This window comes from Salvia hispanica, chromosome 4 (genome assembly GCF_023119035.1).
Source record: "Salvia hispanica cultivar TCC Black 2014 chromosome 4, UniMelb_Shisp_WGS_1.0, whole genome shotgun sequence".
Classification (NCBI taxonomy): domain Eukaryota; kingdom Viridiplantae; phylum Streptophyta; class Magnoliopsida; order Lamiales; family Lamiaceae; genus Salvia; species Salvia hispanica.
The window spans coordinates 54126822-54266906 of record NC_062968.1 but is presented as its reverse complement, the minus strand read 5'-3'; the positions used below and the strand labels follow the sequence as shown (position 1 = coordinate 54266906).

Sequence of the window (140085 nt, the reverse complement as noted above, 5' to 3'; positions counted from 1 at the left end):
ATTGTGGGACAAGACTTTTACACTTGTTAGGGCTTGGGACAAGGCATTCTATCTTGTATCATCCCTTAGGAAGAAGACATTCTATCTTGTAGAGGAAATTGATTCTGTGTTCTAGTTTCTTTATCTCCAATAATATAATACTCCATAATCGACTTCTCTCAACTAGCATAATGAATCTTTAGATGCATTATTAGAGTAATTTCATGATGATCTTTCATGATCTCTGACAATTTTATCTTGCAAGGATGGTATTGATTCCATTATCATTTGCGAATTACAACTATCTTACACTTGACATCTCTATTCTAAATGTATATGACACTTGTGTGCGTGATCATTACATTTTGATACAGGTTCATTGCTTCGGTGTTCTCTTGGATAACCTGGATTTTAATCTGTATATATGCATTAGAAACAAAGACACCCTCATTCTCAACCTTTTAACAGGGCTTCAGTTGTCAAAGTAAGTTTAACTGATACAAAAGATATTATATTCCCAACTTAGCATAAACTCAATTCTAAAATACTTTTTTTCTTATCTTATAGTGATAATATCCAGGGGGAGATTATGTTTGCTTTATACAGATTTTCCCTCCTCCATTACTCACATATTGATGGTTGTGGCACTGATGTTTTGCTTGCCTACTGTCCCAAGATTTTGCAAATGTCACTTAATATTCTTATGAAAAGCCAAAGTGATGATGTTCGGCTTAACTGTCTGGGTTGGTTTCTCTACTTTCCTTTCCATTCACAACTTATCTCAGAACTTCTTTCCTGTTTCTTCCTTTTCATCTTTTCTCTCTATCAATGACCATAATCTGCAGCAGAAATTTTTTTATATGATACTTAGAAGCTAATCAGCATTTCAATTACAGCAATTCTGATTGGATATTTTTGGGTTCTTTGTACATTAAAAGTTGAATTTAGCTTGTCTCGATTGAACTGAAATGAACAACTAAAGCATCTTGTATATAGTGTAAAATAACTGTGTTAAGTAGTGAAATAGCCTCGTAGAACACAAGCTTCCAGTCTTCAATCTACACTAGGACTATGGTTTTGACATGTGGAACATCATATAGCGACAGTGATTGTCACATAACGATAAATGCTTGTTAAATGCGTATTTTGAACGCATGTTATAATTTCTCTGTAGCATTCTTGACGGTGTTGGTTCAGCGAGGGTTCTTTCAAAGTGCATGCACAAATACTTTGGAGAGCAATAGCACACATTTCTTTGAAGCTGATAGCTTAATGCAAATAACTGAGGATGCGGACAATGGCCCATCTCTAGAAATCTTGTTTGCTGAGGCAGTCAAAGGGTCCCTGCTTTCTTCTGATAGTCAAGTTCAAATTGCAGCATTGGATTTGATCTATAGATATCTTTCATCTGAAAATGTGTCACTCAAGGAATGTCAAGCTCTCATTGAAGAAAATATCGCAGATTATGCATTTGAAATACTTAGATTATCAGGTAAACATGTAGAGAGAACATGCTTTTACAGAGCCATTCTACAGAAGGTGGAAGATGATGCATTCATGAAACTAACTATTCATATATAGATAAGTATTTTTCTTATATTTTCCTAATTGGGTTATTTTGTAGGTTGCAAGGATTCCATTGTCACCTCTTCAATTCAGGTTATTTATTTATTATCGAATGCCGAGGAAGCCTTCAGACATCGACTGGCGATTGGATTCTCTGCACTAGTTCCTGTTCTGCGTTATGTAGCTGAAATTCCTTTTCACCCTGTGCAGTGCCAATTACAGAATCTCATATTAAAGTGTGTGCTAAACTGTCCTGGAGTAGTATCAACCTGCAATGTTGAGGAAATAAGTAGTATCTTGGCAGGGATGTTTAAGAAACATACAGCTGGTGAGATTGGCATTCTGTCAGAGACATTCACTTTGTCATGCTCCATATTTGTCACCATTATGAAATGTTCATCTTCTCGTGGGAGTTTAAGCTTTGCAGCCTCAATTAAAGATGCACTAAGATCCGCTGTTTCAATTTGTTTTGGAGACAACCATGTAAACACAGATCAAATATTGCATTTTCTTTACCTAATGAAGGAAGCATATGCCTTTGGCCAGCAAGAGGAATTCCTAGTTTCTTCGGAAATGAAACTGCAAAATTTTATAATTGACATATGCAAACTGAAAATTTTACCTTGGTTTATGGGGGTGATCAATGTCATGCAAGAAGAAGCTATTGCCTTGGGAGTCATAGAAACATTTCACTCAATACTTCTTGATCCTAATGTCGGTGCCAAGGATTTTGCAGAGTGTCTAGTTTTGTCCTCATGGTTCAGTGGATTGTTCGGATGCTTGGGTTTATTTCCCATGGAAAAAATGAAGCAGATTGTGTATGTGATCTTCAGTTCAATTGTAGATGTACTCCTAGGAAATGATTCAGGGAAATCTATTAGGGATGCTGCTCTCCATTTGCCATCTGATCCTACAGATTTGCTATTCCTTCTTGGTCAGAAGAGCTCCCATAACCCTGAGTTGTTTTGTTGCCAATCTGCAGTGCTGCTGGTATTATATGTTAGCTCACTCTATAATGATAGGTATCAAGCTGCATAAAAGTCAAACTTCCATCCAACCTATGTTAAACATTCAGTTGATTTTAGTTTTTTCCTTTTCTTTGTTTATAGGTTGGCTGATGAGAGGTTGATACTATCTTCCCTGGAGCAATTTATTTTACTCAACAGTGGTGATATCTTCTGCGGAGTCCCTGCCTCAGTAACGGTAGAATTGTTAGTAAATCTTTACGGATTTTACAGGGGTTTTGCCAAAATGCGCTACCAAATGCCTTACAGTCCAGAAGCTGAGAGAATCCTTTTTCAGTTATTGGAAGAAAAGGAATGGGACTCACTGTCTACGAAGATTCATTTGACATCACTGATGTGGTTATTTCAGCAAGATAAACTCTGCAAGTCCTTATGTGATCAGATACTGAAGTTCTGCACATGGAACAGCTCTATTGGTAAAAACATGGTTCTTGATAAGGAAACTAAAGAAACAGTGGATCTTCGTGTCTTTGCTGAGTTGATAACATCCGGAGATAACTATGTTGCAATAATTTTTGTTTGCTTACTGGGAGATCTTGTCGAAAATTCTTGCCAAGATTATGACATCATTGCAGTTCTAGGGGCATGTAAAGAGATGATCGAAATTGCTCCAGCTGCTTCAGATCACTTTTGCATGCATGGAATAGAAGGGGTGTTACAGAAAATTTATTGTTATTCGTCTTGCTCTTCCCCTGAAATATTCATATGTACACATCAACTTGTTTTTATCATTTTAAAATCAGTACAGTCTGAATCACTGTCCAGTGATGATGCTTGGATAGGAATCACTGTAAAGGTAAAAGAATTTTCGCTAATTTATTCTCGTTTGTTGCATATGCACATTTAAATTAACTAGACTGTTTTACTGTTTTAAAGTTGATAAACTGCCTGATCACGGTCGTGGAAGAAGATGGATGGACTGAAGAAGTTATCACAATAATTGGAATTCTTTGTCTGATTTTGCACCACTCGACAAAGCAGGCACTAACTGAGGCTTCAAAGACCATAGTTCTGAATGTTCCTTTGATCTCAATTATTAATTCCACAATCTTTGAAGCTTGTTCCAAGGGGCACGCATTGTTTGATCATGATGAGGGAACAAAGACAGGGGAAGCTCTCATATTCGTGCTCTTACTACTCTTTTTCTCTCTGAAAAGGTAACCATAGTAGTATCAATTATGCTTGTGAAATGCACTATGCTTTTTTGCTTATTGAATGCTAACTTCACTTGTATTTCAGTGCACGAGCTACTCTTCCTGGTATCGTAGATTTGCAAATATTGCTTGCTGAAGGTATTTCAGCCGAGCCACTATCCTATCTCAGCATCCGTTGCCCTGATTTATGCAAGATGATGCATTTTGGATCTGCTCAAGTAAAAATGATTGCTTCATTTTGTCTTTTGGAAATGTTCATGGGACTCGAAGACAATGCAACTGGAAAACCAGCTGATTTAAACTTCAGAGAAGGCTACCTATCGTCAATATCAGCAATCTTAGAAGGTCTAATATTTTTTGATGACATCAAAGTTGCATTGAACTGTTCCCAATGTTTGTCAACTCTCATGACATGGGAAGTTCACAAAATAGAATCACTGTTGCCAGAAAAATATGGATGGTGTAGATTGATAGTAGAGGAGCTGGTGATGTCTCTGTCTGCTCCAACTCTGACAAAATCGTTGATGATTCATCACAAGCCCGCTTCTAACATTGCCGTTACTTTGCTAAAACACAGCAAGGGATCTCCTTGGATGACTCAAGTGTTTGATGATTCTTCCATCAGAAGCATCATTCAAAATCTAAGTGCGAGCAATCTAACCATTGAACTAGTGACTTTGTTTCGCGAGCTTCTGTGCTCTGGCCTTCTGAACTCTTCTCATGTTGCTGATCTTACTAGAGTTTTCCAGGTATAAATACCACACCCCCTTAATGATTCCATTGTTTTGTTCTAACATTGCATGAGCCTTTTCAGGCATGTAGAAATCATGCATACATTGACGAAATCCAAGATGGCGGCGTCACAGAAAATCAGTCGGAGATCAATGTAGGCGGCAACCAAGATCGTGTGGGCAGAGCTCGTACCTTTCTTATCGGGCTCTTGTCTTCTATGTCATATCCTGACTGTGAGAGGTCACAAAGTAGAAAGAAGCAGTTGCTAGAAGAAATAGATTTGTTTAGCAGATGTTTGATGGAAAAGGAGTGTCAATGATGCATATGTATTTTTCTTAAGACATTGAATAGTAATATAATCATAAATATTAGTAGTTGAAACTGAAACAGGACATTGGATCATCGATATATTAACTAAATCCGATCAACATCACAATCAAGCACTAAATTTCCAACAAAATTCATCGACATATTAAATAGTACTTAATTAATTTTCTAGAAGGGTGGCGCTTAATTTCTTAGTTGAATTTTCCAACTCGTCCAAAATTATTGTTGACGATAATGCAACAATTTTGTGAAAGGTAATCCTTAATATAGTAGGGGTGAGAAATGAGAATTCAAACTGTGTTAAAGCATATATTTTTGTTGAGATTAATTTGTGGTGTCTCAGTTTTGCCACTTGAATTATACATCATCATCTACGAATAATATTCAATTGCACAAATTCTTGAGTCTAAATTCTATCGAATCCTCCAAACACTAAATCTTATACGTATTCGTTCCTTCGATGCAGAAGTTATGACCAATTTGGGAAGTGGATTGCAACTAGTCAACCTCCACTAAAATATATATTACTTACAATATCTTTTTGTAGAAATAAAAATATACTATTGTATAATAAATTCCAATTAACATTATTACCTAAACTGAAGCTTAAAAGAATTATCTCTAGCTATGAAATAATCAAATCTAAAACATAAATACGAAACTAAACTAAAATCTAGAAAATTAATACCAAGACTCACACATACAATACACCTAAATAGTTGGATTATTTCTCCCTTTTTTACAAAAAATAAGAACATGTAATGGATTTTTATATTTTAGATTTTATTGGGCAATGAGGAAAGGTCAGGTCTTGCTCACTTGGCCAATGTGTATTTTGATAATCTTTTGTGGATATATTTTTGTTTGATCTACACCTAGAAATTTTATAATAAAAGCACGTCACCTTGATATTAACGTGACATTTCTACGAAAGCACATTATGAAAATGAAACGCTCGACCAATTCAACAATGTTCCACTATATGTATTACACAAATCCAGAGATATGATAATATTTCAAACATTACTCACCCCTTCAATTTGCCTTATCTAAACCAAAAGCATAATTAATGGCGTCTACTATTCAATGTTTGCTGTTTCTCTCTCTACTTTCTCACTCCTTTCTACTCAGCAAATGTAATGGTTAGTAATTTTTATTGATTTCAATTCTTGCATGATCATATCATATGAAGTTTGATTTGCAAGTCTTGGGAAATCTATCCTTACATGTATGATTTTATTTGATTTTAGGCTTCAAGGATGGCTATTCTTTGTCTAGAATGATTAAAGTCGTGTTTATGTTAATCCCTTGTTAATTTTGGAAGATAAAATTTTTTAAGATATCTTAGTTTTTGATGACTATTATATTATTTAAGTTAGTTTTTTTCATTCATATCTCATTAAAAATTGTTGGGTTGATTTCCCTTTAATTTAATTATTTTATTTAACGTGAGAATTTACACAAGCTATGAAATGGACATCTCTTAATTTGGTGAAAGGAATTAGAGAGATTTGATTTTTGCAAGAAACGATGTGGTAGTTGAGCTAAGATTTGAGAATTACTTCCATAAATTGTTTTTACTTACCTATTTTTATCAATTTTATTCTAAAATTTTCGTGTAACGCAGAGGATGATGATCTTCTAAACGGGATCCAACAATACAGATCAACCTTGAATCTCACGGCTCTAGCCACGACACGTGAGGCCGAATGCATCGCTGATGAAGTCGCCGATACTTTCCAGAACCAACCTTGCACCAACGCTACGAATCTCAATGCCACAGCCCTATCGACCATTCCCACCTATACCGCCATTATGACAAAATGCGGTCTAAATGCAAATGCAACCAATGCCTCCGTAAACAGCCAGATCTTACCTACCTGCATCCCCAACCAGCAGAACCTTGTGATCTCTGATTTCACGTCAAGATATGCAACTTACCTCAACTCCACAGGGTTCTCCGCCATCGGGGTTGGTTCTGAAGATGACTGGTTGGTCGTGCTCCTCACCAACATGACTGGCACTGCCATCAATGGCAACGGGAACGGGGCTTCTGGCCTTGCCCTCACTGCCATAAGCCCTGTCGTGCTTTCACTCATCTCCCTTTTCATGTTAGTTTAAACTAGAGTGTTTGATGTCTATACAGTGGAAGCATTAAACAGTGATACTACTAATAAGTTTCTGTAGAAGCAATAACTCACATTTATTTGATACAGTCACAGATTATACTAGAGACCTAGAAAAGTGACACATGTATTGCATCTTTATATATAGTCTATATACAGATTGATGACAATAATACTATTCTGTTTTAGTCTCTTGAAATCAGATTACCAGGTTTTCATGACAGTATCTGGATACCTTTCAGAATTTATTGCTCAATGAAAAGAAAAATCAATGGCTAAATAAAAAAACTCCAACATTTGATTAATGACAATGAAAACTTCTACTATCATACAAAACTCATCCTAATAATACATTGCTTTATTTTGCCAACAATATGCATCAATACTTTATACTCTTTCAAACAACAAACAACAGATCCGGAACAAAATCTCTGTGACTGAACACGAAGATAAACCCAAGCATAGTGACAACAAACATCAGGTGGGGGCTTGCATTGGTCGGAGCCGCTTACTCAGACTAGGACAATGAAGACCCTATCCTTCATATGAAGAGCAGTAACTCCAAGCACTAAACCTTTTGTGCTGCATAAGGATAATACTGTTGGAAAACATTTCGATATGTTGAAATTGAGAAATCATGAGTATACAATATGATTTGTACCAACTGCCAAATATGACATTCAAGTGGTCTATAGCCCAGAAGGCTGGTAGAGCCTGTGATAATTAAGTAGTGTTATTGTTAAGTGTATTATTTTTAAAGTCGTACGTGCAGTCCACTAATCATCTTAGTACCAGTAAAGCAAGGCAAGGCAATCTTGCTCTAAGGTGATTAGATCAAGGGTGAAGGATATTCTCACAAATCTCATGTCCACACCATCAGATAAAATTTCCCTCAATCTTATTCAAATAGGATTCTGTCATGTTAATACAGATACAATCAACTAGGATCAGCTTAAAGGTCAAAGTTGAGAATTTGGACGTTTCAATCTATTACACTCACACAATAGTTTGCTATATTATAGACCCTAAAAGTCTGATTTGTTTCATATTTATTGTACTTACCGAGATGAACATCCCACTGATTCAACGAGATTTCTTCAAGAACTCTTTAAGTTGGGTCTCGTCAACATAAACCTCCTTAGTGCGATCATTAGGACCCATGTGGTCTTCGTAACTTTCTCCTTTATCATCAAAAGCAGTGCTGAGGTCAGGACTGTTTTCAGCATTTGTGCCTGCAGCCCTTTGAAGAAGCCAAGTATCCCTTCTCTTTCCCAGATAGAACAGAGTGTTCCAGATATGGATTTACGGGGTCGTGCTTGGGGCCTACCATCTTCACTCTCATCTGATTTTGCTGACTGAATCACCACTTTACACCTGTGCATTATTCAGATGAGATCTATGTCTGTACAGAAGCAGTAGCATCACAAACTAAAATGGATAATAATCTATGCAATAGGAAGTCCTTGCATTAACGCTGATGATGGAAAGCCTCAAGTTGGAAGCTGAGAAGTGTTTTTTTGATGAGAAGGGACAAAGACAGAAATTTTACCTTATAGCGGGATAAGTTAAACAGGTAGCAATACACTTCGAGACTGCACCGTAAACAAAAGCAGAAAAGGCAGAGATAGCTTCTGGAGATGACACCTCATCAGTTTGTTTCTTCATATTACTCTTTAGAAGCCTATTTTTTAACTGATCAAATACTGTATACTGCATGGCATTGCAATTAGCATAAGAATCTGTTGGACCTGTGTAACAAATATTTACAAAGTACTCTACAATTCAAGGAGAAAGTAGATATACCTGTATAGATGGATTTGCAGTAAGTAGAAGGGAAATTCCTAGACCATCAAATGCATCACTGAAAGAGCCTTCTGAGAGAGATTGCCACAAGCCTTTTGATTTTCCAAAATCACTTGTTTGCATTCTTGAAGATGCTGTATCAAGAGGCTGCAAAAATAAAATTCAGGCAGGTGCTGTGGCCATAAGAACATATTGATCTACAACCAGCAATTTGTAGTTACATTTATAATATATACCTATAGTTAACTTACAAGCAATATCATTATAAAACACAGTTAGCTCCAACATTCAATACAAAATCTGAGCATCAATGAAGCAGTGACTTGCCTGTGTTGCTATGGCTGTGCATGCACCAGCAGCAGCAGCAATTAATAAGTTAGCAGCAGTTCCTATGGATTTAGACTTGCTTTCTCTTAAGTACAGCCTCTTGAAAAAGCTATACCCATAGAAGTAGATAAACTGTGAAATGAAGGACTGCAGATTCTTCGTGCCCAGGCCCTGATACAACGACAGGACTTGACCTTTGGATATTGCTTCCAACAGAACATCTGAAATATTCCTGTTATCGCATGAAAAACGATTCATATTTACCTTTCAAGAACTGACATTATATGCATCATGTAATTATACTACACCATCCTGCTCAGCCAGACATTGGACAAGACAAAGATAACAAGATTTTAAAGATGGGCCACAATCTTCATGCACCGAAAGCATGTTATGGTAACTTAGTAGTCGAATCATATCCTACCAAATTCACAAAATATTTGTGAAACAACTACAGTTCATATTTTTATCATCAATTTTGTAACATAGTTTTTGTATCTATTTATTCCTCAAAACACTACATTGAGAAAAAATTAAGTCAATATGCACACACCATTTTCTTTATCGAGCTAACAACCCTGGCGGACACAACAAGAATCAATTTTTATTCAATACTATACCAATAAGTCTTGCATCTACTTTCCTTTCAATCTTCCAAATCTCTGGATACATTATTGTTATTACAATAGACCATACAGGATAAAAACGAATCCAATACTACTAGACTGGTATCAATTGATTGAGAGCAAGATTCGAAACAAGTTCAAAATGAAAACAAACTAGATATTCACGAAAAAAAATATACCTACCTATATCTTTGGTGATGATGAGCTCGATTCTCAGCTTGATACCTAGTTTTACAGGTGTCGAGAGGATACAAGACGGTGGTGCTGACCAGTGCACCTACCGCACCCGACGTCGCCTCCACTAACGACTCCATGTCAAGCGCCATCGGTTAATCCCAAACCTTTTGAGTTTTCCACCTACAACAACCAACAGAGGAAACAATTGAATTAAATTAAATGACTAGAAATTAAGAGTTGGGGAAATTCAGATCAGTTGTTCGCCAACCAAACAAAATCAGCAGCCAAATATTGAGGTGAAAAACAAACCTGCAGACTTGCGAAAAGCGGCGTAGGATAAATTCGCCGGCGGTGGGCGGAGATTGATGAGTTCGTATTGTGATCGCGGTCAGAGCTGACCTGTCTGTTAATCTTTTTGGGATTCGAAACGTGTTTCTTATTTTAATTTGTTTTCAAAGCAATAAATTTATTAGGCCTCGACAGTTGACACTATAGTATAAATTACTAAATTATTTTATTAAAAAAATTCAGATTATAATTATAACATTAAAAATTAACGTAAATTTTCACATGCCAGCTAGTTTATTTATTTATTTTATGTACTTTTTAGCAATTATTTTAAATACTCTATTACCATATTACTGTTTTTGTTCCATATGTTGAGCATGCACATCTTTATATTATTCCATATTGAACAAAACAAAATAATTTCATGAAAACTCTAGTATCTTATGTTTTCATACAAGTTAACAAGGCCTTTCAACTTTAATTCACTTCATTTACCATTGCGATGACCAGTGAAGATCATCTCATTCTTTTCCTACACGATCTTCTGCTGCACCCATCATATACATAAAATATGATGGTGAATCCATTGCTTATGTTTGTGAGGGATGAAACAGGCATAAAGGATCACCTAATCCGGATCCTAATACATTTCCTACTCCACCTCTCACAAATATGATAGTGGACCCCACCTATTTTAAGTTTGTGAGGGGTGAAGTAAGAAATGTATTAGGATTTGAATTAGGTGATCTTTTCTATGGATTTAGAATTTATGGTGTAGAAAAAGAATTAGGTGATCCAAACTGCGTTATGACATGTACTCTCAACATCAATAATTTCATAAATTTTGTTGTATAATTTATCCTATATAAATCTACTACTGCATTTAAAATAAAAGAAAATTCTTAAAATACGTGGCCTTGAGTTGGGCCTAAAAGCCCAAATCTAATCATAGTTTACTAAATTGCGTTGACGAATTGCTGATGAAATCACAACGGCTCCATCGTCAAATATTTTCAAAAGTACACGGGTCAAAACGAAAATAGCTAAAATTGTCGGGGTCAAACTCGTATTTACCACACTCTGTTCTTCCATTATTCTAGTTTTCAAACCTTCTTTTCCCTCTCTGTCTTCACTATCTTCACTGAAATGAATTGGAAGCCATAAATAAGCCCTAATTTTTCTCATCTCACTACACTACAATCCTTGGTTTCTCCCTCTCTATAATCCGTATCTCTCCGGCGATGCAGGACTTCATCGGCTCTGTTCGCCGATCTCTGGTTTTCAAACCTTCCGGCGAAGAATCGGCCGGGTTTGGGGGAATTGTCGAGAAATTAGGGTCAAGCATCCGGAAATCTCGAATAGGTATTTTCGCTAAGCCTCCGGTTCCCGCGCTGCCGTCAATTGCGCGGAGAAACGCCAGAGCAGAGCCGTCGGTGGAGGAGGAGCAATTGCCGCCGATGGAAGGATCGACGGAGGATGAGCCGCCGGTAACTCGGGGAAGAGACAGCAGAATGCTGACGCCGAAATCTAAGAAAGAGGAAGAATCGAAGAAGAGGAAAGAGGTCGGTGTGCCCCCACTGATCCGTTGGAGGAAAGGGGAGTTGATTGGCTGCGGTGCGTTTGGGAGAGTTCACATGGGAATGAACCTTGATTCCGGGGAGCTGCTCGCTGTGAAAGAGGTTGATTCCTTCGACTCCTTTACATTTTCGTGATTGTTTGTTTATTGCTGGGATTTAATGTGTTGATTGGTGTTTCTCATGGTTGTTGTAACTTCACGAGTGCAGGTTTCAATTGCGGCAAATAGCGCTTCAAAAAAAACGCAAGTATGCATCTGTTATGAGCTGACTTTAGTGTTGACGATTCCACTCTTTTTTTGTAATTTAATTGATCTAGCTCGATTGGAAGATTAAATTTGATTGATCACTGGCCTACAGGAATACATAGGGGAACTTGAGAAAGAAGTTAATCTATTGAAAAATCTTTCACATCCAAACATTGTGGTGAGGCGACACATCTTCTGCATTTTGATTGATCACTGGACAGCTTAACCTTTGATCTTACTGCATTTTGTTTTGTTGCTCAGAGATATTTGGGAACTGCTAGAGAGGATGATTCACTTAACATATTACTGGAATTTGTGCCTGGTGGATCCATTTCATCTCTCTTGGGAAAATTTGGGTCTTTCCCAGAATCTGTAAGTGATTATATATCTCTGTGTATCACATTTTGAAATGACTGAGATTGTAGTTGATTTGCTTTCAGGATTACCTGCATCAGAGTTCTTGTATTAGTCATATTGGTTTTTGTCTATTACTAGCTAGGAACTTAATACAGTTGTGGAGTCTCATAATTATGTCCTCAGTATTCTAATCTATACTTTTACTTTGCATTCAGGTTATAAGAATGTACACAAAACAATTGTTGTTAGGACTAGAGTACCTGCACAACAATAAGATTATGCACAGGGATATCAAGGTAATTTTTCCCCTTGCAATGTGAGCTTGTCAATCTGAAAGTCATAGACTCCTAATTCTAGCAATTCTACACTCATTAGGGAGCAAATATTCTTGTTGACAACAAGGGATGCATTAAACTTGCCGATTTTGGGGCATCCAAGAAAGTTGAAGCATTAGTATGATTTCTATCTTTACAAAAAAAGAATCTCTTATATTTCATGTCACTGGAAGCTGTATCTGAACTACTATTATGACTGCAGGCCACAATCACTGGTGCCAAATCAATGAAGGGTACTCCATATTGGATGGCTCCTGAAGTTATTGTTCAAAGTGGTCACAGCTAGTGAGTAGAAAATATACTGTTGCTCTTAATTAGCATGGAAATTTTATCCATTATTGAACTATAATTTGAATTGAACACTGGAGTGAAGTTATCAGTGGGTGAAACATTGTTTCAATTCATATTTATTCTTAGCTGATATTGTGTCAAAAGCGCCTCTTGTACAACGTGTGTTGCTTGTTCTTAGAGAACCTTCTCTACCCAAAAAACATGATTTTTCTCTTCTTTGACCATGTAGATTTTGTATTTTTACCACATGAAGTCAAGCTAAGCTCTTCTCTCTGTGTAAAACATTGCAGCTCGGCTGATATATGGAGTGTCGGATGCACAGTTATTGAAATGGCCACAGGAAAGGCTCCTTGGAGCCAGCAGTATCAGGAGGTGTTTTTTGTTTAATACTACAGAACATGAAGCTATTAAATTAAAACTCAACTAAGTTGCTTGTTAAGGGGTGCTAACGTTGCGATAATTTCAGGTTGCTGCTCTCTTTCATGTAGGGACTACTAAATCTCATCCACCAATACCAGATCATCTTTCTCCTGAGGCAAATGATTTCTTGTTAAAATGTTTACAGAAGTATGTCTGGTGCATATTAGTTTACTATTGCCTATTTCATTTCCTGGTAGTAGTTAACCGGGCATTGAAAAAAAATCAAAATGATTGTGGAGTTATTTTATTCTCTTTCGTTTTCCTTTACTTGACTATTCATATTTGGTTTCATAACTAATTGTAGGGAGCCAGAGCTGAGGGCGACTGCATCAGAGTTGTTAAAGGTAGGATAAAATTTTTGAATCGTGACATATTCATCGATGCCTTTCCACAAGAGTCAGCGCCTGGAAAATACACGACAATTTTTCATGCTTTAGTGCAACTCCATATTTTCCATTCCATAGTTGCATTGAGATCTCATGATTGTTAATATAACACTGTCCTTTGCTTGTAATGTTCAGCATCCATTCGTAACTGGAGAAAGTCAGGACTCCTATGTTGCTCTTCGCTCTTCACATCTGGTTAGAAAATGTGCTTGTCTCTCTGTATATATGTTTTCCACTGTTTTGGTAAATTTGATATAATAAGTTAGGTATCTGGATCAACAGGAAAGAACTGGAAAACGGACGGCAGCATATGGGGCTGAAATTAAGAAATCGTAAGTATCCTTTTGGGAGAATTCCTGATGTATCTTGTTAAATTACTTAATTATAAAACTTGAGGCGGTATTCATGCTGCAGAATGAACCTAGAGGCAGGGAGGTCATGCAATGGTCTGAAGGACATTGGTGATTTGGGTGGTGCCTCTTGCTCAACAGTAAACTTTAAGCAGTACTCAGAAGGATCATTGTGGCAACCTGTCAATTTTGACGATGATGATATGTGTCGAATTGATGACAATGATGATCTTTTATTCGGCACATCCACGAAATTCAGACATAGTCTACTTCCTAGTGATTGTAATCAGGTTAAGAAGTAATCTTTATGATCATCTTGAATTCCATATATACTCCTAAATATGGTAGTTGATATTTTTGTCCATGAACGATGCACAATTGACATTGTGCCGGGTCTTCTTCATACAGAGTTTTAACCCAATGTGTGAACCCAATGATGATTGGGGCTGCAAGTTTGATGAGAACCCTGATTTGACCAAAAGTGGAATGGAGATTCTTCCTAGTCAAATTGAGTCTGGAAACAGGTCTTTAGGTTCTGTTGAGGTGGACTGTGGCTTTACATTTCCGAGGCAGTCTGTGTCTGAAGATGACAACATTTTAACTGAAGCAAAGATCAAAGCTTTCCTGGATGAAAAGGTATTTACTGATGGAACTATACTATTACATCCCAGCCCGTCTATGGAAATATGAATCTGAGTTTCACATATTGTCCAATTTGCCTAGTTTGAATTTGGCATCTTCCTGTATAATTCCTGTATACCAAAATTCGAGCTCTTCATTTTTACCCCCCTCTCCCCCCAAACCCTCTTATTTTATCGGAACAGAGCAGATTCTTATTTGAATTTCTACTGTATATGTAGGCTGTGGAACTAAATAAGCTGAAAACACCTCTTTTTGCGTTCTACAATTCCTTGAATGTTGCTGGACCTCCAAGTCCTGTTGGTGGAATAGGCAACAAGGAAAATGTTTCAAGTATCTGCAATCTACCTCCTAAGAGTAGGTCGCCTAACAAAATGGCTAGCAGGAGATTTTCTACTGCCCTTGATGCTGATTACTGCTTGAGTCCACAGAGTTTCTCCAGACGTGCATCGAATATTGGTGGTGAAAACTTTCGAACTTCTCAGGGCGCCAAAGAGCTTCCCTACGATTAGGATCGAATTATGAACCGACAAAAAGATCGGTTAAAATATGCATCTCCTGGAAAATAAATGTGTGAAGTTGCTACCATCTCTCCTCTCAAGAGAGCATGTTTGAGTTGCTACCATCTCTCCTCTCAAGCAATGTATGCCGTTGGTGAGACGCTGAGAAAAATGGCTTGTGATCCTGATGATGAATAGATTTCTTTTGGCATGCGTTTGAAAATGTCCAAAAGAGAGAACTAAAGCTTTTGAGTGAAAAAAGAAATCAAAAGTTTAGGCACACTACTCTATGGTGTGTAAACTCTATATCATCTTGTTTTATTGCCATATTTGTGCATAGAGAGTTGGCATCTTTGGAAAAATTTTACACTATCATACTACTATCATGTACGAACCAGATCGACCACTTGTAGTTCATCTGTCTTAACATATAATATGAAATAACATGTCATATATGATTCTCTCTCTCTCTCTCTTAGAAGGTTGAGGTTGGTTTCTTTATCTTGTTGCAGACAACAAGAATTACAGAGGAAAGAATTGAACGATGCAGGTGTGAGTTTGTTCTTTTTAGATAAAGTTGTGAGGTTATTTTACCAAATCAACCAACTTTATTGATTGAGTTTTTAGGTATTTTCCTTTTCCCAGTTTTATTAAGAACATCTTCAAGTTTTGAGCTTCCAGATCATGTTTGTGCTTTGGAAAATACCTTCATTTTTATTTGATTTTCCTCTGATTTTGCTTTAGTGGGTTTTATTGATGTTATAAAATTAGGAAATCAGTGTCAAAATGGGCTGTAAATTTGCAATGGTCCTCTTTTTTTCACCCATTTGGACCAAATATTATTGCAATTTGCATTCAAGCCCAGTTACTAATTCAATACACCCACCTTTAGCCCAAATGATATTTCATGAGCAATAAGAATGGAAACATAGTCTTCATTGTTTTTCTTATTTTCTTTTCTGGCCACTGTTATAATCAAAAGCCTATATTAATTCTTAGAATTTTGTTTCATATCTGTTTCACTCGTCCATTTTACCTTGATGGATTAGTGTGAAACCAAAATTGTATCATTCAAGATATTACTCCATCATAGACTATAGAGGGGGAAAACACAAAACAAACAAACAAGGAGAAAATGATGAGATATATCCCACTTGGGATTGCCATCGATGCCAAAATATTCGTGGTTTGAATTCAAAGAAACTCATCATTTTGGCAGAGGGGAACATGGCTGCTGCTGCTGGTTTGTGAGTGAGAATGCCTCCCCTCTCTCTCTCTCATGTTTCCTACAAATGTACATGATAAAACCATATATTTAGACAGGAATGATGGCTAAGATTCTTTGAGATTTGTGGTTAGTTGGTTGCTGTAAAGTCAATGTAAATGTTTGTTGGAAATTGATTGATCCTTTGAATGTGGTGGGATGGATAGGTCATTAAGGAAGAAACTTTTCTTTAATAGTGTGCTACAGAATTTGGATGTGGATTGGTAATGGTGGTTTAGGTTTTCTTCATGGATGTTCAATAAAGTGCAATTCTTTTACTTCCTTTTCAACCCTTTTCTTGATGTGGAATGACATGATGAATTTTAAGCCCAAAATAATTAATAGACAACAAAGTACTATTTACAATTTAATCTTTAGTTGTATGTATGAAATGACAACTATTGGTTAAGAATAGAAAAGGGTAAAAAAGGTTTCGGGTTCGAGTCTGACACGACTTTTAAATTTATATTCATTTGCCTATCTAAAAAAAGTGAAAAGGGATGAAAAATAAATCTATTGTTTCACTAACTTTGTGCATTTATCATACATGCATTGACGTATAAATGATTTATTGATTTCAAGAAAGATTGTGTTCCCAACACATGGATCTTGATCTTGTTTTTACCCGAGCCATGAATGTGATTCTAGGGCCTATTTGATTATAACATTTTACATTTAAAAACAATTTCCACTCTGTCATCTTGAAGAGTAGTCTACTAAATTCCTCTCAAAAAAGCAAATCTCTAAAAATCCAGCATATAGTGAGCAATCCCTTTCCTTTGGCCATTCTTCACACAAAAAAAAGGTTTATTCCTTAGAGAACAAGTGAATGAGCCTTTGCCCCATCTACATTATAGACCCAAATGGATAAGCATTAACATTTCTAGTGGACATAAGTGAAAACCACCTAATGCATAAAAATAACCCACATGCATATACATCAACTAATTCCTCAATTGCATAAATATCAACAGAGAGAGAAGTAGAAACTATGTAAATATATACTCCTATTAAGAAATGAAAAAACTTTAGTAAATCTTCAATGAATAAACAAAGACAAGTTAAAACTTACTACGGTAGATGTATGTAATAATGCAACTTCTTAAAAATAGAGATGTGAAAAAAGGTCACTAATTTGACCAGAAAAGATGAGGTTTTGAGAGATGTAAGAATTTGAGAAAATTGGGAGACCACTCATTTTCTTCTACCGGCAATAGAGATTTTGTTGAGACAGAGAATTTTCTGCAAGGATTATTCACAAAAAAAGCATAAATAATTTTTCTTGTTTTGTCTGACAATGGCATTGCCTATGTCAATTCATAATATCCTGCAATTTCACAAGAAATGATTTTTTCTTGGAAGTCAAAATTGAAATCAACAATACAATTTCTGTCCCTTGGGATACTCTAGAGATAATATGGATATTTAGGTCACTGAATTCTGAATTGGAACATCAATTTAATTTATTAGTAGTTTTTTTTTATCAAAATCATTATTGATATCATTAATTTTTATAAATTGAAAATAAAATTGGATATATTATGTTAATCATTTATTTGAATAACAGAAAGAACTAATTTAAAAATAGCGAGAAAAATATTTGAAGATGATGCTCACTCAATACACAACATAACATACATATATACACACACCACACTAGAAGAAAATGTATGTCTTCTTGCCTGTGCCTATTTATTTGAATTAATACAGCAAGCTGTAACAACTTTGCTTTGTTTTGTATGCTCAACTTGCAATTTATTACCTTATAGTATTTGTGTTTTTTAGGTATAGTTAGATATATGTTACTTTAGATATAAGTGAGCAATAAAATTAAATGCTCCAAGCACAAATTTTTTATTTTTTAATATGAGAAGTAAAGCTCAACTTGTTTCTGAATACAAATTGGGTTTTCCAATTTCCATGAAAGTACTATCTACAAAGCTCATACTATATATTATAACTTCTCATATCACCCTCAAGAGAATTATCTCAAAAAAATCTTCCTTAAATTTTTTTAGTCACATCACAATATTACAATGCGTCCATATATATTTAGATGTAGATGAAGGAGGCCATATTATTGTAGTAATGTTTTGCATTATCCACCTAATATTTCCAAAGCTTATTTTACACGTGTTCAACCGTACAACAAAGACTAGAAAGGGCGGCCTTCTACTCCAATAAATTCGAAAATACTTGTCTATAATTTTAATACACACACGTATATTATATACTTATATAATAAAAATATATGGGTGTGTGCATTTTCAATGTTGTTTTCAAAGCTCATCTATTTATGCCTTTTAGTGGGGTCCAAGGAAATTGATAATTTTGTATAGACAAACTGCAAACACCTTTTTTAAGTGTCAATTGTCATCTAAGGCAAGGCAGTTCGATAAACAAAATGAAAGTTGTTTACCTAATTTTAAATATTTAGACCCATATTTATGTTGATTTTGACTTAATGACTCATATAAATTTTGTGCATGTTTCCTACTTTGGTTGGGCACTCTTTTTCGTAAGTTTGACAGGAAGTTGTGAATGTCTCAGTATATTTCATGGTCAATTTAAAATATTCCAGGAATTCGAACCAAATTGTGACTAGCTTGTAAAAAAAATGATTAATTATTAATCTTCGCTCGTGAATTAGAAGCCGGTGCTCCAGACTACCACTCCCAAGTATCTCATCGACGGAAGATTTGAGTGATAAAGAACTGCAGACTAAGAATAACTTCTTTACTGTTCGCTGTTATTTTTTTTAGTTTTATCTTCTCATCTCTATTGTTGGGGGGGAACAAGGGTTGTCCTTTAGAATTAGGCTTTTTGTGTTACCTTTCTTTTGCTTGTTAAATCTTTGTTTATGTTTGATTTGAGTTGTTCTCTTGTTCTTTTTATTGAGGGATTCATCTTATTTGAGCTTTTTTTTATATAAAAAAAATACTCCGATCTTATAACTCAACTTATCCATGTATGTTGTTTTTCTTTTGAATAAATTATTTATTTTTATCTATAAATTGTCGATATTTTTTCATCATTGTTTCTGTCACTGCTCGTCAGTTTTTCACTTTGATTATTTTTCATAAGAGAAATAAACTTCAAACCACATATTATATTTTTCTTTTAAAAAGTCACATTTTTACTTGTTTAATCACATTGTCCCTAATGACGTGTCTATGCGAAAATCACTAATTTGTGCTCAAAACAGAAGAAAAATATCGAAATATTGCTTAAATAAATTAATGAAACATATCAACTAGTACCTACTAGTATTATCTAAGGCCATATTTCTTTGTTGGACCATATCCAAAAAATAACTCAAATTGATGTTGCTTGCCTAAATGACACCAAGGCTGCTAACTGCCATTTCAGATTCTTAAATTTGTATTTTGTATTTATATGTCGTGTAATTTTATTTTATACCTCTACTATATTCCATATAGTAATATAATGAAATATATAAGATAGGAGTATCAATTATTTTATAATAAAATATATTGCATTGATTAAATCATGTTCTATTATCGATCGACTTAACGTTGAATAATCAAAACCTTAATGCTGAAGAAGAGTGTGGATAAAGACAGGATGGGCACTAGCTAGTGATGTTCCTTTAATCTAGAAAGAATTAATATAATCTTTTATATATTTTTTGGTAAAAAATGAAAAAAAAAAAAGAGTGTGATTCAAATGGAGAAAAATACCTATCAAACAAGTGCTTTCTAGTAGTGGTTTCAACATTTGTTTGTTCAACTTTTTATTGCTACTTTTTTTTTTCTTTTCCTTGCTTAGTTAGTAAGTATATATACACACTAATTTCCAATCAATGAGCCCAATTTCTGTGGATTAGTTGAATTAGTCAGCAATTACCTTATTTTGTCAAATGTATAAGCTTTTATTTTTTTACATATTATTTCAAATCATTATTTTTATAAATCAGCCGAAAAATTTATTAAGCTTAAATTTGTTCACAATTATCCAACGGAAAATTTTTTTATGTTGTATTTATATAACATCTAGAAACCTTAAGTGAACATCATTGTTGGTGATGAGTTAAACAATGTTGTCTATTTATATCGTATATGATGTAGTTTGACTAAACAATATCAACAAAATATTAAGGTTTCAACTGTGGATAAATAATTGCGAACGAATCCAGATTTTATGGTTTTTTCGATTGGTTCTTAAAATTATGGGACACAACGAAATCTAAGCAAATTTTATGAATTTTAATTGCCGACAGTTTTCCTTTTCATACAAAAGGAATATCCATAGTAAAAAAAAATTAGGTATTACTAATAGAATAGCAATACAATAATTTCAAGAAATGCAAATATTTGCCTTATCCCCTTTTTAACTTTCTTTTAAAGTTTGATGATCGAAAATATTTGGGAAATTTCGTTGAGCTATTTCGAAAAGAATGCTTGAAAAGTACCTTTCTACTATTTTTTTTACAACTTTAACACAATGATGTCATATTCAATTTATTACTTGCATGTTAATTAATTAATTATCTATCCCTACCCGACCAAACCATGATGTATCTATTTCACATGATTTCCACGTGCGCAAATGCTTGTGGATAATTATACATAAAGTTTAAAGATGTTCACATAAAAGCTACTGATATTTTATATTTTCGAAATAAAAATCGCGTAGAATTTGATTTTTTTTTTTTTTTTTTTTGAGTAACTTATTTCCTTGTTAGCGTTCACTAGATCATGTTCATAAAACATGGAGTGTTTAAATATATTTATTTATGTTAAAAAAATATATATAAGCATTCACTGGATGTTCCACTGATGAATATTTAATTGGTTTAAGCATGTTATGATAGTACCATTTATTTTTGTGGAGAACAACTATTTCTAAAATAAACGACTACTTAATTAAATTCATGTTTCTAATTAAAAATAGATGGAAAAAATTACCGCATTATATTATTAAATTATTTTTTAATCGTCAAGTAGCACATATCTGACTGTATATCATCAGATCCAAAGTTGGAGGAAATAACTTCGAATTTGCTGGATTTTTCTATTTTCACACTATAAATTAATAACGACTTTGGAAATACATGTGTTACAGATCATAGAGTGGGCTTGACAGGAACTACAACTATGATAATGGATACATATGCTCCACCATCCAACTAAAATTTGGATAATTCATAATTATTTGGTGGATTTTTTTATAATAGAAAAATGTTCCAACCCATTGAAATGGCTAGACTGAATTTATTTTTTGTCCTAATTGTAATTCCGTTAAAATTAATTAATAATTTTTAATTTATTAGAGGGTCATTAATATATTTTAAGTACTATATATTCATTTTACGAGAAAAGTTGGAAATGGTGAACGAAAAATTATTGGGAGAGAAATATCTAAGGTAATATACTTAGAAAAAAAAATAAAGAAATACTAGATGGAATGGGCATTGGAGTGAATGGATGATCTAAGTCCACGATCGTCATCTGCCTTCCTCTTATAATGTATATGTGACAATGACTTATACATAAATGGTTAAATTCCAAATTATTTGCATATCTAGCTAGGTATGGGTAACGAATCTATACAAATTTCAATTGACTGATAAAGACTTTAACATACGTATTTATCTTTTCTTGTACATAATGATCATAGCCAAAATTTGGCTAGACAGAAGAAGTTTGTTATAGTAAAAATTAAACATGTTATACAATTTTTTTTCATAAAAATTAATACTCACATAAAATAGCAAAAAATAAAATAAAATAAAATTTCAAACTAATTAAAAAATAACAAGGTAGAATATAACACCAATAAAAACAATAAGACAGCTAAACCGAAAGCAAATAAATCACCAAACCAAGCGCAAAGTTACAGCACAACAAACGCAAAACTGACTGAACGAGAAAATAATAACAGGCTAAAACCACGACAAGCTACAAAAGAAAACTCATAAAGATAAACAATTATTAAATCATGTATATAGTTTTAAAATACAACATTGATCATTTTTGAGATTTTAATTCGTAAAATACATCTATAAATATATAGTCTCAAATTCTCAATTTTCACTATCAAATGTAGAAGCCGTACACAAAGTTGCAAGTTTTCGTTGTCGCGATGTCCACCGGAATCAAATTGTTTCTTAGTGTAGAAAAAGACGAATTCGATATACTAATTCGGAGAAAATTAATCTTATTCTACTTATTAAATTTGAAATAATTAGATTAGTCATTGATATTCTAGCATCTAACACATTGAAATTCAACGTGATCATTTGATGTTTTAACTTTATACTAACACTAACACATACCAGAATTTATACCCATTGTTTGCCCATTAAACTATTCTTAGATGTGAACTATCTTTATATCAAGATAGGTAAAAATTTATATAGAGGATCGCAATTTAAAAAGTAAAAATTATATATCTGGCTAGGGAATCATTGGGTTTTAATACTTATTGTCGTCTCGACCGGCAATAATATCACTAATTACTCAACTATTTTAATTTATAGATATATTATTACAAATTACAATAATTCCTTATTTGCATGAACATTACAAAGTAAACATTGATGATAAATAAATTAAATAAAAAATTAATGTGAGTGAAGTAATTTAATTAGTTTAATGTACATGTGTGAAATAATTTAGTTTACTATATAAAATTCGTTTTTTGATAAGCATAAGTTACTTGGTCCATAAAGAAGTGGAATGAAGAGAGATAACTTAGGTAGCAAATAACTAGACAAGAGTAAAACAATCTTACAAAAAATAATAACATGCAACTAAAATAGCAATGAAACGATATCAAAGTAGTCACCAAAAGCTACACATTATGACATGAATGGGGTAAGCCAAGTAAAAAAACAAGTAAGAACTAGCAACAAAACAATCCAATCAACAAGCTAAATAGCATATCGATTAATGGAGTACTATAATTTATCAAAATAATTAATTATATTGGCTTAGTGGCATCACTTGTCGGTTAACTACACTAGTGTAGTAGTTAACAATTTCATATTTTAACGATAAGCATGATTGTGACTTATGCTTAAAGTCTACTAAAATTCTAATATTTCTACAATTATGTGGATTCCAATCTAAGTGAGGTGGGCGGCTTCCACCCATTTTTAGGACATAGCAAGAATCTTGGAAGATTATTTTGTCTCCAATAAACATTTTAGACAATTTGACAAATTTCATGTCTTTCACTCTAAAATGGGCCTACAAAGCATGAATATCATGCATTTCCATGCTTCATGCATCATTACTTATGTTTCACCAAACTTCTTAACTAAGGTAATTAATTAAACTCCCCAGTTCCGGAATTAATTGCCACTTTCATTAATTAGTCAAACCAATTTAATTATTTAATTTAATCATTTTGATATTTGAAAATAATTTATGAGATTTATGTGAAAAACAAAATAGAAAATCAAAATTAATACCTACCGGCGACCATTTACGGCAAGTGCTAACAAATGGTGTGTAGCATATCACTTGTTCAAATTGAAAATGATATAAATAGTTGATTTTAATTAAATTGAAAATGAGATAAATGGTGGGTTTTAATTGAGTCGGGCATGAAATCATGCCCCGCCAATATAGAATATATTAAGTAAAGACAAAAAAGTTGTGATGCAGACTTAATTAGCTAAATTAAGGACAAAATGTCTAGAAAAAGGTGACTATTTCAGCACATTTTGCTACGATCGAGTATGATTCATAAATTGACTAATTTCCCGACAAAAATAAAATAAATAAAGTTCCAAATGTTAAGGATCAGATTGAGGGATGTTTCACTATTTGGCTTGATTAAGTGTATTTGTGATAAAGTTGTTGTCACTCTCAAATTTCAGTCACGTTAAATGAGTGTTATCAATAGATGGTCTCATTTGAATAGTATCTACCTACATGTACTATTATGATTTTATCAACCAAAAAAAAAAAAGACTCGCATAGCCAGCGCAGTTGGCAACGGGCAGATCTTGCTACCATGATTTTATAAAAAAATATTAAGGGCTTGATTCGTAATATTTACTACAAAGTTACGTTATATTTATAGTTTGAGACTTAGGGTAGTGATAAAATGTAAACTTATATATTGTACAAACTCAAAACTCCTCAACACAGCTTCAACACAGTTTCAATACAATATCAACACAGTGTAAAATTTCAAGATTTTAATGTCAACACAGTATTAACACAATATCAACACAAGATCAATCATTGATACAGTTGAAATTCTCGGTGACATTTTCCTGGCGATGTTTTTTTTTGATCTGTTGACATTTTTCAATGGTTCAGATCATAGTTTTGAGTTTGTACAATATTTAGAGTTTTCATTTGATCACATCCCATGGAGACTTAAATATTCGATTTGTCGACCAAATTCAAGGTTAAACACAATGTATACACATTTTTCGATTATTTTACAAGAATTGTCAATCATTTCAAATAAAATACTGTAAAAATCAGCATTTAGGGAGTCGACTACTTTTATCATATTTGCTTAATTCATATTGCAATCCGTTATCAGTAAACAACGATTGGTTTAAACCCAATTAATTCATATAATGTCATTCGTTTCTTCCGTCTTTGGTTTCGATAATTGTTTTCTTTCTAGAAAAAACACTACAGTCTGAAATATATAGTCGATTTCATAAATAGCTGGCAACCTTTATTTATTCTTTTATATTTATTGGTACATCATTAAAATTTGTGGAACAAATCGAACTGAAGAACAATAGTCAATTTATTGAAAATATATGTATTTCCAACTTTTAGCTTTTCATTTATAGATACAAGGGTGAGAGTGTGAATTTGATAAATACGTAATATAGTTCGTGTTTTTGTTGTATGTTCCCACTTCTCTCTTAGCTTTTTCTCCTTTGTCTTTGTTTGTGGGGCAGAGTCAGAGATTGCAAGAAGGGGGATATATTTATCTATAAAGAAAATTTTGGGAGTGCATTTACTTAGAAATTAAAAGAAATAAATTTTACAATTGGTAATAAATACGTGGAGTAGAAAATATAAGGTGGGGCAAATGCCCCTCCTATGCTTTTACTAGATCACCCCTGTCGTAGAGTCCGGTTTATTTTTGCATTTTTGGCATTGGTTATTGGATGAGTGTGCTGGTTTTTTTGTTGTTGTTGGCGTGTTTTATGATGAGTTCTCGAGTATTTTTATTGTCATTTGGTTTTTCTTTGATTGTGAGCTTTGTATGGACTTGCTTGCTCGCCTTTTTTGGTTTGACATTTTTTTAATATATCAAAATTTATTATTGGTTATCTTCTTATAAAATGTAACTTATTTTAGTTTTTAGTTTTTAGTTTTTGTAGCTATTTTTTTAGTTATCAATTGTTAGTTTAAATCATAACTATTTAAATTTTTCTAGTTTTTAGTAAATTTCACAACCGTTGTTTTTATCCAACCACTCGTTGTGCATTTAAAATCTTATGATATTGATAAGGTGTTAAAATAATTTCAATAATCGAATAAAATAATTATTTTGTCAAATTGCTAGGATAATCATATATATTTTGATATGTTTTAGCTGGAAAAAATCCCGTATAATTATAGTAGTAACAAAAATAAGGAAAACGGAATTTCAAATAAATCGTCTAGCACAAACTAAATTTTACCGGGAATATTATAAATAATTATTAGTTGATAAAAAAGAATAAATTAAAGATATTTCAATTTGAAATTGAATTTATTATGTTCATTTATGATGTTATTTAATAAACTAGTATGTATTTGTATTTTATTAGTACAATATTACCATTCAGCAATTATTATTCCACTGCAAACATAAAACTTCCTCTATAATAATATAGATACAGATTTTAGTTGTTCTTTTGAGAAGTGAATATTTGTTTTATTGATGAATGAAAAAAAATTAAAGATTAAATGGTGATAGACTCGAATCCGAGATTTTTAATTTCAAGCATTAAATATATTTGCAATGGCCACAGTCATGCACCCAAAAATTAACATTACTATAAAATGCTAATAATGTGAATTTTGTTTTTAGGAATTGGAAAATATGGTGTGATGGACTTTCATTGTATTTTGAAGCCACACAAACATACCAATTTTGACTTTGCTAAGGCGTGACACCAGCAACCGAATATTCCCCGACCCTACTATATATGTTAATCAAGATCCATTTCTTTTGCGTCACCTTTAATTCTTCCAATCTACACTGATATAATTGCAACTTTTCAATTCTTTTGTTGGATAGATTTTTTATCTTTCCGTTTTCTTAGTGCATATTTTTTTTATGTTACATTGTTACTCATGTAGATTATTTTTTTATTTTATTTCCGCCATCAAAATTAGTAAATTTATTTATTTATGGTAAGTTTTCCCCTCTCTCTATTAAATGTTGTTCATATTTGATTTGGTGCAGATTCTAAAAAATGTGATGAAAAGATAATTGAAAAGTTTTTTTTATAGTAATAGAATGCATATCTTTTGTGGGGGTGTTGTTGAACTCTTTCTCACCATCTTTTGGTTTGAGCCTTTCGTTTATCAAAAAAATAATACTAATAAAATGCAAGTGTAATGAGTTTGTGGAAAAAGAGATCCACTACCAAAAATTGAAACTAGCAGAGTGGAAAGTGTTTGTGGACGAACTGAAATAATAAATGTGGGTAACATTTGGTAGACTGAGAGACTACTGCCGAATGAGGCGAGCCATATTTGTCATTAATAATATTTCATTCATTTTTTATTTATTTATTCTTTACTTTATCAATTTTGCATTAAAACTTATTTCTTTATCTACTGAAGTATTAAAACTATCTTTTCTTTAGGAAGAGAGAATTGATTTTCTTAAGTTATAAGAAGCATATATAGATATGAAAACTTGACACTGTAGTAGCGGATTGAAGTTAACATGAGCCAAATTTTTGTCACGGGATGAACTTTTAGTTTATTTTACCTAACAAACAATAAATTTACACTATTGAGCAAAGGTTAAATATTAGGTATTTAATGCACCCTATACACCTTTATTAAGGTATATATTTGTGTGTCGTTGAGTTTATGTTGGTGGAGAACCACAAACACATTATATATATATGGAAATGCTTTTGGAACAATAAATTAAACAATGTTCACACATTTAATTATTCGAATATAACGCTTATAAGTATTGAGGTCAACCTCTTTTTTGTACTAGTCATGAAAGTGACCTCTCCTATAATTCCATATCGATTTTAATGACATCTTTTTCAATTGAATGTAATCCGTTTAAATGAAAAATGTAAATAACATCACATTAATTGTCGAGGGATTTTAGGGTGGTAAAAACATGCAAGATCATGTTCAAACTCCAACGTCCAATCATAACAAATGATTGCCAAAACCACACCCCATAATTCCAATCCACCCAAAATCAAGAAAATAATTAATTAAAAAAAAAACTCAAACCACCCCAAGAAAAAAGATCTAACAAAATTAAAATCTGTTAGATCCAAAAAAATCTTAGTAAAAAAAATTAGTATTTAATTAAGAAGTTGCCACCCAAAGCGTTGAAGGTTTCCAGTTACTGCACAATCCTTTGCTTCCATGGCTGTTGCACCTTCTAAAACTCTGAATTCTCTCCAACACATTCTTTTCCACACCCAATTCCGATTCAAATCCGTTCCCCTTCCCCTCAATTTCCCCCTCCTCCGCCTCCGTCTCCGTCTCCGCCGCCTCCGCCGCGCCGCATTCCTCTTCGTCGCCGTCGCTGCAGGCGGCGGCGGCGAAGGAGAGCTTGAGGCGGCCGTCGGTCCTCTCGGCGTGGAGGTAGGAGTTCCGGAAGGGGCCCTCCACCGCGTCGATGATCAGGCGGCCGCCGTCGCTGCGGCGGCGGACCTGCAGCGAGCTCGCGCCGCTCATTGTGGTGAGCGGCGGCGGGAAGTTGTTGATCTTCCGGGAGTATTTATCGGCCGGCGGCGGGATTCGGGCGGCGGTGGGGCTGGGCGGCGGGGAGGCGGAGAAAATGCTGCTGCAGTCGGAGAAGGTGTCGGAGCCGGATTCGCTCCCCAAATTCTCGGTGCATAATTGGAGGGATTGGGGGCTCAATTTGGAGTTCTTGGATAAAGGGTGTGTGTAGGGGAAGTCTCTGTTGATCATGGTTGATGATTCTTGGGAGTTGTTTTGGAGGAATCCCCAGCCTCCGAGGTCGGCGTTTGTTGGGGGCGGCGCCGCCGCGACTCGCAGCTTTAGGGTGGTCTCGGAGAGGTGAGGCTCGTAGATGGAGGCCTGATTCTGCTGATACACTATAGTGGACATGGTGTTGATTGACTTGAGAGAAGAGTTGAGTTTTGATGGTGATGAGTTTCTTGAAATTTTATGGTGAAGTTTGAGTATTGAGGGAGATGAGAGAGGAGAGGATTGGACGAGGGATAAGTGAGGGGATGGGGGGCAATTTGTAGTGTGGAAAAGTGCTGTGGAGATCTTGTGTGTGTGTGTGAGGTAGGGGGGTAGGGTGGGGGGGGGGTGCTTTTTACACCACTTGAATTATATAACTATTAAAATGCCACGAACAACCCTAAACATTTTGAGAGGGAAAAGGGAGTAAGGGGGAGTCACTAGTTTGGAATTTAGGCTATGAGGGGGAGTAATATTCCTTCTCCCCATTCAGAAAATGAAATTCGTGGATCGGAAAAAGTTATCGACTCGCGAGCGTCGTCTATCATTGTTAAGACTGTGGAAGGATTTTTTTTTCTTTCTGTAGCTATTTGTATCATGAAATTGTCGTTTCGTGAACACGGAAATTGCATGACAAAAGGAGAGATTGCGGCTGAGGCAGAACTGAGCTTGACCTCGCACAACCCCATCTAAATCCATACATAAATGCTTTATACTTCATCCGTCTGCCATTAGGAGTCCAATTTCTTGGCGGCACAGATTTTAAGAAATGTTAAGAAAAGTGGGTGCGAAAAAGTTAGTTTTAAATGAAATGTGAGTAGAATGAGTTAATGGAATGTGACCCTTTTACCATTTTATGGTAAAAGTGAACCAGGACTCATATTCGCAGACGGACTAAAATGGAAAATAGAACTCCTATTCGCAGACTCATTCCCCATTTGAGTTCGGCACGAGTTTTAAGAAACGTAAATAAAATTTGGTGAAAAAAATAGCGGAATGTGGGTCCTACTTTTATATACTCCGTACTAGTTTTATGATAAAATGTGAGTGAGAAAAAGTTAGTGGAATATGGAGCCTATTACCATTTATGGAATATTCTAACTAGAACTCCTGAAGTGGGACATCCAAAAATACTAAACCGGAACTCAAATGTGCCGGGAGGGAGTAGTAAACAATTATATTTTGTGTGACATGAGTTTGTCTTTATTAGTTCTATACTCACATTACGCATTATTTTGTGTTTTGACTTGCCCTATCTAGGACATCCAAAAATAAGTATTGATACTGAATTAATGACGAAATACATGTGGGAAGTTAATTTATTTAAAAGTGCGTTTTGTTTTGCCTTGGTTTGGGAAATTTAAACGTTATTAGTAGTATATTTTTGAACGGAATAAAAATGGATATAAGTATTTGCAGTATAATTTATTAAAAGTGATAGTGTGGCAATGGTTTTTCTACTTTTCAAAGTTTGTGTTGACTACAAATTAATATGTATACGTGATATTAGAGGAATTATCGAGTCAAAATCGAAAGGGGAATAAACCTATATAAGTTCATTATTTTTCACATGGTATATATATTGACAAATACAATAAATATGTAAAGGATATTTCAATATTCCCCAGTAACGTACGGTTGATACTTTTCTAGGCCTAGAAGGTACTATAATGGAAGAGCGTGTTCACTTTAATTCAATTATCAATATGGATAGATAATATAAGTCAATATGATCGTATATATTATTGCGCGTACTATAAAGCCAAGAATCGCTTAAATTATTTTAACTAATAATCTTATAATAGAGTTCTCCATGATTAATCTAATTGCAAATTTATTTGGTGATTATAAATGTAAATTACATGGAGTAATAATCAAAGGCAAGATTTATTGTTTTATAAATTTCTTTAAAAGGTTAAGGGCGGAAATGAATGAATTAAATAGTCTCCGAGTTTTATGTATTTTATAAATTTGATTATAGTAATTGGTCCAAGAAAAAATTTATCAGCAATAAAATAATTATTGAACTTTTTCCCACTCTATTATTTTTTTAATAGAAACCATCAATTAATGGTAGTCAAAATCCATTTTGGATGACAATTACTCCATAAAGAAGTAGACATCACAGCCCACAAGCTTTGAAAGGTCTTGAATTACGAAAATGGACATTTAGGTAGCATCAAAATCCAAATTTAATTTGTGTCGAAATAGAGATTAATGTAATATGCTTGTCTGAGAAATTTTATGTACACGGTTGATTTGATTTCAGTATATTTAAATTAATAAATGCGAGGGCAATTATGTCACTTCACATAAGCGTGTTGGTCATAATGCTAATGGAGTCCACACTACTTGAGAATTTCATCGTATAACTTCGAAATAAAATGAGATGACAAATTGATAATTGGAGTATATAGTAACTCAAATATTCATTATACATATAATTATGTGTTATATTGTGATGTTTGGGTTTGAAGATTGGCGCATAAATATATGAATTTATATTGTATTTTGATTTTGCACATAAACCATGAAAGTTATCAATAAATACATGTTTTTAACCATTATAAGTTTAGTATTAGTAATTACCGGTGTGGAAATTAGGATAATTAAAAAAATGATAAAGTGGTGTAAAAATATTTATTGTTTAAAATTATGTAATAATATAAAGATCTAAAAATTAAAATAATAAATTTGCCCACTATCGATATTCAGAACCGTGGACAACAAGATTTTCAATGTAAAATCGATAAAATAAAAAAAATAAAAGTAAAAAAAAATGATTGAATTATTGCCTCACTATAAAGATAAATTTACTACAAATATAAAATAACTAATTCTTGTGGATGATCTAAAACTAAAAATTCAAATTAATTATAGACGGATTTAATATAACTCTCTCTATCCCATAAAAATATTATGTGCATTTTCTATTTTCGTCATTCCCATAAAAATATGAGTATTTCCATATATGAAAAGTTGTCTCTAATTCATTATCCATATATATTAATTTATTTTCAAGATATATCAATGTGATCCATCGTTGCAACTCACTAAACACTAATAATAATGTGGATCTTACTATACATTGATATTATTTTAACTTGTCTTATTTTCCTTTTTCTTACTTTATTAATTGTATATTAATTTATATAATATTTCAAATGTCATATTTTTATATTTTTGCGAGACAGTGAGTATGAAAAATGAGATAGAGAATACTAGACACACTAATATAAGATTTGAAAATCCAATTGCATCACAAAAAGCTTTCCCACGATTGATGAAATCATCCCCCACTAACCAAACTCCCTTTTTGGTTTGTCGGCTATATGTAGCCTATGAAAAATTAACCCCCCAACTCTCTATATGTACCTATATTATAATTTACAATAGTACTATGCTAGCTAATTGCCTTTTTCATCTTTTTAATTATTATTTTTACTATTGAATTAGAAATTTCACAAAAGAAACTTTTTTATGTGTGATGCTCTCACTTTCCATTAATTTTAGAATCCATGTGAGTAGACATCAAAATATGACTGTGACCTACCCTATGTCTACTACATCTTCATGAGTTTGTATTCAATTTAATTCCATGTATAGTAATGCTGAGTGTGTACACACCTTGGTGATGTACAAATTAGCAAAAGCTAAAAACAGCATATATGTGACCAGCATAATATATTTGTTCTTCTAGTACTATATATTGTCCTTGTAACATGGATATATATTCATCAAAATACACTTTTCTTGATTTTATGTTCTAAGTTCACAACTTGTTCAATTTTCTAGTATTTCTTTTGTGGATTTAAGTCCTATAGAGTGTGCCTGTGGCTGGCATGACTTGTCATAGATACTATATTATATCGATTATTTAATTAGTTACTATATATTATTTCCATTTGTAATTTCTAGTCCATTCCTTTGTGCCCAAAAATATATAGATTGTGATACTCGACTTTAATTAATTAAAATTGGATCATAATTAACTTAATTAACAGAATACAAGCTCAGGGATCCAAATTTATGGAGCAATTAATACCTATCTCTATTAATTGTAAAATAATACTCTTAATTCAATATGGATTTCTTAGATTTCTATATGGAAGGGTTGTAGCAAAAACTGTTTATGTATTAGATTAACATAGACATATATATCAAAAGTAGTGGATTCACTTGCAAAATTCAATCAAATCGATGAAGCGAATTTCATGGCAAGCAAATATTTCTTCTGGTGTGTGATTGCATGTTCAACTTACGATATCAATTACGAATCTAGATCACATTCTTGATAATGCCAAGAATTTCTAATAGTTTTGAAATTTATTTATTAAGACATGAGCATGAGTTGGAAATATCCAATGTCTTTTTCATCTAAATTTCCTAACTTGATTCTTGAAATTGGGAGTTTTTATGATGTGTGACGGTTAATGTCGTTGTCTAAGGGATAATTAGGTTGGATCATCTGAGACGCTATGATTTAGTGTGTAGTCCATTTGATTCTATGTTTACATCAAACACTGTCTCTTCATGAATTGGAACCTACTTAGACGTTGTATTAGTTTCACCAATTATTGGAGAGAATATAGAATTAATACACTAAGATATTCGTAGATTGCATCAAAAATTGTTGTAATAAGATTACGATCACCCGATTTTATATCTTGATAAGATTTAAGCATGACGGTGACAAAAAAAATGAGCACGAATCTAATTCCTTATCAATAAACCAATGGGATTTGTTAACTAACAATTAGTTAAAAAAAAACTAGAATATAAAAACACAATTATCTTTAGTAAAAATAACAATCATATCGTATTTGCAATTATCAATTTTAAATTAGCGTCATTTTTTGGAGTATGATCTCATTTAGATAATTGAAACTAATTAACTAAAAAATCAAGAAATAAATAAAAAATAACTTAATATAACGCAATTACTTTTATTAAAAAAAATTACTACTATTACTTTTAATATGATTAGCGTCATTTTATTCTTTTGGGATACAAATTCACTTTGAGATAGTGACTTTTATGTATTGCAATCACTTTTTTTTTCGTGACACCGATTGGGACAAATTTGGTTAATTGAAGGTAATTGAAAGATGATGGATGGAAAGTGAAAAAAAAGTTACCCTCTATATATAGGGGATATTTTGTTGTAAATTATAAAAATAGATTATTATATCTGTCCATGTATACCATGATTGAGTTTATATATTTGGATATAGGCAGCTTCGGATTTCCATAAATTTGAAGAAAATATAAAATTATCATATACTAGTCGATAGGAGCATATTAGGGTGCCACCATCCCTTAAAATAACATCATACCATCATTCCTAGTCAATCATTTGTACACGTGGACGAATAATAAGTTGTCATGTGGCAAAAAAAATATAAAAAAAATATGAAAAAGACGGCCAGCAATTTGTTGTTCTTTATACAACAATTTTTCTTATCCAGCAATATCCGACACACTAGATTGTTGTGTAGTGTTTGTAATATTGCTGTGTAGCGTTTATAATATTGTTGTATAAGTGGTGTCATGGTGTCACTTTAAGAAGGGTTGTCATTTTAACACAAACCCTACGTGATATTATTATTCATATAAATAGAAAATAGACATTGAGATTAGTGAATGAAAATAGTTGCCATAAATGTCAATGTTTCTTTAGTCAAGAAAACGAAATTTAAAGTGGGCAACCAGACATACGTATGCGGACACCAAGTAAATTACTACTACCATTTTCTCTATAGTTTTAGTCAATATCAAAACACACACACATTATATCTCGACATCATCATCTACAATTAGCCATTGCACTTTGTGACATATCACGTAAGTGTTTTGCTAAAAGCATAAATTTGATGTTACTATACATCTTAATAACAAAAAGGGTGAACTAAAAGAGATAGAAATCTGGTTTGTTTGATTTATAATTTTTTCTTCATGAATGACCCAATATTGAAAAGAGATTCTTTAGAGTATGAGTTAGTGATATTAAATGTGAGTGGTGTACTTTTCCTAAGAAGGAATGACCCCTAAACCACATTTTCTTCGGCTAGCTAAGATCTCTTCAAGTATTTGATACTATTGTTGTAACCGATGGATTATGTTCTTATATTAAAAAAAACTAATGGTATGTATTATTTCTTGGTCCGGAGCTCCTTTCAGAAGGTTTGATATGAAAATTTAGTTATTCTTGTTCTCTGTTATTTTGTGGTCAATTTGGGATATACGAAATATAGTGACGATTCAAGGTGTCAAACCTAGGTGCATAGTTGGTTGCTAGTGTTTCCTTTTCTACTAGGACAAATTATAGAAAACTTGAACAATGTTAGAGAGTGATCGGACTCAAGGCTATAACGAGTAGGGCGCATAACTGATAGAGTATCATTTGTTGTTGTTGCTTGGTTTTCTCTAGTTTCTCTTTAAATTGTTGGCATTGATGGCTTGTATTTTGTATGTTGTTGAGTGATTTAATTTTTTCTCTAAGTGATCCTTAGACCACCATTTCTTGCGATTAGATGCATTTTTATCTTATAAAAAACATGCAGGTCATGACTTTATATTAGAATTTATGAAAATTAATTGTTCTACAAGATTTAATTTATAAATTTATTTTACATCACATTAAATTACCCAATATTTAACTCAAGATGTATCTATATATTAACTCATCACTTTCTTATCTAAATGGCTAAAACTCATTGAGGAATTCGCATATATTAAACAAAAATAAAAAAAGACAGAATATGTCATAAAACTTCATACATTACTAAAATCTGTGGATAATCAAATAAGTCCAACTATAACTTTTGAGGTTCAAACAAATTCAAAATAATAAATAATTAAAACAAGACCACACAACATAAACTAAAGTATTAAATTTTGTGCAGTGGTGGTTGGTCATAAAAGCATGTGAAAAGTATATATTGATGAGAAGGACCATCACTGAAATTAATAGAAATGTGGTCCTATCCACATTCCATTAACATATGAAATAAAGCAATTTAATTAAACCTGATTTAACCCTTGGCGACTCTAAACGAGCATGCTTTTTTAGTTCCTTAATTAATTAAGCAAAGTCCAAATACAAAAGCTTCTTCATCAGCAAGCTTAAGCATAATTTAGGTCACCCCACTTAATTAGAGCTAAAGGACAATTTATTTAGCATCAAATACCATCTGTCTTTGATTAATTATCATATTTTAAGCACAAAAGAACGGTTAAAGGAGTTTGCGTCATGTTTTTATGTATCTTTTTTTATTTAATTACATAAATTGTGATCACATCACATTTGAAATTTAGCCCGAGCAATCAAGAGGGAAGCCTCCTCCCCTAAGATAAGTTTTTGCTTACAAGTCAAATATTCAATTAGAATCTTGTATGAGATCGTTTTTCGCTATAGAAAAATCCTTAAAACGAGCCGCGGTCTCAATTTCGATAAGTACTATAAAATATGAACATGATTTTTCGTTGTTTACAAAACAATATCATTTTTATTTATGAAATTAAAATAATCATCCAAATACACGGCTTCACTCAGTCTCGCCTTCATGGCTGCCATTGCACCCCACTACTAAAAAGAACTCAAGAAAACCCCCAAAAAAATTCATTTTTTGGCGAAAAATCATAATTTCAAATACTTTACAACGATTAAAATTGGAATTACTCATTTAACGATTTCTTAAATTTCCATCAAGAAGAAAAAATTATAGTACTACTAAATCTTATAATTTGATGACATGGAACAAACTCAATATGGATATGGATGGGCGTGGACATGTTACGTTAGGTCATATGTATGGAGTATTTTATTGTATAGTATAATTTTAATTAGTTTAGCACTAAAGGTATATCACATGGAGGAATATTTAAATTAGAATACGTCATCTGGGGATGTAATGTGATTGGGCTTAGAAAGTTGGCAAATTGAGATATTTTTATTTTTGTATGTGGGATTAATTTGTAGTGCAGAAACAACAGAATCCAGTTCAATTGTTGACTACCATGTTACAGCCGTTTTTCTCTTTCTATTATTGGTAACCTATTTTCACATTATATTTATTTGAGATCACAAATTCTACATAGTGATATTAATGTGTTTTAATTATTCAATTTAAATGATCCAGCAGCATATACCAATAATGAAAAATCTGTATCTTTAGATAGGGCAGTAATAATGTACTGCCAGAAATAGAATTTCACAGATTTTTTTTTTTTGACAAGAGAGAAAAGGCTCACACCGCTTAGAGATCGGTGAGCAAAGGAACCACAGTTCGGTATCAACAAACTAGTCTAAAAAAACAAGCAAAATACCTCAAACTAAAAAAAGCAAGCTAAGCAAAGGGAAAACACCCTCCAAACCAGAACCACAAAACTAAAAACTAAACAAACATCAAGCAAAGCCACCAAGCAAAAATACATTGCACCTTTATGTTTATCAGAGTTGCTTATGTGATTATGCTTCGTCCATCTTCTAGCTTTAAGTAGGTCCTCACACATTTGGCCTGTTGAGAAAGGAAATTCCGGGCACCACGCTTTAGTCCATGCTCCAAGCCTCCAAATAATGAGTCTCTTCTCAGTTTCCCAGTTCGGTTCCATTTTTTGAAATATAACTTTATTTTTGAGCCACCAAATAGACCATGAGATCACATAGAATAAAGAACTCCAAATTTTAAAATCAAATCTCGTGAAAGGTGCAGTCATCCATGCAAGGAAGCAAGTCATCGGATCTTTGGGGAGACAAAAGGCAAGGTTCCAGCAGTTGCATCCGAAATATCACAAGCTACTAGAAAACCTGCAACCAAAAATAATAGTATGATACACTATTTCAGGTTCCTCCCCACAAAATACACAAAGCTCATCCTCAACTCCGGAAAATCGGAATCTGTTATTAGACAAAGGATTTTATAGTGTTTCTTGTTATTAAGATTATATGACTTGAATCTTGATATATAATTGTTATCTATATTTTGAATAACCATATGGTTTTTACTTATCATTGTTGTTTTTTAAGTAATTCACATATACACAAGTCTATTGAAGTGAAGGGAAGTTTGCAAAAATAATATACCAACACTGAGGGCAAGAACAAAGAACCTAGGGCTAAGACTGGTGATTTTTGAACATTTTACTTTGATTTCATCTTTATAGTGTCTAAGAGTAGCTAATGTAATGCATAAACATTAACCTCTAATATTGCATATGAGAATGACTTTTGTTGGAAAGGGAAAGTGTCGAGATTGAAGAACCGACTATTTGTGACTGTTAATGGAAAGTTTAATTCTCGAGCCAAGGAAAATTAACAATTAAATCAAGTACTACTATATTAATATAAGTTGCAATTGAGGTACTAGGTTGTAGCTTTTCCAAAGACAGGTCATCTAGACGTACTTTGAATCGCATCTCTAAACAAAAAATATTAATTAATCTTCATCATTATCATATGACTAATTAACTCTGTCATTTTCATTCCACTTAAACAGATTTTCGCAGTTTAATGTTGGCCTCAACAAGATATAATAATATAATTAGTTTTTGAAACTTAGTTAAGTACTACTAGTATATTTATGAAACTTATATACCGTAAAGCGATCAGACAAACAGAATCTCAAGATAAAAAAAGCAGAAAGAAATTAAATTGTTTTAGTTTAATAAGATAAATTAGAGGCTAAAACAAGATGCTATAATTTATGCATCCTTTTTTTAGCAAAATTAATGATTAATTATAAATTTAATAATTGGACGTGTGAATGAATTTTATTTTTTTTTGGTTTAATCACAGGTATGCTGAGCCCGTCTTTTTGGCGGAATTCGACTAATCCTGCTCGACCGGGCTTGCAGATTAAGGCCGAAAGTCTTCCAGCGGGTGACGGTGACGGTGATGGGGTGTGAATGATTTTTTTACTAAAGGCATTCACAATTAATTCCAAGAGCTTTATTTATTTTTAAACGTAGTAACCAAAAAAAAAAGTAAATATATATTTACCATAAACCACATTCAACACTGACATCTACCGAAGATTATGGGCTAGACCAACTTGATCGTCTCCTTACATCATCTTATTGATTGGTGATTTCAACTTTACTATAGGGAAAAAACTAGATAAAGAATCTACATACATATCCATATACTATAGTTAGTTAATTTGGAAATTCTGTTTGCAGATTGCAAATTCCGATAACCTTGATTGCGCGATATTCATTTTTATATGTTTGTTTTTATTTTTGTTGATGTGTCTTGAACTCTTGATTAAACTGTTGCTTGAACAATAGGAACATGTTGTGGCAGTGATTGAGCCAAGATTATGATTATAATGAAAATATGATGCATTTTTTTTTCTGCTTTTTTGAAATAATTAAAATATTTCTTAATAAACTAAAAGATTTTTTTTGAAAAAAATAGTACACATTGCAAAAGATGGTAAATTCTCCATTTTATATAAATCAAATAACTGCATTTTCAAATAGTGGAAGCTATCCAATGACATTAGTGCGTAATTCATTTTTTTCTATACAATGAAGTTTTTAATGAAAATTTTAAAAAATAATTGAGATGATAGAAAAAAAAAGTTCAAATCGCTTAATTATTCAATATTTATCACACCACAATCCAAAATATATGGATGCACCTCTATCCATCGTGAAAAAAGGAAAGTTTGAGAACCAACTTCAAGCTATTTAAGTATTTAACAAATTTTTTTCCTCCACACTAAAACAATGTGAATAGGATTTTTAATTTTAAATTGCTGATTAAATAGAAATTTTAATTGTGATTAATCTCCACACTAAGAAGAATTGAAACAAACCATTCCACTGATTCCCACGTTTTCAAACATTGACCATTGGATATAGCTTATTTAAGAGAACATCTTCATTAACCTAAATATAAAATACTAGACTTTTTTTTTTAAATGGGAATGTGCCACTAAATATAAATTATTTAATACGTATGTTGGGGATAATTATGCCAACACCTTTGACTCGGCTCGTATAGATTCGGACAATAATTATCCTTAAAAAGAGAATATATTGCCTTATGATATTCTTTTCATTTCTCATCAATTTTGGTGTACTAAATTCTTATACTTGATGAGTTAAAGTCTGAAATACTCCTATAATATTCTTGTAACACGTTCTATTTTACTTTTGTTTTTACAACAATTTGTAAGTTTCTTATGCCCAATTTTATTTTAAACCGAGACTACTACAAAAGTCGATCATTTTTATATTGGAGGTAAAATCTAATAATTTTAAATTTTAGATTTTAAAAATAGTATTGACACACAATATTGAATTAACATAAAAATATCGATTTTTTAATTACTTGTATACCATACTTGAATTTTAAAAAATGTACACAAAAAATTCAGAATTGAAACATCTTCTAATTAGAATATAAAAAGGATAAAAAAATGAAACTACGTTAGGTCGACCAAATGATGATTAATGGGCTTTCTTTTTGAAGTACGTGGCCGATCCACAATTACGAAAAATGAGGTGCAATCACAAATCCAAACAAATTTTATTATTTCTCATTACTTTTCATCATAACCCATAGTTTAATAATAGTAAGTTGATACGCACAAACCATTATTCTACTTTTCTCTGCGTATTCAAATTTTCATCCTATGTAGACAAGATAAGGCTTATCGTGTTCAGCTACTTTAAATTAAGTTAAAATTAAATTGACATAAGCTTATTTGAAATTGAAATTGTCACAAGAAATCCAACAAGACTCATAAACTAAATTTAGTGTTGTAAATGGGCCTAACTAGATTAAACATAACTAGATTGGGCTTATACAGTGTAAATGGGCCTAGATATTGGGCTAACCTTGAGCCCACAACGCATTTATTTGGATACACCTTGATTTTTTGATTTATTTTAATTGAGTCTTTGACAAAATAGACGCCGGAGGGCTTTTTCGTAATTACATGTCGAAAAATCGGTCAAAAATAAGTAATCGAATTGCAGCTATTTACAATAACCTTAGAATTGCAAATCCTAAAAATAAAAAGAAAAAAAGGATTAAATGAAAAATAAATTGAAATCCGAATCGATCGATTTCGGATTCTAGATCCGCCAAAACAACCCGTTAGAAATCACAGCTCTGAGCCCAAATTTTGAAACGACGCCGTATCCTGCTTCCCCTTCCCCCTTCCCGCCATGGTCGCACAGGTGGCGGAGCCCCAGCCATCTGCCCCCCAGCAATTTCAGGCCGACGCCGACCCGCCGCCGATTGCCAGCGCCAAGACGCTGATATGCGCCCTCAATTTCATCTCCCGCAATCTGCCTCTGCCGCAGCACGTATACGACGCCGTTTCCTCCATCTGCGAAGCCGACGCTGCTCCTCAATTGGCTGCTGATGGAGCTGATCGCGACGTCGGCGCTGATGCCAGCAACGGGTCGACATCGCCGCTGCCAAAGGTTGGTTTCTGGTGCCTGAATTGGGTTAATTTTGGTGTTGTCGGTGACAATTGAGCTGTTGGGTTTTGTATTTGCTGTTGAATTTTACTGAAATGTTGGTTTTGCTTTTAACTGACAATTCGATGTTTTAGTTTGATATCGGCCTCTCTGCTGCTCTACTTGTGTTCTGTCTTTTTGACTTTTCCGAAATTTGGTATCTTGTGATTGTTGATGAGGCGTAATTGGGCTACACAGTTAAGAATTTGGGACTTCAGCGATTATGGCATTGTATTGTTCAAGAATTTGGAACTTCGTGTTTTATGAAAAAGTTTTAGATACAACTTAACAAGATTATAGATTTTAGGTTATTGAGTCCCTCCTTTCCCCTCCCAAACGTAAACTTTGAAGAATTTGATAACACCTGGGCTCGGGCTATTGTTGCGAGGACTTCCTTGATGATTAAGCATATTTCCATCGAAATTGATTTACTTTATCTGTAGCCATTTTCCAGTAAACTGATCATTTGTTCAACTTGGTATCATTACCTATCTATCTTTGTTCACCCTTTCTATAAATGCATGTGTAGTGTGATGTTGTACGCATTTGTTTCGGACTTGTTCCTAGTTTGTTAGTGTTCTTGACATCTTTTTTCTAAGTAAGGATCTTTTCATTATATATTAGTCATTACTGTGATAATTATATTTACTTTCTGGAATCTTCTAAGATAGTATTGTATTTTAGTTAGCCATGCCCCTTTTCCTTAACAGCCTGCATTTATTGGTAAAAGTTTGTTCCTTTAGCTTTCTTAGCTATGTTTTGACCTCCATGTACTCACTCCTATATCAAGCTGATGCAGCAAAACATTCTTCCTTTTTTCTCTGGCTCAAAATCAACTGTTTTTATTTCCTTTCTGGGTATTGCACGTGTACACACACACACACACAATGTCGAATACCTACTTTTAAGTATAAGGCCACTCTAACTCAAGAAAAGTGCTATGACAAGTCAAATTAGACCCACAAAGTTTGGCATAAGGCTATAAGCCAAAATTATTTTTACATCAACCTCTTCTCTGGGTAAACTAATGTCCGTTGATGGGATTCTATACCGATGCGGTATAACTTTGTTGTGATTAGTTTATACTTTTGTAGTTTTGTTAAGCTGGCTATCCTTCTTGGGATATCCTTCTTACAAACTTACTTTTTAAACTTTTAGCTTATTAATTTATCTGATTAGTTATGTGGTCAATCTTGTTATAATGTTACAGGAAAAATTGGGCCATTCAACTTACAATGAGTTAATGTTGGATTTTGAGGATGCAGTGTCGGACCAGAGATCAGCTTGTTTGCCTAGTTCCAAATTGTCAGACTTAAAGGAGACTAGGTTTCAGAGCCAAGTAAAGCATCGGTTAGCCGAACTTGAAGGTAACTATCTTCAAGAAAAAATATATTCCATTCGCATGTCACTTGCTTTTCCGAATTGTTTTTAGTCACGTGATTGCTTGCATTCATCTTCTATCTTCCTATTGCATCGGGAATTGTAGATGATTCCTGGATGCTTACCTGGTAAAAACAATGCCATGGTGAATCTTAGTTTGGCTATCTTTAGCTTCTTCTTTGTTTCTTTTTCTCTCTGGCTTTCTGCACATCTCTTATTTACTATGGTTGGTTCACGTACATATGCACAGTGCTAAAAGGCTGCTTATTCTTTATTCATCTTGTTTTACTTTCTTGCAAATGTCATGCAATATGCTTATTTCTCCTTCTATTAAAAACAGAATTACCTACAAGTAGGGGTGAGGACCTGCAATCCAGATGCTTGCTTGAACTCTATGGACTTAAGGTACAATTCACTTATTTGACGACAGAGGTATTTTGTGAATCTAGTTAAGAAAAGCTTTGATGTTTTGACAAGTGTGAAGGTGGGATTAATCATTGTCCTCACATATATGGACCAAAGTAAAGTTCATTTTTCTCTGCGGAAGTATCTTCTGGTGCTAGCAATAAACTCTTCCTATTGACTGTGTCTAGTTCTTAAAAGTAACTATAAACTGATGTATTCCTGTTGACTTTCCTTTACGGATGTAACTAGAAGGAGGGTGTGGGATTAGATTTATCAAACTTTACTTTCATACCCAAGTATATCAAAATACCCCTTCCACATTTGTAGCACTATTTTTGTTTCTCTGTGCCTAATGTCAGAATATCATGGTCTAAATTCTAATATTTGCATGGTGATAAATTTCTTGCTGCCATCAGTTAGCTGAGCTCCAGAGCAAAGTCCGTTCTGAAGTGAGTTCTGAATATTGGCTTCGACTGCATTGTGCAAATCCTGACAAGCAGCTTTTTGATTGGGGAATGATGAGATTGCGCCGACCTTTATTTGGCATCGGGGATGCTTTTTCTTTGGAAACAGATGACCCATTGAAGAAGAAACGAGAGGCTGAGGTGAGGGTTGTCCCTTATGATTTTCCACAGTTTTTGGGTTCTAAATATGGTCCATGCCTTTAAAGCTCATATACATTGAATATAGAAAATGATTTCGGCTGGATTATGCTATTTTATTGGTTTTCCTGCTGCAGAGGTTTTCAAGATTTGAGGAGGAAGAGAAGAATCGGATAGAGACTAGGAAAAGAAAATTCTTTGCTGATTTACTTAATGCTGCACGTGAATTGCAATTGCAAGTACAGGCTGCCCAGAAACGGCGAAAACAGAGAAACGACGGTGTTCAGGTACAAATTTGTTATATATGCCTTTTCTGAAGCAGCAATATGGCATGGAGCAATTAAGTATGTAACTATCTATATGGGTGCTTATATCTCGAAATGGCTGATAACATTTGAAGCTAATACGCTAATGTCATACTTTATTTGGTTATCTTCCCTGTTTTGATGACTATATATTCCTTTTTAGTTTTGAACAGAAAGGCTAAGTTATACGGTTTGAGGTTTGAACTTTTAGGAAAAATATTAGACTTCAAATCCGCCTGATTCTGATAATTTTGTGTCGGGAAACTGCAATATATCACTTAGTTAAGAAAGGTTGCATTTTAATAATGCCATGCTATATGTTGTTAAGAATTTAATCTTGGTTTACATTTCCATTTTGATGCCTAATTGACAATGGAAGTTTGCCACAACTCTCAGGCTTGGCATGGAAGGCTGAGGCAACGAGCTACACGAGCTGAAAAGTTGAGGTTCCAAGCTTTGAAAGCTGATGATCAAGAAGCTTATATGAAAATGGTTGAGGAGAGCAAGAATGAGAGATTGACAATGCTCCTTGGAAAAACTAATGATCTTTTAGTTCGTTTGGGTGCTGCTGTTCAACGTGAAAAAAATGCTACCTATGATGATAGCATCGAACCCCTGGAAGGTTCAGATGCTGATTTGCCTGAGTTATCTGCTTCGAGGACTGATACACCAGCACAATCAATTCCTGAGGAAGATGAAGAGATTGATGATGAGTCTGATGATAAAGCAAAGACTGGTGATTTATTAGAAGGGCAGCGGAAGTATAATTCTGCTGTACACTCTATCCAGGAAAAGGTAATCTTTATTTCCCAATAATATTTTAGATTGGAGACTTATTATTTACGCATCAAGTCCATCTGGAAGGTCTTTCGTGTGTTTCCTCCTGGGCATGTGTGATTGTCGGAGTTTCACTGGGATTCAGCAGCTGAAACCTAATATTAAAGTTCTCTTACACTCATAGGCATCTCATATGTCTTATCAACAAATGAGGTCTATATGCTTAATATTTGGGATAATAAGGATGTAAGGAAAAAAAACGTCATTAGACATAAACAGGAAAGGAAAGGCAAGAAAGCATGTATCTTGCCCTTTTTCTGCAATTGCTTTCCATAAGTCCTGCACTTGTGTAGGAAACTTTGCAACGATATTAGTCTGACTCTGTGTCTATTATGCAAGTTGTTTTGTAAAAGGGGTATGGTAAGGAAGTGGGTTTTTTGCAAGTTCTCTTTAATCATGTTTTTAGTTTAAATGAGTATCACACGCATTAGGTTATTGATGATATTATTCACCTTCCCTCTACTCCTTTTCTGTGCCAACACACCTTATGTATAGGATATTTAAATTGGATTGTGGTGCTACTCCTTCTCTATGCCAACACACTCTTTGATGTTAAATTTTGCAGTTCGTATCCACTCGATATTTTTATATGTTGATCTAACCAGACAAGAATTCTTTTAGGTGATGGAGCAACCTTCCATGCTTCAAGGTGGAGAGTTAAGAACATACCAAATTGAGGGGCTTCAGTGGATGTTGTCTCTATTCAATAACAATCTAAATGGAATTTTAGCTGATGAAATGGGCTTGGGAAAAACAATTCAGACTATCTCCCTGATTGCTTATCTCATGGAAAACAAAGGCGTGAATGGGCCACACTTGATTGTTGCCCCAAAAGCCGTTCTGCCAAATTGGGTTAATGAATTCACTACTTGGGCTCCTAGGTACGGATTGAATTTCCTATTAAACAAGTAGTTTGTTAACGGAATGCTTTCGTTCTGATGGACATCCTCTGTGTATCAGCATTTCTGCAGTTCTTTATGATGGACGTTTAGATGAACGAAAGGCCTTGAGAGAAGAGTATTCAGGAGAGGGGAAGTTCAATGTTTTGATCACCCATTATGATCTCATCATTAGAGATAAAGCATTTTTGAGGAAAATTCACTGGCACTACCTGGTTGTTGATGAAGGACATCGACTTAAAAATTATGATTGTGTTCTTGCACGGACTCTGGTTTCAGGGTATGGTCTCTAACAACTTATAGCTATGTGTGTAGTAACTTCCACAAATGTCCATGCTGTTTTTTTTTTATTTATATACCTCATGTTGTCTTGGAATCACATTTTCATCTCCTGTTTCTGCTGGGTAGTTGTGCACATGAATTGTTTTGCAAATTGTTATGCAATGAATTTCTATCGTATATGAGTATCAGATAATCCTCATTTGATTGTATAGCAGGGTTTTTCGATAGTGCTTTTAGATTACTCAACCTTTAATGATTCTGTATTGGGTAATTGAATTGGCAGATACCGAATTCGACGGAGACTTCTTTTGACTGGAACTCCTATCCAGAATAGCTTGCAGGAACTGTGGTCCCTACTTAACTTTCTCCTTCCTAATATCTTCAATTCAGTCGATAACTTCGAGGAGTGGTTTAATGCTCCCTTCGCCGACAAATGTGATGTCAGCTTAACAGATGAAGAACAGCTGCTAGTCATCCGACGTTTGCACCATGTATGTATCTCTCCTTATATACTCGTGACTCACCTTCTTTAATTAGTTCTTATATCCCTCGTACATTTCTGCAGGTCATTAGGCCATTCATTTTGAGGAGGAGGAAGGATGAGGTCGAAAAGTACCTACCTAGTAAAACTCAGGTCATACTTAAGTGTGACTTGTCCGCATGGCAGAAGGCCTATTACAAGCAAGTGACCGAACAGGGAAGGGTTGGTCTCTCTCATGGTAAGGGTCTCTTACCTAAAGATCTGGCTGCTCCTGCCACATATAACTCCTGCCACCCCAACTTATGTCATGTTCTTATTGGTTTTCTCTTGGTGCTTGCTTTCTTTTCTTTCCCAGCATAACAAACATCACTGACGACAAATGTTTCTTATAATGAAAACACAGGTAGTGGTCGCTCCAAAAGCCTTCAGAATCTGACAATGCAGCTCCGGAAATGTTGTAACCATCCATACCTGTTTGTTACGGATTATTATATGCAGAAGAGTGAGAACATTGTTAGGTCATCAGGAAAATTCGAGCTTCTTGATCGCCTACTCCCCAAACTTCATAGAGCCGGGCATAGAGTCCTCCTTTTCTCCCAAATGACTAAGCTCATGAGCATACTCGGAGATTATCTGATGCTGAAAGGCTATCAGTTCCTTAGACTTGATGGCACTACCAACACTGGTGACAGGGGTGAACTACTGAAAAAGTTCAACGCACCTGACTCACCTTACTTCATATTTCTCCTAAGCACTCGTGCTGGGGGACTTGGTCTCAATTTACAGACCGCAGACACAGTCATCATTTTCGACAGTGACTGGAACCCTCAGATGGACCAGCAGGCGGAAGATCGTGCCCATCGTATTGGCCAGAAGAAGGAGGTCAGAGTTTTTGTGCTCGTCAGTGTTGGATCTGTCGAAGAAGTTATCTTGGAAAGAGCTAAGCAGAAGATGGGTATCGATGCCAAGGTCATCCAAGCAGGACTGTTTAATACAACTTCCACAGGTTTGCCAATTGCAATAGAATTGATTACCTCGATCCTTTCTTGTCTATTAGAGTAGGATCTACAGACCATAAATTTATTGATTTTCAGACTTATACGCTTGAATGTAAGACAATATTGATGTTATTTTTCATTTTGATTTACAGCTCAAGACAGGAGGGAGATGTTGGAGGAAATCATGCGTAAAGGCACAAGTGCGCTTGGAGCAGATGTGCCAAGTGAAAGAGAGATCAATCGCCTGGCAGCCCGGACAGAAGAGGAGTTTTGGCTATTTGAAAAGATGGATGAGGAGAGAAGGCAGCGAGAGAACTACAGGTCCCGTCTCATTGAAGAACACGAGGTACCAGATTGGGTCTTTGCAGAGCCAGAGATAAACGGCAAGGGTAAAGGATCTCTAGACCAAGACTTGCCTGTTACTGGGAAGAGACACAGGAAGGAGGTGATTCGTGAGGATGCCATAAGCGATTCACAGTGGATGAAGGCTGTGGAGAACGGAAATGATGGGTCTAAACATGCTGCTAAAAGGAGAAGAGAGAATCCTCCCATTGAACTACCCATATATAATGTTGCTGTGGAGAAGAAGGTGGTGGAGCTCAAGAGTGAGACGACGGCATCCATGGCAAGTGAGGCCAAGAGTGAAGAAACCTCTGGCTGGACCTCCCAGAGGTCCAAATCCGAAGCCGAAAGTTCTAGAAGTGGGTTGGAAGCTTCGGAAACTGGGTTTAATGGTTTGACATGGAAGGCACATAAAAGGAAGAGGTCGAGCTTGGTGTAGACTATGGGTAGACTGTTTCTTTGAAGCATTAGAATCTTTAGGGATTAGATAAGTTACTTTGATAAAATTGCAATCGTTATCATTGATATTATATTTTCTTGCAGATTTGTTAAATGTTTGAAGCTGTAAATCTACTCTTTCTTCAGCAGCTCTGCAAATTGAACCTAGTACTAATAGCTGTTCGTAATTTATTCAGTGTTTCAAAGCAATAGCGGATGAACATCGATATAGTTTTTCATTACAGATTTCTAGTTGGTGTGTCAATCCTTTCTTAACTTTTCTGTACTAGTGTGGAGTATATAAGAAATTGTTTTCAAATTTGGTTTAATCAAGATTCGAAATATCTTCAATCAAATACTAGTACTTAAAAGTCTAAATTATGGCCACAAGTGAACAATCATTCTCAATTAGAATTTTGCAGGTTCAACTGCAAAATTGAAGGGGAAAATCAAGCAGGTGTGCTGGCAAAAAACATAACATTTTCATGCTGATTTGAATTCAAAATAAAACACAAGAGAAAGCAAAAGGTTCAAAGAAAGTAAATATGATTGAAAAAGCAGAAAATGATCCTAGCATGGGGTACCAAAAGTTACAAGTCTACAGGCCAAGTTGAAAATAAGATTACTGAAAGTACCTTCAGCTGATACATAATGCTAAATAATCTAAAGCAGATTAAGGGGAAAAAAGGTCCCACTAAACACAAACTCATAATGGTGAGCAGGCATGGCATGGCTTCATCAAGAATCAGCCCCATCTCCTGTTCAAATCTAGCACGCCCGCAAAAGATAATAAACTACAACTAATGATTGGCACTCTCTGCATGAGGACTGCAAGACTACCTTCTTCTAGTTTTCTTGATTGACATCAAGCCTTTTGAGTTTCTCTTCCAATTCATCCTGGCTGCCTTCATCTTCATCATCACCCTCCTTATCATCATAATCATTACCCTCAGGGTCATTCTCATCCAAGGGTCCAAGTTTTTCCTGGCATTCTTTAAAGATACTCCTCAACTCATTAATATCTTCCTCAGAAATGAAGTTCCCATTTACATTTAGGAGCTTAAATTCAGGCAAATGCACCAACACCTGAGCCAACTTCCTAGCTGTGGTTGTTAAAGAATTCTGGCTCATATCAACTTCCTTGAGCTGAACATGGTCTTCTCCGAATGCTTTGCTTATCTGAATTGCACCGTCGTCCTTAAGATCATTCTCTGACAGGTTCAACTTCACCAGAGACTTCTTACTAGCGATGCAAGCAGCTAAGCTGGGAGCAGCTTCAGCAGTTATATCATTTCCAGCCATCTCTAACACCGCAAGTGAAGGTGCTGACTCCTTGAGAGTATTAGCTATTGCTACTGCTCCATCATCTTCCAGATTCAAGTAGCTCAAGTAAATCTCAGTGAGATTCTCATGTTTCTTGAGAGCCTCACTCAGCTTGACACCAGCCTCTACACCAAACATGTTGTCCCGAAGATCCAGTTTCTTCAGATTCCTACATTGTGCAAGTGCTTCAGTCAAGGCAATCCCCCCCTCGGAACCAACTCGGGTGGATGAGCACCGAAAATCCTCCAATAAAGGGCAACGCTTTAGAATTTCGGAAATAGAAATAGCCCCCTCATCTCCTGTCATGTTATTATGAAAATGAAGTACTTTAAGCACATCTGTTGAAGGTACCAACTCACAAACAGCTTGTGCAGCTTCCTTTGAAATTCCATCATTCATCAGGTAAAGTTCTTCCAAGCTAGTTTGAGATCGTAATAACTTTCCAAATGCCCTTACTCCCTTCTCACCCAAGGCATTGTCAGAGATATTCAGATATTTTAAAAGGGAACCCTCCAGAGCTTCAGAGAAGATATTCATAACATCAAGAGCTTCAGCCTCTGGTCTTCCAGCGACAAAATCTGATAGATCCACTTCCTTGAGTTGGTTCTTAATGGAAGCCAGGATTGGTCCGGCAACATTAGCTGCGCCTAGACCAAAGCTTCGATTGCTAAAGCATATTTTAGTGTAATGATTTCCAGGCTCTTTTAAGGGATTCAACAGCACTTGGGCCTCATCTGCTTCAATAAATGCTCGTTGGCCTTTGGAAATATCGAAAAAGGTCTCACGAGGAGCAGATTCAACCTCGGAGTTTAATGCTTCTTTTTCCTCTGGTTTGGCACCCCCCTTAAGAACTTCCAGTATCAGCTTACTGCATTCTTTGGCATACAACTGCACAGCAGCACTTCCATCGCCAGCAGTCTCTTGTTCATACTGCTGATTTGCTGAAGAAAATGCTGATTCCTCAATTTGTTTAGCATATTTTGCAGCCTCCGGTTGACCGAGACTGCCGTACTTCCTGGTGAAAATTGTAGGTGTGGAGAGATTATTCGTCATCCGCTCAACTAGCATCACCCGAGTGTTTTCGCTAGGGGGCCAGAGCTTGATGGTGATTTGGCGGCGTTCTCCATTTGGTAGTTTGGTGGCGTTCTCCATCTCAACTAAAAACAAAATATCCAAAACCAGTAATAGCGTGTCAGTTACAACTTATGAAGTCGAAATCATGAGATATTATCATAGCCAGAAGCACGGACAGAGTAAAATTTAGCATATATTTTGACAATTGTCTGCTTATAGTGAATCTTCTAGGAAACATTGGTTTAGAACTCAACCTAAATCCAACAATATTAACACTTAAGATATTTGTACATAAGATAACAAGGTCATTTTTGGAAGTAGTAAGCCACAAAATATCGAAAGTGATTTTGAGATGCATTGTCCAAAACATCATAAATAGAGCAAGTAGCAACTTATGCCTCTCATGACTAATGCTAATTCTGAGCAAAATTTGAACATGTAGTACGCAACTTATGTCCTTGGAGATGAAGTACCGAAACAATCAAGAGATATACATAAAGGAGTCAGTAAGGGAACAAGTTCATCTATCCAAACACATTAAAATGGTTTGTTGCGTTGATAGACCTACGAAGGTGAGTAAGATACTAAACATGCAAAATACTCCCATAGTCCCATGTATGTTACGTATCATTTGAAGTTTTTGCACAAGTTGTTAGTCCTGGTTAGGGACATCTAACCATATATAAATAGATTAAACAGCAAAGATTAACCATATTATTAGCCATGGTTAGGAACATCCTACAGTAGTGTTACATATCATTTGAAGTATTTTCTTCCTGCAGGTCATTACCTAATTTGGTGGGTATTATCTTTGGGTTTTAGAATAGTTTTCGTGTTTTCCTGCAGATATCAAAGATATAACCTGAATTATGAGTTAACTTATTATTAAGACACCATCTTACCCATGAAAGCAGAAAACTACACAACAACCAACCTCTCTACCTTCCTCATCAGAGTAGGTACAGTTCTGCGATATTTTATGAACACAATTTATCGTAAGATTGTCCAAAAATATGCCCACACGTTTACTTTAATTCACTAGGCAAGGCCGCAAGGGAGCATATCTTCAGCCGACAACATATAACCATGCAAAACTAAGATAGCATAAGAAATGCCAGAAAAGGCCAACGCTTTCCACGATATTCCAACAACTAAATTTTCATTAGCTTCTTAGAAAGTAAGAAAAAGCAAATGCTTTAAGAAAAAACATGACTTGCACTTAATTACTAACTTTACGCAACAACATTCCAAAACTCGTATTCCATAGACGTTCATTTCTGTTCCAATAAGAACAAAATCAGAAAATAATTTTTCAAATTCCATTATCATTCCTAGATCCAGCAGAAACGTTAGCATCATGACATAACAGATCCACGATAGAAATCAAACCTCTAAAAGGAAGTTCCAAGCATCAAATTCCACAATAAAGAAATAAAATCTCAACTGATCCACAGAAAAAACAAAACACACGTATACATCTGCTGATATATGTATGCATATGTGGGTTTCACTGTCAGAAAGTAGAGCATGAAACAGAAACCCTAAAACCCTAAGACGAAATAGGGCATGAAATATTGTGCGGAGGAAGAAGCAAAACAGAAATACGGATAGAATGTGGAGTGGAATTACCTCGTTGTCGCGGTTTCTGGAGTTGCGCCCTGTGAATTGTGTAGCTATAGGCCTATAGCACAGATAGAAGGGGGAAGTGAGAGAAAGCGAAGTGAAATGAATGTTTTGTTGAAGAACAGCGATGGTGGCGCGATTCGCGAATGAGGGTTTTTCAATTTGGGAATTTTTGAGTTTTGAATTTTGCTTCGTCTTCCGCTTTTTTATTTTTGTTTTGTTTTTTTAAACGTATTCCAGCTAGTTCAAATATTTTTTGTTTTTTTTGCTTAAAAAATGCAACTCAATTTTTATTCATTTTAAAGATTATTTTTATAGGATAAGATTACAAATAAAATATTTTAGTGAAGTATTTTATTTAGTCGATTAAATTATAACATAACATTTTTGTCCAAACAAAATACTTATCACACTTTTGTTAAAAATAAAATAATAATATAAATCAATAAATGCTTATATACAGTTAACAAGTTGTGAAAATTTTGTTTATTTTGTTCCTTATATTATAGAGGTGATCGACTAATTTGTTAGAAGGAATGAAGAATGTGAGCTGATCGAGTAGATCTTTCTAGATTGTTTCTGACCGTGAATCATGTACATAATAGTTAGAAGATTTATGACTTTGCATTCGATGAATAATATATTCTGGGGGTGTTCGGTTGATAAGATTAAATCTCATGATTAAATATGTATCATGTTTGGTTCATAAGACTGACCCCTTCAATTTAATCCTAGATGGATAGTCTCATGATAATTAGTCATGGCCTCTTCCTCCAACTAAAATAATTCTACAACTTAATTCTAGATGGATAGTCTCATGATAATTAGTCATAGCAACCGAACGCCACCTAAGGATATGTTCAGTTTGTCGGATATACCTAGTTATGATTCTAAAATCTGGATATTTCTAATTGTTCACTTTACATGTTTTTAAACAGGTCCGCCCTCGATATCCAACATGGCCCGCAATGTTCGCATGCAACTGCCCCAAATTTCAAACTTACAAAAGAGGTGATATTTATTGTTAAGGCATCGAGCTTAACCCATAATAGCTTGTGAATTGACTACTTTACCCACACCAATTTTGATTCCCTCAAATTTTCTCGTCAAAAAAAGCAATTCAATCATAACTCTCTCTCTCTCTCACGCATCTATGTTGCGTCGACCTCGAGGTCTAGATGCCATTACCGGGCACGAAGATTACCTTTGGTACATACATCGCTCTATTGTTAAACCAAACCAATCTTCTCTTCCAAATCAAAATCTCAATCGACTCAAAACAATTAGCATCTGATTCATTGTGTTGGTTGTTTCCTTACGCAGGATTTCCGACCGAGATCTTTGGAGACGATTCTAGACGCCATTACCGGGCACGAAGATTACCTTTGGTACATACATCGCTCTATTGTTAAACCAAACCAATCTTCTCTTCCGAATCAAAATCTCAATCGACTCAAAACAATTAGCATCTGATTCATTGTGTTGGTTGTTTCCTTACGCAGGATTTCCGCCATCAAACATCTTTCTGACACAACTTTTCACATTTAAGGAGAATTGTCTCAATGGGGAAAAAAATGCCCCAAAGTTCAATTATAAGTCACGTAAATTTAGCTTCTGTAAAATTATTATTGATTTTTAACGAAAATTATAATTCTTGACGTTGCTGAGAGATGTATCATCTTCTGTTACCATCATATAGTATATATCTCCTCAGTCCATTAAAAAATTATTTTATTTTGAGATTATTAGGACGACATCCACGATTTAAAGACACATTTTTTATGTTTATTTTTATTTTTTATTTTTGTTAAGTAGATTTCACACAACACTAAATCTTTACACTTACATTTTATTACAAAATTAGTAATACGTACTAATAGTATATAAAAGTGGGACACACATTCTAATTAAACACATGACTGCCATTGTTCTTATATAGTATATAAAAGTGGGACACACATTCTAATTAAACACATGACTGCCATTGTTCTTAAGAGAAGAACATTGCATTTGTATTTTTAAGCTAAGATTAACAATCTAGCTTGGTCTGATTAACACACTCGTATCGTAGATTCGTAGTAGTAATTTTCCTTTTGTTAAATATTTTCACATGAACTTATTTTTCGTTTTAGGCATATAATTACACCATTGATGGAAAATATAGTACTACTACTTAGTAATATTTGTCGAGTTATAAAACATTTAATACCGACTTTGATCTAAATCTATTACTACTTTAACTAGTCAGATTAATCATTGTCGTTTTTAAGTTATAAAGATTTAAAGATTAATTACTATAAGTCGGAAATACTTTCAAAAAGCTGGAATAGCTCAGTTGGTTAGAGCGTGTGGCTGTTAACCACAAGGTCGGAGGTTCAAGCCCTCTTCTAGCGATATTTTTTAATACTCCATTAATTATTTTTCTTTGTTCATTATTGATAATTTTATACTCCTTAATAATTTTATTTCTAATGAAGTTTAGAAATCAATCGAACTAGTAGTATAGAATTTATTTCCTTTCTTTTTCCAGTAATTTATTTTCTACTATAAAATAAAAGAATAAAATGTTTAACATGGACTATATGATTTTTTTCTTTTTCAGGTAATGATAATTTAATGTTTTCTAACAATAGTAACGTAAGCGTATGAATCTCGAGCCAAATAAAATTATATTACTCCTATATCTTTAATTGATGTGGTCTTCAACACTATTTGATCAGATTTGTTTCAAAAGAAAAGTTACTCCCTATATAAGAGCATCACTATTTTACTATAGTATTTTCATTGTTACTTTTGTTTAATAATGATGGATGTTAGCTGGAATTTCCAAATATAGTAACGGAAAATGCAGAAAAATATATATAGTTGGGGGAGTAGTTGATGGGAAAATTCATTTCAAGCTCAAATATAATAAATGACATTTACTTGATGCATGCATGCTAGACGCCCGTTGATACATTAGACATTAAAAGACTCATTTTTTTGGTCGGTCTAAAAAAATGATGAAATAAAGAAACTGTACTAATATACTAATATAGTATATCCATTTAAATTATTCTTAGATTTAAAAATAAAGAAATAAATTATACAAATAGGAGAAGTAATTCGAATAAAGTATACGGTATTACGGTTAATACAACTCCCTGGTTGAATTAGTGCAGATTAAAGTATTCTCATTCACTATATATAACAAGATTTTCTTTAACCCACCTAGCTATATATATATCTCTCAAATTAATTTCATAAAAATATAGTATTATACTACCAATCAATTACTGTATAACATTAGTTTTCTCCATCTTGAACTCGATAAATAGAATTTCGCAGTGAAATTTATTCTTGTAGTAAAATGTATATTTGTGCTGATCATATTTTGGAATCACATGTAGTACATAAAACTCTTTTAGTACTTGAGATTTAGCATCCCATGATATTTAATTTACCGTACTCCACCCATGAATTATTCTTTTTTTATATATATTTGGTCAAAACATCACAATTAAAATTTAATTAAGACTTGAAATTTACTAAAACTTATGCAACCCTACTTTTGAATTTATCAATTAAATATGATACTCCATATATAAATATAAGAAGCAATCATACATTCTAATTTTGTAGTACTTCTGCAATAGATAATCGCATAAATTATAGTAGTACAGCTTTGGAGTTATTATAGATTATCGCAAAAGCAGTCAATGGGTAACTAGTACTTAATTAATTATTACACCAAAAAATTACAACAGTGAACAATTAAAATATACAACAATCAAACCTGGAAATAATCATATGCTTCATCACTCTTTATGCAATAATTGCAATATTTGGCCCCATAAAACTAAAGGGTTTCCAGGTTATCTGGATCATGTTTCTCCACATTCAAACTTAATCAATCAACATTAATAACATAAGAAGAGATCAAGATTTAATTAGAGATTGAAACAGTTACACATCAACCAAATCATACAACCAGATTCAGTTGTCAATTCAATTCAGTTATAACAAACCCTAACAAAATAACATGAAATCAATGCAACCATAACCATTAAACCAAACTCTCTCTCTCTCTCATCTATGATCTACCTTTTCTGGTGGAAAACAATGGCGGCAGCGCAGCATTCTTCGCCTGAATGCAAATAGGCACATTCAAAACCGGCCTAATTCTTATACTAAACGATCCTTTCTTCAATTTATTGCTACTTTTCTCATTATTCCCCACTGCCTCTCCCCGAACTTTAGCTACTGAAGTTCGGGAAGAGGAAGAAGAAGAAGAAGAAGAAGAAGAATTTGACGGTGAAAGCATGGAAGGGCGTTGCTTCTTCAGCCTGAGCAACTCCTTCCACAAAACGGTACATTTGGGAGGTCGAGGAGACGGATCCTCGTCGAGGAACCACGCCATCCTGGCCTCCCGATCCTTTTCACCGTGTTCGACTCTCACCAGCGCCTCGTCGGGTTTCAGGCGGATCCCATTGGCGGTGTGATGGATTGGGCGAAAGGGGAGCAGCTTTCCTTCGCTGAAGAGCTCGTCGGCAGCGATCATGCTGGTTAGGTTTCCGGAGAGGAACTCGAAGTCAACCCCGGGCCATCGCTCCTCCCTCTCCGCCCGAGGGCTGGGGCATATGGTGATGAAGTTGCTCTCGTCGAGAAACTCCGATGAGAAGGATATCCGGGAGCTGGATCCCGTCTCGTCGGAGTCGGAGAGGGAGAGGGAGCGGAGAGGCTCTTCGGAGAGCATCTGAAAAATTGGAGGATGTAAGAATCGTGGAGATTGTGATAGTTTGTGAGTCATGTAGTAGAAAAAATGGTTGTGCTTGAGTTTATATATAGTGTGGGACATAAATTGTTGAATTAACCTTTTATTAAGTGATCTAAATTTGTTTTTTGTGCTTATAACACAAATTCGAAAATATTGGAACAAAAATCTACCCTATTGAAAAGTTAATAGTCGAAACACCAAAATTGGAATCAAATATTGAATTCGTTTTTGACCTAGCTATAGCCTATATATATAATAAATTTTGAAAGCATCTGCATATGCTGTCTCTATGCATGTATCATTGATCTTCTCTATTGTATCTAATGCTTATTTATATTTTATTTTTTTATCTATAGTATTTTTAATAGGAGTATTTTGTAGTGCTTTGCCGTGTTCAATTTTAATAGGAGTATTTCATTTGTAGTTTTATTTTTTGTGTTTTTATTTAGATTAATAATTTGGATTTATTCTAAATTATTTTTTATCATTTAATCTTGATTTCAAAGTTAATAAATTACTAGCCTACTAGGGAATTGGTTATTTGATAATCAGGGATATGAGTATTATTTTAACCTTTATTTTTACTATATTTATGCTAGCTAGCTAGCTTGAACATGGCAATGAACATGCTTGGTGTAGAATTAAGGGGCATTAAGATTGGCATTTAGTGAATAAGAAAAGGAAATGTGATCCATGAAAAAAGAAATAAGATCATCTAGCCTGGTTATATCATCTATGTTAAAACAACTAAATCTTTCTGTCAATTTTCTCTTAAATAAAATATTAATGGAGTATATAATTGCATTACATGACATGACAGGTGGAATTACCTTCTTTAAAGAAACATCCACCAATGACATAACAACCATAAAAACCATTGCTGGAATGAGCATACATATATATAAAGATAAAAAACACTTCATTTATGGGTAACTAGTGTCTTTCTTAACCGGCAGGTGTATGACTGGTCATGGATTAAAGAGAGAGAGAACTTGATCCTTGAGGCATGTGATCACATGGTCAGTTGAATGCCATGTGAATCAACCAACTAAATCAACCAGCATATTTATTGGTAAAATTATCCTTGATAGTCTACAATACAATATCAATGCTAAAAAGTAGAGATGTCAATCATACCAATAACTTTTGGCCAACCATATTCGGATTGCGGATTAATCAGATATGAGCTAGTCGAGCTGGAATGTTTGGTTTACAAATTTTAAACCATAATCCTAAATCGAGCTGGCATGGGAGTAATATTGTACTACCAATTTCATATCAATAACTTTCATTTATCAAATATATATCAATGTTTATAAATTTTTACTATCTGAATTTTGGTCCAATGCTTGAGTCATGATAGAATATGTCCGATGACAACCTATTATTTTCTCGGAGAAAATTGAATATGAGGATAATGCTATTTCAGTTATTATCTTTTAGAAATAATTATATTAAGAAATTCATAAAATCGATTTAAATTGGAAAGATGAGTACAATCGATAAATTTAAAAAATCATGACAGAAATGATACAAGCTTCTGAAAATCAATTTGAAGCTCAATTAATGTAACAGAGATTCTAGACTCAACTAATTGACTCATTACTAATAAAATGTGCAATCATCTTGAGTTAACATATTGATATCATATTTGACTGGAATTTAATGTAGTATTTTCTAATCGTTATTAATGATATAGTAATATAGAATTATTTTCAACACTCGTTGTATATATTAATTACATTTGACCTTAATAATAAGAAAAAATGGTAGTCAGATACAATGGCCTCCAAATTTTAAATTATAAACCAAATTTTGGTCTCACAACGACTTTTTGTCGAATTTATAAATTTTAGACTTATAATTTATGATTATCTTTATTGTTTTTTTAATACTCCGGTTGGAATAAAAAAAATTCAAACAGTACGTTGAAGTTGACAAGCATTACATTATATTGCAAAAAATATATAAAAGTGTGTTATTTTATGTGAATAAACATGATGTAATCATCGTATATAGCCTCCGATTTAATGGCCCATGTTTCTCTCAATATTATGTTTTACATATGATTAAATTAAAGAAAAAACTCAAATTATTGCAAATTAGGGTCGTCCACCTATAAATGGGTCGGATCTTACCATGTGTGCCTGAGTCATTACCTCGAAGGCTCAAACCATGGGCTTCTCTTTTACCAATTTAAGGCCCATTTATGGCTTTTGACTAGTATAAGGGGCCCGAACTTTAAATGAAATTAATTACGAATACCATTATTTATGTAGTTATATTTTTATATTTATATCACCCCATGCTTATCCGAAAATTTCAATTAAAGCATCCAACCATGGGAAAAGTATTATTGTACGATGCAAACTTAACCGAAAGAATACGAGGATATGAAAAAAAACTACATTCATATTGCGATATTGTGAAAATGTTTATAAAAATTGGGTGTATATAGTTCTTTAAAATTAGTTAGCATATTAGTACATCCCTATCTATATATTTATATCTATATCTATATCTATATCTATATAAAATGGGAGTTTTGGGGGTATTTATGGAATTACAATTTTGAATTCTAGAATGATTAGAATAAATTTAATTTTGTTATCTATACATATATAAAAGGGGAGTTTTGGGGTATTTATGGAATTACAATTTTGAACTCTAGAATGATTAGAATAAATTTAATTTTGTTAATTAATTTGTAGTATATATCTCAACCGGCAGATTGTGGACTATTTATTATTGCACATGCACATTATTATTTCAGGTATATATTATAATTAAAAGGCTCCAATTGAAAATGAATATAAAAAGTCATTATTCACAAAGAATATGGAAAGCCAACAGACTCCAATTAAGCAAGAAACGCATGCACTATTATTTTGGGAATTAAAGCTAAAACTTTAAATCTCTACACCATCTTGGCTCTATATAAATAAATGGATTCAGTATTGAAACAGAGAGTACCCAAGAACAAGCACAAGTAGATAAAGAAAAAAGATAAATGACGAATTCTAAAGTGAGCAGAGGCAACCGAAAATAGCTATGTTTGCTCATCCCTCAACCACCGGCTTCATTCCGAAGATGATGAAGATCAATTTGTTTTCTTCCATTTGTGTGTGAATGTGCATAGCCAGATTGTAAAGGCTTCAATATTATTAGTATGTTTGTACAAGAGTTGTAATACTATTCAAATACGTTGTTAGACCGTTATACACTTGAATACTATTCAAATACTATTAAATTTTTGTAGATTATCATTTTAGTTAATCAAATTCAAATACTATAAATTTGGTCTTTTTTTAACATTTTTGTATTTAAACTCAATTTCTTGACACTAGAATGAAATTCTCACGAAAATTAATTAGCTTCTGCCACATGAAAAAGTGCTATAATTTCTTATATTCTTTGACATAAATGACATTTTTTAATTCTTAGTTTGCTTAGTTTCATTCAGAATGTGTAGTAATAATAGTTCGCTCTTTTTAATTATTATTTCATTTTTTATTTGTGGTCATTATTAATTTTAATGGTTAATTCTGATTTATTGTAATAAGCAACATATTTTTATTAAATTTATGGTAATTCATGTATTTTATTCAAATAATACAAGGGAAGTTTTGAAAATATTTAAAAAAGCTGCCTAACTAAATTTAAAATTATAATCTAATTGAGTATATTTTAAAGTTAAGGGTTTATGATTTAGGTTTCAGGGATTGGGTTTTTAGTGTATAGGGTCACTATATTGCAATGAAATGAAGCTCGACTAAGAAGTGTCTCACCGGTGCAATATTATTAGTATGTTTGTACAAGAGTTGTAATACTATTCAAATACGTTGTTAGACTGTTATAGACTTGAATACTATTCAAATGCTATTAAATTTTTGTAGATTATCATTTTAGTTAATCAAATTCAAATACTATAAATTTGGTCATTTTTTTTTTAACATTTTTGTATTTAAACTCAATTTCTTGACACTAGAATAAAATTCTCACGAAAAATAATTAGCTTCTGCCACATGAAAAGGTGCTATAATTTCTTATATTCTTTTACATAAATGACATTTTTTAATTCTTAGTTTGCTTAGTTTCGTTCAGAATGTGTAGTAATAATAGTTCGCTCTTTTTAATTATTATTTCATTTTTTATTTGTGGTCATTATTAATTTTAATGATTAATTCTGATTTATTGTAATAAGCAACACATTTTTATTAAATTTATGGTAATTCATGTATTTTGTTTAAATAATACAAGGGAAGTTTTGAAAATATTTACAAAAACTGCCTAACTAAATTTAAAATTATAATCTAATTGAGTATATTTTAAAGTTAAGGGTTTATGATTTAGGCTTCAGGGATTGGGTTTTTAGTGTATAGGGTCACTATATTGCAATGAAATGAAGCTCGACTAAGAAGTGTCTCACCGGTGCAATTTTAAATTATATCTTTTGATACACAATATCTTAAATTAATTTTACATTTCATATGCTACAAAGTTGGGGATTTTCAGTTTTTTGGTAGTATATTTTAGTCATTTACCAAAAAATGTTCTAATTTTTGAAATAATTTTATAAAATAATTATTATTGTTGGATATTTATCTAACATAGAAGATTCAATTTCTTCAAAGTTATACTAACATAGTAAAATTTTAAAAATTATTTTTAATTTTATTTTTTATTAGACTACAAATTAATTTATATACTATTTATTAAACCATTAAAAAAAGTACATATTATAGTGTTTTATGTATACACCCAGATAAAAAAAGATTGCATTAGTTTTGCATATACATTTAATATATTATTAGTAGTAAATATGTTGTATATGCATCTATTATACAATAATTATTTATTATTAGTACTAAATTTATTGTGTATGCATCTAAAAATATGTATCATAGTACTAATAATTTTTAAAAATGTAAAATGTATTTTTTAATTATTATTTATGCATATTATATTTTATATAAAATTAAAAGTTAAAAAATATGTAATGTAAGATTTGAATTCTTAAAATAATGAATTTAGATTAAATAAGCTCTTAAGGATTTAAAGATAAAATGAGAAAAAAAAAAAATTGAGAAGAACTCAAACGTGATTAACGATTTTTTCCAGATATTCGTGGTTATATTTTTCAAGTTCAGTGACCTAAAACGTGCGAACATCATTTTCACGGAACCAATTTTGAAGTTCACTTTAAATATTAATAAAAATTAAGATAACATTAAATACTAATTAGTCTACAATTTTATTTTTATAATTTTATTTTTTTAATACTATTAAATAAAAGTATTTAATCAAAGTATGTACACCCAACGTCAACTACAAAGTTTTAAACGCAAAAATCAAAAGTAATTATACTCCAAAATTTTTTATTTAACCAAAAGCATGTTCACAATTGATTCGGTTGATTTTTGATTCACTACATTGCGACAGTGTAAAAGAGGTTAATCAATTTATATGTTCTAATCTGACCCGACCACGCATCGATTTGTAGGCGAATACTTTTCAAATCTTATTTATTCTTTTCAAATGTTGTTTATTTTCTCTCTCTTCTCCCTCTCTCACAATCTACAATTCACAAAGACACAAACCCTAATCTCTCAATCTCAATAGGGAATTGCGTATTTCCAGCTCGGAATTAGCGATCAGTCTTTCCAGATCTTACATCCCGTGGTGCCTATCAGGTATTATTCCTATACGTCAATTACCTTCTGAATTATTTTTGACGGGTTTAAAGAGTTAATTTTTTAAATCGTTATGCAGAATATTGGATCTTATTGCGTTGGATGTCGATTCTGTGCTTTATGTTACTGTTGTTTATGTAAAAGTTGATAGGATTTTGGAAATTGAACTCTCAAATACTAGGTTTGAATTTTGATACATTTTCAAAATCTCTGTTTCTTTTAGACCAATATAGCTAACTGAATTGTGAACGATTTTGTCCTTCCTAGATTTTTCAGTGCTGAAATTGTTATACATTTGATTGTTATAAGTTCATACACAACGGTGTGTAATGTTGTTTCAGTAGGTTTAGAATTGATGGGTTGATGGTGATCTATTATGAGAGAGAGGCATATAATTTGAGCAGTCTCGAAATAACTTTTGTTGTTAAGAACTTAAGATGTATTTCCATTATCATGTCATGGGTGATTGAATTGGTTGTTGGTCTTCCTAAGTGCATAACAGATATCACTAAGAGAATGCCTTTTTCTGGGTTGTTGCATTTTGTATGTTCTCTTACTTTGATTAAACGAGCAGGAATTATGTCTTTTGTGCGGCCTCAGCAGCCACGAGGTGGCAAATTTCACAGAGATAATAGATCGTCTTGTGCTAGAAATAGCAATATGGCTGTGAGGGCCACTGGTGCAGCTCCTCCTAATTACCACGGGAACTTTGGCACACATGACTACAACAACTACCATGACTTTACTCAAACGTATAGGTTGGATGGACTCATGTATGACCGCCGTGGGCCTGATTTTGCACCATCTCCCAAAAGGAGAAAGACTTCAGCTTTCTCTGCTGAAAACACTGGGTTCATTTATCAGCAGCAGCAGACATACCAATATGATCTTGCAAATCGTGCTGACTCATTCAAACCTTCCAGATACTATAATGCTTGTGCAGATGCCCAATTAGTCTGCAAAAGTTCTTCTGCTGTTGCTGAAACCAGGTCTGGTGGTGCCAATCCGAATGCTTCTTCTGCATCAAAGTGTGACCCGTTAAAGTTTGAGGATGAGGAAGTGGTTTTCATGTCTAGGGATGATATAGAGAAATCATCTCCTTCAAGAAAAGATGGCATTGATCAGCTGCATGAAACATATCTGCGATACTCATATTGTTCCTTCCTTCAAGATATTGGGGTTAGGCTTCATTTGTAAGTATCTTACCTTGAAAAATACATTCCACATGCTAAAGGAGACATAATTTAAAAGTCCATCCTTCTATAACTATGTTGGTTCGACTATTTTTTTGTCTTGCTATGTTTTGTGTTAATTATCCAAAGATTCAGATGCAATACTGTTTAATTTCAGACCTCAAACAACCATTGGGACTGCCATGGTGCTCTGCCATCGTTTCTTTGTACGCCGATCTCATGCCTCTCACGACAGATTTGTGAGTTTCCTTTCATTTATGTGGCACTTTGTCTTTTGTAATTTAGTTAATGCTTTCTAGTATCTTCTGGTTTGCTGAAATTGGCCTTTGGAGGTAATTAAGTGGTACTTTTATCATTGGCTTGCAGCTGATAGCTACTGCAGTTCTTTTCCTGGCTTCCAAGTCCGAGGAGACACCATGTGCTCTGAATGATGTCCTAAAAGCATCTTGTGAAGTTCTCCACAAACAGGATTTCTCACTTCTTTCATATATTTTACCCATTGTTAGTATCCTCTTTACTCCTCTCGCTCTTCATAGTCTGACCTTGGCTTACTTCCTTTTATGAGATGGTGTAAATTGATTGATTCAAACTGTAAAAAGATTCAATTCTCAAATTTGATTTCAAGTGTATGGTTCTCAAATTGATTATTGAAGATATAATCAGTATTTATTCCTTCTTGAAGAATTCAAGACATACTAGGAACTTGAATTCTTTGTTATGGTTTTGGCCTATTGAATTGTGATCAAGGAAAGTTCCCTTTTCTGATTTAACCTAGGTGAACTGGTATTTGTATTTAGTCTGTTGTTTCTGTTGAGTAAGACGTGTACTAATTTAGTTGCTTTTCTCTGTTACTAATTTCCTTGAACAGGATTGGTTTGAAAAATATCGTGAGCGGATGACTGATGCTGAGCAATTGGTCTTAACAACTTTGAATTTCGAGCTTAATGTGCAGCATCCATTTGAATCTCTGACTTCTACACTTCAAAAACTAGGCTTTGCACAGTCTGTCTTGGTGAATATGGCGCTGGACTTTGTCAGAGAAGGGTAAGTTATATTATTTCAAGTATTGCTATTCTCAGTTGTTAATTTGAAATGATACCTGCTATACATTCTGTACATGTAAGTAGAGCCTTCTGATATCGAGACTGAATATAAATGGAGTGAAAAAGTTACCAGTACCTGAACTGTAATTGACACTCTGATTGGTGGCTTCTCTATTATTTGGATAACCAATGAGGTCAATAATATCATTCGGGAGGAGGATATACACGATTTATTTACCTTTTGGTCCTCAGATTGAATCTTTCTTTTGTGAGTGACAGTCATCTGATTCATCTCTATATTTACTTTGATTCAATCTAGAATTCAATATTGATATTTCTGGAATGCCATATAATTGCAGGGTTTATAGAAGATTAGCATGCACCCATTATGATATTAATAGCCGGAGGTTGATCTGCTGATCATCAAATGTGTTTTTCATCTGAAGTTGAACTTGCTATATCTTGTGGATTCCTTTCAAATTCCAACATCTTATTAGCATGGGCATTTGCTCTAGAAGATAGTTCGTGGGTTAATTATTTTATACTCCATTTAGACATTACTATGTCTTAGACTCTTACTCAGTTTCAACATAGGTTGCTTATAATAAATCTGAAGAATACCTCAGATTTTTGTTTGGGCATGATGGAACTAGTAGCTCATCTTCCATATGTGGTGACCAATTCCTTTTAAACACTTTGATTCCCGAAACCATTTGCGATCAGGTGACTGAATCCTTTACATTTCAGATTCACCCATCCATATATTACCCACCAAAATACTCCGTGTTTTTTTGACCTCTCATCTGTTTTCTTTTGCTTCCCATTTCCTTTTTCTTCTATTCTTTGCTCATCTTCCAGCTTCAATAAATTTTGAAGGTCTTCATATGCTACTGAGCTTTGATGGGTAAGAGTTTTGTATGTCATGTTCTGAGAAACTTCTATTCAAGGGCTCAAACCTTAGTCCTTTGTCCAGTCAAATAAGAACAGAAAAGGTAGGAATACTTGCCAGTTACCACAATAGTGGAAGCATGCCCAGGAGAGATGGGGAAGTCCCTACTTTAATTTTAATTATTATTGACCTGTTTGAGTATCCATTCACAATGATCATCACTGTTCAACTTCTACATTTTCTGCTCAAATTTGGGCTGGGATGTTGGTGGGGTGTAACAGTTGTCATGTGTTCTATAGAGTTCGAAAAAGAGTTGCCTAGGTGATTCTGTTTTTTTTTCCTTGCTGTATTGGGGCTTCATCTAGTGGGCGTCATGTCACCATACACCATACGTGGTGCATGCTAAGTGTTGTCGCAGAAAGAAGTAGTAATATAGTCTTTTGCACTTGGTTTTTTAAAATATTAGGAAGACCATCTTTTCTTAACATCCATGGAGGGAACATCACTTTGATGTTCTACATTTACTTATCATAGGTTTACATACCTATCCATACATATATGTATATTTACTACTAGTTGTTGTTCCATTTACTTATCCGTAGGGAATTATCAGACCATATTTACATATACCACTGTAGCTCTAGTGATACTTTTCTTTTAAACTTTGTAAAGAGTGTAATTAATAAAGTTATGTGGATATTATGTCTGAATTTGTAACTTAGTCAAGAATATAATGTCTGATCCAGCAACCCTAATGCTTGAAGATAGTCTAAATTTTCTGAGGACTCGACAAAAGCAAAGTATAATCTAATTGGTCGTGGAGTGATAATCTGCTAAAACTAATTTATGAAGTCACAGTGAGTCTACGAACATCGTAGCATTCATGCTGCTAGCCTTATGTCTTACAAGGTGACCCGAGCCTGTTCCTCTCTTTTATGTGCATCCACATCAGCATTCTTGTTGGTAGACTGGCAGCAGAGACTGGAGTTGGAGTTAATTGTTCTATAGATTGTTTGACATGTTTTATACTGGGATATCAATCAGCATTTCCCAGAGGAATCTGGGTATATCCGACTTGGATGCTGCCTTATTAGTTGGTAAGGGATTCAATTATTGGCTTTTTGTTTTTTGAAGTGTCAATTTGTTTAACTATTAACTGTTTCTGGCCATGGCAACTGCTCTCCGAACATAAGATTTTTTAATTGTGGCGAATACATCAATGAGAATAAGATCATGCAAGTTGAATTGTTGGTGTTGCTTCTGCTTCAAATGGTTTGGTTTTATAATCTGTTTCATATGTATTAGTCTATCATCATATTTTGATCACAGCATTTATTCTGAAATGAAGTTTCTTTTTTGCAGACTCAGAAGTTCGCTATGGCTTCAGTTTAAACCTCACCAGATAGCTGCTGGTGCTGCCTACCTTGCTGCCAAATTCCTAAATATGAATCTTGCTTCATGTGATAGCATCTGGAATGAGTTCCACACGCCGCCATCTGTACTAAAAGGTATCACAGTCACAATACTCTGTTTCTTGATATTTTTGTCTGATTTTAACTTGAATTAAAAAAAATGGTATTAAACTAACTGGATTGTCTAAAATTGTTCTTGTTTGGGATGGTGATTAGAGTGTTATTGCATACTTGTCAACTTTTATACATTCAGATATCTTAGCTCGTCTATCGTTATAACCTGCTTGCAACTCTATGATGCAGATGTTGCCCATCAGCTGTTGGAACTATTGTAGAAGATCCAAGATGAACTCCATAAGATCCCAGCTTACATTAGCATACACTCCCACACTACTCATGATCATCGCGATTTTATAGAAGTAAGCATTTGTTAGTGTCAACAGAATGCTTCCCTATGCTACATTAATAGTAGGTATATATTCTGCACAACTCCTCTTGTATCATTGTATGCGCCAAAGATTGAATCTAAATCACTTAATGTTAAGTTTTTCTGCATTAAAGATAATGTAACTTCTTGGAGTGTATTCTTATGTTTATACGTATCACCTAATGTATATTTATATTTTATTCAGCTTTAGGTTACTTGGCTTTATGTATTGCTATGTTTTTTTATTTTTAATTTATTTTGTTTGCCCCCCAAAAATATGAATGGGTTATTAAAGAATAAAATCTAGATCTAGTCTTTTTTTTGGAGATAATTTGAGATTGTACTCGTGCATTACTCTATCTACTAAAATCCATTGATTTTCTTTAACAAACAAAAGTTCAAATACATAATTAATATACTAAATGAACTTACAATTTGTGTTGAGTAATTGTTATTTTTACATTCTTTGGTCAATTTTAACTTGCTACTATTAGATTGATTGAAGTTATAAGTTGAGGTTGGTATATAAAATGTAACAGGCTAACGATGAGACCTAATTCAAATTGTGAAATTGAGAGCTTTCCTCTTGATGAAATCCCAATTGAAAATTGAAACAATGGTAGAAACAAGCTTACTTGTATGGCACATACAAAGATTCAAAAGAAAATAGAAAAGAGAAATGAAAATGAAGGAACAGCATGTGCCAAAGCACTACTAATAAAGAGTGGACTCAAGCCATCCCATATTCACTCCCTTCCTCTTTGTAGAAGCTGCTCCACACAGGATGCCTCTTCCATAGCCTCTCCTCCACCTGATCGATCGGAATCCCTTTCGTCTCCGGCAACAGGTAGAGCACGAACACCCCCATCGCCATAATCCATGCCGAGAAGAAGAAGAATATTTGAGCCCTCATGTGGCACAACATCGACAGGAATGCCTGGGCGATCACGAACGTGAATATCATGTTCGTGCTCACCGCAAAGGCAAACCCCGCCGCCCTCGTCTCTATCGGGAATATCTCACTCGGGATCAGCCACCCCATTGGCCCCCACGACCACGCGAACGACATCACAAATGTGCACACCAGTATCACCACCACCACCGCCATCCCTTTGCTCATCGTCCCCGTCGCCTGCAATTCTTAGGCTCAGTTTGGTAGAGTAGATAAGTCAAAGATAGAAGAATTATCCGAACTAAACAGTCATTTGGTAGTACAGTTAAGTTAGCATAATGACTAACAACCATTTATTATACTAAGATTATGTTTGGCAGGATAGATAACTTAGTATATGTTTGGAATTCTATGACTAGAAATAGTCATTTCTGGTCGTAGAATTCCAAGCATAGATGAGTTACAATGAAGTTAGCACATCTTACCTACTAACGTGTTCCTTATGGAGTAGTAACTGTTATGCATCTTAGTAATAGACTAATACCTACCTGGAGGTGTGTGGACAAAATCACCCCGATCGCCATCTGGGACACGAACATCTGGCACGACGCTTGCAAAAGCAGCTTCCGCCTGCCAATCTTGTCCACGGCATAGATGGAGACGAACGTGGCTCCTACGTTTACAAGGCCGGTGACGACAGAGGAAAGCAAGGAGGCATGGGAGTTCAAGCCGAGCGTCCGGAAGATAACCGGGGCGTAGAACATGATAGCGTTGATACCGGTGAACTGCTGGAACACTTGTATTATGGTGCCCACAAACAACGGTGGGAAGCTCGAACGCTTGAACAATCTCCTGAAGTGGTGCTTCCCCTGCTTCGCCTGCTCTGCCGCCGCCAATATCTGGTCAAACTCCGCGTCCACGTCATCAACCCCGCGGATTATCCGCAGGGTTTCCCTCCCTTCTTCCTTCCTCCCCATCTCCACTAGACTCGGTGGAGTCTCCGTTATGAATAGGGAACCGCCGAAAAGGACTAGGCCTGGCACCGCCGCTAGGCCTAGCGACACGCGCCACCCGCTCGGGTGGATCATCACCGTGGCATAGTTAATCAGGTTGGCGACGAAGATCCCTATCGTCACAAATAGTTGAAACAGGATGTTTACCGCCCCCCTATGTTGCGGGGGGGCGATCTCTGTTAAAAACAGAGGAACAGCCTGCATTCAGTAGTTTTGCAACCATCAGTCTTAACTACTGAGTGCAGACAAAATCCTCCATTTCCAAAGTACTGTTTTGAAACAGACAGTCTAGCTATGACCTAGATGTCTGTTTCAAAATAGTGCTTCATGTGATCACTATTTTATGGAACGGAGGAAATTCGAACATGACCTAAAACTAGCATAGTTACTCATTGTTACCTACTTCATTTGCGAACCCGACGCCAACCCCAAAAAGGATCCTCCCCGTGATGATCATCCACTTCTTCTCCGCGGCTGCACAGATGATGGCGCCCGCGATGAAGAAGGTGGAAGCCATGGTGATGGTGGGCTTGCGCCCCAACTTGGTGCAAGCCTTGGACGCGAAGAAACTCGCAATGAGGGCTGCCAAGTACAAAGAAGAGGTGAAAAGCTGGAGCAACTCGTCATCGTATCGACAGTAATTATCCTCTTGCGCGTGTAGCTTTCTCTCGTGAACATGAGGGAAAAACTTCACCAAGAAATCATCCATGGACGTCACTCCACCTAATCCACATCAAATAAGATACACATACTTATTTCAAAATTTTCGATTTTTTTTAAAAATTAAGAATTTCATACCCGAAATTCCAATGTCGTAGCCGAACATAAGGCCGCCGAAGGCAGCCAGAATCCAGCATGCGAACACATAGGGTGTGATCTTAGATTTGTAATGAGGCTCGCGGCTGGCCATTTTCTTGATTTATGTATTGCCAAAATAATGTTTTTTTTTCTTCAAAAAATAAAATTATTCCTACTAACAAGATGTGTAGTGTTGTCTAGTTCATGATAGTAGAGATGCCTAAATCATATTGATCAGAATCTTTTTCCATTGTCAGTTGCTGTTGATGATGTGAAAGATTAAATGCTCAATTTTTTTGATCTTATTTTTGGTTTTATAGTCTAACTCGAAACTAATCTTAGGCACTTTGAAGTCGGACAAAAGTAGGGGAAATTGATGGATGAGAAGAAACAAGTGAGAGTGTGACTCCGATTATTCCTCCTCTCAAAATTCAAACATTTGAAACTTTATGAAAATTAATGAATATCATAGCGCGACTTATTAGCTATATGGTCTCCGTATTATCATACCATAATCCTCATAATTTCTATTTATTAGATTTTAAAAAATAAAACCATCAATATATTGATTCAAATTTTTATTTGAACAAAGATTTTTCAGTATATTTGAAAATATTCTTAATTGATTAATCAATTAGTAGTAATACAATTGAATTACAAAGTTAGGGTATGACTTATGTATTAGATTTCACTTTTTATTAAACGTTGATAATTACCAAATAAATTTTTGTGACTTATTTGATTTGTGTTATGAATTAATGCCGTTATTCTAAATTTGTTAACAATTGGTAAGAAATCCTCTAAAAATTCACATTATCCTCAATCCCTTTTATTAGTGAAAACTTGCCGTATATCTTTCCACATTACCTTATCCAAATTTATAAATAAGGCTATAAAAACTGGCTCTTACTCATCATCCATATCTCCATGAATTCTGTGTTTTCTAGGGTTTGCCAATTAGTATAAAACCCCCATTCCACCATCAATTGCAACAATAATCCAATCCAATCAAACATGGCAGAGCCTTCTTCATCTTCCTCAATCAAAATCAAATCGAGAACAAGTCCATATGTGGTGATCTGCTGGATCTTCGCGGCCATGGGCGGCCTCATGTTCGGGTACGACATCGGCATCTCCGGCGGAGTTTCGGCGATGGACGACTTCCTCCTCAAGTTCTTCCCCAACGTGTACGCTAGAAAACTGATCGCGCACGAAGATAACTACTGCAAATACGACGATCAGATGCTTCAGCTCTTCACGTCTTCGCTGTATCTCGCCGCTCTCGTCTCCAGCTTCGGGGCCTCCAAGGCCTGCTCCGTTCTCGGCAGGAGGCCTACTATCAGGCTCGCTTCCGTGTTCTTCGTCGTCGCTGCGCTTATCAGTGGATTGGCCCCCAATAAGGCCGTCCTCATCGTCGGGAGAATCCTCTTCGGAGTTGGCGTCGGATTCGGCAATGAGGTTAGAGTTACACCCAATTTTTATTAGGGTTGTTCATCAATTTAGTATCGAATTTGCATTCATAAAAGTTACGAGAGAATTTTTTGAAACTTTGTGATTTATTATTCAAATTTTCTAAGCAAATAACCCTTTTTATTATGACTGATATTTTGAACAAATTTCGAGATTTTTTCGTTGATTTATGAGTATGATCACCAAAGTTTTCAAACATCATGTTTCTTTAGTTAGTACTTTTTTTTTGTCATGAACTCAGTACTGTACAATTTTACCAAATCTTTTATCGTGGTAATATAAGGCAATTTATATTCATGACTTTTTTGGCTGATTTTTTAAATTTGACTATACTCAATGTCAATTTATGATATACTTAATTAGGAGTATTAAAGTAATTAATTGCATTGACAATTTACGATTTATGACTAATTTTTAAAAGTTGACCAAACTTTATGATTTTGTCATTAATTTATGAATTTTTTTTTCTAATTGCTAATAAGTCCAAACTTCATGTGTATTTGACCAAACATTATACACAAATCCAAATTTTATGATGCCTAACCAAACTTTATTCAGACTTTCTTAGTGATTTTTAAAATACAGCATAAGTTTTTTTTTTGCAAATTTAAAAAATGTGTTGTATTATAACTGATTTTTAAAATTCGATCAAACTTCATGATTTTTCCGTTATTTATTAATTAATAAATTAATTATTGCAGTCTGTCCCCCTCTTCTTATCCGAGGTGGCGCTGCCGCACCGGAGAGGAGCCGTGAACATCATGTTCCAGCTCTTCGTGACCATCGGGATCCTCATCGCGAACCTAGTCAACTTCGCGGTGGCCAACATCCACCCCTACGGGTGGAGGATCGCCCTGGGACTTGCCGGAGTCCCAGGGCTCGCCCTCTTCATCGGCTCGTTCGTGATCATGGAGACCCCCTCGAGCCTGATCGAGCGCGGCCACGAAGCCGAGGGCAAGCAGTCCCTCCAGAAGGTCCGCGGCGTTGACGACGTGGAGCACGAGCTCGAGCAGATCAAGCACGCCTCCGAGCAAGCGAAGAAGGTGAAGCATCCCTTCAAGAAGCTGATGAAGCGGCAGAGCATCCCTCCCCTCACCATCTCCATCTGCGTCCAGATCTTCCAGCAATTCACCGGCATCAACGCCATCATGTTCTACGCGCCCGTCCTCTTCCAAACCATGGGGTTCAAGAACGACGGCGCGCTCCTCTCCGCCGTGATCACCGGCGTGGTCAACGTGGTCAGCACCTTCGTCTCCATCGTGGCGGTGGACAGGCTCGGGAGGAGGAAGCTCCTCCTCCAGGCCTGCGTGCAGATGCTCATCTGCCTGGTGGGGTCCGGGGTCATCCTCGAGCTCCACCTCAAGAGCGTGGGGACGCTCGACAACAAGCTGGCGACGATCGTGGTGGTGCTGGTGTGTTTGTTTGTGATGTCGTTTGCGTGGTCGTGGGGGCCGATGGGGTGGCTGATCCCCAGCGAGGTGTTCCCCATGGAGACGAGGACGGCCGGGTTTGCCTTTGCGGTGAGCACGAATATGCTGTTGACGTTTTTGATAGCACAGGCGTTTTTGTCGATGATGTGCCATATGAGGGCGGGGATCTTCTTCTTCTTCGCGGCGTGGGTGGTGGTGATGGGGGTGTTTGTGTGGTTTCTGATACCGGAGACGAAGGGCGTGGCCATCGATGAGATGGAGGAGAGGGTGTGGAAGGTGCACCCGGTGTGGAAGAGGTTCATGCCAAGGGATGATGGTAAGGGGGCTGAGTTGACCTAATTAGGGTTCTATTCTTCAATTTTAGATTCTTTATTTTTAGTTGATTTTAGTGGAAATGGAATGATTTAATACTATTTGATGGATTAAGATTATATATCGAACATTTTACAATCAATATTATGGAATAGTAGTTTACTGTATTTTTTAGACAAAACACATCTAGAGGTCCTTGTATTAATACATTGTGTTTTGTTTTGTTATAAGGATCTAATGAAATAAACTGCATTAGTATAATTAAGTATCTAGTGAAACAAAAAAATTGAATGAGGATCTAATGAAATAAAATGTACTATTAGTATAACGTGTTTTGCCATTTTTTATCTAACATGTAGTGTATATATAATTTCCAAAGTAAACTCTAATAATGAACCACAAAATGCAGTTACAATTAAATGCAATTGATAACAACATGTGCATGAGCATCACTAGTTTGAGAAAGAAGTAAAAACTGGCACTCCTAATACATATAGTACAAGTGCAATTTTGGCATTATGCAAAAAGGGTAATGAACAAGTAGAGCAAAAGAAGATTGGGAAGAAGGCATCGGAGTTGGAGAGAAGGAGGTGCGGCGCTGGGTGAGGGTGAAGGGGTGAAGGGTGGGGGGAGAGGCGCGGAGAGGGAAGGCGTAGGAGAAGGGGAACGGAGCACGTTGATGTCGACTTTCTGGCCGGATTGGCAGTGGCCGGGGACACCGCAGACGAAGAAGTGGTGGCCGTGAGTGTCGATGGTGATGGAGTCGTTGCCCGTGGTGTGGGTGGAGATGGGGGACGATGCGTTGCACGCCTTGTACTCCGAGTGGATCACTTGCATCACGTTGTGGAATTGAGGGTTGTACTCAAATACTGAAATTAAACAAACTCTTATGAAATAAACGCAAGTAATCACGAATATAAACGAATAAATAATAAATTGTTTACTCAATTTGATACGATCGATGTGTATTTGTTTTTGGGTCACACCCAAAAGGCTCCAAACTGATTGGGGTTGGAATAAATTGTATACACCTTCCAACTTCACCCAGACTCCAGATGTAGGATGAGTTTGTACTCAACAGTTACAATGACAGAACATATATAGGGAGTATATGCAAAATAACCAAACTATAAATCTTGGTACCAATAGGAATCATATTGGAAACTCACAATCGTGCATACATGATTAAAGCGTGCGATCTTCTTGAAAATTAGGGAGTTGCAAATAAGAACGTGTGAAAGTGATCAATAATGATATGTTGGAAGACTCTAATGTGCACGCGGGGTGACTATGATACCATTTCTAATCATAATGTCGTCTTACGTTTCTTTTAATAGCAAGGATAAATTTTTTTTTTTTCTAAAGCGTTATTTGTAAATCGGTAAACCAGAATTAAAAAACCCATCAATCTTAACCGACGACGATTCTGATTTAAAACCGGCAGCATGACTATTCATTAATTAAAATCACAATAAATTGTTTAGTGCTAAACGAAACAAATTTGGTCTGAAAACATTGATTAAGTATAACAAAATGGAAGTAACTGTTTTATTCTTTATGTATGTATAGATTATGCACACACATTTACTATTGTTGAACTCAAAATTAAAGAACAGTGAACCGGCCATCTTCCCAATCATTATTTAATTTGTTTCATAATGTCAATGAAATTATGAAAAACGATATCAATTTACAATTTATGTTAGTAATAAATAAACACACCTCCACACACATACATACATATATATATAGAGTGTAGAATTGAGAAAATAAAATTACCAATAACATCTCCAAGTTGAAATGTTTTAGTGGAAGACCAAAGCTTGTAATCAACATTGCCAATGGTAGTCCAGCCTGCTGAATCTCCCACCTTATAAACAGCTCCTTTTGTTACTTCAAACCAACCTAATACTACTATCAAACACACTGCCATTCTCATTGCCATGCTCTCGCTCTCTCTCTCTCTCTCTAACACTTTTTTTTCAAAGGAGCATATGAAATTTTGGATTTTTGGGAGCTTTCAAAATGGGGTCTTTTGATGGTGATGAGTGATGATATTGTTGATGACAGCAGTGTTTGGGTGAAAAAAGTGCTCTACTAAAATAACGCCCTTTTCATATACTAGTATTAAATTCTTTACTTTATATGTGATAGAAATGGCGGATAATGGAAAAGTATAGCTTTATTATAAACTAATTTAGAGCAAGAAGTGGCTGTTGGTTAGCTCTCCATCTTAATAATTACTAGCTTTTAGTATACTCCACTTCTACCGTAATAAATAATCTTGAATACATATGTAGTTGAGCAATTAATTCTTTGGTGGAAGTTGGAACAAATTAAATTAGTCCAATTCAGATTATCGGATTGTAATTTGATTCAGGGAATGGGTTTCTTAGAAATCAATTATTTCCACAAACTCTAATTGGGCTTTAATATTTGGGTTTCTAGGTAGGTGGTACTGAGCAGTTAAATAAATGAGACCATTTAGCATTTACAATAACTGATAGTACTACAAAAAAAAAAAACAATATATGCCTCAGTTTTTATTTTTGATTAAAAAATTATTAAATTAATAGTTTTATTTGGGTATCCGTCAAAGTATCTTATACATAAGTTATAATTATAAAATTAAAATTTGCGATAAGTTAGAATAGGAATTTGAGAATAGTTCCTATTGAATTAGTATGAATTATTAGGCATTGTGACCTATGTTCATACACCTGATTATGAAAAATGTATACAATTAATGGCCACCAAAACTGATATCTTCACTCTTCAATGAAAATTGAAGTTATGTTTGAACATGATGAGTCCAAGATCGGTCAAAAACATTCATTAATGAAATTGATTTGGTCAGCTCACGAAATTGGTTAGCTTTTAGTACACTCAATTTCATAACGTAATAACATATATATACATAATTGATCAGTTTATATTATTGCAATGAGTATTCCAAAGAATCAACTTCCCAATTTGTTTAGATGTCTAGGTAGGCAAGCATTAGGCATCAGCTAAAGTATAGCATAAATTTATTTTACACTTATTGCAAGAAAATGATTACTAGCCCCTTTACTTTATTAATTAATTTTGATCATACTATCTTTAACTTGGCTAAAAGTACACATATATGACACTTATTATTTATTTATTTATGTGGCCGTGATGGCATGAGTCTGATTTATTAATATTGAAACTAAAAGTGAGTGGATGGAGTAGTCACTAAAACTAAGTCTTGAAATACTTGAAAGCAAAGAATGATTGAATGCATATATGTAGTGGCGACGGGTAATATCAATCATGATACTTAGTTGTGTTGGGCTGTTGGCGTCCTTTCTTATTAATCTCTACTAATTCATTTATTTTGTATTCTTGTTTGACAGTCTTAATTAGTTTAGTAATAAAAAATATGAAAAATTATAGATGAAAAATGTTAAGGATCTAATGGCTTCGAGTCTGCAATCGATCCTCTTTTTCCAGAGAAAATTGGTGTACTGGAGTTATTTAAAGTTCTAAAAATGCTCAGTGCTAACTGCTAAGAATGACCAACATAGTTCTCCGAAAATGGTAACAAACCGAACAATACAAAATCAACAAAGCAATTCAAAAGAACGATGCACTAACAACAATGTACAAAACTAGCTGCGAAACAGCAAAAAACGCACAACGATTATGTCCGTGTATCTCATTTAGGCACAACTTCTCGAATAAGACAATCGAAGAATGGATCTGATAACCACAAAAGGTTGCAAAAAGAAAACCATAACGACAAAATGAAGAATTAGTGAGGCTAATGCTTGAGGCCAAAGGTCGAGTCCTCCGTGGCGCGGCCTTTAAATTTAAAATTATTTACCCATTAAAAAAAGAACAAAGCACTAAACTACTCCTGTTGGAAAATATAAGGCACTAGGACATATTTTTTTGGAAATTAAACTTATAGGAAGCAAATTATATAACAAACTAGGACACATAAACACTCCTTTCATATGCTATTCAATTTTATCCCTATATTCCGAAGATTTCCACAATGGATTACAATGAAATAAAAGCAACTTTTATGCTATTTCACAACATCTATCTATAGAATATTTATGTAAAAAAAACCCCTCAAACCCAAACAACAAAGGAAAAATATCTTCACAACTGAGAATGTGGATCAAACCCTTTATCAATTCCATTTTTCTCATTATGATCATCATCCATGAACCTCTTCCACACCCTATGCTGCTTCCACACCCTCTCCGTCATCTCCTCGATGGGCACGTTCTTCGTCTCGGGCACCAAGAACAGCACGAAGAACGACATCACGAGCACCCATCCGGAGAAGAAGAAGAAGATCCCGAACTTGAAATGGCAGAGCATCGAGAGGAAGGCTTGCGCTATCACGAACGTGAAGAGGAGGTTGACGCACACGGTCACACTCTGCCCGGCCGACCTCGTCTCCAAGGGGAACGTCTCACTCGGGATGAGCCACCCGAGCGGGCCCCAAGACCACGCGAAGGCGGACACGAACGTGCATATCAAGATCACCACGAAGATCGCGTATCCACGGCTGAGATCCTCGGAGTGGTCCTTCACCTTTATCCCCAGCAGCACGGCGATCACCACCTGCGATATGAACATCTGCACCCCGGCCTGCAGCAGAAGCACGCGCCGCCCCACTCTGTCCACGGAGTAGATTGAGACGACCGTGGACAGCACGTTGACCGCGCCCGTGATCACGGCCGAGTACAGGGCTGCATCATTCCCAAATCCAACAGTGTCAAACAGGACAGGAGCATAGAACATTATTGCATTGATTCCTGTGAACTGCTGGAAAACCTGCACACAAAAATCCAACATATTTCCTTTAAACCAATCAAACAAACACAACAAAAAACATAAACAAATCCAACAAATTTCATTAAACAAATACTAAAAAAACAGAACATAAACAGAATGTTGAGCAAACCTGCAAAGCAACAGCTATGACCAACTGTGGTCTGTTCCTCCTCATGAGAAGGTTCCGGAAAGGGTGCTTAACGAGCTTGGCAACGCGGCTGGCCTCACACAGCTCCAAGAACTCGGGCTCTACATTATCCGTGCCACGGATCCTCTTGAGCACGGCCTTTCCTTCATCTAAACGACCGCGTTCTATTAAACTGTTGGGAGTGTCAACTACCATCAACGCGCCTACGGTGAGGAGGGCGGCCGGGACGCCTGCCAGCCCAAGTGACACCCTCCAGCCCCATCCTCCTTTGATTCTGTTACATACAATGCCCAAATTTTGAAATTGCAACACTAAATTTATAGCTACTTAGTACTATTAATATTTGCATAAGCTCCATTTAGTATCAGTCGTCAGAAAATAAAGTTCACAAATTACAATCTTAAAAATTTTAGCTACATATATGTAAGAAAATATAACTATTTCAATGGCAATACAATTTCAAGAAAATTTCAAGGGGGGATAGATGGTCTAACAACATACTCTATAGCTTTTTAAATCAAATATTTATAATATTGAAAGTAGTCATTGATTTCAGCAGTTCCCTTGAAAAGGGGGAAAATCAGATTTTCAAACTTAGAAAATTGTTATCTTCGATCTTGAATCATCCACGTTGTGGGATTTTTATCTCTTTTTCTTTCTATGAGATTAAATAGTTTTATTAATTGAATTATGTGGTGATTATTGGATCGAGAAATTAATAAACAAGTGGAACATGAATAATTAGTCTAAAAAACCTTAATTATTATTGAAGAAATGGAACTTACTTGGCAGTTCCATAGTTGACGAGATTAGCAAAAAGAATTCCAATCGTAACATTAAGTTGGAACAAAATGTTGAGTCCTCCACGTATTCTGGTAGGTGCAATTTCTGATAGAAATAGTGGGACAGCCTGAAATAATATTTATAAAATTTTTATTGCTATTATTTCCAATAACAAAGTTCCAAAATATTATAAAATGTATAAAATACTGTAATGCACATGACAGATGATTGAATTGTGTCACATGGAAATTGGTTGAAATCTTTAAGATAAGATTTAAGGTGAAGAATATTCAAGTGGTTGCAAATAATAGACTTTTGGAAAAAGGACTATAAAAATTCCACACAAAAAAGAAAGTTGGAAAATAAAAATTATTGATGGGTAAGACATTTGATGAATAAAGTTGGAAAAATGCATTTTTTCATACTCCACCATGCTAAAAAGGTGTAGATTCTTTCATATCATCTCACACTGCGTGATAAAGGTGTCACAATCCCCATCTATATCCAACTTAGTCAATGTCCTAATATTTTTAAACAAGAAAATTGAAGCCATTCGGTATTTTTTCGTGCACTTGCATACGTATGTAAATTATACTACGTAGAATCAAAATTCCAGTTATAGGCCGACACGTAAATTTTTCTTGTGAAAAATTGATGAAAATAAGTTTTCTAAGAGGAAACAAATCAATTATGTATTTTGAAATCAATTGTCTCAAAAAGTAAAGATAGACGTCCATAACAAAAAAAAATGTGCAAAAACCTTGCAAATTTGATTTAAAATCAAATCCCTATAATAGTATAATTTCCTATGTTGAGACCTTATGAATTATTTGTACAATATTGACTATTTGACTCAAACTAATCAAAATTACCCAAAATGACTGTTAAAGACTAATAACTGAAGTAGTAGAAAATATGACTACAACTACTAGATAGCACTCCTAAAGTCCAAAACCAATAGTACTACTAAACTACCAACAATAACAACTAGTAGAGTAGGAGTATATTTTTTCTCGATTTAATTTATCCTATCAGTCAAAGTAAACGCCTCGTCTCGAGTATCTCACAACTTGAAACAAACACGTCTCGTACCTGGTTGGCGAAACCAACGCCACAACCGAGCAAGATCCTGCCAATGATGAGCATGGCAAGATCTTGGGCTGCGGCATTGAGAACAACTCCAACAATAAAGAAAACACCAGCAATCAACATGGTCAATTTTCTCCCAAGCTTTCTTGTTGTGTAGGAAGCAAAGAAGGTTGCAGTTAAACCAGCCAAATAGAGTGATGATGTGAATAATTGCAGCCCTTGATTATCATATTTGCAATAATTACTGTTTAAATTTGGGTCATTTGCCCTCTTAGCAACCTCAGGAAAGAATTTTTCCAAGAAAGGTGTCATTGATGTCACACCACCTGTTCATTTATTACAAAATTAATACTTTCAATCTATAAAAAAAATTTAAAAAAAAAGTAGCTGTAAAGGTTAGGATGGATCGTGAAACAATGCAATTTTTATAATAATAAAACAAATAGTTGTCAATTTAGAATAGTCATGAAACAGAAGATCACGAGTGTCAAATTAATTAAATTTTATCAAGATCTTGGACATGATTTCCTTCAATCATATATATATAATTAATATTTCAGTTAGTAGTATTTTCCAACTATTTAATATTTTCTGTATAATGAAGAGTACTAAAAAAGGATATTTTTTAAGTATCAAAACTAATGTACATAGATGAAATGTTTACCAAACAAAAAAAAAAAGTGTAAGAATGAAATGAAATGATTTAATGAATGAATAAAACTAACCTGAGACACCAACGTCGTAGCCGAACATCAGGCCGCCGGTGGCGGCCATTATGCAAGAAATGATGACAATAGGTGTGATCTTCGCCTCGAATTCCGTGCCCCCACCCGAGGCTGCAAATCCGCCTCCGGCCATGTTTCGTAGTCGAAGTTTGATCTATCTCTCTATATATCTATCTTTATATTAACTCTTTAGAAAATCCTCAAATTTGAGGTAGGAAAAGAAGGATAGTAGAAAGAAAGAGTTGTGATTGATGAAAGCTATAGGACTTACTAATGTGTAAATGGAACAAAATGAATGAAGTATATATAGAGGAGTGAGAATGGGGTGTGAGGCAAGATGGGGGGCAAACCAATGGTGTCATGACACGTGTATATCAGTTGTGTGAGTTTTAGACTTTTAGGTGTATTACTTTTGGATAAGAATATGGAATATAAGGTGTTGTTGAAGACCAGATAATAAATACTTAGGGAACATATCATTTTTATCACAGATTCATAATGTTTTATCCTATTAATTAATACTAAAAAAATATTGCTGAAACAGAGCTGAATTGATTAGAAATGTATTTTGTCGAAAATCAAATTGAATCGTAATATTGGTAAATGGCAATAATATTATTTGTATAATACTATAAGTGTTTGTGTGTAACTTCACATACATTTAATAAACAATATCCAGATAGAGGTGATATTTATTCATAAATTTTCGGTTTATCCAAAAATTCAATTGTGCGGTTGCTGACTTTTACGTCATTAATACGTGTATCGTCATAATGCATGAATTCTCTTAAAAATATTACTATTGTATTGGATAAGTGTAGAGTGCGAGAGCGATTCATAACAGATAAGAACAGATATGCCACTTAGATATATTGTTTGTGTCTACCTCACGAATATGGAGTATGCATGGTGCATTTAAGTTTTTTTTTTTCCTTTTTAAGCATATTTAATCTTTTTTTTTCCTTTCTTTAAGGTGCATTTAAGATTTCTTTTCTTTTTTAAGGTGCATTTAGAGTTATTTTCATTTTTTAGGAATTCTTTTGAACCCTAAATTACTCATGTTATCTTATTACTATAATTGAATCTTTCATTTGATCAACTGATATTTGTAATTTTAATTTATAGATTATATTTTTATTTTTACTTGAAATTTATTTTAAAAAATATATCCGTGTCATGGCGCCCATGCCCGCACCCGCACCCGCACTCGGCAATCATGGAACATAGGTGTAGAGTTAGCCCACTTCTCAAAGGGATTGCGCCATACATTTGACTTTTGGTGAGATTTTTTTTCTTTTTTATATAAATTCTTAATTGCGCCATATATTTGAATTTTAGTGAGATTTTGGTAATAGTACTGTATAAATTTTCGAAAAAAGAAATAGTCGCCATATATATCTCAAAATTCTCTATATGTATCTTTATGCGTTTGTAGTAAATCTTATCCGTCGTGGTTGCTTACTTTAGTCTAGATACCAAATTTAATTAAATCTTTATTTAAAAGGATTGGATGAACACAAATTAATATGGATAAAATTAACCGATTTTTGGTGATAAATTGTACGGATTTACGCTCTGATTATAACATATATTTCCAGGTTTTTATAAGTGTCCACACAATCCAGCCATCAAATCTTACATATTACTAAAAAAATAGGAAATTTATATTTGACACAACTTATTAAGTAGGAATAATCACTCTCACTGAAATACTCATATAATTGTACTTATTAAGAAAAATATATAAATATGACATTAATCTTTTTTATGTTACCAATTTCAATGAAAGTCGGTAGGAATGTTCCTTCTATGAGTTTATATACTAGTAGGTATTTATTAAAGAGTAATTTACCAGTAGATATGTATGGAGTATAATATTAATCAAGCTAGTGTTCAAATATATACCTAAAGTCGTTACTGTCACGTCAGCGGAGATTAAGAAATAAAATAAATAAATCTCGTGGTAGACTAAATAAAAGTAAAGTAATTCGATTAGTCAAAGTTTTCACCATTTTAAATTGTAAAATTTGATTTATTGATACGAAGGCAAACGTTGGTGCGACATGTGTTAGTAATTTTGTTACGATATTAGCTGTGGAATCTTCAACATGTGTGGACATGTGACCATATATTCAGTTATTCAAACATGAAGTCACCATATATTTATAACCACAGATATTAATATTGTATACATACAAATCAACTTTTTGTATATTGATCGTTTGAGCACACAATTAATTAAATTTGAAAGCTGTACACTGCTAGAAGAAATACAGTAGTACTAAACTCTTATCTGTGGATTCATATGAGCATATAGAAAGAGAAGTCACATTTTTTTGGTAAAGGGAGATGTCACATTTTAATTCTTCATTGACTAACAGAAATAGATGTAAAATTTTACTACTTCAGTTGACTTACCGATAATATCAATAAATGGTTAAATAATTGAAACTAAATTATTAACTTCTATAGTCCTATTTATTAAATACTCCTATCTTATTTTTTTCATTTTAAAAATATCGATCATTTACATTTATTATATTTTATAAATATATATTGCATTTTATTCATTTGATTCAAATTTAACTACTAATTAGTCTAAAAATAAATAGTATATAAAAGTTGGTTACATATCTCACATTCTCAGATTTTTTTTTCCATTCATAATTCTTTTATTTCTTAAAATCGTATCGATCTAAATTGGACACTTAATAGCTGACGGAGGAAATATTTTATAAATTACTACTCCATAATATTTAAGGGAATTAAAGCATTACATATGCTGGGTGAAAATAAGGACATTTTCCAAATTATAGATAAATGAGTTGGGTGCAAAAGTGCAATATTCTTCAAACGTTGTGATATTTTATAAACTTCAAACAAACAAACACTGATCATTTTGGAATTTAGTCTGAATTTGGACTAATTATATTGAAAATGAAACAAAAAGACATCCAACAGTATGTCATAGTCAAAATAATAAATAAGAAGTTATTTTCAGCCAAGTGGCCAAACACTTTTTTCATATGCCAATTGATTTATGTGCCCGCAGCAAATAGATTTGGAATCGATTCTCTCTACGATACTACCTTTTTTTATTATTAATTAGGTATGCTTTGGCGTCGAAGTGCACAAACTAAAATCGAATTCAAATTTGACATTTTTTATGCAAACGGTCAATCCAACATTTTATAGATGCTTCTAAATTGTGAAAAATCAATGGCAAAAGAGTTATTCGAATTAAGAATACTCACGTATTTGTGGACTTCGTAGCTTCATATAATAAAGTTTGAGGATTCCAAGACTTGTAACCCATTTGGGATGTTGAAAATAAGAAATTACATTAGCGATTGTGTTCTTTTTTTTATTTATTTAAAAAGGCTCAAACAGCAGGTGAGCAGAGGTCCAATAAAAAAAAAAAAAAAAATTAAAAAAAAGGAGAAATAAAAGCTAGTGATTGTGTTCATACATTGGAGACTGATGTCCAATTTTCCCCTATCATCAGGCTAAATGACTGGCGACTATATAAAAGAATGCTTCTGGTGTGTTATCATGGTCTTATTTTTGGCGTTGATGTTCTGTTTGTTAGATGATGTTTTTCAGTTATTCTTTTAGTTGTTTTCTATTAAAAGTTATTTGTATACGTTCATCTTGAAATCAATTAGTTACAGGGAGTGTTATAGTAATTTCAATTCTCTTTTTACACTGGTGTGTGATATTATAATAGTATATTTATAATTATTTCAGTTGTCAACATCCTATCTCAAATTAGTTATAGTGAATCATAGAGGGGTTGGACTTATTTATCGTATTAGATCAATTGTTTTTATCAAACTGGTCTAAATTTAAAAACCAAAATATAATGTTAGGCCAATCATTTTCCAGTTTCAATCTAAATACACTATTAGATCAATTTAATGGTCCATTTTCTTAAGTACTTGTATCCGGTGCACGTCACCCTCGTATGCCCAAAACTTCAAGAACATGACTAATTTCCAATGATGATTGATCTTGACTGGTGAATGGTGATATTTTATTAAGTTTTTGTTCTTACACACTTTAAAAGTGACAACTGCCATAATAAATCTTAAATTTTGAACTTTTATATCAAGCATATAATATCACTACATGGAACAGCGAAACACACAGTAAATTTTTTTTAGTAAAATACTCACAATTAATACTACCAAAGTGAGACTATGTAGAGGATAATATAGGTCTTTGTTTTAACTATTTTAAATTATAAAAATCAGAGTATGTGGAGTATTAATTGTGGGGTCCAAAACAAGCCAACCGTTTGGAGTATTAATTGTTTGGTCAAAAATCTAACTCACCATATTTTTGGCCGGTCCCTTAAATTGAGAAATTTGTATTATAAAATTTAAGATAAGTTTTCACATAGAATATTTATTGTACGTACTACTTTAGTCTTTATAAATATAAAAACAATAACCATTAATATGTACCGGCACATACCATACATTGATTTTTTTGTTTGTTTAATTTTATATTTAGAGTGGAAGAACGTTGTAATTAGAATACTACAAGCCAACACTAATAAAACGTGGACTAATAAAATTCTTGTAAGGAATAAATAAGAGAAAGTAAAATTAGTATTTAATTGGGAAACATGGATTTGGATAGGATTGGCTATAAAGTTAATATTAGCACACTAATCACGAAAGATCCTTGTCACCTTTCCTCAGAAGAAAATTCAAAGATACAGTATTCTACAATTTGTAATTGTAACTCTTTTTCATTTTAAGCTATAGCTACTGATTTGAAAAAAATTATTGACCACTCTGCTCAGCTAATAGTGGTTGTTTTTATTTGTATTGTTTTGTATTTCCACGGGTTTTTTTAATTTTTATAAAGCTATATACCTTTATTTTTAAATGATATTAGTATTTATTTAATAGACTCATGTTTTAGATAATATAGATGCATGATTCATAATTGAAAGTGTTACAAAAAATTACAAAAATATGAGCTCATTAGGGACAAATACCATAAAACCCACTTTAATTTCTGTACCTCTTGATAAATTTATTTAGTTATTGGGCCTTGCTATTTTTATTAAGGTCGCAATTTAACTGGGCCTTTGGTTTTTCTTCAGCCTACATCGAAAAGTGAATATTTTTCCGAAATTGTGTCAAATTTAACTAAGGGAGCCCTTAGATTATACTCCCTCCGTCCCCGATTAAGAGTCATACTTTGATCTGGCACGAGTTTTAAGAAATGTAAAGAACATTTGGTTGAAAAAGTTAGTGGAACGTGAGACTCACTTTTTAATATTGGTTTTATAATAAAATGTGAGTTAAGTGAGTTAGTGGAATATGAGACATACTTACCATTTATGGTAAAAATGAAGTGTGACTCTTAATTGGGGACGGACCGAAATGGAAAAGTGTGACTTTTAATCAGGGACGGAGGGAGTACTTTATAGTGATCAAAATTTAACTAATTTTGATGATTAAGCGTAATCTATAGTGTTGTAGATTCAGTACTGAGACGACTTATATGCAATGTTTATAATGAACTCGAATCATTGTTATAATGTTGTGATAGTTGAAATCTTTAATGTCATATGCTACTTTCAATAACCATTAATTGTAGTAATATACTTAATGTTATACCGTATAATTTTCTCAATTAATTTTTTTTTCACTTGCAGATTCATTGTAATAATGCATACTGAACTCAATTCATTGTTATAACATTATCTTTATTTACATATTTAATGTTACATGTAATTTTATTTATTTATTTAAAGTTACTATTAAAAAAAAAAACTGGACTTTAATTTTTTCAAAAATTACAAACTAAAAATATTATTAGTAATAAATTTTAATGTATTAGAACCAAACAAAATGTACTAGTATAAAATAAAATAAATATACGCTAATCGAATGTTAAACAAGAGTGTTGCGTGTGTGAGAATATGTATATGTGTGGGTAATAAAGACTCATATCTAAATATCTAATCATATAATGTGTATAGTAAATTAGTATATGGTGTAATTTATCCGATGTAAAATTAATAAATAATCGGATCAACACATATCAATTCCCCATAAATCCTGTGATATTTATTAGGAGATTTAATATTTTTCACATTATAATGACGTAAACAAATGTCACATTTAGTAAATGTACAGAATTTGGTCGTGTTCATTTTCCAAATTTTCAATTTCATATAAAAATAAGAATGGGCTGATGTCTACCTATAAAAGCCCATTATTATGAGAAACCTAGAATAGACTATCCATTTTATTAAGAAAATTACTAATCAAGGGAGTACTTATTAAAGTACAGTATTTTTTAAATCCATCTGATGAATAAATAAATTCTCAGAAACCATAAATATTTTATTATTATTTTGTCTACAACCTTATAAGTTTGGGATCTGATGACTAAAATATGCATACTTAATTAATTACTGTGTCTTTATCCCACCTAATTTTTTATAATAATATAGCCAGATTGTCTGGTTCCATTATCAAAGTGGAGTAATAATATTCTATACTGCTGCTATTTAAAATAAGTAAGATCAAAATGGCCACAGATTTCAACACAATCTATAAAATAAAAAAAGCAGATAGTACAATAATATTTAAATGATACGTATATTTTAATCAATTAATAATCAATTTATGCATTCCCAGATGGAAGTGGAGATGGGGCCTAGATCAGTCTAAGGCTAGTGCCCAATTTTTAATACATTGGATAAATACTGAATATTTAAACTAAATTATGATTAAAATAGTGACGCTTGGTGTTAAAGTCGCTGTATCGCATGCCACGCTTGTCGCACTTCATGTCCATTTTTATAGTATTATTACATCTATATTTTTATATTACTAGTACTATTTAATTCAATTTTTGTGCATTGTTAAAATAGTTCAGCGACAATATTGTTAATCAGTTAAATCAAATAGTTAAGCACAAACAGAAAATAAGAAGGTATTTGGGCCTATATATGTTTGGCTATTTAATCCATAAGATTGTAAATATATATATCCACAACCAAATACTATTAACTAATCATTAAGAGCAGTGATAAACGTACATAATTGTACTTGTATAATCGAACTTTTTTGAATATTTTATATTGAAAATCATTTTATAAATATTAATTGATTTAAAATAAATTTCATACTAATCATTTTGCAACACTTCAAGAAAGATTTAAAATTTTTACTTAAATATTTGTATATTTAATAAAATATATATTTTCTACTAAATATTGTATATTAATTCAAATCATAGTCAAAATCATGCTACGATTCGACATAAAATTTCTATATCACTTCTTTGTTATTGCTACATATAATACAATAAATAACAAAACTAAATTTTAATTAAATTCACTTAAATTTAAATTTTTTTAAAATATTATGTACATGTACAATTATGTACATTTATCTTTTCCCATTAATTAGAGCATCATTATGTGATAAAAATAAATCTTAGCATTTGATTCACTTTTTTAACGGTCTCTTTTATTGGAGAAATTAAGTTTGATCCTAGAGAATCTGATCCATTTAAACCCATACCCATTTATATCATTCATACTCTCAAAATATAATGAAATAGTAAGCCTCAATCATTGAATTGTCTTATGAGATAGTATAAATAAGATTAACAAGTCAACATACTAAATAAGATTGATTCTCTTCTATAGAAAACCCAGTTCTAGAAAAGGTATAAATTGATTGGATGGATTATGTATGATACTCAATTTGGCATTGCTCTCTTTTATCTCTAATGGGTCATACCCATTAACAAAAAATAGTTAAAGGTCAACCTTTTCATATTTTTTTCTGAATTTGATTTTATTTTATCTAATAAATTCATGAATATGAAGCAACTAATAAAATGCAACTAATTCGAGGATGACCTGTTGTGCGTGTTGATGCAAACAAACATCCTATTAAAATATTAATCAAGATGATGAGAGTGATTAAATGGTAGCAATAAAATAATATAAAGTCCAACTCCCACATAAGCTTTGCTTGCCAGCCATGTTTAATACTGCTACATGTAAAAAGGGGGCATCATCTCATCTCCACTTCCACTAATTAAAAAGGAAATTGAATTAATCATATTATATTACTCCCTCTCATGAATAAAGTAATTTATCATTTTCAAGATACATTCTTTAAATAGCTAAAGCAAAAGATTGGCAAAGAACCCTATATTCTTCGATATACTCAAGACAAATTGCATTAGTTTATTAAGTAAATTAACCATCACTTTTTAAGTAAAGGGTCTGCATTATTCTCATATTCCCAATAATTTTTTAGTGCTAAATACTAAATATATATATAAGTTTCAAATCTTGATTCGCTTATAAGATTTGTTTATTTAGCATACTAGAAAGAAAAAAAAATCAGCACCTCCGAAGTTCTAATTTAGAAAAGAAAATTTCGTATGAGTACCATATATTGCTAAATAAAAAAATGAATCAATTTTGATTACCTTGTGTTGAAGTATGAAGGAAAAGTTTAACTTTGATTTTTATTACAAATGCATGCACCCACACGCGGTTATAGGAGGTGCCACGTAGGAGGAGACGACGTCAATGCTGTTGGACACGTGTCGCGTCGCGGGTGATTTTGAGATGATAAAAAGTTCACAAGCGACAAAATTAAAAGCAATGGTGGGCCCATTACCGGTGTGGGCCCGACAAATCCGACGTGGCTGAAACAGTATCATAAATAATGGCATATTATTTTAAGCGGATTTATTAAAGTGACATGCTCCATTGTGTATAAAATTACCTAACTTGTGTATTTAGTTAACAATAGAAAATAGATATGGGTGCGGGTCCCACACACCTCCGGAGAGTTGGCCCCATCTTCTCCATAAATGTAGTCCGCAATAATCAAGGATTTATAGTAGGCATGATTGTTCTCTTACAAAATTCTTTGGATAAACTCAATTTATAAGATGGATAATTGAAAGTTAAATTGGATTAAGTCGAATTATATTATGCGTGTATTCTCAAAAGATTTATCAATTTTAAAGTTATAATGATTAAGAAAATAAAATTTCAATATAATGTAATACCTCCGCTCCACTCAAGATGTCTATATTATTGAGTGACACAGAATTTTAAAAGAAATTGTTAAATATAATAAGTAGGGAAAAAATATAGTTGAATATTGTAATTGGGATAGAGGAGAGATGCGAGAGGAATTAATTTCAAATATAGAAAATGGAATGAGACTAACTAAAAATGAAATGTGAATAGCTTGAATGAGGCAGAAGGAGTATGTTGTCAATGTTACCATGTGTGTTATGGTTCTTTACTTTTTATGACGTGGAAATTATAACTAGCGACTTAGACCATCTCCAAGGGTATACTAAAACTTAAAATGTGATAGGTATTTAGCTCCAATAGTACTCAAAAACCAATCTCATTTTTGGTTTTTGAGAAAAAAATACCTATCTTTAGGTTTACACTAAACTCAAACCCAAAACTTTTTCAAATTTTGTGAGTAAAAAGAGCATAATAGAGAGAATATTCTTTTAAGTTTGAGTTTAGTGTAAATGGTTGGAGTAAAATCATATTTAGTGTGACATTTACACTAAAATGAGTTTGAGTTTAGTGTAAATGGTTGGAGATGCTCTTATACCTCCCAAATAGTACATTAAAACCTAAAATAAAATAGTCAATTATCTTTTATGATACTCCAAAATCAATCTCATTTCGGACCTTTTTTAACAAAATATATTTATTTATGGTTTTACACTAAAACAAATTGAAATCACTTTTTTAAATATTGCGAGTGGAAAAAAATAATGAATATTTAATTTAGTGTAAATGCTTGAGAAAAAATTACTATTGAATATAATATTTACACTAAAATTGATTTTCTTGAATCATTTGTTATTTAAGAAAGAGTTACTAGTCATTTAACATGTGTTTATTTATTTATTTTTTTTATTTGAAACAATGTCAGTTTAAACATCATCAAATACCCTATTTTATATAAGAAAAGATAATTAAAAAAATAAATATCATAATTTAATATTTTAATTTCAAAAATTAGGTTTGATGAATGCAAACTAGTAGGAGTAGTAAAAAGTATAGATGATATGCAACTATGAGATGCCCCCTCTGAAAAATACCTACTCCACTGATAGGCCATTCCCAACGTCCCATAAATTCCACATGCTCAACAACAAATAATTAGATATACTTGTGTGGAGTACTTCTTGTTTAGTTAATAGTTCCTCCTAAGTTGATTCTCACTAATAACAAAATATTTATTCAAATAAATAATTTTCACCTCTTTTATTTTTGATTCTACATTTTTTCCATCTCCATTTTTTTTCATCTACGTTTGTCCAGTATCTTATTGTGAGTGATTTGAAAAATGAATATTTATGTATATCAACTAAACTAAAAATGGTGTTTGCACGTGTGATCTTCAGTGTCTGTCACGTAATGGGGTGGGTGACACTATCATTCCCTTTAGCAATTGTGAAGATATTTTTGAGCTAAAGATAAGAGGTGAGAGATTCACAAGAAAAGCGAAAAAAGGATGTAGCCAATAACATCACCCAAATGCAATCAAGTAGTAGTTCAAATTCAATACCCTCTTTCTTTTTGTTTATTTTAATTCTATAAAAAAATGGTTTTCAAAAACGAAAGAATAAATAATACTCTTGCACACGTGTCTGGGAACAAAGTAGCCACGTAAGATAACTGACCACGCCACGTAGGATAACACGCAATAAATGCGACATATGTGGGGCCTACCAGTTTGAGGTAGCATACAAGTTTTGGTAAAAAATATAGCTCAGATTTTTCTGGTTTCTTTTAGTTTCTTACTTTTACTTTTTTAGGTAATTTTTAATTCCTAAAAATATGCTCACAAAATTAATTTTCCGTCTGTTTTGTGGGCCATGTTTGACTACGATTGGAAGTAGATTGAGAATTTATTATACACATAATTAATTATTTTCAACAAAAACATTTTTGTGGTTCTCTTCAATTATACTCCTTATACTACTATTTCCTTTTCTTGATGAAATAATGTTATTGATCATTTTGAACTTTAAAGATCATCAAATTGGGTTATGTTATATTAATAATGTTATCGAAAGGATTGATTTTGTAACAGTTACACCATATATTAGGAGTTGAATAATCAAGCGGTAAGCACTTAAACCTAATGTTTATGGTTTAAACAACCCTTTGGTCCTATACTCCTATTTGATTTTTTAAAGGAAAAGTCGATTATAGTTAATTTTATTACATTTGTCTTTTTGGATATGTACTAAGTTATAGTATCAGTAATAAAAAATTTAGATCCACCAAATCAAAACTCAAACTAATTTTAATATAAATATTACATCAAATAGTGATTTACTCCAACCATTTACATAAACTCAAACGTAAAAGAATATTATTTATCTATTAACTTTTTATACTTCAAAAATTTCATAAAATAATTTGGGTATGTTATAGTGCAAACTCAAAAATAGATAATTCCCTAATTGTTTGTCAAAAACCAAGATTAAAATGAGTTTGAGATACCATTGTAAGTAACTATCTTCTTATTAATTCTATCTTAAATTTTGAATAAAAATATTGATATTTATGAAAACAATTACGGGGCACATTTCTTTTAATCGTCCGATATAAATATTTTGTTACTAAACTAATTCCATTGAATATCGAAATGTAATAGTGGCGCCTTAATTTCACTTTTATCATGATATCGATATGATTATGTATGTACATTGGTAGTCATGGCAGAACTTGAGAAGATATTTACATAGTGATATAGTATTAAACAAAACAAAACATAAGATAAAGTAAATGAAGTTAACTATGTAGATTATATTATAGGTAAGGAGTAAAATTATGTTAATATATTCATTTAACTTTAATAATGAATAATTATTTGATTATTAATTTACTAAACTACATTATTTATTTATCAATTAAAAATAAGATTAACTAAATAATTAAATCAAGCTATAAATGTCTAGTTAAATAAATAAGCAATGCTTATTCTAATGAATTGCTATGATTAATTTAAGCTAAATTGAGGATGAATAAATGTACGATTAGTTATCAAATTGAGAATAAATTAAGGAATATATCAAATTGAGGATTATTTACTTAAATCAACATCTTAGTTTAGAGTTTTTTCCCAACGGAAAGTTATCGCAGCTTCCGGGGTAATATTTTGCCGGGAACCATAATTGAACTTTAAGTCGAACAACCTACATTTAAACATAAAAGTTAAAGAGGAACATATTAACAATAAAATCGAAACAAATCTTCATTGCTCATATTAATATCGACAAACTATATTGAAACCCATGAACCAAAAATATGCCAAAAATCAAACCCTAACATTAAAATCGAACCCCTGCAAACCAATTGCGACGACAACGTCATTCGGGTTTGCCCAACCAAGCCACTGATCGTTAACAATCTTACCAAATGTGCCCTTATGTTAGATTTGTTAAGAGTGTTTATATTATGTGATGTCTTCTAATCTAGTGACATGAAAAAGAAATAATGACACTTTGTGTATGTGGGGTAAATGGCAATATCATATACTGTTAAATTTTGTCTTGTTTATTGGATAGACATATGAAAGTGGGCAATACCCAAAGCTGAGTGTTACACTCTAAAATGCACTAAGATGAATGTGGGTGCACCCACCACATGTAGAGCTCCATTCGCATAAAGTTTACTTTTTAATGATCTCATTGCAAACAATTACAAGCAAATGGTTTTGTGGATATTTTATAGGTGTAAATAACAAAATATGAAAATACTTAAACAATAAATTATTTTTATTCTTTCACTGTTGGACATAATATAATGTTTTGCACTGTTGCTACATCATTGTACGCCGATGGCTATTCGATACTGACTGATCCAATGCGTGGTATGTCAACATCTTTGAATAAAAAATTCGGGTGATACCACTGAACTGAAATAATATTGCCCCAATGTTAAAAAAAAATTCGAGATCCACATATTTTTATGAGCGAAACAACTTCGAACGTCGAGTTTATTGAACATTCTCAAAATTTATTCCCTAACATAGACATATAGTTGCAATGTATAATTGATTAATATGATTTATAACCATATGTGCTGATATTAGCCTCATTAATTTTCTAACCTTAGCCTTAGGCATGTTTTTCATTTTAGATGCATAAATCCAACGTATCAAGTCGTCAATTGTTTGTGAAAAAAAATCTTAAAGAGGAACCAAAATATGTCAATTGAAGTAATTTTTTAATAGTATAAGTGCCTAAGTGATTACTAAAATCGTCTCCAAGAGTTAATTTCGAGTATTTATATGAAGATTCAAAGGTAATGGATTAGGACAAGTCACTTATCCGGTATAAAGTCATTAACTTTCAATGAACTATATTAATTATGTAACGTACATATATTTAAAGATTCAATCGAAAAGTTATCAGCATTCAAATATGCATAGACGCAATTAATTAGAGTCATAAACACAATCAAAATAGTATCTAAAGAAGTGATACGCAATTCAATAGTATTTCCTATAAAGAATTTATTTTATAAGCCTACTTTTTTCTTCATACGGTAACATTTATTTATTTTTACCACATTTAAAAACATCATCCAGACACAATATTTGAGTTGTCGTATGTAAAAGTGCCAACAATTTCTCAAATATGAAAACAAAATATTATTTCTTTGCATATTGAAGCGGCGGTGGCATGAAAGAGAATAATTTTTTGACTTTAGTGGGACTCATTACATTTTAAAAAGTTTTACCAATTTTTCCACCGCAACGTGACGATTAAGCATAAAGGAATAGTAAAATAAAATTAATAAATTATTTACCAATTAAATTAAACAATCATAAAAAATGAAAAAGAAAAAAGACAACTCGGCGGGCCCACTCACTTCTCGGAAGTTCCGTGACCGCGACTTCAGTTTTATTTGCTCGGTCTCGATTCACCACCGTCCGATATCCGGCAAAGAAACGGACGGCCCAGATCCGCTCCAGCCCCGCCACTGCCCAACCAAATATGTCTGCATCAATATGCCAGCTAGGACATATTTAATTGCCGAACCCGCCACGTCGGCACGCGATCGGACGGTGGAGATATTTCAACATCCATCCGCCAACCAAATCGCAGCCGTTGAGACTGGGACCCACGTGTCACTTCTATCAAAAAAGTAAGTACTAGCTGCTAACATACGCCCCGGTCCAACCCCAGCTAATTAATTCCACCTAAATATCGAAATCTGAGACAATAACTTACTTCTACAACTCCTACTGTATAAAAAAATGAGAAATGCATTATTTTATTATTTCGGCGAAGTTTTGATTTATTTAAAATTTGTTTTCACCTAATCAGTCTGGGCCGTAATTCTTGGGACCTTCAATTTTGTTCTTTATTTAATGGAAATGAATTTTTTATTAAAATTATATTTTATTAATGTGAACCGAAAAATAATAAAATTTGACCAGGCTTTTGCGATATTTTCTCGGTCACACCTAGATTCCTTATGATCGTCATGTTGCTTTAAATAAGGTTAGCAACCGGATATAGCCGGTCACTCCACCCTCCCACTCAATGCATGTATTTAGGCTTTTTATTTGCTTAGACATTTAGAAAAACAAATATTATTGGAGTATTTTATATTTCAATTAAGAATATCAAATTTTAGTTTTGATAAATTCGTTCTTTAATGGGATTGACTTAACAGTCCTGTACTATAAAGATCATTTACCATTTCCATGCTTCATTTTTGATTTTATATAGTAGTAAAAATACATATTTGTAGAATTTGATTTTATTATATGCTAGAGACGTAAGCAAAATGGCTTTCCCATATAAAATCAAAATCCGAAAAAAAATGGAAGCTTGAATCCAAAGACAGAAACCGACACGTAGCGGTGGTATTGGAGATTTGATAGAGTAAATACCGCCATGCTGGCGACTGAGGAGCGTCGGATGAGACCGATCTCAACGGCTGAGATCGATTGGCGTGACAAAGCAAGCTCATCTGATTTTCCACGAGGGCTTTTTGTAGATGTCAAATACTCCATTCTAACAAATGAATAGATGAAGGAGATCGTGACAGCAGGAAAAAAAAAGCTTCATTTATAGGGGTACCCAGAGAGAGAGAAAGAGCTGAATTAGAGAATTTGTGGAAGAGGAGGAGGAGCCCATTTGGGGGAGAGAAAAAGATATTTGGAGATAAAGATTGTTGTTTTATCCGCTGGATTCATTCTGAATCTTGATTTCCGGCGACCCTCTTCTTCTTCTCCGGCGAGTTACTCTGATGAGATATCTGATTGGATTTCTTCATCTGGGTCAAGCTGAGATTCTGATTCTATTCCAGTGATGGACAGGAACAGAGAAGCCAGAAGAGCTAGTATCGTCGGCTCCAATGGCTTCAACCGCCGCCGCCACCGAACCAACAGCCTTAGAGACTCTCCAGGTTTGTTTTTCTCCTTTTTTTATCAACAGATCTGCGTTTTCTCCGCTGATAATTCGAGCTTTTTTTTTTTTAATTGCAGATGAAGATGTGGAGTTGCAGGAGTCTGTGAGGTTAAGAGATAGAGATAGAGTGAAGAAAGATCGGGATCGAGAGAGGGAGAGGGATAGAGAGAGGGAAAGGGAGAGGGAGAGGGATTTGAGAGAAAGGTCTAGCCGGAGTAAGAGGAGAAGAGGCGGAGATGAGACTTCGGAAGAGAGCATCAATGATGAAGAAGATGAAGACGATGAAGTGAACAACGCCGGCGGTGTGAGGTTGCTGTCGCAGGCGGTGGGTTCCGTCCCCAACCACCACCACCACCACCATAGCAGTAGTTTTAGTCAACCGCAACCGAGCAATACTGTAAGTAGCAATCACCATCTTCAGCACAGGAAAACCTTTCCTCCTATTTCTTCAACGGCGGCCAAGGTTTCCAAAGCGCCGCCGGAAATGATGAGCGCTCCCGTTCCTAGAAAGGCACGCTCCGGTGAGCGACCGAAAACACTTTCCTCATTTTTCCGATTTGATTTTTTAAGTCAAACTTCTAATTTTTCTTCTCATTTTATTGAAGCATCCACGAAGCGGTCTCACGATTGGGTTTCAATCAGCAACAACAGCGGCGGAGAGCCGAATCATGGGAGCTCTCCGGCGGCGACGCCTGCGCCGGCGGCTCCGATGTCTCCGTCGTCTTCGAATGCTTCCATCAGAAAGAAGCTTGTTAGTGTCTGAAATCGGTCAAATAATTATTGAATCTCCAAAGATCTCTTCGATTCTTAATTCTGAACTTTTGCAATCTGCAGAAGCAGACTCTGAATAACCCCGGGCCGAAGCTGAAGCCGCCGAAAGTCGCCGTGGCGGTAGCCGCGGCTGCGTCGAAGCCAAGCTCTTCGAATCCGGAGGAGTTGGAGATTGAAATCGCGGAGGTGTTGTATGGTTTGATGACTCAATCACAAGCCCCTTCTTCGTCGAAAAAGGATGAGTCTAGAGAAATCAAGCGTAATTCATCGCCGGTTTCTAATTCCCCTTCGGCCAATAATCCCAATTTGGGATCCAATTCTGGACCCCTTTCAGCTGTCGGTAAGTTTTAAATCATGCTCTAATTAGTCTCTGCTTTCTCTAATTGAGAGTTCTAATCATCACGCTGCTATCCTTTTTCAGCTCCGAAGAGAAAGAGGCCGCGGCAGATTCCGGAGAACCCGAGCCACGGCGCTCGTAGCAGCCCCGTTCCGGCGAAGCTCGACGCAGATCAGACGCCGAAGAGCGAGATTCCATCGCCGGATAAAATCTCAGGATTCGCAGCTGAAAATGTGCACGAAATGTCTACCAATTCGGTCGATCCGCAGAGGCAGGCGCCGGTGGCGCCGGCGGGATCAGTGTCGGAGATGAAGCCTGTAATTGAAGAATTAAGGGAGAGCAATTCCGTCGCGAAGGAAGAGATAAAGTCGCCGAAGGAAAAAGAATCTCCTGTGTTGAGAGCGGCGGTTAACCAAAACGGAGATTCACCGGCGGCGGCACCTTCATCGGCGGTGGCGATTAATAAAACGTGAGTATAGAAATTTGGGTTTAGTTTTTCTTTTGAGGCGGTTGGGGTGATTTTCTCATCATTTGGCCTAATTTTGGTTATGATTTTCTCGAGCTTAGCAATTTTACGGAGAATTGGAAGGAAGAGAAGTTCGAAATAGATCTGATGGTGAGCGAAGATCAAGTTTTTTCAAGTCGTATTTTTGTTGATGAAATGGATTTCTTTTTACCGGACTTCTATTTTATTTTTCAGGCGCCGCCGCCACAAGCAAAATCATCTCCGGATAAAGAAGCAAAGATTGATCTGAGGGGTTCGCCGGTGGATCAAAAGCCTGTTGTTCCGGCCTCCGATGTACGTAGATAGAGAGGCTTTCGATTCAGATTATTGGATTTTGATGATTGGCAGCCTTTTGATTTTTTATCTGCTGCATTTCTGCAGAATTCGAAGGCGTCGAGAGATCAAGCCAACGAAAATGACAGAATTGGGGCAGGGAGTGATCAAGAAATAAAGGTGCTAGAAGAAAGGGAATCAAAGGAGAGGAATGTAGATTTGCATCTTAACTTGGAGAAGTCAGAAAGAGATGACGGTGATGGAGTTAATGCAGGAAACAAATCGCAGTTGTTGACTCCGAAACACCAGCAGCTCACTGAGAAATCTGGTAGGTTTTATATTTTGTTAATTTTATGGTTTTGGCCATTGGTGTGGAGATCTGTGGATTGGGATGTTGAGAAGTTTGAACGTTTCTTGAACTTAGGTCACTCAACGAGCTCTTTGCCATTGCCAATGTCGATGGGGAATTGGCCCGGTGGGCTTGCTCCGATGAGGTATGACTGCGTACCATTTTGCTTGAAATCGTAGATTTTTTTTTTTATGTTGGTTCTGTTCTGATGATGGCTTTTCGTTGGTTTGGGTAAGCAGATATATGGCTCCGTTGCAAGGAGTTGTGTCAATGGAGGGAGGAGGGGCCGTTGCGCCTGGAAATATTCAGGTAAGGGACTCTTTGTCCTTGTTGTGTTATGGTGGAGTAATGCTGTCCTGTGGTGGTGGATCTTTGATGATGCGTTTGTTTTCGAAATTCTTCAGCCGTTGTTCTCTCAGCCCCGACCAAAACGCTGTGCTACACATTGCCACATTGCTAGGAATATACATTACCTCCAGCAGTTCATGAAGATGAACCCCTTCTGGCCTGGACCGGCTGGCTCGGCTTCTTTGTTCGGGTCAAAGCCTTGCAATCTTAACTTCATACCAGGAATGGAGTTGCACGGGAATGTTGCGGTCAGAGGTGCTCAGGATAAGGCCCAGAACGCCCCCATTCCTGTCGGGAAGGAGAAGGGTTCTCAACCGGCCAGTACGTCAGATTCTGCTCAGGGAAAGCAGCAGATTCTTATCCAGCAAGCATTGCCTCCCGTTGCTCCTAGTAATTTGCTGGTATGGTTCCTTTTTCGTCGCTAACTACATATCTTGTTTTGGTGGAGTGAGTGTTGAATGTTTGAATTGTTTTGAGCAGGGGCCTACTTTCATATTCCCCTTGAGCCAGCAGCAATCGGCAGCACCACGGCCTAGTGGAACCAAATCTCCGGCTGCTGGGGCTTCATCCAATACCTGTAGCTCTGGTGTTACGAATTCCACTTCAGCAGGGGCAGTGAGCTTCAACTATCCGAATATGCCTTCTAATGAGACGCAGTATTTGGCAATCCTACAGAACAATGGGTATCCGTTTCCCATACCGGCGGCTGCTGTGGGAGGGCCCCCGAATTACAGGGCTACCCCGGGGCAGGCGCTGCCTTTGTTCAACGGTTCATTCTACTCATCTCAGATGATTCATCCTTCGCAACTTCAGCACGCGCAGCCATCATCCATCCAGTCGCAGTTGCTGCAAGCTCACCAAAATGCAAGCCAATCCAGTGGTGGTTCCTCAACCTCACAGAAGCATTTGCAGGGCCAGCATCCGAGAATGCAAACTGGCGGCGGCGTCTCCAGTGGTTCTGGAACTGCTAGCTTGCAAAACAAGCCGTCCCAGAAATCGCAGCCATCCCAGCAGCAGTTGCAACAGAGTCACAGCCAATATGTGCACCAATCACGGGCAAGACAACTTGAGGGGGAACCAAGTAGGGAAGACAGCCCATCAATGGCTGACAGCCGGGGTTCTCGAGTCTCTATGAACATATATGGCCAGAACTTCGCAATGCCAATGCACCCGCAGAATTTCGGGTTGATGACTCATCCTGCCACTTTGGCTGGTGTTGGTGGTGTTGCTGCTAGTGCTACGAGCGCAAGTAGTAATCATGCTGACAAGAAAGGGCAGCACGGATCCAAGTCTGGACCGGAGTCCTTGCCTGCATCACATAGCTTTGCGATGAGTTTTGGTACTGTCAATGGAGCCAGTGGTGGCCCGGGCATTGATATGGCATCCATGGCTCAGAATCACGCTCTGTTTCATAGCACCTCAGAAGCTACGAGACAGAATATGCAGATGATGGCTGCCGTTCAGGCTGCCCAGAAGAAGAATTTCCGAATTTCAGATGATGGTAAATCTGCTGGTGTCGATTCCCATGCCACAGAAGAAGAACGTAAGATCTTGACCGGAAAGGCTATGGGTGTTGGTGGTGGGCAGCAATCCATTGCGTTCACAAGGTCGGACTTGACGACTGATGGGCATGTTTCGTCGTCTATTCAGGCAAGCAACGTGATTGAGAGCTCCACACGGTCTATAAATGCCGCTGCTTCTGGTGCACCTCGCAGTTCCCGTTCCAATGCTGTGAATGTTCAGAATGCTCACAGCATTCAAGCTCAACTTCAGCAACAGCAAAATCTGCAGCTTAAGCATCAGCAACAGCAGCAGCAGCAGCAGCAGCAGCAACAGCAACAGCAACAACAGCACCAGCAGCAACTGAAGCAACACATGGCAGCAAACTCAGGTAGTCTGCAGCAGCAACTGAAGCAGCACATGGCAGCAAATTCAGGTAGTCTGCCGCAGCACATGACAGGAAATGCAGTTGGTCGACAGCAGCAGCATTTTAATTCATCTTCAACCATGGGTTTGAAGTTTCCGAGTGGACTCTCTGGCTTCCCGACAAATCTTGTCAAGAGCAACAGCAGCAGCCCCTCCCATTCCCCACAATGGAAAGGCTCTGGTAGAAATCCGACACCCCAAACCTCTTCTACAACCACTGCGACGCTAAAAAACCTTCCCCAGCAGCATTCTCAGACTCAAATATCCTTTGGAGGGAATCAGAAATCGTCAACAGGTTCTCAAGGGCATGCTCATCCAAGCAACAACCAGACTTCGTCTTCCCCTATGATGGTAGGTTCTCCCACAGCCTCTTCGGTCTCCAAAGGAGCCAGTGGGAGCCCAAGAACAGCTTCATCTGCTTCTACAAACAACAAAACAAGCCAAGGGCCATCTTTGTCAGCACAGCCAACAAAGAATGCCCCATCCGGTCCTAACCAGAAGTCTCCATCAATTCTGGGGAACCTTCATGTAGCTTCTGCCTCTTCTGGCAGCATACAGAAATCTCAAATGCAACAGCAATCTCAGCAGCAGATGCCTAAAACAATGCAGCAGCAACTATTCTTCTCAAATCCGTATGCTCAATCCCAGTCTCCGCATTCTTCCAGTAAAAGCTCAACCTCACCCGGGGTTAGTGGATATTATATGCCGCGAAGACAGACAGACCAACACCAGCAGCAGTCACCAAGTGCTCCAGTGACATCAGCTGGTGGTTTGTCTTTATTGGGTGGTGCGAACACGAATGATCCAGCTACAGCAATTGCTGCAGCCACTGCTAACGCAAAGGGCGGTGGATTGCCTTCACAGGGTATAATCCATGCACCACAGTTTGCTGCGCAGGCTGCTGGTAACCTGTTGCCAGCTGGCTTTTCGTATGTACATCCCGTTCCAGCTGCTGTTCAGGTGAAGCCTACCGAGCAGAAACAACCTGCTGGTAAGTTCTAACAAAGCTAGAAAATCGACTTTGCAACCCCATTGTAGGTTGAGAAATGTGACTTTGTTATACTACTACATATTTTAGAATGAATGGGGGGTGTGAATTTATGATTCAATTTTTACTACTTGACCAGGAAATGACAATTTAAATCCATGGCAGCCTGAGAAAAAGTGAAAGGTGCTGATGATGCTGGGTCTCAGGAGGGAGGGAAAGATGGGACAGGCACTTGCTGAAAGAATGAGGAGGTGTTGTGAAGGAAGAGGATGATGGATGGAGTTCCTACTGCGTGCTCGTGCCCCTATCATTCGTCAGGTAAACAACACGCTGATGAAATGGTGAAGTGTTTTCATGCTTTGGAAAGTCGGTGGGGAAGAATGATCAATTTTTTGGTGACGGACAAGAACAAAATTTTAGATGTTAGAAGACTGAGTAGCTTCTTGTTTTGGTTAGATAGTGGAGGTTCTTTGATCATATTTGTATCTTCCTCAACTACTCTCCTGCTTGGAAATATATTTCCCCAGGAAAAAAGAGAGAGAAAGAAAAGAAATTATTCTGAAAACCAAAAAGAAAAAAAGGAAAGATTTTAGTTTTGGATATATATGTATGTAATGGAGGGCTTGCATATGTATATGTGGTAGCTGTGTAAGATTAGCCCCACTCCTATTCTGTTATTTACTTCAATTAAATTTATTAATCTCTGTTCTACACTTGCTTGGATTCTTGATGGTGATGGTGATGGTGATGGTGATGGTGATGGTGATGCATTAATCTTCTCTGTACAGTTCTTGTTGGAAAATTGTAATGAGATTTGGATTAGGAAGTAGTATTTGCTTTGAATAGATAGATCTTGTTGGAAATTGCAGTGAGTTTTGCATTACTTTTTAGGGCCACTGTTTGTGAGGGAGATTTTTGAACTGAGATACACTTTAGAAAATGGAAGTGGTAGTGTTGGAGGAAAATTGGACCTTTTCCATTGTTGATAGTATTATCTTGTGGTCCCACTCTAATACACACCACACATGAATGTGTTTTTTATACTACTACTATTATTATTGAATTGAGAGATGAGAGAGAAAAATAAGCAGGTTGTTGAAAAGACTATGTTGTAGTACTGTTTAAACCTTAATGTATTTCATGATCTTTTTTGAATTAGTAGTAGGTGGATTGGATGATAATTGTCATATGATTTGATCTATTGTGATTTATTTATTCTTCTATTAATGAACTGCATTAAAAATTATACTCAGAAATTGTAAAAGTTTGGCTGACAGGTGAAAGATTTATTGGGCAAATTATGTTATTTGAAATTCAACTCGGAAGTATTATAAACCAAACTTTGGAGTATAAAATTTTGAAGAAAAACTTAAAAAGTCATAATAAAAAATAAAAAAGATTCAGTGCACAATCCAAAAAGCAGTCTCTCCACGTTTCTTTTTTAGCAGACATTATGAGGAAAGTTGTAATTACACTATCTGAATACAAACATATGCATCTAACCTTATCAAGTTGAGAATAATCAATAAGGAAAAAAATTGTTTAAAAAGGGGCAAAAAGAAAAAATTGTGGGCCATGGATTATTAAATATTCAGACAGCAAAATCAATAGACAAAATAGCATTTTGGTCATGAGGAAATTTTGTGGGGTTTATTTTAGATTGCATTGGTGTCAGTATAAGTCCCAAATTCCACAATTTGGTAAATAGTAGTAGTAGTAAATAGTGTGTGAGAGGTTATGGCACGTGTCCATTTTTTTATTTTTAAAGTATTTTTTAATTTGTCAATGGCTTGCGGAAATTTATTGATAAGAAAGACAGAAGATGAGGTGGAATGAAAGTTGAAATTAAGCATACACCTTAGTCATATCGGAGGATTTGGCATTTCATAATAAATAGTCATTAATTGAATTGTTAGTCTAAGTTGAGATTTGCTAAGTCGTTGGTCCCATCATGTATATCATAAATGTCAAAATCTAATATTTGAAATTAGGTAGAAAAGTTTAAATTAAGTTGAGTTTGCAGCATTAGATACACTTAATTCAAATTACTCTTTGTCCATTTAGACCAAATATTCTATTGCTTAGACTATTACACTACAATTTTCTTACAAAAAACAGTCGTCGTCTACAGTTTGCAGCACTGGAGCACTCTTAGTTGGAATATTCTTTATTAGTATAATTATTTTTCTTGACGTAGATTTACAAATTATTGTTTTTTTTTTGGATATGAGTTGTATTCTATATACACATCCCACTAATAATGTTTATTTCTATCTTTTTTAAGAAAGACTATATTAACATACAAATTATTTAAATAATAGCTAGACCTTCATTTTTCAACATCTTTTAGGTATTCTTACTTCACCTAAGCTAAATTATTTAATTCTATACTTAGGTCACTTTTCACAGATTCTAGGTTTAAAATTGAAACGAAATTATATACTCCCTCCGTCCGCGAATAGAAGTCCCGTTTTTCCATTTTGGTCCGTCCACGAATAGGAGTCCCGGTTCATAATTACCATAAATGGTAAAGAGGCCCCACATTCCACCAACCCATTCCACTCACATATCATTTAAAACTAATATATACAAGTGGGACCCCTATTCCACTAACTTTCTTCCACTCACTTTTCTTAACATTTCTTAAAACCCGCATCGATAAGAAATGGGACTCCTATTGTTGGACGGAGGGAGTAATAATATAGACGACATTTTTAATTAAAAATTGTAACTAAAGCAATCCTTTTTATTTAGGGTGGTCCAAATCACCCCAATCAGGCAATCATGCTAAAATTATAAATGATAACCCTATGGAAAGCAAGCACATGAAGGTATTAAATTTTACTTGAAGTTATATAAGTAGAAATAAAGAAGTTATTCCCTTGACAACAAGTTCAAACCAAGAGCTAATAAATTATTGAAGTCCAACATTAATTGATATAAGTGGACACTACATTTCATGCATGATTCACAGAACTAGCTTATTAAATAATTCTCCTGTAACAATAAATAAATCTCTTAAAATATGCTACTATTATACTATTAATGACATGCATTTACTGTATTTCAACCATATGAATAGTTGTGAATAAACAGGTTAAATGAAAGCTAAACTCAATGTTATTTTTAATTTTGCAGAGTGTATTGTTCTTTTATTTCGATATACTCTGTTAATTTGAAATTTACATAGTGTAATATCCTTTAAAGTAAAATGATGCTTTTTTTTTCTGAAATTAAGTAGAGGGATTTTGGGAACAAAGAGTTTAATTTTCAGGTTATTGATTAGACCCCTTAGTATATTTCTATAAAAACACCGTGATTTATTTTATTTTATTATATCTACTGTTATTACTATAAATCATACTGCAGTATAAATTAATAAAACAAGAGGGTACATTACTTAAAACTTAGGATTAATTAACTGGGTAGTGATAAATGTACATAATTGCACATACATAATCAATTTTTTTTAACATTTTACATTGAAAATTGATTTATAAATATTTAATTGATTTAAATAAAATTTCATGTTGTACTAATCATTTTTTGCAACACTTCTAAAAACAATTGAAATTTTAATTTAAATATTTGTTTATTCTAAAAAATATTTTTTTACTAAATATTGTACTATAATTAATTCGAATCGAGCTTGAAATTATGTTACGATTTGAAATAAAATTTCTATATCACTTCTTTCTTATTGCTACATATAATACAACAAATAACAAAATTAAGTTTTAATTAAATTCAACTAAATTTAAAAATTTGAAGATAGTACATGTACAGTTTATGTACATTTATCTTGTCTCCTAACTAAAAAATGTATTATTTTAATGGATACAAGGTACACAGAATCTATTTCTTAGATCAAGACGATTAGGTAACCTAATCTGAATAATTGGTATTGTTGTAGTACAAAATATTCATAAAATTCGGATCTTAATTAGATTACAACTTGATATTTTTTTAATCTCATATTTCAAGATATTCTTATACAACTCTGATACATTAAAACATGAACTCCTGCTTTAAAAAAATTCAATAAAAATACTCCCCCCGTCCCAATAAATATGAAACGTTTACTTTTTGACACATGATTTTATGTAGTGTTGTTTTGTGAGTTAAAGAAGAGAGAGTAAAGTAAGAGAGAGGGAAAGTAGAGATAAAATTATTTCTAATTTAAAAAACGTTTTATTTTTAATGGGACAACCCAAAAAGGAAAACGTTTCATTTCTAGTGGGACAGAGAGAGTATAATATTATTGGAACTCATATACCACTTGCATCTGCAGTTCAAGGCAAAAAGCTATTTTAACTCTTAGTACAAGGTTTAGAGTTTTCATCTTAATTGAATGTAGATCATTTTCCCTTAAAAAACAAATTCTTGAAGCATAGTAATATACTACTCTGTAGGATGCCTGTAATATTAAATTCAAGTGAATAATAAAACAGCAGAAGAAATAGAAGCAAAAATGCTTTCTTACATAACCCAAAAAAGAATAGGTCTCAACCCTCCCTCATACTAAAAATCCTGCAATTCCTGTACAATTTCTTCAGAGGGCTTTTCAATGTGATTGTGTATAAATGTCCTAACCAATAAACCTAATTATTAGAGTCCTGGAGAACCATGAAAAATTTAAAAAAAAATAGAAGAAAAATTCATGGAAAATATGAATAATTAGTTGTTAGAAGGTTCCGACGATTTGTTCTTCAATGCAGCAATTTCCTGATCTTGCTCTTTCATTAGATGCCCCTGTGCAGTTGAATTCACAATCTTTACGAAAAAGTTCATCAGCATTATCCACACCACGGTGTTCCAAATAAAAGTCAGCGAGAAATCCCAGTTGGCCGCCTGATTGAAACAAGTGTTAGCAAGAAAGATTCAAGGCAAGTTTGAATAAGAGAGAGGTGCAAATACCTTGACACTTGTAGGAGGAGGCTCAGGTTTCGTGGACAAGTACTTGTCTTTCACGGAGTGAAGATTAGCGATAAGCTTAGGCATAATGTTGCTGAAACCAGGTACAAAGCTGGACAGCCAAAGCAGTTCATTTTCCATCCAATGAAGCAGTTGGTTGTTGCAAACAGATATGATAAACACTGTCTACATTCATATAGGTATGTAAAGAATGTCAATTTTTTAAAAGGTTTTATTTATTTGTTAGAGACAATTGAAATCTTCTACCAACCTGAATGTGAGTCTTGATAATTGCTTTGCCTATCACCGTTGCCAAGAAAAATTCCCAGAAAGGAATTCCGAACTGTCCACACATTATTCCCGCTAGATCAAATAAAGGATTAGGCACCTACAAAATATTCCAGTAGTCCTTAAGTCATAGTGGCAAATGAACATCTGGAAAAGTCCATCAATTGAGTAAGGCAAAGCAATATTGAGCCAAGAAAAAAAATATAAGGAACTGGTTATATTCTGATTTCTGTGACGAGAACAATATTGATTTGTATTTTATGGATTCCTTAACTTACTTAAGAATAGTACCTGATGTAAGTAAAAATTGCAAGTTACACAAAGAAGGGAGTTAAAGCAACTAACCGAAGCAAGAATGAGGATTGTAAAAAAGTTCAGATATTGAGCATGTGACAGAAACCAGCGCTTTATTTGATTCAGACGAGTTGATAAAAATCCCTCATCTTCTGCGGAGGAAGCATCCAATTCTTCCACGGCATTCACTGTGTTACCTGACAAACGAGCTGCACAAAATATGCATATTAGGTTAAACTGAATGAACAATTAATCCAAAAGCACAAAAGCTCTCTATCATCCTAAAAAAGCTCTATGTGGTATAAAAAGCAGTTTGCATCATAAGAAGAAATGAAAACATGTAACCAATGTTCATACCTGCCCTTGAAATGAAGTATGGGGGAAGTTCACCAAGTGCAGTCCCGAAGCCCCATAGAATGGCCTCCAACTGGACCTGGGGCAATATGCTACTCAGTGGGATACGTACACCGTCTGATGGTGGAAACAATGGGGGCCCAAAGTCGGCACAGTTCTTTCCAAGCCATGAAGGGCCTTTTTTTAATTGTATTGTGTCATATGAAGCACTTTTGATGTCTACTCGGCCACATTTTATTGCTTTAATTGTGAAGAATGCAATATGAGGTCCCAAATAGAGAACAAAAGTGTGTAATCCAGATCCTATACAAGTAACACAGTGAAGCAGGTTCAGAAATTAATAGATACGATCATAGAAAAGATCATCTGGAGGTAGGTGACAATAAGTGCTGTTGTATACTGGGATTCCCGTTCTCAAACAACCATGTAGTACAAATTATAATTTTGTAAGTGAGGTTTGTTTTAGCTGACAAGTTTGTTCACCTCAAGAACATTCTTTAACTTTGAATCACAATATGGGCGTGTTCGAGACGTTATTCCATCATTTCTACCAAGTACCAACAACATAAGAATAACCATAATACGCGAACTTTTCAAGCATTAGCTTACCAAGTCCAATAGAAGATGCAACTCCAAGGGCCACCCACCACAGTACAAATTGCACATAACGCTGAATTTCCTCGACATGCTGCATCACAGATTGCAGGTAGATGGTGTTAAACGAAAAACTCAAGGTGTGTCAGTCAGTAATCAGAGGCACCTAAAAGTTTTTGGCAAGAAATAAAGCAACTGAATTTGAATAAGAGAACGATAACATAATGAAAAATATAGCCAAATGTGGCATTTGGATTACCTTCCCATGAGGACCCTCAACAGTCACGAGTAGTGTGCCAATGGCAGCAACAAGAACACTCAACAGGATTAACCAACCGGCATGCGTTAGCATATATGCTACAGATTTTCTTATATACTGCCTTACAGCAAGAACAAAGAGCTTTAATGTCTTGAAAGGCTGTGAAGTCAGAGTCAAGTTTTCTAAATCTTGTTGGTGCTTTTCACGAAGTCCTGAAGATCAGAAATTATCCCATTAAAGGAACATGTGACTGGAAGAAACTGGGAACATCTCATCAAATCACGCTACCTTCCAAAATATTGAATAAAATATAATTCCAAGACAAATTAGCTGCTTCACAGTAGCTTTTCAAACTATAAGACTTGCATCTTATATTAGCACACACTTTGAAGGAAATAAATTCCTGGTAATTTACTAACCATGCAAATGAGTATGCAAAAAATCCTACAAACAATCAACGATCAAATTCTCAATAACCTTAATCATGGCTTGGAAATATAACTTGCTACAACCAAAGACATTACAGTAAAACAAGTCATCTCATTTTTGATGAGTATCACTTCTGATGCTCAAAGAAAAGTTTTCAACTTCTATTTCAAATCTGAAGGAGCCCTAAGGTTCATTACCAATATACCACAGCCTGAGAAAAGCCAAATGTTCTCTGCTTCACTTAACCATACAAGAGAATACGAAGTTACATAGTGAATTTTTCAAAAAAGGCGAATACAAGGGAATTCATATGACATAACCATATTTATATTTTCCGACGAGGGATTAGGCAACACAGCAGCCACTGTGGAAGGAACAGTCAAATATTTTTTTTTCCAAAAAGGATTGATAAAGGTGTTATTGCATTATGCAACCTAGTATCACTGCTTAGTCCTCGACAGATTCACAAGGTACCAAACTTATAATTGCAAAAGGATGTGATTCCATCAGGAACCTAGCATATATACAAACAAATGCACAGTCACATATAAGGCCATCTAGCATCCAGACATCCAAATCAAGATAGAATTGCTCCAATCAAAAGCTCAATTTCCACATCACAATGCCGGTATGAGTATAGCGACAACCATATGTGATTAGACCACTACCATATTCTTCCAACTAAAATCCATATGGATAAACCAAAAGAATTGATGAACCACTAGACCTAATTGAATAACATCCTGAAATAATTTGCAACATATTGCACCAACTTAACTGCAGCTGACAATGATACCATGTGGCATCAAAGAAAATACAATGTGATGAATTCCAACTCCCTAAACAAAGTAATCATTAATCCTGGTTTAACATATGTATCCGCAAACCTAAAATTTGACAATAATATGATAATATCCACAACAAGGTGCTAAAATAAATTCAAATCCGCATATAAAGAATGGAATCTCAGATTTAAATCAAGTAAAAATGAAAAAAGTACCAATCTTTAAAATCTTTTCCACCATTAACAAATACAATCCCTAAATCAAAATCATACGCCAAAATTTATTTAGAGACGATCAACACACCTGAGATCGACATCGCTCTATCACCAGAAACAGTGTCGGAATTCAAAATCTTGTTGGAGCCCATTTGCCTATATTCTTTCACATACCATTCGTCACAAACTCGCCAATCCAAAAAAAAGTTATGAAAAACGAAAACAAGAAAAAATCTGGGTTTATTGAGAGATCTGTACGTCGAATGTTTGCTGGAAATATTAAAATATTAAAATATCCAAATAGATAGCTTTGCTTGAATATAGAATATTGCAGAGATTGATAGTTACGAAATTGATACAGAAGAAATATTCTCTTATTTATAATATATAATATAATATGCATAATGATGTGAGGATGCAATTAATAACTAAATAAACTTTAAAATAAATCCCAATAACCGAAATAACTAATCAATGCATATCCTAATTTCAAATCTTATATTGCTATTACGCATATCGATCACTACAAAACACGACAAAATCCTATTATTGTTATTATTATTATATTAGTATTATTTTTTATAGTTGTATTTATGAAATCACGAACAATCACATTAAATATAAATTTATCTTCACATAAATAAGTGTTCAGTAGCCATACCCTCTATCATATGTGTAATACTCCATCCGTCCCAGATAATTTAGAACACTTTGATCCGACACGGATTTTAAGAAATCTAATGGAAAGTGAGTTGAAAAGGTTGGTGGAATGTGGATCCTACTTTTAAAGTATTAGTTTTATAATAAAATGTGAATAGGAATGAGTTAGTAAAATATGAGATCCACTATCAAAAATGGTAAAAGTGAAGTGCGACAAATTATATAGGACGACCCGAAATAGAATAGTGGGTCGAATTATCTGGGACGGAGGGAGCAATAACTTGCTTGGGATTGGGCCGATCCCGCCTGGTGAAATAAATTGAATTAAGTTTGATTGTCAAAAAAATGAAAATATTTCAAATGAAATTTAATAAACGTGTTTAAGTAATAGAATAGAATACAATTAGTAGCAATCATTCAAATGTAAAGAACAATTATTTTAAAGCCCAACAAAACCTAGAGTCGGGCAAATTGGGCCGGTCGAGCCTAGCTGATTTTGCTGGCTCTAATCCATAAACTGTTTATAGCTAAACATAGGTAGCACTAGAGTGAATCATTTATTAGAGTTCCAACTTATATCAAATCTCATGCTGCCACGTAGCATGAAACATGCAATATTATAAACACTAAAATGCAATACATTCGTGAAGTTGTTAATGAATTTCCACATATTGCATTTTAATTATAGACAAATTGCATTTTATATTATTGAGTTTTGCATTTTTACATAAATTGTCTACAGTGCAAAATAACTATGTATAAAATGCAAATTAAATAGTCTATATCTAAAATGCAAAACTTAACAATAAAAAAATGCAATATGCCTATAACTAAAATGCAATCTGCCGAAATCCATCTACAAATTCTACAAATGTATATTGCATTTTAGTGTTTACAATATTGCATGTTTCGTGCCACGTGACAGCACGAGATTTGATGTACATTATAACTTTAAAATTAGTTACTTATTTTTTAAGCACATCCCTACTACTATAAGTTTATAGATAATGCTCCCCAAGTCCGTGAATAGGAAACTCGATTTGCCATTTTGGAACGTCCATAATTATAAGTCCCATTTTATTTTTGCTATAAGTAACAAATAGGTTTTCATATTTCATCAACTCATCCCACTCATATTTTATTACTCCTGTATAAAATTACTATAATTATATTCTATTATATTTTTCCGCGATTTTTTCTTTATTATGTTGAACTCAATTGGGATGTCTAATTGCAAACGGAGAGAGTAGCAATTAGATATATATAAACTCAAATTATAAACCTAATAAACTATACTAAATATTATATCAATTAGACTAAGTATAACTCTCAAATCATAACCGTTCATTCATACAAAACAACTACTACTAGTATATGGAGTATTAGTTAATATCAAAACACTCCAATAGGAAAATACTACACATGCTAATTGCAGAACTCTAACAATAAACCAGCTCATTGTCTCCAATTTAGATTACTTCCATATCTTATTTTTTTCTATGATCCATAAAATGTCAGGAACATGATTGTGAAATGTGAACCTTTGTTGCAGGCTTGATGAAGATACTTAACGATCACATTGCTCGAATAGTATAATTTGAGAATCTTCAAATATTTGTAAATGCCAAGTAGTGCTAAAACCAATCAATTATAGTTTACAAATACATATATTACTTTTGTAAAAAAACAAGATAACATATTATAATTAGAAGATAGGAATGCAAGTTGGCGTGATGTATTAGTTTGTCACAATTATATATCGTAGATCTCACAACCATGGAAAATTAAATAGCAAAAGATGCCAACATTATCTCTCAAGTTGAGCAGTTGATTAGGACATCTATACGTTAATAATAATTCAATTTACGTAGGCCCTCAATTATTAATGATCAGTTGACAGTAGTAGTAGGTTCACACTGTGAATAATGTGTTTTAATTTATATATAGATAATGAATATTTTATTTTGGGCACTGATTTATATTGTTTGACTAAATTTTCTTAAAGAAGACCTTGCACATAGAAGAAGAGAAGGTATTTCCAAAAGAATGATATGAACAAAACTAAAAGGAATATGCTATACTCCTTTTTTGTAGTACTATTTTTTTAGCCAATCTTAAAAAAGTTCACTTGTACCAAAAAAATCTTGAGTTTATTCGTAGCTTTGCGTATCAAGAAAGCTACGTATAACCATTTTTCACGACATATATTTATTATACACTATTAATTACATATCGATTATATCATACTCTATTATTTTATTATTTACTTATATACGTACAAGAGTATTATTTTTATGACATGATAAACTTACAATTACAACTGATATCTCAATAAAGCACTACTCAAATATAAGTTCATGTAGTAGCAAGAAGGATCTAATCTAACAAATTTGACTTATGGTTAGCTTTAACTTAAGTATTTATTTGGTCATCAAAAAATAATTATTCCACATTTCCACCTAACTTCATTTTTGTGAATAAATAATCCTAAAAATAATTTGTAACAACTAAAATCCTCCAATGATATGAAACAGGCTGGAAATTGTCCCTGGATACAGGACAAAAATAGTTGAAATTATTAAATTCCCAACTTACAATAATCATGTTTATTTAATTGTTTCCCCACGTGACAACAGCTTCTTCTATTAATTAATTCCAAAAAATGAAGAAATAGTCCAAGGCATCATACGACTCATCTACCTTCCAAGAAAAAACACACCATCGCTGTTGCTACAGCTGCATTCATAAATTTCTACTATAATAAAACCACCCAATTCTCAAACTAATTCATTGCATCTTTCATTTCCAAAACACGATTTTCATATTAACAATGGGGATTTTCCCTCCATGCGACTCTTCAGAGGTGATGGAGAAGCTGCTCGGATCCGTGTGTGGGAAAACCAGAGACGAACCCATTCCCACTCCATCGAAAATCAAAGGCAAAGTCGTGTTGATGAAGAAAAACGTTATGGACAGTACCGATTTGTGGGCATCGTTCGTGGACCGGGTCCACGAGGTCTTCGGTCGAGGCATCTCTTTGCAGCTCATTAGCTCTGATCATTTTGACCCCGGTTAGTGAATTTACGGAGATTTTTTTTTTTTTTTTTAAAGAGGATCAATAATAGTTTCTCGTTTATAATTATTTTTATTTATTTATTGCAGATGATCAGAAGAGAGGGAGGCTAGGAAAGGAGGCCTACTTGGAGGATTGGGTGACCAAGTTCACTTCACTTAAAGCTGAAGATGAGGTCTCCTACGATGTCGAATTTGAGGACTGCCTCGGGATTCCCGGGGCTTTCGTTATCCGGAATCGGCATCATAGTCAAATCTATCTCAAGTCCCTTGAGTTGGAAGATGTCCCCGGACACGCAGGACCTCTCCATTTTGTATGTGACTCGTGGGTTTATCCCTCGCGTCGCTATGATTCGGACCGCATCTTTTTTTCAAATAAGGTACGGAATATATTTTTCTCGATTTAATATCTTCTAATGTCAATTTTCTTAGTAGAATATGAAAATCTACAATATGAAGCACCTAAATATGAAGTAATTAAACCACTATTTGGAATCTTGTTGTCTCCTTTTGTTTCCAAGCTAAAGCAATTTTGTAATACTACTACTATAGTAATAACAATTTATACAATTGTCAGTTACTACTAATAATAAAAGATGCGTCTGATTCATTCTACTCATTAACATAGTACAATACAGTAGTCCATACACATAACTAATTATCATAGACAGGGGGAATTTAGGGATGTTGACCATCTTAAATTACTATGTTTATTAACTATTCATATATATCAAATTAATTATAAATGTAGGATTTATTTATTTTTTATTTGATCAGGCATACCTACCATCGGAAACGCCACCACCACTAATCGTTTATAGGGAGCAAGAGCTAAAAAACCTCCGAGGAAAAGGCTCCGGCGAGCTCAAGGAGTGGGACAGAGTGTACGACTACGCATTCTACAACGACCTTGGAAGCCCCGAAAAAGGCGAGGATCATGCCCGCCCCGTGCTAGGCGGATCAGCCTATCCGTACCCTCGTAGAGCACGGACAGGCCGCGCACCAAACAAAAAAGGTACCATTACAATACACTTGACGCACATTAGTCAAAATTTTCACTACTGTACTAATAAGATACCCAACCTTGTTGACTGAAGATCCCAACACGGAGAGCAGACTGTTTCTCCTAAACCTAAACATCTACGTCCCACGAGACGAAAAATTCGCCCAAGTCAAGTTCTCGGATTTCATTGCCTATGCTATAAAATCGATAGGGCAAGTCCTTGTCCCCGAGATCAAGGCCGTGTTCGACAAAACGTTCAACGAGTTCGACACGTATGACGACGTCTTGAGCGTCTACGAGACGAGGACTCAGTTGCCTGACGATAAATCCTTAGCGAAAATCAAAGACTGCGTTCCGTGGGAGCTGCTTAGAGAGCTCATTCGCTCCGATGGTGAGAGGTTCCTCAATTTCCCAGTTCCTGAAGTTATACAAGGTACACATACATTTTAGACTATAGTATAATCTGGTATGTCACATTTTCAATTTGATTTGATTGATTCGAATTAAATTTAACATGAGTTCCTATGCAGCGAGTGAGACGGCGTGGAGAACGGATGAAGAGTTCGGCCGTGAAATGCTGGCCGGTGTCAACCCGGTTGTCATTCGACTTCTCGAGGAGTTTCCACCAAGAAGCAAACTAGACATTGAAGTATATGGCAATCAACATAGTACCATCACAACAGAGGACATGGAGAAAAACATGAATGGCCTCACTGTTATTGAGGTAAAATTAAGATACTCATCTCATTTAGTATCATTTAGAGGAGGATAGGAAAAGTTTTATCACTACGAATAATCCGCTCTGATACCATAATAGAGTTTACATCTCTAAATCAATTGACTATAAATAGAATAGTTTATTATACTTATATAGTGATTTCAGTTATTACTTTACCTGTAAAGGCAATAGAGAAGAAGAAGTTGTTCATACTAGATCACCACGACTCGCTGATGCCGTACCTGAGACGGATCAACACGACGTCGACCAAGACTTACGCCACCCGAACCATCCTTCTGCTCGAGGAAAACGGCACGTTGAAGCCACTCGCCATTGAGCTCAGCTTGCCACACGAATCCGGAGATTCGCATGGAGCAGTGAGCAGAGTGTTCACTCCATGCCAAGGCGTTGTAGGCGGCATGATTTGGCAGCTAGCAAAAGCATACGCCGCCGTCAACGATTCCGGCTTCCACCAGCTCATCAGCCACTGGCTGAACACCCACGCCGTGATCGAGCCATTCTCGATCGCGACGAACAGACAGCTGAGCACTCTCCATCCGATCTACAAGCTCCTCAAGCCACACTTCCGCGACACGATCCACATAAACGCTTTGGCCCGCCACACTCTCATCAACGCTGGTGGAGTACTCGAGACCACCGTCTTCCCCGGCCGATACGCCATGGAAATGTCCTCCTTGGTCTATTCGAATTGGAATTTCACTGATCAGGCCCTCCCGAAGGACCTTCTCAAAAGGTATGTTACAAACTCTAATATCCCACATCGGTTGTTTAGAAAAACTGCAATTAAGTTTATAAACTAAATGAGTTCTCTCTTCTGATATACTAATATTTTATTATCTCTAAAAACAGAGGAGTGGCGGTTCCTGACCCGAGCCGGCCGCACGGCCTCCGCCTTCTGATAGAGGACTATCCATTCGCGGTGGACGGGTTAGAAATCTGGTCAGCGATCAATCTCTGGGTGACGGAGTACTGCTCGTTGTACTACCTGACCGATGAAAAGGTGACCGGAGACGTGGAGCTTCAGTCGTGGTGGAAGGAGATTCGGGAGGTCGGGCACGGGGACCTGAAAGACAAGCCGTGGTGGCCGGAAATGGCGACACGAGACGAGCTCATCGAGTCTTGCACCATAATCATATGGGTGGCGTCGGCCCTCCACGCGGCGGTCAACTTCGGCCAGTATGCTTATGCCGGTTATCTCCCGAACCGGCCCACTGTGAGCCGGCGGTTCATGCCTGAACCGGGTTCGCCCGAGTACGCCGAGCTGGAGAATGTGGACAATCACGAGGTTGTGTTTCTGAAAACCATAACGGCTCAGTTCCAGACGCTGCTCGGGGTGTCGCTGATCGAGATGCTGTCGAGGCATTCGACGGATGAGATCTATCTTGGGCAGAGGGAGACGCCGTATTGGACCGGCGACCAAGAACCGGTTCGGGCGTTCAAGCGGTTCAGCGCTTCGCTGGTTGAGATTGAGGATAGGATAAAGAGTAGGAATCTCGACCCGGAGTTGAGGAACCGAACCGGGCCGGTTCAGATGCCGTACATGCTGCTCTATCCCAACACTTCGGATGAGACCAAAAAGGGTGGACTTAATGTCAAGGGAATTCCAAATAGTGTGTCTATCTAAATACATCAATCTAGTTATTTATGTCACATATTTTCTTGTAATAAGTCGATTTTGAGTATTATTTGAGTTGAGGATTCAAGTAGTCACCTCCACTATTCTGTTGTATGTTTTAAAATAATGCACTTTTGTTATAAATACCACAATAATTGACTTGAGTCAAATTTATTTGCACCAACAATTAATCCTTTTCTTGGGTAGATTTCTTTTTAGATACTTTAGTCTTATAGTATATTTAATTATTTCTCCTAAGTAAATCTATTTTCACTTAATTTTTATCTCGTGCTCAAATCTAACGTCTTACTTATAGTGAGACAGAAGGAGTTAAATGAAAAACACCATCATAAGCATAGGAAAAAAATTGACAAATTAAGAAGGAAAATTAAACTCAAGTAACTCAACCGTAAGGGTAATTAGGTCCATACAATCGATTATCCAAAAAAAATGTTAAAAAACAAAAGGAAATCCAAATAAAATACAGATGGCAGCAGTTTGAAGAAGGTAAGGCTTGATATCAAATGCCACAATCTAATTGGCTCAACCATATCACCTTATCCCCAATATCCAAACATTTCCTCATCAACTAATATTCAAAATCAAACCTCCTCCTTCCATTTCCCACCACCCAAAAGAAAGAGAGAAGATACAACCAAGTGATGGCCATGGCAACCCAAGCCTCCCTCTTCTCCGCCGCCGCCCCCAAATCCGCCGTGGCAGCCCCATGGAAGCAATCCCTCGCCAGCTTCCCCTCCCTAAAGCCCGCCAAAACCCACACACCCCGCCCCATCCGCGCCATGGCCGAGGAGGCCCCAGCCGCGACTGAGGCCGCCCCGGCAGCCCCCGCGGGATTCACCCCGCCGGAGCTGGACCCGAACACCCCGTCCCCGATCTTCGGGGGCAGCACGGGCGGGCTCCTCAGGAAGGCGCAGGTGGAGGAGTTCTACGTGATCACGTGGGAGTCCCCCAAGGAGCAGGTGTTCGAGATGCCGACCGGCGGCGCCGCCATCATGAGGCAGGGGCCGAACCTGCTGAAGCTGGCGAGGAAGGAGCAGTGCCTCGCCCTCGGCACCCGGCTCCGGTCCAAGTACAAGATCAAGTACCAATTCTACCGGGTTTTCCCCAACGGAGAGGTGCAGTATCTGCACCCCAAGGATGGGGTCTACCCGGAGAAGGTCAACCCCGGAAGGACCGGAGTCGGCCAGAACTTCCGGTCCATCGGGAAGAATGTCAGCCCCATCGAGGTCAAGTTCACCGGCAAACAGGTCTACGATCTGTGAGCGGTTTGTAATTTGTTTGTAATCGTGTATTTATGCTTGTTCTCTTTTTCTTTTTTGCTTCATCAAAGATACTCCTACTTTGTTAAATGTGGTTTAGTAATTCATCCCTATCATTCATATATCTCCTACAAATTCTTTTCTCACAATATACAATAAAAAATGCGGATGATAAGAAATTGATGATATTGTGCGTTGAAAATGTAAACACAACGAAATAAAAATCAATTTCTTGTTGTGTTATTCATTTTTAACATTTGATTAGATGAATCCATTGTTATCGAATATCCACGTACAAATTACAATTATTGATCAACGTACATAAAGATTAAAGATTACAGAATTGATTCACATGCATACACAGATTGTACATAGCAGTTGATTAGTTGTAGATGTACAATTAAGTGAGTCAAGCAACAACGGTAGTGGCTGCATAAACGGAATCCATTTCATTTCTGGCGTGACTAATCCTCTTATCATCATCACCTACCCATATTTCTGGGATCATCTGCACCATGTTTGTCACCGTTTCTATAGCATAGTCTGCTTCTTGGCTCTTTGTTACTCTTCCAACCTTTTTTCACAAAATTAAACTAATTAGAATTATATAATTAGGTATATAAATAGTTCAGTCACACCAACTGTCAGGACTTAAGTTTAGTAATTAGCTGTCGCTTTGGATTAGATTAATAGTATTCCTTATACATATAGAAGGGAATTATTCTGCCAATTTTTTGTCGCATTTGGCTTATAGTTTTCATAGAGGAGTTCATATTCTTGAGAAGCAACCTTTAGGTCTCAATGACTGGTTACTTCACGATAGATTAGGTATTTCATATTCTCGTTAGTTTGTTTGTTGCCGCTTTTATCACCAACACTTACCAAAACTGTCCGAAGCCCGACAGCCTTCCCGGCGGCTATATTCTTCACATTGTCGTCGAAAAACAACTGCAGCATAGCAAAACAGAGCCTCAAAAAAAGATGGAACGAAAAATTCACCCAATAATCAAAGAGAAATTAAAATTGACTGCGATCGGTGTTCATACCGTGCGGCGGGGATCGACGTCTGCGGCGTCGACAGCGATCCTCATCGCCTCCATGGACGGCTTCAAGACCACGGGATGTTCCATCGATGCGGGTTTCCACAAGCCAGGGTTCATCGTTTCGAAACATATGATCTTGTCAAAGCAGTCTCTGATTCCGAGGCGATCCAGCGCTTTCATCGCGTGAATTCTATCCGAATTCGTGAAAATCTGCCAAAACGTGAAACTTTTATACTCTAATTACGGTTATTTTTGTGGTTGACAGATGATTTAATCTTACGATTTTGCGCTGTTTGATCGATTGCAGAATGTTGCGCAGCTCTGCGTCCGGTTTGATCAGATCGTAGGGCAATCTTCCGTGCACGAATCTGTGATAATCATCGGGATGGATATCATATCCTAAATCCTGCAAAAAACACAAAAATGATTCGGTGATTAGTACTTTGCTAAATTGAAGATAATTCGTAAAGTTTAGGTAGAATAGAGGATGAATTAATTACCCGGAGGCCAGCTAAGGAGCTTCCATAAGTTCTGAAAAGCTCTCTGTTCATATCCTGAGCTTCGGATTCAGAAATTCCAAATTTCTCAGCAAGAAATTCTGCAACAAAATCAACCATTTTAATTTAACTAAGCTGGAAATGAGTTTATTTAATAAATAATGGTGGTAATTAAATTAACCTTCAACGTTTCGTTTAAGAGCTTTGCCAATTCCAGTCTTGGAAGAATACAGGGTATCATCCAAATCTGCTCATATGAAATGAAAAGAAAAATTAAAAATTCATACAATTATTTCATCTAGCCATTAGTATATACACTCATCAGAATTGCAGCGGGAATAAGTATACCAAATATGAGGGTCTGAAAAGGGGAAGAAATGCCGGAAGAATTCATATCGGAAATGGAAAATTAAGGTTTAAAGGAATTTCAATTTTGAGAGGACTCACAGAAATGTGATGAAGAACGGTATTTATAGGGAGCGGATAAAGATGAAATGCAAGTTTGAATTAACCGCTGACTCAGCTGGGTCCCATCTTCCAATAATATTGAAATATTTTAATACTCATCACCGTCACAACTCTGATCTCCATTGTTTTTTAATTAATTATTTAATTAGTGGAGGGGAAATAATTGGAGTATTTCGTAAATATCTATGAAATGGTTTCATATTTACTTAATTTTTCGTAAATATCATTAAAATTGGTTTAGATATTTTATTACTTTAATTTTCATAAATAGTAGGACTACTACTATCTTTGAAAAGGGTTTAGATATTTTTCTAGTTCTATAATGTTGACAAATGAAATAAAAATAACAATATTTTACGTTAGTGTAAAAAGAAACATAAAATTAGAATTCTAAAAATATCTCACGTGTAAAGAAATTTTTTTAAATACTAGTACTACTCCATGTAAGTGAACTATGTATATGTCACTCCAATCGACAATTCATTTTAGAATAGGAACTTATGAATTTCAACTTAGGTATCAACTTTGCCCTAATTTGACCCAAATGTTCCGATTTTTTGTTTGTACTAAAAATCAGTAATTTTAATTTATAAAAATGTTTTTTTTTTGCCTCATTTTATAAAATAATAATGAAATGATATTTTAGGCAGAGTTGTTGATTGTATTAAAGTTCGTAGAGAAATGTAGTAGGAGTAGCAAATAAAAACAAATGTGGACATCTTTATTAAGACAGAAAGAATAATTTTTTTAACAATAATTGTTACAGACATCTTTATTAAGACAGAAAGAATAACTTTTACTATTAATAACAATTGTTACATAATAATGGTAAAGCGCTGAATTATAGATGAACTGATCACTGATTAAATGTCGTGAATAACGTGGAATGAAAAGAAACAATATTAATGATTCTACTTTAATCTTGTGCGCTCGTATGTCTTATATCAGAACAACTGAACAAGAACTGTGCACGTTTTTGCTCACGTTAATATCATTTTTTTAATTTGAATTCTTTAGTATATTGAATTGGGCACTTTATTCTTTCCCAACCTTCAATAATCGTATTTAAACGCGTTAAGGTAGAGAAATTTGAAGACCAAACCCACTTTCCACTCTTGTTTTAATTTTAGTTTCAATGCGTTCCTCGTGTTTAAGAATTAACCTGAACATTCTGAAACATTTCTTATAGCATAACTGCATCAGTGCACTACTATCAAATTTTTCACATATGATTTCTTAACTAAATTATGTACATAAATCTTACAAATTTTGTGAAATTTTATAAGCAAGATTTGATAGATATAATGATGATTGAATAATTTAATAATAATAATAATCATATTTGTAAATTGTAGTAGAGGGTTCGACCAAATATATATAATTAATAAAGCAAACTAGAAATCCTTATAATTATCTTATGAAAAAATATCGAGTAAAGTAGTGGAATATTCCATATTATGAACTAAATAATGCATGAAACAGGACAGTTGTCTTAGGATATCCTTTTTAATTCAATAACGTGAAGAGCATGTACTAAAGCAAGCTTTTAATTAATTTATTTTGCAGTGCTGTTTATCTATCTAATATGCTGCATAATTAGTAATCAAATTGCTATCCAGTCATCTGATAACTTGGCATATATTAATAAAGTATTATTCACTAATAAATAGTATAATAAAACAGCAATAGCAATAGAATAAAAATATATATGCATATATATCCGACCATTTCCAACATTCTGAAAATGGCTAAAGTAAAGAAAATTGTACATTATAAAGTAGCAAAACAACACTTATATAGTTGGCCATGACATGTATTCCACTTCCATTAATACTTATAGAGGAAGGAAACCAACAAGGAAACAAGGCATTAGGCCAAACATAATTTCTGTCAAACAACTACATAATCAAAGCAACATATCAAAAGTAGAAACCATCAATTCCCAAATTTCTTTAAAATTTTCTTTTCTTTTCTTTGCTCTCTTTTTCTTTCTCAGAGCTCAATGTTGCTTGCAAGCATTGCTCCCATGGCCATATATGAACCTCGCACTCCCTTCGGTGTAGATATGAGTCTCGTTGTCCAACCTATGATCGATAATCAATAATTAATAATTAAATAAAAACACATATAATAAATATGCACGTGATCAAGAATCCAACGACTCACGATTTTCTAACAGCTTTGCTCAAGGTAGAAGAGGAAGTGAATGTTTGGCCATCAAGATATCTGTTCTCCCCTTCAATCATCTGCTTGATCCTTTGGTCTAGCTCATCAGCATTCAGTGTGAAAGGGTTATCCGATGCCTATAATCACATATATTTATTTCAAAATTATTGTTGAATTGTTCATCACATAGAAATTGAACTAATTTGAATATTGATCAAAGTGCTGATTTTACCATGACCCATCCCCAAGTATCAGCATAAGATGGAATGTGAGCTGAGTAAGGTACAACATCTGCACATTAGAGAATAACAGTCATTATTAACAAATCAAACACATATACTATTAATTATGTATTATTGATTGCTAAATTGCTATATATCTCATCAACTTACACTTGAAGACCTGTCTCAGGGTGTTGAAGATGCAAGAAAACACCTCTGTATGGCTGAAAATCCCAGCTGGTCCTGCCTGAATTATTGAAAATAGTTTTATTGTTATTAATTAATTAATTAATCATCAAAATTACACAAGGAAACAAATGATAAGTGACAAAAATATAGTACTCCACCTGTGTGACAAAAATGCCACCCTGGCTAAGCCTAGGCTTAACTACTAATTCATAGAATGATTTGGTATAGAGTTGGTAGCATGGCCCTCCTTCAATTGGATCAGCCAAATCACCTATTATCACATCATACACCTCTTCCCTTCTTTCAAGTTCAGCCCTGATCATAATTATCATACACCAATAAATAAATTTATTTAAAATAAGAAATTAGAAAATAAATTTGATTCTTGCACATGGTATGGTAGCAACCTGGCATCATTGATAACGAGCTCCAATCTAGGATCATAAAAGGCTTCCTTGTTAACCAACAAGTGTGACTTGCAAAATTCTACCACTTCCTGCAATATTATGCACTATATTAGCACAAAATAGATTTTAATTAAAATTAATTAGATATGGGATGTTGATTAAGCAATTAATTACCTCATCAATGTCACACATTATGACCTTTTCCACTGTCTTGTGCCTCAGTATTTCTCTAGCAGTAGAGCCTTCACCTCCCCCCATTATGAAAATAGTTTTTGGACTGGAAATTTAAATTATTTATTAAATTAGATATCCATATATATAATGTAAATATATGGGAAGGTGAAAATATTACTTGGGATGATTTAGAAGTGCTGGATGGACAAGAGACTCATGATAGATGAACTCATCTATCTCAGCACTTTGAAGCTTTCCATCAATTACAAGAGCCTAAACCATATGAGATATAAGTCATGATATATAATATGTTATTTTATATTCATGAATTGAATCTCAATAAAATATTATAGGAGATTGATTTTATACCTTGCCAAAGGGCTTAGTGTCCAAGAGTTGAATGTCCTGGTATTGAGAGGCACCTGTGTGCAAAATACTGCATACATAAAAAGTAAATCAAAGTGTTATTTAATTACAAGATTCATGATTTTTTTTGCTCACTTGATCTTCTCTTTGTCTCAACTTTAGTAGACAGGATTTGGGGAAAGTTGTAGTTAAAAAGATTAATAAATCAATCAATTATTTTGTCTATATAAGTTGCAACTATAATAATATTTCACTGTAGTATTCTTTAAATAAGAACATCAACACATTTAATTAACTTCAAGTTTAGATAAAATTTTCCCCCGAGCATGATCAATTCTTCTTTCATGAAGATACTAAATTTACAAAATAATAATGCAATTGTATAGTGTTTGGTGATGTGAGATGAATATGAAAATGGTTGACATTTAATTACCTCTTAAGTGCAAAGCACCACCTCAAATTCTCCTCAATTTCTTCCTCATACCAGCAGCTCTTCCTCTGAGAGTTAGTCAAACCGTTTGAGATTGAAACATCACCCATTTTTCTAGACTTAATTTGATGTACAAATGGATGGAGGGATGTGTGTGTAGAGAGAGAGAGGAAGAGAGGGCTAGGATGATGAATATTGAGAAGTGGTAGTGATATATAAGTAAAGGAAAGTTGGGGGAAATCGAAAAGGATATGATGACTTAGGTTAGTAGGAGATGTTATGAAATTAGGGTGATTTCCCTCACACAACAAACCAAGAGACCACACAATCTTCATGGATTTTCGCAGCCTCCTATAACCAATTACAAAATTAAACAAAAACATAAAGGTTGTAGTCAAAGTTAAAAGAAATAAAAATAATAACTCGACTAATTCCAGCTCAAAATTCATACACTAAAATCCATCGAAATTTTAATATGCCAATAAAATTACAAAGTGCAATTGCATGTATGATCCGACAGTACAAGCATGTTACATAAAAGTACTGAAATATTATATTTATTATTCAGACTATATACTCCCTTTGTCCTGGTTAATGAAACGTTTTCTTTTCGACACAAGAATTTATATATGGACGTATTCATTTTTTAAAATGTGTCATTGAACGTTGTAAAAAGAAAAATAAGTAATTTAGTGGGATGGAGAGGAGAGGGTATACCATAATTAAATTAAAATATGTAGGTATCGAGGAAGGCGGCGAATGAGAAGGCGACACGTGGAGAGCAGGATATGGACAAAGTGGGCATGATGAAGGTAATACAGTGTGTTGTGCTACACCATGATGCACTTAAACAAGAAAAAAGGTTAAAAGATGATGATTGAATTGAGTGACAATAAACCCTAATTTAGGGTGTTTATTTATCTTGAGAAACTGGACCAAAATCGAAATCTTGGTTGGGAAATGCAGTTAGAATAGAAAGAGAGGGAGAGAGAGAGGCGTGCAGTGGATTTCATGATTCAAAGATGAATGGCGTGCTAAGCCAGGCGCACTCAATCATCATCGTCACCATCGCAACATCAATTCTCTCCCCCAACCCCTCATAATAATATCTACCAAACTTCATTTTTATTCAACAGTTTCTAAACATGTCCCTGCCTTGACACTATATTGCTTCTAGATTCATTTTATCACGCCTCAATATTTATAAATCAAAACTAGTACTACTAACTTTTAATTTTGAACCACACAAATATTGATGTAAAAATTGATAGAATGGAAATAGAGAAAAAATGATTGAAGTATTAGTAATGGAAAATGAGACTCAAAATGAAAACAACAATACTATCTTGTCCTATGGTAGATGTCGCACTTGAGAAAAGGAAATAACATATGATTTTAAGAGATAAAATATATTTAAATATATTGATGTGAGAGAGAAAAATATAATTTAGAAAATGGGATTGATATATAAATAGTGATTTACTGTTTCTTTAGAAAAAAAATAAATATGACATTTTTTTTAAGACAATAAAAAAAAGTAGGAGTATAACTCATTTACACTCATATGTGTTTTAACTAAACAATGATCACTAGTCTGTTTTCTTTTGTCAAAAAATATTTTTGTTTCTTTTTATATTATTTTTTTAGTACTAGTAGTACTATTTAATTTGCTATTTAACTCATCAAACATTTAATTCTTGTGACAAATGAAACGGACTGATGAAGGCAGTATATATTCATATTGAATATTTTAAAATTCTTTGTCTGTTTACGCAATCATACATGATGATGTGCTTGCATGGATAATAATAAGATCCACATATTTTATTTCTCCCTGCTAGATTTGATTGGCCACATGTCAATTGATGATGCTGCACTCTTTAGGGGTGTGTGGGACTCCATAGGGCCATGAGCATGGCTTATAATGTATGATGTCAATTTTGCATCAGCATGATGGTGTGGGTGTTATAAGATGGAGCTAGCATGCATGGAACATATAATAGCAATAAATAATGTGTGTTTTTTAGGAGGGGGGAAATGAATATAAATGGTGTGTGATGATGGAGTTACCTAACTAATGTGTTGAGAATCATGATGTTCCAACATATCTCATAGAATCAAATCTTCCTGGGAGATAGGAATGCCAATTCGACTCCTGCATGTGTTGGACTTATCCTTTTAGTTTAGTTTTTTTGAAAAATATTGGACTTATCCTCATCCTATGACTAATTTCAAAATTGACTCAGCAAAATGGATTTTGATTTAACATTCGACAAGGTTATAAAATAAGTGTACTCCCAATATACAAGCTTAAGTAGAGGAACTTTTGAAAATATTCCAATAGGTTTGTTGAACATTATCTTGATTATTTATGTAGTGATATGTGACGGATTATTTATAAAGTACTATTAACAAGTATTTTAGTGCATTACTGATTAATTCTTCTCTCTTAAAAACAACTCGCACTTTCCCAATTAAATCAACAACCAAACTTTTACCAAACACTAAACTTATTCTTGTTATTTCAGGAAACAACTAAATGTTACTCCTATATTAAAATTTATCATGATTCTTTTATGTACCTAAACTTTACGTTTAATGTTTAGTAAACTTTTTATTACAAATTTAATATATAAATAAATTATGTCATTACGTATGTTTTTTTAATATACTAAAATTATAAAAATATTTTTTTATTATGTTGGATTGGGCTATAGATGTAAGTATAAATTATAGTAGTACTATATGAATCATCATCTCTTTAGGTTTTGGGAAGCTGCCAAGATATTGGGCAACTTAGTGGACATAATTATACAATTTTCAGAACAATATCTTAATAGTTATGCAATATGACCCCAATTTTCAGTCCCCGCCTCCCCGGTTTAATATTACTAAAATTAATAATAACTGAAATGGAAAAACAAATTTAATTATATAAAAATTTCGACAACCTATGGGCTTATATAGTAGTACCTGTTTTCACAACAAATTTGTGAAGAGTTCATTTGTATAAGAAGAAGACAATGAAAATGCATAACCCTACCAATCGGTTATTTCACTTTTCAACATACTTGCAAATTTCTTCGTGTATGTTCCAAGATTAATTAGCTTATTTTATTTTCAGTAAAAGATTAGTCTTTATTTTATCTCCTATTTTATTATGTTTTTTCTCTATTTAAATCACAAAACATTATTTTGTTAAGTTCACTAAAAAGGGAGAGAGAAAAATGCATATAAAGTGGGGCTATACATGGCCACATGGGTAAAGTGGACATCAACTAATTTTGTTAAAAAAGCGGTTATATTGAGAAAATTGAGGATAACTTTTTAAAAAATTGTTATCCTTTTAGTAGTAGTAGTAGTTTTTTAAAGTGAGGCAACAACCGTATATTATCAAATTCGTTGCTTTCGAAATTTAAAAGGAAGCCCTACCTAATAACTACTAGTAATAAATTGCACATTACTTCAATACACCCGTATCCATTGTGATTGCCTTCCCACTTCACATTATTTTCCACTCCAAGGCCCACTTTAATTGAATCAATATTTAGCCCATTTTACACTTCAGGAGCCCGTGGTTCTTTTGAGTTTTCAATTAGCTTTATTGAAGCATTTACAAGCATTGAAAAATCATATAGTACTACGTATCAACTAGAAATTGATATGGATAAGGCGTTAAATGGGATAAATTAGTTTATCTATGGGTAATCAGTTTCTTTGAGAAAAAATATAGAGGCCATGTTTGGTTGGCGGGAAAGTAAAGTTGATAAGGAAAATAATTTCTGGGAAAATGAATCCCGGGAATATGATTCCTAGTTACTTTACTTTCCTGTGTTTGGACAATATCAAGATTTTAAATTTATATTTAATTTAAACACCAAACTAAAAATATACTGTACTTATTATTTTTTTATTTATAAAAAATATAATATTGTAAATTTTTTAATAAATTTTTAATTTTAAATAATAAGTATTATATTATTATTTTATTATTACGATGGATTGTTTAAATATGGATTATCCATCATGATATATGCTAATATAATGATAGTTACATGGAATATTATACTCATTTATTATAATAATAAATATACTAATAATTATAATATTTACAGATATTATACTTGAATAAATTTTATAAATTAAAATTGCACTATGACTTTATTGATTAATTATTAACTTATAAAATATAATAATTTTTATTTATTATATAATTTATATCATATAATTATATTTTAATTATTTATTATTAATTATTAATAAATTATTAATTACTATTATGAATTATTATAAAATATAGTTATAATTACGATAATTTTAATTATAGTTATTTATTATAAAGAAATTAAGTATGATTTATAAGTTTAAAATATTTTAAAATATTGTAATTAATAATAATAATAATAATAATAATAATAATAATAATATATTGCTTAAATATGTAAGAATCCTAAAACTGGAAAAAAGAATACCTGAGAAAAGTTAGGATTCAGAATCTTGGAAAATTGTACAACTTTCCTTGTTCTCGGATTCTGATTACTCAGTTTGATTAAAAACTGAAACAAACACAGGAATTTAAAATTTAAGGAATCAGATTACTTTCCCAAACAGAATCCTAACAATCAAACATGGCCAGAAGGGAAGAGTGTAAGATATAGTGTTATTTCTTTATTTTTAATCATAATCAAATATATTTATAATATAATGTATCAAATCTAAATTCTCCTTCAAAACACAATTGATATACATGAAATTTCAATAAATGTAAGTACTAAGTAATACTCCCTTTAGTAGGTGAAATACTTTTGACAAAATGATATGAAAATACTGTGTTTGACTTGACATTCTTGGCAAATAATTAGCACTTTGCACATACATGAAAATGACTTGACACTTATTCAAATTCACAGTAAAGCAATAGAAACAAAATATTCATCGGTTTTGTATTTCCTTTTAACTTTCTATTCTTTTTAGATCAGACTTTTCTATGTCAAGTATTCAAAATCCATACACATTGACGATAACATTGTTGGTTTATTGCGAAATCAACAAGATAGAAAATGGATAAAATGCATTCTACATTAGCAAGAGATAAAAGAGAAAAATTGGCAAAGTACTCACTAGGTGTAAAAACATCAAAAGGCAAATGTGGCTAATAAATTGTACTAGTAGTACACATATTAATGTAGCATAGTCAAAAAGGCATCACAATTGCCATCAAGAACATGGCCCATAATCAAGTTCTTGAATTCTCAAGTATCAAGAATTGTATCAATCCTCCAATAAATAATTCAAGACATACCCTAAATCAACCTAGTACTGTATTGTCCAATTTCATGATCATGCTAGAATTTCTATACACAGAAGAACTCATCAATAGACCTCAAAGAATCACCACAGGCTTTGGAAAAAATACTAAAACCAGCAAAAGTTCAATCTTTATTCCAAGCATACAAGAAAACTGAGAAGCCAAGACCTGGCATATTAGGCTCCCTCAAACTCTCCGAACAGCTCCAAGAAAAGGCCGGTGAGTCGCACATTGAAGGGCTCCCGGTGCTCCACATCTTTTCCGCGGACAAACTGCTATGGAACATGAACACAGCATTGCCAAGGCTCGGGCCGAACAGCCAGTTGTGCACATCCCAAAACACCTCCACCGGCAAGCCATCAACAAAGATGGTGTGGTTCCCGCGAAACTTCCACTGCAGATGCTTCACTTGCATAACCGTTTTCGCATCAACACGAACCAAGAGGGACGGATCGTCGCTGCAGCTAGCGTCGCACTCGATCTTGAGGTCATGAATCTGGCCATTGTCTGAGAATTGTGCCTTTGTGCCAAAAACCCTTTTTCCAGAAATGTGCTCCTTTTTTGAAATGAAAATGGCACTTGAAAGTGAAGCAACTGCTCCAGTTTTCTTGAGTGCTTCCCTCCTCATATCCCCAACTAGCAAAACCATATCCCCTTTCCACACAACTGCAATGTAGTAGCCCTGCACCGGCTCCGGCCCGGGCCCGAATTTTGCCATGGAAAGATCCCAAAATATCTCAATTTTACTGGAATTCACTTCTAGATTCTTGGATCCTTTCCTCTTTGAAAACAGAGAGGGCTTCACATCTACTTTGCATAAGCATTGATGAAATGCATCATCTATCTCAACACTCAGGCATTGCCCCATTAAATTCTTGCTCCAAACAATACTAATCAGACAAGATTTGCCAAAGAACTTACATCTATACACGCACGTGACAGAATTCTGAGAGGGTTTAGTCCCACTCACACTAGAACAAGAAGCATCAGCAACCTGAACTCCATTCTCCCCAAAACAAGAAGGAAAATCCCTCATTTTTCCCTTTCTCCCCACTAGATTCAATAAAAGACTAGATCTTTCCACAAACTACTCAACAAAAATCCAATCTTTACACAGAAAAAAGCAGGAAAATCGAGAAGGGGTTACAAACATACCAAGATTGAATCTTTATGAGGTGAATCCAGGAACCCACTTCTGCTTCGTGTTGAATTCAAATTTTAGGGATGAAGATTCAACTTTTATTTTTGGTGTGGGCCTTTTAAGGTTGGAGGAAGCAACTGTTTTAAGGTAAGGACAAAGGGAGTTGCAGATTGAGGGCAAATTTTTAGGGGCTGTAAGAAAGGAGAGGACTAGAATCACGGTTTAGAGATTTTTCTTGTTTTCTTGCTAATAGTAAGAGGAGAATATTTGAATTATCGCAATCGACTTTGCTTGAATTTGAAGAGAAAATAATAGTCACATGCTAAAGTGCTGGAATTGTCTGCAATGGAATATTTAAAAAATTGAAGAATTCAATTCAATTAGACAGGAAAGAAATCATAAATATTTGAGAAATTCAAAACAGGAAAGATTCCTCTGTCGTCTTCTTTTTTAACCAATATAGTTTGGCAGATTCACTCTAAAAAGTAGTTTTGGTGGTGTGCAATGTGCATTCCATTCACGGTTAAAAATAAAATTTCATATTTCTTTCATATGTTATATTGTGAGATTTTAATTTTACTTATTGATTGTGCTAAGATAAACTTTTACTATTAGTACCATTTTTTTAGTACAATTAATATACTGTTGAGTTTATGAATTGATTGAGAGGAGAGGTTACTTTTAGTTGGACAATTAGACACAGAGAGAGAGGCTAGATTTGAAATGTGCCTTCAGTTTGTTTTTTAATCATGGCTAATATTTATTGTTATCCTAAGTGGTGTGAAGCAGTTACTCTTTCATTTTATGTTAACTGATGAAGTCTAAATAAATTATCTTCATTTAGATACTTCTTTGGATTCTGCTACTAAAAAAAAAATTAATTTTCAATATATAAAATTTATCAACTACGTAATAGTATTTTTTTACTATAGCATGCAAGTTGTATAACTCAACTAAAATTTAAAGTATTTTGTTAAAGTGCATCAATAGACAAATACATTATGTTTCAATAACATATAAAAACAGTGATTAATAAAATTGGTAGTACAAATTGAAAACGCGTCATAATTAGCACTAGCATTAATTACTTAATTAAAAACATTACAGCCAGAATATGGTAGAGTTATGGAATATTCTATTAGGTGTTTTTAATTAGAAATTTCATATGGGGTAGTAATGTTTTGGAGTATCATTTTGGTCATGTCTTTTATCAAAATTAATCTTTATTTATTAATAATAAATTTCCTTCTAATAAAGTTGGTTCGATATTAAAATTTGTGTAGTTCATTATTATTTTTCGTGGACCTGATTTGGTATGCATATCCTTGAAATTTAATATATTATAAATATAAATTATATTTTTGAATAAAATAATATGGGTAGGTTATTTGTAAAGAAATGGAGAGATACTTTTGGTTTTGGTTTGAGCAGGCGTAATTAAATGGTGGGGTTGCTAGAATTATTGGTTATGTGAAAAACTAGGCCTTTTGTGACATGGTTGGGAGTAATTAATGCGTGCACCCAACAAAATTATGCTAACATATTACCCATAATAACTTTTCCCCTTAGTGGGATCCAAGAAAAATGAGTAATCATTTCTGTTTCCAAAACATTTTTTTTTTTCAAATTAACTTACACACTTGTGCCAGTCAAAAAACTGTATAATCATAAAATAACAGGTATCTACTATGTTAAAAATAAATTAAAACCTTAAAATATAATAGAAATATTTAAAAAAGAATAGTGTTATTTAGTCACAACTTGATTTGATATAGTTTTGATTTATATAAAAATCGATCCACTTGTTAGAGCATCTCCAAGGGGAGAGGTAAATGAAGAGGTCAACTAATATAACTATCATATTTACCTTTTCTTCATAAAAAATCATTTTCTAAGGGGAAAGATATTTGAAAAGGTATTATACATTTTTCCATTTTGAAGAGGTATCTTTACCTCCCATCAATGGAGAGGTAAAATCTTATAACCACTATATTTGGCTTCTTTTCATGAAAAAACCCTTCTCCAAAGGAGAAAGTATTTGAGAATGTATTACACTTTATGTTTTTTAGTGCATTTTATACTATTATTTTATATTTACCAAATCATTTACCTTTCTACATACCCTTTTCCTTTGGAGTATGTTTCTTTTTAGAATAGTATATTTCACCTTTTAAGAAGGTATATAGATGATATACCTTTTTTGTATACCTTCTACTCTTGGAGATGCTCTTAGTGGTTTAGTAAAAACAATTAACTTGAAAATACAAGTATAAACGACTTATAATTAAAGTATTAAAAATATTACAGTAGAAAATTGTAAAAAACAATATTATATTAATTAAAGTGTTATCTACTTATTGAAATACTCCATCCATCCTAGTTTTATAGTCACCCAGAACACCCCACTTCTCCAAAATCACATTCATTTTATTTTATGCAATTATGCAATTTGGGATGTATTATACTATAACTTATTTTGTTACGAATTTTGTAGAAATTTACATGTGCTTGGTAATAAATAAATGAGGGTCCAACTCAACTTCATAGTTTTCTACATGTGACTGATTCATTGTATTATATTTTTTCTTAATATATACATGTGAAAATAAATAAATAAAATTATTCAGAAAAAGATGTATTGCCCATGTCAATGATATTAAAGTATGTAATATAAGTATAGAGAAAAAATGTAAACATATAACATCCCAAGTAATTGATTATCTAAAAAATTATGGGCAGCGAAGAAAAGTGTATGTAATGAAAGCTGTCGTGCAATTAAAGCAAGTAGCTTTACAGCTCTTTATCCTTTTAATCCTCTAAATCTTTTTCTTCAATTTTTCATTGTTGAACATATGAATTTATTACATAATATATTTAAGGGTGTCTCCATTTTGGGTCTATAAAGAAATATCAGCATCATAGTACCACATTTACACGGAGTTCGATTTGATGATTAAAATTTTTGGGATATTGGCATCTAATACCATAAAACTTTTAAAAAATTGAGTTTTTCCTACGAACTTTAAAATTGACAATAATATCACGAACTTTACCCTATGTTTGTTTTTTTCCCACGAATAAAAAAATTTATGTTATTTTAATAGATTGAAGAATAATTTTGGAGGGTGTGTTTCAATAAAAACTATCTTCAAATATTCCTAAATTTAATAATATTGTTTGATTAGATAGGTATAGTCAAATATGTAGTTTTGGGATAATAATAATAATAATAATAATAATAATAATAATAATAATAATAATAATAATAATAATAATAATAATAATAATAATAATAATAATAGTATGTCTTAATTAATCTTAGCTTATAATCATAAAAAAATTAATACTCCCTTTGTTCCATTATAAACGAGATAATTCTATTTTGCACTCGTTTTAATGAAATGATAGTATAAAATAGTTTAAGTGAAGAGTACGTAAAATAAAAAAGAATAATATAGAAAATATGCTTCTTAACATTATTCAATAGCAAAAAAGAATCATTTTATAGAGTATTATTTGGTTCAAAATTAGTGTAAAAATATAAAAAATAGTACTAAGAATCAATAAATACAAATATGGACATTCTATTAAATTTTTTAAAGAGTTGAATAAATACAAATATGGACATTCTATCAAATTTTTAAGTGAGTGGCTTTAAATTGGGCCAATGATAAGTCCAAAATCGCATTATTATGGGCCATGGTTCTAGATAATTAAATCAGCCCATGACTATTAAATTGAGATCTGATCCAACCCAAAATGAAACAATTGTTAATCCAAATTCCATTTTAATCCATGAAATAAAGGAAGTGTCTGAATAAAATTAAAACAATGCTACTTTTTGTACTTTATATATATTATTAGATTAATATATTTATCAAGAAATCGGTGGATTATACTTTAGCCATTCAAAATGACAACTAATTAAGAACTATCGTTATCCATCGATCACGAAGATCAATGGTGGATATATCTCCTTATTGGATAAGTTCAGCACCATGATTTGAATCCTAATTAAGGATTGAAAATTTCATTCAATTATCATTTTTAATGTGCAATTAATTTCACAATGAAGGATGTAACTTTTGGTGCTACCATTGTTAAATTTTTAGTGTTCTTAGTTTTCACCATAAAAAGGAGTAGTAGTTTTTACATTAATTTACGCATATATAAATGTTCTTTTCTTATTTTTAGTATGCTAGTACAGTATACATTTGCTAAATCCGTTCAATACTTGAGTAATTTGATGCACTAAAAAATGAAATATACATAGAGAATGCAAAAGATTCATTTTTAGGAACTAGTACTAAATTTCACAACGGATTCGAATATTATATGTCAAAGCTTCTAAAATAAGAAGGAAATTAGTTATATTTTCATTTTTAATACTACTCCGCATATATAAAAATAGACGTATACTACATCTAGTAAAGGGTATAGATTTAGTTGGAATCTAACCACTTAATTTTCCATGTCACTTTCAAGATTAACAATACTGTTGAGTCTGTCTGCCTCATTACAAAACAAACCACAAACACCAAATTTCAAACCAGAGATTGTACAAAAAATAATCTATGACAGTTTGACATTTCTCCAGTGATTAATAACTCTTAGAAATAAGCGAAGAAATACCACTTTTTTCACAAAATGAATAAAGAAACACAAATTACCAGAAGAAGTTTTGTCCATATCAAATTAACCACAAACTAAAATACAAACCAATATCTCACAGCAGTGGAGAAAAATACACAAGATTTAATCAACTAAAAGTGCCTTGATTGGTTAAGGACAAATATATAAGTTACAAAACTGCATTTTCTCTATTGTGTGCAAGTGTGTGTATTCTAGTGTGCTTTGCAAATTTTTGTGTGTAACAATTTCAGTTCCCTATATGGTTTATACTTTATAATAATATGAAAATATTAATCTGTTGGATTTTGACTTTTGCTTACAAACAGCAAAAAAGACACATTTATTCCTACCAAATACCCTGCCATTGTTAAAACCAACAATTTTTATTAAAGTATTAATCACCACCACATACTACAATAACAAGCTTACAAGAAGATGAGTTTCAAACTTAAGGTCAAATTTTTAGTTATTCAAACTATATATAATTAACTCTAGTAATTACAGGTACTCCATGGATAGTACATATACCATAATTTTATAAAAAAAATCACCATTATTATTTTTCAAATGGGAAAATTAAAGCACGAATATAAGTTTTTATATATAAAGTTTGGAGATGGTTTGTATCATTATACGTCATAATCATATAGTAGTATAATTAAATATGTATGGAGGTTAATTTAATTAGTTCCAAAAATATAAAATCATATTTCAAACATTGGAACATTAATTTCTTTAAAGAAAATGGTGGTTCTTTTTTTTTTTTTTCAATAATGTTAAGACGAGATAACGATTGATCTTGAAGTCTCCGGAATCAACATTTTGTTTCTTGCATTTTGTCCAAAAGAAAAAGGGAAAAAACAAAAAACATAATATACGATGAAAATGAGGTATGGAAAAATTTTATATTACAAATATCATTGATATCACAAACTCAACCCATTAGGGCAAGTACACGTCGAAAAAAATCACAGTATTAATAAATTAAACATAGGGAAAAAATAAATAAAGTGAGAACATTTATGTGTTCACCGTTTCGACCACGATTTCATATTTCAACGCTGTCTTTTTTTTCCCAATTGCTCAAATCAAGTGTAGCACTAGAGCGACATTAATATTTATTGCACGACATTTCACATCCCACATTGCACGCAGTCTTTTCTTTACACATTTTTTGACACGAAAATAGTGTACTATGCAATAACATTTCCTTTTGATCTTCCAAGATTTAGGTAAAACAATATTCAATAAATGAGGTAAGAAACCTTTTGGGGTTAATTGAAGATTCTAGTATGTACTATTTTCCTTGATAGAAACTTCAAAACCTTTGCGACATCGAGATGTGTCGGTTGCGCCTGAGTTGAGGCGAAACGATCGAGATGAGGCCGCCAAGAGGGGGCCTCATCTTCGATCTGTAGATCATCTCATCATAAGGCCTTCGGTAGAACTTTAGGAACGGGGTGAACGAATCACGGGACTTCTCAACCCGGCTCGGTTGGGAGTCCCTTCGGAAAAACAGGGCCGGCGATTTCAGGAACGAAGGGTTTGGAGTCCTCGGATGGCGGATCGTGGCCGGGTCAAAGTCCAATTTCTGAGTCCTCTGCGGCATTGGCGTCGACGGGAACATGCCCTTCCTACCCACGTCGAAGCTGCCGTGTGGCCCTCTCGCAACCGGCGAAGCAAAGGAGTACGACCTAGCGTTGAGCGGTGAGATGGCGGGACCCGAGAATGCCACGGGGTGGTTCGCGGGGCCCACCTTGGACACGGACGTGTCCCCAAAAGACAGGTACCAAGGCTTCAACGAGTCGAGATGGTGCGAGACGGTGAACGAGAACCGAGAGGAGGAGCACGAGCCGAGCTTGGCCGCGGTCGAGGGATCGAACCGGAGGGAGGCCGCGCGCGGGTAGCAACTCAAGTCGTTGAATTCGATCGATTCCTCAAAGTCGAGGGACGACACTATCGCGGTCGACGACGACAGCTCGACGAACGGCTTCACACCCTACGTGACAATCACATTACAATCATTAACTACCATTTCACTATTAACAAAATTATCCACAAATTAACCACACATACCTTCCAAAGATAGGAAAACAGAGTAGGAGGATCAATAACAAATGCCTTGTGAAGGCGGCCAGGATATTGATCACCAAGAATCTTTAATGTTGCTAGTAACATGTTCATAAAAGAAGAGGCTGACCTGAAAAAGCCTGCAATAATACATACACATTAGTCAACAAGAATATTAACAAACTCCCAAAAATCCAATAATCATGTTACTCTACTAAAAATTTAAAGAAGGTCAAGAGAAATTCAAATCGCTGTTGGGTGATTGGATCATTCTGACATATAGGTAAAGAGAATAACATCACTTTTTAGTAAAAAAATAATCAACTCCCAGAAATACCCCTATTCACCCCAAGCGTGACCGTGACACCACAGGGGCACTCCAGGCAATTTCTGAAAAAGTTTCAGACATCATATGCCTGCTTTCCGACATAATATCAACTGCTGCTAATGTGAATTTTAACATTAATTATAATAATTAGGCGTGACATGGGAAATTAAATCATGTTATTAATTTTAGCATAAAGTGTGTGTTAAAGGGTATTTTCAGAGTGATTTTGAAGTGGTTGTGGAATCCCCAGGCATATAGGAATATGCACATTCATTGCTGCTCCCAACTCTGGATAAAAGCTGTGTTTCTGATTTGGTATGACAGAGTATGTGTTGATAACTTTAAATACTTTCATTTTTCCACCAAATTATTTTTATTCTCAATCTATCTATATATATTATATACATACACATACATATAACTTTTTTTTAAAAAAGGAGTTGTAATAAGAGACTTACTGGCATCAAAGAGGAGAACAAATTGGTCAACATTTTTTGCCATAGTTTGAATTGCAACTTCCAGTGTGAACACAAGCAACCTTGTAAACCTATATTCATAAAAAAAATAAAAATAAAATTATCAGTCCACTAATTAAGCATGAAAAATCATTTAGGGGACAATTAAAATCCAAGGTGTTGGTGATCAACTCACAGTTTTTGAGAATGGAATTTCTGGTAATCCTGCTTGATTCGAAATATCTGAAATTTGAGCAACATATACATTAAATTTGCATAAAGAAATTAATACTAATATAAAAAAAAAAAAAAAAAATTACCACAACAGGTCTTAATTCATCGTCGTTGCCAGCAACATAAGCTACTCCCTCAGCGAGCTCAGCAGAGAACTCATCAGCCATCAAATTATCTACAAAAATAAAAATAAAAAGTTACATTAAAATCAGTGATAATTAAAAAATAAAAAAAAATATTGGTGCTTATCCAATTTTTCGCTTTATTGCATGCTACAAACAAACTTTCAAAATACCAAAACCAAAAAAAAAAGCAAGATTCTGAATTCAAACTAGCAAACAAAAAGAAAAAAAAAGGGGAGAGAGAAAAAAAAAAGACCAGTTCCAATGGAGTCTCTCCAAGCAAGACAAGCTCTAATCTGCTTCGCCGCTTTCTTCACATTATCTCCTTTCGCCTTCAAAAATCTCTCCACGCAAGCATTGTTGCAGAACTTCTCCTGCAAATTAAACACACACATTGCCTCAATTTCTCTAAAAACACGCAGTGGGAGGTGCTAGTGTGTGTGATTGCAAACCTGCTTGATGGTGAGCGGGGCTTGTTTCTTGAGAAGCTCAACCACGGATTGAACTCTCTGTTTCTCCCTCTGCGCTTGGCTGCTGCTGTCCTTCCTTCCCATGATTGTTTTTTTTTGTGGAATTATCAAGAAAACACAGAGATCCTACTCTTCTTCTTCACGCAACCATTTCAAAACACGGACTGTGTTTCTTTTGCACCTAGTGAGTGTGAGAGATGTGAGAGCGATGGGAAAAAGAGCCCGTATTTATAGCCGTGTGACGGAGGCCGTTAAGTGTAACGGAAAATGTTGGATTTCCGGTTTTGCCCCTCTAATTATTACCACACTCATTGTGTTTGTGTTATGGCAAAAATCAGCAGCCAACGGGTTTCGTACTTTTCCTTTTCTGTCCATTTTTTTTTGCTTTTTTCTTTTCCTTTTAATTACAAATTTTAAATTTCATTCTTCACAAAAAAAATAAAGAAGTTGACTTTGAAGAGGTGGTTACCAAATTTGTTTCTATAAAATGGTATGTGACTCATTATAAATACGTAATAAATTCATTTAATTTATAAAAAAATGCATTGGGTGAAATGATATAGTAATATGATCCTTGTCAAAGATAGAAGGCAGCATATAAAATTTTGTGATGACTATCGTGTCCTTTTATGAGTTCAAATTTACATTATTTTGATAGATTGATTTATTGTTTGTGATTTATGAAAAAATAATAAATATTTAGATCGACCCGCCACCAGTGAAATGACCTGATAATTATCTTAAAAGTAAAATACAATTATGATATAGGAGGCAATTTAATTATAGCCACAAATATACAAATAAGAGATGAGGTTTGGGATGTTATTAGTAGCTCATTTAAGGATGTCTTATTATACTATATGGTGGTGGGCACCTTAAACATTGTCGTTTGTTGATAAAG

General features: G+C 34.2%; 21 protein-coding genes and 1 non-coding gene across 31 annotated transcripts in view; 10 read left to right on the top strand and 12 right to left on the bottom strand.

Moving 5' to 3' along the window:
* LOC125220180 (protein PUTATIVE RECOMBINATION INITIATION DEFECT 1) overlaps positions 1-4830 on the top strand; it is a 5943-nt gene extending 1113 nt beyond the window's left edge. Inside the window, exons 2-9 of the mRNA XM_048122326.1 lie at positions 354-463; positions 547-722; positions 1154-1471; positions 1604-2567; positions 2655-3366; positions 3447-3727; positions 3810-4473; positions 4539-4830. Coding sequence (XP_047978283.1) covers positions 354-463; positions 547-722; positions 1154-1471; positions 1604-2567; positions 2655-3366; positions 3447-3727; positions 3810-4473; positions 4539-4775 — 3462 coding nt within the window. The 3' untranslated portion in view covers positions 4776-4830. The remainder of the gene's footprint in view (positions 1-353; positions 464-546; positions 723-1153; positions 1472-1603; positions 2568-2654; positions 3367-3446; positions 3728-3809; positions 4474-4538) is intronic.
* Positions 4831-5775: 945 nt separating this feature from the next.
* Positions 5776-7132, top strand: LOC125224391 (uncharacterized GPI-anchored protein At3g06035-like). Its single transcript, XM_048127789.1, has 2 exons — positions 5776-5925; positions 6411-7132. The coding sequence occupies exons 1-2, from the start codon at positions 5853-5855 to the stop codon at positions 6902-6904; spliced, it is 567 nt and encodes a 188-aa protein (XP_047983746.1). The 5' UTR covers positions 5776-5852; the 3' UTR covers positions 6905-7132.
* Positions 7133-7183: 51 nt separating this feature from the next.
* LOC125224390 (peroxisomal adenine nucleotide carrier 1-like) lies at positions 7184-10280 on the bottom strand. Of its 2 annotated transcripts, none has more exons than XM_048127788.1 (7): positions 10152-10280; positions 9849-10022; positions 9040-9271; positions 8713-8859; positions 8459-8619; positions 7972-8283; positions 7184-7507 (listed from the first exon to the last, which is right to left on the bottom strand). In XM_048127788.1, the coding sequence occupies exons 2-6, from the start codon at positions 9989-9991 to the stop codon at positions 8007-8009; spliced, it is 960 nt and encodes a 319-aa protein (XP_047983745.1). In that variant the 5' UTR covers positions 9992-10022; positions 10152-10280; the 3' UTR covers positions 7184-7507; positions 7972-8006. The 2 variants fall into 2 exon arrangements, with proteins under 2 accessions (XP_047983745.1, XP_047983744.1); XM_048127787.1 differs by having other exon boundaries at positions 7184-7491.
* Positions 10281-11258: 978 nt separating this feature from the next.
* On the top strand, positions 11259-15242 carry LOC125221402 (mitogen-activated protein kinase kinase kinase NPK1-like). Its single transcript, XM_048123522.1, has 15 exons — positions 11259-11809; positions 11915-11953; positions 12065-12130; positions 12214-12324; positions 12525-12605; positions 12685-12762; positions 12847-12929; positions 13226-13307; positions 13402-13502; positions 13660-13699; positions 13877-13936; positions 14024-14073; positions 14156-14381; positions 14500-14727; positions 14952-15242. Exons 1-15 carry the CDS (start codon positions 11372-11374, stop codon positions 15240-15242), a joined length of 1974 nt encoding a protein of 657 aa, XP_047979479.1. The 5' UTR covers positions 11259-11371.
* A 12506-nt stretch (positions 15243-27748) lies between these two features.
* On the bottom strand, positions 27749-28890 carry LOC125219700 (protein FANTASTIC FOUR 1-like). Its single transcript, XM_048121743.1, has one exon. It carries the CDS (start codon positions 28770-28772, stop codon positions 28002-28004), a length of 771 nt encoding a protein of 256 aa, XP_047977700.1. The 5' UTR covers positions 28773-28890; the 3' UTR covers positions 27749-28001.
* An 11746-nt stretch (positions 28891-40636) lies between these two features.
* On the top strand, positions 40637-48287 carry LOC125222251 (probable ATP-dependent DNA helicase CHR12). The gene is made up of 12 exons (XM_048124765.1): positions 40637-41072; positions 42319-42475; positions 42829-42893; positions 43310-43498; positions 43633-43782; positions 44197-44595; positions 45259-45518; positions 45598-45816; positions 46102-46309; positions 46384-46537; positions 46703-47305; positions 47450-48287. Exons 1-12 carry the CDS (start codon positions 40812-40814, stop codon positions 48076-48078), a joined length of 3294 nt encoding a protein of 1097 aa, XP_047980722.1. The 5' UTR covers positions 40637-40811; the 3' UTR covers positions 48079-48287.
* Positions 48288-48606: 319 nt separating this feature from the next.
* On the bottom strand, positions 48607-52277 carry LOC125222417 (RAN GTPase-activating protein 2-like). The gene is made up of 2 exons (XM_048125009.1): positions 52104-52277; positions 48607-50557 (listed from the first exon to the last, which is right to left on the bottom strand). The coding sequence occupies exon 2, from the start codon at positions 50550-50552 to the stop codon at positions 48924-48926; it is 1629 nt and encodes a 542-aa protein (XP_047980966.1). The 5' UTR covers positions 50553-50557; positions 52104-52277; the 3' UTR covers positions 48607-48923.
* Positions 52278-54417: 2140 nt separating this feature from the next.
* TRNAN-GUU lies at positions 54418-54490 on the top strand. Its single transcript has one exon. It is a non-coding gene; the product is annotated as a tRNA-Asn (tRNA).
* A 1510-nt stretch (positions 54491-56000) lies between these two features.
* Positions 56001-57041, bottom strand: LOC125224355. 2 transcript variants are annotated; one of them, XM_048127742.1, is made up of 2 exons: positions 57024-57041; positions 56001-56832 (listed from the first exon to the last, which is right to left on the bottom strand). In XM_048127742.1, the coding sequence occupies exon 2, from the start codon at positions 56830-56832 to the stop codon at positions 56170-56172; it is 663 nt and encodes a 220-aa protein (XP_047983699.1). In that variant the 5' UTR covers positions 57024-57041; the 3' UTR covers positions 56001-56169. The 2 variants fall into 2 exon arrangements, with proteins under 2 accessions (XP_047983699.1, XP_047983698.1); XM_048127741.1 differs by having other exon boundaries at positions 56951-57030.
* A 5304-nt stretch (positions 57042-62345) lies between these two features.
* Positions 62346-67714, top strand: LOC125222088 (cyclin-T1-4-like). Of its 7 annotated transcripts, none has more exons than XR_007176471.1 (9): positions 62346-62546; positions 63121-63739; positions 63897-63978; positions 64106-64240; positions 64608-64783; positions 65142-65189; positions 66581-66768; positions 66865-66943; positions 67034-67157. XR_007176471.1 is itself a non-coding variant. In XM_048124521.1 (7 exons), exons 2-7 carry the CDS (start codon positions 63126-63128, stop codon positions 67416-67418), a joined length of 1185 nt encoding a protein of 394 aa, XP_047980478.1. In that variant the 5' UTR covers positions 62355-62546; positions 63121-63125; the 3' UTR covers positions 67419-67714. The 7 variants fall into 7 exon arrangements, 2 of the variants coding, with proteins under 2 accessions (XP_047980479.1, XP_047980478.1); XR_007176472.1 differs by adding an exon at positions 64867-65050 and having other exon boundaries at positions 62347-62546; positions 65142-66768; XR_007176470.1 differs by having other exon boundaries at positions 65142-66768.
* A 362-nt stretch (positions 67715-68076) lies between these two features.
* LOC125224280 (sugar transport protein 8-like) lies at positions 68077-70470 on the bottom strand. Its single transcript, XM_048127657.1, has 4 exons — positions 70214-70470; positions 69819-70138; positions 68951-69613; positions 68077-68642 (listed from the first exon to the last, which is right to left on the bottom strand). Exons 1-4 carry the CDS (start codon positions 70323-70325, stop codon positions 68241-68243), a joined length of 1497 nt encoding a protein of 498 aa, XP_047983614.1. The 5' UTR covers positions 70326-70470; the 3' UTR covers positions 68077-68240.
* A 751-nt stretch (positions 70471-71221) lies between these two features.
* LOC125224421 (sugar transport protein 8-like) lies at positions 71222-73539 on the top strand. The gene is made up of 2 exons (XM_048127822.1): positions 71222-71671; positions 72385-73539. Exons 1-2 carry the CDS (start codon positions 71228-71230, stop codon positions 73450-73452), a joined length of 1512 nt encoding a protein of 503 aa, XP_047983779.1. The 5' UTR covers positions 71222-71227; the 3' UTR covers positions 73453-73539.
* A 278-nt stretch (positions 73540-73817) lies between these two features.
* Positions 73818-75548, bottom strand: LOC125221533 (mavicyanin-like). Its single transcript, XM_048123648.1, has 2 exons — positions 75205-75548; positions 73818-74294 (listed from the first exon to the last, which is right to left on the bottom strand). The coding sequence occupies exons 1-2, from the start codon at positions 75368-75370 to the stop codon at positions 73942-73944; spliced, it is 519 nt and encodes a 172-aa protein (XP_047979605.1). The 5' UTR covers positions 75371-75548; the 3' UTR covers positions 73818-73941.
* A 1861-nt stretch (positions 75549-77409) lies between these two features.
* On the bottom strand, positions 77410-81251 carry LOC125221532 (sugar transport protein 13-like). Its single transcript, XM_048123647.1, has 5 exons — positions 80989-81251; positions 80267-80589; positions 79177-79301; positions 78374-78665; positions 77410-78243 (listed from the first exon to the last, which is right to left on the bottom strand). Exons 1-5 carry the CDS (start codon positions 81119-81121, stop codon positions 77560-77562), a joined length of 1557 nt encoding a protein of 518 aa, XP_047979604.1. The 5' UTR covers positions 81122-81251; the 3' UTR covers positions 77410-77559.
* A 14817-nt stretch (positions 81252-96068) lies between these two features.
* LOC125222210 (protein TIME FOR COFFEE-like) lies at positions 96069-102675 on the top strand. Of its 2 annotated transcripts, none has more exons than XM_048124709.1 (13): positions 96069-96463; positions 96543-96986; positions 97071-97216; positions 97300-97576; positions 97658-98042; positions 98141-98189; positions 98274-98372; positions 98460-98679; positions 98776-98845; positions 98940-99009; positions 99105-99449; positions 99529-101965; positions 102128-102675. In XM_048124709.1, the coding sequence occupies exons 1-13, from the start codon at positions 96367-96369 to the stop codon at positions 102130-102132; spliced, it is 4644 nt and encodes a 1547-aa protein (XP_047980666.1). In that variant the 5' UTR covers positions 96069-96366; the 3' UTR covers positions 102133-102675. The 2 variants fall into 2 exon arrangements, with proteins under 2 accessions (XP_047980666.1, XP_047980665.1); XM_048124708.1 differs by having other exon boundaries at positions 102102-102675.
* Positions 102676-106422: 3747 nt separating this feature from the next.
* Positions 106423-110424, bottom strand: LOC125222211 (vacuole membrane protein KMS1-like). Its single transcript, XM_048124710.1, has 8 exons — positions 110183-110424; positions 108666-108877; positions 108422-108500; positions 107816-108115; positions 107510-107667; positions 107148-107264; positions 106880-107062; positions 106423-106813 (listed from the first exon to the last, which is right to left on the bottom strand). Exons 1-8 carry the CDS (start codon positions 110244-110246, stop codon positions 106640-106642), a joined length of 1287 nt encoding a protein of 428 aa, XP_047980667.1. The 5' UTR covers positions 110247-110424; the 3' UTR covers positions 106423-106639.
* Positions 110425-113523: 3099 nt separating this feature from the next.
* LOC125224437 (linoleate 9S-lipoxygenase 5-like) lies at positions 113524-117353 on the top strand. Its single transcript, XM_048127836.1, has 7 exons — positions 113524-113825; positions 113917-114206; positions 114604-114841; positions 114924-115262; positions 115360-115553; positions 115733-116301; positions 116418-117353. The coding sequence occupies exons 1-7, from the start codon at positions 113585-113587 to the stop codon at positions 117190-117192; spliced, it is 2646 nt and encodes an 881-aa protein (XP_047983793.1). The 5' UTR covers positions 113524-113584; the 3' UTR covers positions 117193-117353.
* Positions 117354-117795: 442 nt separating this feature from the next.
* Positions 117796-118587, top strand: LOC125224439 (photosystem I reaction center subunit II, chloroplastic-like). The gene has a single exon (XM_048127839.1). It carries the CDS (start codon positions 117846-117848, stop codon positions 118464-118466), a length of 621 nt encoding a protein of 206 aa, XP_047983796.1. The 5' UTR covers positions 117796-117845; the 3' UTR covers positions 118467-118587.
* Positions 118118-120452, bottom strand: LOC125224438. The gene is made up of 7 exons (XM_048127838.1): positions 120352-120452; positions 120185-120250; positions 120007-120104; positions 119787-119912; positions 119510-119716; positions 119346-119411; positions 118118-119037 (listed from the first exon to the last, which is right to left on the bottom strand). Exons 1-7 carry the CDS (start codon positions 120395-120397, stop codon positions 118873-118875), a joined length of 774 nt encoding a protein of 257 aa, XP_047983795.1. The 5' UTR covers positions 120398-120452; the 3' UTR covers positions 118118-118872.
* A 1711-nt stretch (positions 120453-122163) lies between these two features.
* LOC125219537 (thermospermine synthase ACAULIS5-like) lies at positions 122164-124628 on the bottom strand. The gene is made up of 10 exons (XM_048121545.1): positions 124428-124628; positions 123998-124064; positions 123807-123901; positions 123629-123731; positions 123455-123543; positions 123206-123362; positions 123030-123105; positions 122870-122928; positions 122638-122774; positions 122164-122555 (listed from the first exon to the last, which is right to left on the bottom strand). Exons 1-10 carry the CDS (start codon positions 124532-124534, stop codon positions 122471-122473), a joined length of 975 nt encoding a protein of 324 aa, XP_047977502.1. The 5' UTR covers positions 124535-124628; the 3' UTR covers positions 122164-122470.
* Positions 124629-129549: 4921 nt separating this feature from the next.
* LOC125219011 lies at positions 129550-131170 on the bottom strand. Its single transcript, XM_048120848.1, has one exon. The coding sequence runs from the start codon at positions 130766-130768 to the stop codon at positions 129857-129859; it is 912 nt and encodes a 303-aa protein (XP_047976805.1). The 5' UTR covers positions 130769-131170; the 3' UTR covers positions 129550-129856.
* Positions 131171-136598: 5428 nt separating this feature from the next.
* Positions 136599-139390, bottom strand: LOC125219151. The gene is made up of 7 exons (XM_048121039.1): positions 139167-139390; positions 138971-139088; positions 138679-138767; positions 138555-138601; positions 138362-138450; positions 137582-137715; positions 136599-137504 (listed from the first exon to the last, which is right to left on the bottom strand). The coding sequence occupies exons 1-7, from the start codon at positions 139266-139268 to the stop codon at positions 136824-136826; spliced, it is 1260 nt and encodes a 419-aa protein (XP_047976996.1). The 5' UTR covers positions 139269-139390; the 3' UTR covers positions 136599-136823.
* Between the last annotated feature and the right edge of the window lie 695 nt (positions 139391-140085).

Bases quoted from the DNA above. Each gene is read 5' to 3' on its own strand.
- LOC125224391 (XM_048127789.1), top strand. From the start codon at position 5,853: ATGGCGTCTACTATTCAATGTTTGCTGTTTCTCTCTCTACTTTCTCAC. The intron at 5,926-6,410 runs GTTAGTAATTTT...CGTGTAACGCAG, and splicing joins TCTACTCAGCAAATGTAATG to AGGATGATGATCTTCTAAAC.
- LOC125224390 (XM_048127788.1), bottom strand. From the start codon at position 9,991: ATGGCGCTTGACATGGAGTCGTTAGTGGAGGCGACGTCGGGTGCGGTA. The intron at 8,860-9,039 runs GCAAGTCACTGC...TTATTTTTGCAG, and splicing joins GCACAGCCATAGCAACACAG to CCTCTTGATACAGCATCTTC. The intron at 8,284-8,458 runs GTAAAATTTCTG...AATAATGCACAG, and splicing joins TTAACTTATCCCGCTATAAG to GTGTAAAGTGGTGATTCAGT.
- LOC125221402 (XM_048123522.1), top strand. From the start codon at position 11,372: ATGCAGGACTTCATCGGCTCTGTTCGCCGATCTCTGGTTTTCAAACCT. The intron at 11,954-12,064 runs GTATGCATCTGT...ACTGGCCTACAG, and splicing joins GCGCTTCAAAAAAAACGCAA to GAATACATAGGGGAACTTGA. The intron at 13,503-13,659 runs GTATGTCTGGTG...AACTAATTGTAG, and splicing joins TTGTTAAAATGTTTACAGAA to GGAGCCAGAGCTGAGGGCGA.
- LOC125219700 (XM_048121743.1), bottom strand. From the start codon at position 28,772: ATGTCCACTATAGTGTATCAGCAGAATCAGGCCTCCATCTACGAGCCT.
- LOC125222251 (XM_048124765.1), top strand. From the start codon at position 40,812: ATGGTCGCACAGGTGGCGGAGCCCCAGCCATCTGCCCCCCAGCAATTT. The intron at 45,817-46,101 runs GTATGGTCTCTA...TTGAATTGGCAG, and splicing joins GCACGGACTCTGGTTTCAGG to ATACCGAATTCGACGGAGAC. The intron at 46,538-46,702 runs GTAAGGGTCTCT...ATGAAAACACAG, and splicing joins AAGGGTTGGTCTCTCTCATG to GTAGTGGTCGCTCCAAAAGC.
- LOC125222417 (XM_048125009.1), bottom strand. From the start codon at position 50,552: ATGGAGAACGCCACCAAACTACCAAATGGAGAACGCCGCCAAATCACC.
- LOC125224355 (XM_048127742.1), bottom strand. From the start codon at position 56,832: ATGCTCTCCGAAGAGCCTCTCCGCTCCCTCTCCCTCTCCGACTCCGAC.
- LOC125222088 (XM_048124521.1), top strand. From the start codon at position 63,126: ATGTCTTTTGTGCGGCCTCAGCAGCCACGAGGTGGCAAATTTCACAGA. The intron at 63,740-63,896 runs GTAAGTATCTTA...GTTTAATTTCAG, and splicing joins ATTGGGGTTAGGCTTCATTT to ACCTCAAACAACCATTGGGA. The intron at 63,979-64,105 runs GTGAGTTTCCTT...ATTGGCTTGCAG, and splicing joins ATGCCTCTCACGACAGATTT to CTGATAGCTACTGCAGTTCT.
- LOC125224280 (XM_048127657.1), bottom strand. From the start codon at position 70,325: ATGGCCAGCCGCGAGCCTCATTACAAATCTAAGATCACACCCTATGTG. The intron at 70,139-70,213 runs GTATGAAATTCT...GATGTGGATTAG, and splicing joins CTACGACATTGGAATTTCGG to GTGGAGTGACGTCCATGGAT. The intron at 69,614-69,818 runs GTAGGTAACAAT...TACTGAATGCAG, and splicing joins GCGTCGGGTTCGCAAATGAA to GCTGTTCCTCTGTTTTTAAC.
- LOC125224421 (XM_048127822.1), top strand. From the start codon at position 71,228: ATGGCAGAGCCTTCTTCATCTTCCTCAATCAAAATCAAATCGAGAACA. The intron at 71,672-72,384 runs GTTAGAGTTACA...TAATTATTGCAG, and splicing joins GCGTCGGATTCGGCAATGAG to TCTGTCCCCCTCTTCTTATC.
- LOC125221533 (XM_048123648.1), bottom strand. From the start codon at position 75,370: ATGGCAATGAGAATGGCAGTGTGTTTGATAGTAGTATTAGGTTGGTTT. The intron at 74,295-75,204 runs GTAATTTTATTT...GTTTAATTTCAG, and splicing joins TCAACTTGGAGATGTTATTG to TATTTGAGTACAACCCTCAA.
- LOC125221532 (XM_048123647.1), bottom strand. From the start codon at position 81,121: ATGGCCGGAGGCGGATTTGCAGCCTCGGGTGGGGGCACGGAATTCGAG. The intron at 80,590-80,988 runs GTTAGTTTTATT...ATAAATGAACAG, and splicing joins CTACGACGTTGGTGTCTCAG to GTGGTGTGACATCAATGACA. The intron at 79,302-80,266 runs GTACGAGACGTG...ATATTATTTCAG, and splicing joins GCGTTGGTTTCGCCAACCAG to GCTGTCCCACTATTTCTATC.
- LOC125222210 (XM_048124708.1), top strand. From the start codon at position 96,367: ATGGACAGGAACAGAGAAGCCAGAAGAGCTAGTATCGTCGGCTCCAAT. The intron at 98,043-98,140 runs GTGAGTATAGAA...TCTCGAGCTTAG, and splicing joins GCGGTGGCGATTAATAAAAC to CAATTTTACGGAGAATTGGA. The intron at 101,966-102,101 runs GTAAGTTCTAAC...CTACTTGACCAG, and splicing joins CGAGCAGAAACAACCTGCTG to GAAATGACAATTTAAATCCA.
- LOC125222211 (XM_048124710.1), bottom strand. From the start codon at position 110,246: ATGGGCTCCAACAAGATTTTGAATTCCGACACTGTTTCTGGTGATAGA. The intron at 107,668-107,815 runs GTATGAACATTG...TATTTTGTGCAG, and splicing joins ATACTTCATTTCAAGGGCAG to CTCGTTTGTCAGGTAACACA. The intron at 106,814-106,879 runs GTATTTGCACCT...TGTTTCAATCAG, and splicing joins CTCCTCCTACAAGTGTCAAG to GCGGCCAACTGGGATTTCTC.
- LOC125224437 (XM_048127836.1), top strand. From the start codon at position 113,585: ATGGGGATTTTCCCTCCATGCGACTCTTCAGAGGTGATGGAGAAGCTG. The intron at 114,207-114,603 runs GTACGGAATATA...TTATTTGATCAG, and splicing joins GCATCTTTTTTTCAAATAAG to GCATACCTACCATCGGAAAC. The intron at 115,554-115,732 runs GTAAAATTAAGA...TTACCTGTAAAG, and splicing joins ATGGCCTCACTGTTATTGAG to GCAATAGAGAAGAAGAAGTT.
- LOC125224439 (XM_048127839.1), top strand. From the start codon at position 117,846: ATGGCCATGGCAACCCAAGCCTCCCTCTTCTCCGCCGCCGCCCCCAAA.
- LOC125224438 (XM_048127838.1), bottom strand. From the start codon at position 120,397: ATGAATTCTTCCGGCATTTCTTCCCCTTTTCAGACCCTCATATTTG. The intron at 120,251-120,351 runs GTATACTTATTC...TCATATGAGCAG, and splicing joins TTTTCAGACCCTCATATTTG to ATTTGGATGATACCCTGTAT. The intron at 120,105-120,184 runs GTTAATTTAATT...ATTTTGTTGCAG, and splicing joins TCTTAAACGAAACGTTGAAG to AATTTCTTGCTGAGAAATTT.
- LOC125219537 (XM_048121545.1), bottom strand. From the start codon at position 124,534: ATGGGTGATGTTTCAATCTCAAACGGTTTGACTAACTCTCAGAGGAAG. The intron at 123,732-123,806 runs GTAATATTTTCA...TTAAATTTCCAG, and splicing joins GCACTTCTAAATCATCCCAA to TCCAAAAACTATTTTCATAA. The intron at 122,929-123,029 runs GTAAGTTGATGA...TCTAATGTGCAG, and splicing joins CCTGAGACAGGTCTTCAAGT to ATGTTGTACCTTACTCAGCT.
- LOC125219011 (XM_048120848.1), bottom strand. From the start codon at position 130,768: ATGAGGGATTTTCCTTCTTGTTTTGGGGAGAATGGAGTTCAGGTTGCT.
- LOC125219151 (XM_048121039.1), bottom strand. From the start codon at position 139,268: ATGGGAAGGAAGGACAGCAGCAGCCAAGCGCAGAGGGAGAAACAGAGA. The intron at 139,089-139,166 runs GTTTGCAATCAC...TTTAATTTGCAG, and splicing joins CCCCGCTCACCATCAAGCAG to GAGAAGTTCTGCAACAATGC. The intron at 138,451-138,554 runs GTGAGTTGATCA...TTATGAATATAG, and splicing joins AAATTCCATTCTCAAAAACT to GTTTACAAGGTTGCTTGTGT.